The sequence below is a fragment of the Accipiter gentilis genome, chromosome 25 (assembly GCF_929443795.1).
Source record: "Accipiter gentilis chromosome 25, bAccGen1.1, whole genome shotgun sequence".
NCBI lineage: Eukaryota > Metazoa > Chordata > Aves > Accipitriformes > Accipitridae > Astur > Astur gentilis.
The window spans coordinates 20698093-20822605 of NC_064904.1; the positions used below are offsets into that span (position 1 = coordinate 20698093).

General features: G+C 43.7%; 6 protein-coding genes across 13 annotated transcripts; 3 read left to right on the top strand and 3 right to left on the bottom strand.

Annotated features, from left to right (window-relative positions):
* Window positions 1-3786: 3786 nt before the first annotated feature.
* Window positions 3787-30699, top strand: NEMF (nuclear export mediator factor). Of its 6 annotated transcripts, none has more exons than XR_007509630.1 (35): window positions 3787-3892; window positions 5285-5353; window positions 6025-6127; window positions 7004-7129; window positions 7215-7363; window positions 7577-7644; window positions 12434-12520; window positions 13455-13531; window positions 14070-14140; window positions 14227-14302; window positions 15368-15430; window positions 15765-15842; window positions 16214-16422; window positions 17876-18061; window positions 18556-18619; window positions 19147-19235; window positions 19902-20005; window positions 20425-20487; window positions 21238-21350; window positions 21997-22054; window positions 22434-22492; window positions 22976-23096; window positions 23238-23511; window positions 24387-24429; window positions 24515-24564; window positions 24941-25088; window positions 25432-25509; window positions 25586-25780; window positions 26389-26421; window positions 27313-27419; window positions 27517-27560; window positions 27657-27736; window positions 28855-28997; window positions 29773-29920; window positions 30612-30699. XR_007509630.1 is itself a non-coding variant. In XM_049829014.1 (33 exons), the coding sequence occupies exons 1-33, from the start codon at window positions 3834-3836 to the stop codon at window positions 28930-28932; spliced, it is 3222 nt and encodes a 1073-aa protein (XP_049684971.1). In that variant the 5' UTR covers window positions 3787-3833; the 3' UTR covers window positions 28933-29183. The 6 variants fall into 6 exon arrangements, 1 of the variants encoding a protein (XP_049684971.1); XR_007509631.1 differs by having other exon boundaries at window positions 29776-29920; XR_007509628.1 differs by lacking the exons at window positions 29773-29920; window positions 30612-30699 and adding an exon at window positions 28218-28666 and having other exon boundaries at window positions 28855-28940.
* Window positions 30442-44811, bottom strand: KLHDC2 (kelch domain containing 2). Of its 2 annotated transcripts, none has more exons than XM_049829024.1 (14): window positions 44703-44811; window positions 42951-43118; window positions 42031-42110; window positions 40880-40997; window positions 39382-39497; window positions 36849-36930; window positions 36677-36760; window positions 34636-34716; window positions 34499-34557; window positions 34051-34160; window positions 33508-33580; window positions 32299-32386; window positions 31073-31125; window positions 30442-30781 (listed from the first exon to the last, which is right to left on the bottom strand). In XM_049829024.1, the coding sequence occupies exons 2-14, from the start codon at window positions 43104-43106 to the stop codon at window positions 30658-30660; spliced, it is 1224 nt and encodes a 407-aa protein (XP_049684981.1). In that variant the 5' UTR covers window positions 43107-43118; window positions 44703-44811; the 3' UTR covers window positions 30442-30657. The 2 variants fall into 2 exon arrangements, with proteins under 2 accessions (XP_049684981.1, XP_049684982.1); XM_049829025.1 differs by lacking the exon at window positions 44703-44811 and adding an exon at window positions 43884-44556.
* A 144-nt stretch (window positions 44812-44955) lies between these two features.
* KLHDC1 (kelch domain containing 1) lies at window positions 44956-75866 on the bottom strand. Its single transcript, XM_049829026.1, has 13 exons — window positions 75555-75866; window positions 71599-71669; window positions 68878-68995; window positions 67798-67916; window positions 65943-66021; window positions 64930-65013; window positions 62878-62961; window positions 56715-56773; window positions 52006-52118; window positions 51211-51283; window positions 46908-46992; window positions 46515-46567; window positions 44956-46172 (listed from the first exon to the last, which is right to left on the bottom strand). Exons 1-13 carry the CDS (start codon window positions 75654-75656, stop codon window positions 45998-46000), a joined length of 1215 nt encoding a protein of 404 aa, XP_049684983.1. The 5' UTR covers window positions 75657-75866; the 3' UTR covers window positions 44956-45997.
* A 3464-nt stretch (window positions 75867-79330) lies between these two features.
* POLE2 (DNA polymerase epsilon 2, accessory subunit) lies at window positions 79331-101321 on the top strand. 2 transcript variants are annotated; one of them, XM_049829039.1, is made up of 19 exons: window positions 79331-79456; window positions 82097-82197; window positions 84537-84612; window positions 86050-86127; window positions 87351-87444; window positions 89482-89556; window positions 90756-90839; window positions 91412-91468; window positions 91877-91925; window positions 92917-92989; window positions 93576-93748; window positions 95814-95903; window positions 96107-96161; window positions 97367-97426; window positions 97524-97601; window positions 98015-98123; window positions 99910-100086; window positions 100207-100274; window positions 101093-101321. In XM_049829039.1, the coding sequence occupies exons 1-19, from the start codon at window positions 79389-79391 to the stop codon at window positions 101109-101111; spliced, it is 1584 nt and encodes a 527-aa protein (XP_049684996.1). In that variant the 5' UTR covers window positions 79331-79388; the 3' UTR covers window positions 101112-101321. The 2 variants fall into 2 exon arrangements, with proteins under 2 accessions (XP_049684996.1, XP_049684995.1); XM_049829038.1 differs by lacking the exon at window positions 101093-101321 and having other exon boundaries at window positions 99910-100112; window positions 100153-100603.
* Window positions 101322-101365: 44 nt separating this feature from the next.
* On the top strand, window positions 101366-117424 carry DNAAF2 (dynein axonemal assembly factor 2). The gene is made up of 3 exons (XM_049829018.1): window positions 101366-104105; window positions 113988-114134; window positions 116099-117424. Exons 1-3 carry the CDS (start codon window positions 102423-102425, stop codon window positions 116669-116671), a joined length of 2403 nt encoding a protein of 800 aa, XP_049684975.1. The 5' UTR covers window positions 101366-102422; the 3' UTR covers window positions 116672-117424.
* A 1686-nt stretch (window positions 117425-119110) lies between these two features.
* On the bottom strand, window positions 119111-120649 carry MGAT2 (alpha-1,6-mannosyl-glycoprotein 2-beta-N-acetylglucosaminyltransferase). Its single transcript, XM_049828690.1, has one exon. The coding sequence runs from the start codon at window positions 120576-120578 to the stop codon at window positions 119238-119240; it is 1341 nt and encodes a 446-aa protein (XP_049684647.1). The 5' UTR covers window positions 120579-120649; the 3' UTR covers window positions 119111-119237.
* Between the last annotated feature and the right edge of the window lie 3864 nt (window positions 120650-124513).

The window sequence follows — 124513 nt, forward strand, 5'->3', positions numbered from 1 at the left end:
CAATTGCATTGTGCATCATTTGTTTTGTATATTCCAATCCTTTTATTAATATTATTGTAATTTTACTGTTGTTATTATTATCATTATTGGTTTCTTCCTTTCTGTTCTACTAAACTGTTTTTATCTCAACCCATGAGTTTTACCTTTTTTTTCCCCCTGATTCTCTCCCCCATCCCACTGGGCGCAGGAAGCAGTGAGTGAGCAGCTGCGTGGTGCTTAGTTACCGGCTGGGGTTAAACCACGACAATCACGAACTTAAATTTTTTGGCTTACACCAGCTTAACTTGGCCTTTCTAAAGCAAGATGTCGTGTTGAATCTTCACTTGAAGAGCTAAATTTTGCTTCCTGTATTCGCTGCTCCTTCTCCCCTGTGTTCCCACAGTGTTGCTGAAGCATTAATGCATCCAACTGCCTGAGTTTCTGCCTGCCACGGCGAGCCTGGAGGAGCTGGTCCCGGAGCACTGGAGAGCAGAGGCAGCAGGAGCTGCGGCCAGCCGGGCACGGTGGCTTGTGCCTGTAATCCAAGCGCCGGGGAGGCTGAGGCTGGTGGACGGCTTGAGCCTGGGGGTTCTGGGCTGCAGCGAGCTGTGCCGAGCGGGCGTCCGCGCTAAGGCCGGCATCGATATGGTGGTCCTGGGGGAGCTGGGGGTCACCAGGTCGCCTAAGGAGGGGTGAACCGGCCCAGGTCGGAGACGGAGCAGGTCAAAGCTCCCGTGCCGGTCAGTAGCGGGATGGCGCCTGTGAACAGTCCCTGTAGCACAGCCCGGGCGAGAGAGCGGGACCCAGTCTCTTTTGGCATCTTTCTGTGGCACGACCCCGCGCTTGTCAGCTGTCTGTGCTGGGAAGCCATCACAAAAGGGTCGAGTAACACTGGGGAAAGGCAAAAGCATCTCCCACAGATGTTCGACCTGAAGATGCTGCCCCAGCCTTGCTCACTCAGGTGAGCTCATGCTTTGGATGCGTGCGTTGTAATTTCTTGCAGTTGTGAAAGGCCATAGTGCAGGACCCAGCCAGACCTTTGGGATCCCGATAGCTGTAACTACTAAAATGGGAAATGACGGGCAGCAGAATTTCCCATCGTGTTTCTGGCTCAGAGACCCTGCACACCTGTGAGTCCGTAAGCATTCCTCAAACACTGCCGGCTTAGGTGGCCCGCTCCAGACCGAGACAGGGCTCCAGCTCCCAGGAGCGTCTCATTAGTCTGCTCCATTGCGTATTTACTGTCACAGCTCATTTGTGTCCTCGGCTCTGAGCTTTACACTCTTAGGAAAACACTGGCGAATCAAGAAGCCTTTCTCTACGGAGGAGTATTTCAAAGCAGGGAGTGGGACATCTCTTACCTGCTCTTCAGTAAATGACGTGTACTGAGCTGTTCTGGAGATGGAGCTCCCTGATGCACCTCACTTGGCTTGAAATGAAAATAGAGCATCATGTTGTGCCTCTTCTGGCTCAAAATGAGAAGTCTGGGCTTTCTCAGCTGCTTAAACCTGCTTGTGCTCAGAAATCTTTCCTGTCTATCCATCCACCCATTTTTAACCATAAAATACAAGCAGCCCAGGGACATTCTCTCAGTTCCCCACTGCCACTGTGTGGCCAGGCAGAACCCACACAAGATGGATGTCGAGGAATCTGCAAAAGCCCGAAAACCAGCTGGGCACGGTGGCTTGTGCCTGTAATCCAAGCGCCGGGGAGGCTGAAACTGGTGGACGGCTTGAGCCTGGGGGTTCTGGGCTGCAGCGAGCTGTGCCGAGCAGGCGTCCGCGCTAAGTTCAGCATCGATATGGTGGTCCTGGGGGAGCCGGGGGTCACCAGGTCGCCTAAGGAGGGGTGAACCGGCCCAGGTCGGAGACGGAGCAGGTCAAAACTCCTGTGCTGATCAGTAGTGGGATCGCGCCTGTGAACAGTCCCTGTAGCACAGCCCGGGCGAGAGAGCGGGACCCAGTTTCCTTTTGCATGGGGAAAGGGGCAGCGAGGTTTTGGGATCTGTTAACGCTGACGCGTGAGCTGCACTGACACACTGGGGAATCCCAGCTGGGACAGAGGAGCAGGGACCATACCTCACAGAGGGTTTCTCCCGGCGAAGAGAGAGGAACAGGGGAAGGAGGGGGCCCAGAAACACTCTTTTAAAGAAATTCCTTCATCAAAGAGATGCCCCCAATCCTCCGCTGGCCCCCAGCTAGATCCCACCGTGAGGGACTGGTAACAAACCCCAAATCACCATCAGGGTTTGCAGTGAGCCGGTGCCAGCTGCCCCGGCAGGGGCTGCCCTTCCTCGACCCACTCAGAGCCTGGCTGCCTCCTCGGTGGGTACAACCTGAGTATGTGCTGGGGGGGCTAGAAGGGGACCGAGGGGGGGAGATGGGGGGGACAAGGGGACCGAGGGGGGTGAGTAGGGGATGGAGGAGGGCGAGAAGGGGACTGAGAAGGTGAAGAAGGGGACTGAGGGGGGCTAGAAGGGGGGGACAAGGGGACCAAGAAGGTGAAGAAGGGGACTGAGGAGGGTGAGAAGGTCACTGAGGGGGGTGAGAAAGGGACCGAGAAGGGCGAGAAGTGGGGACAAGGTGACTGAGGGGGGCAAGAAGGGCACTGAGGGGAGGACAAGGGGGGGACAAGGGGACCAAGTGGGGCGAGAAGGGGACCGAGAAGGTGAAGGGGACTGAGGAGGGCAAGAAGGGCATTGAGGGGGGCGAGAAGGGGGGGACAAAGGGACCGAGGGGGGCAAGAAGGGGACTGAGGGGGGGAGAAGGGGACCGAGGAGGGCAAGAAGGGCACTGAGGGGGGCGAGAAGGGGACTAAAAAGGGCGAGAAGGGGGGGACAAGGGGACCAAGGGGGGCAAGAAGGGGACCGAGGGGGGGAGAAGGGGACTGAGGAGGGCGAGTAGGGGGTCGAGGAGGGCAAGAAGGGGACTGAGAGGGTGAAGAAGGGGACCGAAGAGGGTGAGAAGAGGGCTGAAGAGGGGAGAAGGGGCCCGAGGGCGGCAAGAATGGGCCCGAGGGGGGCGAGAAGGGGCCCGGGGGGGGCGAGAAGGGGGCTGAAGAGGGGAGAAGGGGTCCGAGGCGGGGGCAAAGGGGGCCGAGGAGGGCAAGAAGGGGACTGAGAAGGTGAAGAAGGGGCCCGAGGAGGTGAAGAAGGGGCCCGAGGCGGGGCCCGAGCCGTCCTCGCCGGGCGCCGCGGCAGCAGTAGAGGCGGCATCGCGGGGCGGTGAGCGCCGGGCGCGGTGGCGCGTGCCTGTAGTCCCAGCTACTCGGGAGGCTGAGCCCGCCGGATCGCTTGAGCCCAGGAGTTCTGGGCTGCAGTGCGCTATGCCGAGCGGGCGTCCGCGCTAAGGCCGGCATCAATATGGTGAGTCCCGGGGAGCCGGGGGACACCAGGTTGACTAAGGAGGGGTGAACCGGCCCAGGTCGGAGACGGAGCAGGTCAAAGCTCCCGTGCCGGTCAGTAGCGGGATCGCGCCTGTGAATAGCCACTGCAGCGTAGCCTGGGCAACACAGAGAGACGCGGGTTCCTTTTGCCGACGCCCGCTTTTGCTCGCCTCGCCACACCCGCTGCAACACGCAGAGGCGCCGGCTCCTTTCCACCGCCCCGCCACCGCCATTTTGCTCGCCACGACCCCCCGCCGCTATACCGCCCCCTGCCGGACGGGCGCCGGCACCGCCGCCCTCCTTTCTTCTCCTCCCGCCCAGCCCCGCGGCTGGCTGGGCGCATGCGCAGGATCGCGGAGCGGAGCGAATTGGCGCGCGGCGCGACCCGTAGCGGGCGGTGGCGCAGGCGCGTGGCGGCGGGAGTCCTGTCAGTCGCCGCGGCCGCCGCGGCCGTCGCCGCCGCAGCCGCCATGAAGTCTCGCTTCAGCACAGTCGATATCCGCGCGGTGCTCGCTGAGCTCCGGCAGAGGTACCGCTTTCCCCCCCACCCCCCCCTCACACACACAGCCCACCGCCACCCCCTCGGGCTGCCTCCTGGCGCGGGGTCCGCTCCCACGCGGTGCCACCCCGAGGAGGCGCGGCCCGGCCCGGCCCGATCGGTAGCGTCGTTCTCCCCTCAGCGGGGCCCGGCCCGCCGTGGCACCGGGGCTGTGTGGGACGGCTCTGCCTCCCTCACCTCCCCGGCAGCCCGGCTCCGCGCACACCCCCCTCTGCTCCTTCGCATAAGCCCCCCTCATCTGCTTTGCCCGCCTCTGCTCGGCCCTGCAGGACATAGTCCTGCCTAGCCCCCCCTCCCAGCTTTGCCCCGCTCTCAGCACTGTTACAGCCGCTGCCCCCCGTGCTGTGGGTGCTGAACTGCCGGTTTGTGCATCTCCGCACTGCGCCGTTCGGTATTGCCATCGTAGGGAGCGCGGTCCTGCACTGTCCTGTTCTGAGGTGATTCTGCCACCGCTATGCGTAGACTCCTCTGGGGAGTCCAGCCCCACGCTTTGCTGGATGGTGGGCTGCCCCTCTTTGTCATGTGCTGTGGCACCATGGGGCAACGCAGGGCCTGTCTGATGCTGCCTGCGTGGCCCCCAGCACATCTTCTTGCTGTAGAGCACAGAGTCCTCTCTGCCTCCCCTGTCACACCATCAGGGAAGGCCTGGTGCTCTTGCTCCCCCCTTCCTTGTCCTGCTCCTGTCCCCCAGGCTCTCCCTGGGGAGCAATTGAGTGTTCTCCCTTTCCTGTTTGCACAAGGAAGGGACTATGGTCTGTCGTCTACTCTCCCACCCAGGAGAGAAGCTCTAATTCTCCTCGCATCCATGCACCATGGAGTCCTCATACCCTTCTGGTGTCCAGGGCAATCTGCATATTCAGCCCCATGCTGAACAAAATGGTGATGAGACTGACCCCCCAGGCCGTTTCTTTGCTTCTGCTGGGAATACTAGTGCCCCGTGCTGGCAATGGGCTCCCCAAGTGATGCAGAAGTTAGCCCGGAGGAGCGAAGTGCTCCAGTATAACCAGTAAATTTTGCATCCCTGCCACAAAGAGGAGTGCTCGCAGGACCTGGCAGCCTGGCCCCCATCCTGTGCTGGAGATCCAGAAGCTGTCTGGTTGCAGTTGGGATGTCTGCAGTGGCTGTTTTTGCTTTGACTTGTTTAGCTTTTTGCACTTTATCCGTAAATAGCAATTTCTCCATCTTTTGGTGGTTCAGCTTCCAACTCATTCCATTAATCTTCCTTTGCTGCCTCTTCAGTTACTGCTTGGTAATTTATCAAAACTTGCACTTCTGTATATTTTAATTATCACTGGGATTTTTTTATCCACTTGTGTCGTTTGTGTATCGTATTCTCCAAAGCATGTCTTTTCTTTTTGACAGTTTATTGGGAATGAGAGTAAACAATGTTTATGATGTGGATAATAAGACGTATCTTATTCGCCTTCAAAAGTAAGAATGTCTTTAAATTTCTTTATGCTGTTACTGTACATATGCGAACTTGATTTTTTGGTATCTGTAGTTTCTATTGACAGGTGTGTGGCTTTTCTGACTAGTTTTCAGTGAAATTCTATCGTTCTTTGATAGCATGAAGTAATTTTTACTGAGGAAGCTCTTGGGAGATAGCATATGAAGTGTGAAATACTGCAGAAAATATACAAAAGGCCAAAGATGGTAGTGTAAAAACACACAAATGTCATAGTTTCTTTTTGTGGGGAGGGAAGAGAGGAGTTGGAGGAGCGAAGAGCTACACTTAGTAAGTGATACTGGTGCCCAGGCCAAATGGGAGGTAGGGCTCATGTCATGTCACTAACCTGTCCACTCCAGTGGTGTCTGAGATGGACTCTTGCTCATCTGCTTGCCTCCAGTTGTGTCGGAGAATTTTTAACTCCATTGCATGCCAAGCATTTTGCTTGGCCGAATTATCTGTAAACTTTAAAAAGTAGATGTCCTTTCACTGTCAGTGGAGCTATTTGATGGGCTTTACCAGTTTTGGCAACAGTGTTTTCTGTAGATAGTGTGCCACTGGTTTGCAGTGCTTTGGTCTCATTCCAGTGCAAACTGGTGTGTGGTAAGGGGTGGCTGACCATGTGCCAAGTAGTGAGTGTTTGTTTTGTTAACAGACCAGACTGCAAGGCCACGCTGCTGCTTGAATCTGGTATACGCATTCACACGACAGAGTTCGAGTGGCCAAAAAACATGATGCCATCTGGCTTTGCAATGAAGGTAAACTAACCTACAATTTCTTTTTGATAAGGTGTCTGGATATCAGAAAGCAACATTCATGTTCTGTCCTTGGAGACAGAAGAAAATAGTGGAAGGATTTGCCTGGTGGATGCTGATCAAGTGTGTGACTGAAGACAAAGGCAGAGCCAATGTGGGCCTGGGGTCACATCATTGATGTTTAGTCCCTGAAACAATGAAAATGTAGATTTATGAAGACTAATATTGATCTGCTGGACATTTTCTGGGTCACCCAGATCTTCTGGAATTTTACTCCAGCAAAGTCCTTGTGATTTCAGTTGGATTGTCCAAATTTTAGGCCCTGGATGCAGCACCCTATCTTAATACAGTCTGCTGGACTTCGAGGGTTCAGATCTTGCTGGAAGCTGTTAGGCTGTGTTCCTGCAGGTAGATATACAGGGGTGGAGCCTGAGTGCCAATTCACACAGGTCTGCTTAGCCCAGCACCTCTGGACATGGCCTCATTGAAATGACTCAGCAAAGGTTCTTCAGGGTGGCTTTCCACGTCATATATGGATGCAGGGATAATCCCGGTTCTCTTTGTAAAATAAACCTTTTGAATTTTAACTAGCTGCTCACTTGTTGAACTAAACAAATAGCAGTTTTTAATGGCAAAAATGGCTCAACTTTAAGAATCTGGAACAATTATATTACCTATAAATGTCAAGGTATTATTTTGCTAAGAGCTGTCTTGTCTCTCTATTACCAAGATTGGCATTTTTACGTTTATGGTATCTGTATGAAGTAAGAAGTAGTCAATGTCACAGAAGGGATCTATAGCTAAGAATGTATTTCAGTATAAAATGTCACAAGCAGGTTTATTTGCATCATCTCACAGACATTTTCTCGTTATTGACAGTGCCGTAAGCATTTAAAGACCAGAAGACTTGTCAGTGTAAAACAGCTGGGTATAGACAGAATTGTGGACTTCCAGTTTGGAAGCGATGAAGCTGCTTATCACCTGATTATTGAGCTGTATGACAGGGTGAGTGCAAAGCTCCAAGCGTGTCCTCGGTAAGCAAGCGCGTGCTTATGGCCTTTGTTGATGGTCCCCTATGGTGTGCTGGCAGGGTAACATTGTCCTGACAGACCATGAATACGTCATTTTAAACATTCTGAGGTTTCGCACAAATGAAGTGGATGATGTCAGATTTGCAGTTCGGGAACGATACCCAGTCGACAGTGCAAAAGCGGCTGCACCTCTGCCAACCTTGGAAAGGTAATTGCTTTTAAACGGTGTATATATTGGAATGAACCCAAATTATTTGGGACTGTCAAAGGCAGCATGTCTTTAGGTAGTCTTTTTGCATATTACAGGGCATTTTGCATTTCTTTTTTTAAAACTGAAAATGTTTTGTAGCTTCTAAGCAATACAATGTAGTCTTAAAACCCATTGTTCTTTGGCATTGAAACTCTCCATTATCTTCCTCAGGTTAACTGAAATGATATCAAATGCACCCAAAGGGGAACAACTGAAGAGGGCTCTTAACCCGCATCTTCGTAAGTAATTACGTTTTATTAGAAAATGAAATGGGGTCAATATGCATTATGTTTAGATGATGCTGAGAATTTGAACAACTTCACGCAGTCTTTTTTTTTTCTTGATGTTGTTCATGACAGTCTGCTTTCATGTGTGTTGAAAAACAACAAAAAACCTAAGCCTTTGAAAACAGAGTAGATTTTTTTCATTCCAAGCCAACTGCACAAAGAGATGAGCCTTGCCATGATCCTGCAGTGATGAGGACCTGAGAGTAGCTCTGTTAGAGCTCTGACTTGGTGCATTTTGCACAGCGTCTTGTCTTCAGTGGTACCGAATAGGAGATATAAGTGTGAAGTCAGGGCAAGGATGTTGTTAGGAAGTGGTTGGAGGATGCCAGTACTGCCAGTCCCTGGAATGATGACCTATGTGGTAAATCCAGGATGCTTGGTATGTCCACTGGGTGTTCCCTGGTAGCTGGGCAAAGCACCCTGTGCCCTGGTTTTCCTGACCATAGAAGCAAATTTGACTTGTGTGACATAGTCAAAACAAGTTTTGTTTATCCTCCTGATTTGGCAGTGTTGATCAAGCATGGGATTGCCTGGCAGGTACCTCTGAACAGCTCAAATCACATGATTTGTGGAACTAAGTATTACTTTCCCCATTTCTTGTTTCTCTTTTTCACCACCCTTGTCCCTCTCCTTCTCCGTGCTGGTCTCCTCCTAAATAAACAACCCGCTGCTCATTACTTTCTCCCATTGTTCCCAGTTTTGCTATATCCAGAGCTGAATTTGGTATTTCTGATACTGTTATCTAGGTAACCTTGGCCTTATATGGTGTTACTGATCTGATTACCCAGGCACAGCTGGCCTGGCAAGGCTCTGCTCTGAAAAGTCCACAATTCTTCCCTTCAGTTACTGTGTGAGTTTGGCTGTTTCTCACCCCATTCCTCCTTAACTACCTGTGAAACTGGGCTATCCCTTCTGCTGCTTCTCTAATTTTTGCCAGTTCTCACGCTGATAACTGTTGTGTCCAGCAGTTTCTCATGTTGCGTCCTGTAGTTCCTCATGTCCTATGCAGTTAGCTTAACCTTGGGCCAGTGCCTGGTCACCAGCCCTAACAGGCACACTGCTACTTTGTTGGAAGAGTCTCAGTCACAGCAGTTTTATGTTTTAGAGACTTCCCATGACTGATCAGCAGGCATCTTTGTATTTAATAGCTTGGGTTGGATTTTCCTTCCATGTATTTACCAGAGCTCTTTTTGAACCTGTATGAACTTCGGGCATCTACAGTGTTTGTGGTGAAGAGGTCCACTTGCTTGCATGTCCCATGAAAAGTCACATCCTTTTTTTTGTTCTGAAACTAATCTCGCCAGTTCTACTTGGTGCCCTAGTATTGAAGAGAAGGTGAGCAGTTGCTGCCTATTTGCCAACTCTGCACCACTCATTTTACAAGTCTTAGTAATTAGTAATTTCTAGGCTGATCAGCCTACTGCGTAGCCTACGTAGTCTTTCCTTGTACAGAATCTGTTCCAAGCCTGTGATGATCCTTCTTGCCCTTCTCTGTGCCTTTTTCTAGCTCTACCTGTTTTGAAACGGGGTAAGTAAAAGTGTACCTAACATTCACAGTGGAAGTGCACCATGGATTTATACTGTGGCATGATTTCCCATGTTCTGTTCACTATCCCTTTCCTAATAATTCCCAACACATGGCTTGACTCTTTTGTGTTCACTGACAATTGAGCTTATGTTTCCACAGAACCATCTGTTGTCAGGTCTTGCTCCCAAAAGAGATGATGGGTTGGGTATATGCATAAGTAGGATAGTTTTTCCTCATTGTCCTGGTTTCAGCTGGGATAGAGTTAATTCTCTTCCTAGTAGCTGATACAGTGTTATGTTTTGGGTTCAGTATGAGAAGAATGTTGATAACACACTGATGTTTTCAGTTGTTGCTAAGTAATGTTTATACCAAGTCAAGGATTTTTCAGCTTCTCCTGCCCAACCAGCAAGAAGGCTGGAGGGAAAAAAGAGGTTGGGAGGGGACACAGCCAGGGCAGCTGATCCAAACTGGCCAAAGGGGTATTCCATACTGTGTGATGTCATGTCCAGTATATAAACTGGGGGGAGTTGGCTGAGGGGGGTGCTGCTCGGGAACTGACTAGGCATTGGTCAGCGAGTGGTGAGCAATTGCATTGTGCATCACTTGTTTTGTATATTCCAATCCTTTAATTGTAATTTTATTACTGTTATTATTATTTTCTTTCTGTTCTATTAACCCACAAGGTCTACCTTTTTTTTTTCCTGATTCTCTCCCCCATCCCACTGGGTATGGGGGGAGTGAGTGAGCAGCTGCGGGGTGCTTAGTTGCTGGCTGGGGTTAAACTACAATACTCATGTACATAATTTTATATTGTTTTACAGTGAGTTTATGTGTCAGTTCTTTAGTAGCTCACTATTGCTCGGTCCTCTCCAGTTCTTCACAGCTGGCTGTTGTCTTTGTTGCTTAGATGAGTTGTGTTTCGTTAGTAGGCTTTGCCGCCTGCCCTTTGTTCCCCCTTCCTGGATCACTTAGGTGCATGTTGATCAGTGCAGGCCCTAGAGCAGGTCCCTGCAGAGCTCACCTTTCCTCCTCTCCCTCCAAGAGTGCAAGCTGACAGTTTATACTTCTTCCCCGTTTCCTGTCTTTCAGCCAGGTTCTAATCCAGGCAGGGACTATCCTGCTATCCAGTGGCAGCTTGTTTTCTCTGAGAGCTTTGGGGTGGGCTTTGCTAAATGCTTTCTGGAAATCCAAGCAGACGTTATCTATTTGACCTCCCTTGTCTTTGTGCTTTTTAACTGTCTTGTAGCGTTATGATGCAAAATACAAAACTCTGCTGGCTCTTCTGTATCTAGTGCAAAGCTCTCTGCTACTTTTAGTCTCTAGGCTAAAAAGAGTTGATAGTTCTCTAGTCCCTTTTTAAAATTGCCAGTGCATTAACCTCCTTGTGCCTCTGCTACTAAGGCAAGAGAGACGTTGCAAGCTGCTGTTAAGAGTTTGGCATCTCTATCCTTGAGTTCTTTTAAACTCCTGGCTGAGTACCACATGATCCTGCGGATTTGCTGCTGCTTGTTTTGCCTCTTGGATCCATCAGCTCTTCTGACAACTAGATTTGAGGCAGCTTTTCTGACATACTGCCTGCAGAGAAACATTCCAGCCCGAGCTTCCCTGTGCCCCTACACTATGAATGAAACTCAAGACGTTAATTTAATCTTCCTGCTCTTGTCATATCCAAGTGTTCCTTTTGCATGTTGATCACTTCTTGAACCTACTGATTCTAGCAGGCTTCCTGCTTATGATATATCTGGAAAAGACTTTAATTTTAATCTTGATGGTTTTTTTTCAGATTTGCTTAAGATTAATTTTGGCCAGTGTTGCTGTGTTTTACATTCACCTGCCAGAGTGTGGTCTCCCATTTTCCACAAGGGACACAACTTCAGATAACTTTTTGCTTTTAACAGTATCTCTTAAGCTGCCATTTAGTCCTGCCAGCCACCCTTGGATTTTTCTGAAACACTGTTTAATAAGTGGTATGCATTTGTTCTGAAGCTCCAAAATAGCATCTCTAAATAGTCTGTGGGTTATTTGCAGACATTGCCTTTTATTGATTGTCTTAATTTCTTTCCTTCTAAGAAGCTCTCTTTCTTTATGTAATCTTCCCTTTTGAGCTGAGAGCAAGAGATTTCTTGGGCTTTTGTTGTGCTACCACGGATCCAGGTAAAGTTTAGTGTCAGCCTTGTACCATGACAGGACATCTGTCCAGCCAGGCTGGGATGATTGAAACCTGATTTAGCTGTTCTGTGTCTGGCTTTCACAATCTCTTGGCTGTCCCTCTGCCCATTAGGGTGACCAGCAGCCCTGCTCAGGCAGTTAATACTGTAGCCCTAATACTGCATGTCCCAGATGTAGGCCTGGGTTTTCATTCCCATGGGATTGGGCTGGGTTTTTTCAAGTGGTTATCTTGTTAATTTGTTTGGACTCTTGAGGTCCTGTTTGCCTACTCTAAGGTCATCTGCGTCATTCTAAGCTTGATGCGGCACTGTATCAGTGGTTGTCTTCCTTTCTTCATGTTTCTGCTTTGTTTGTTCTCAGTCTTCTTAGTTAAACTTGGTTTTCCATGGCCCCATCTTCTTTCTTAGTCTTTAAGGATCTTTGTAGGAGCTTGTATCTGGTTTCATTTGCTGCTTCTCCGCACCCTGTTCAAATGGGGCTGTATCTGTTTTGGTTGTCACTCATTTCACATTTGGCTTTGCCAGCTTTTTCCTAGTTCCTTAATGAAACTACAGAGTTAGTATGACTGCACGTACTGTAATACCTTATCTCAAGCCAGGCGGTTTGCCACCCTTGTTGGGTTTCCTGCACTCTTCAGTTCAGAATCTTTCCTACCCCCTTTTAAATGTAAGGGTTTAATTCCATTTGGCCAACAGAAGCCCATCCTTCCTGTATATCCTTATTCTATTTTAGACCTTTCCCAGTTCCAGATGAGTGTAAGCATCCTTAAGTTTGTAAGAACTTGTCAGCCATGAGCTGAGACCCAGCTGCTCTGCCCAGCCAGTGAGCATTTCTGAGAGGGCCACTGTGGGAAACCTGATCATCTGCTCTCTCTGGGGTCTGCCTCCTGAATTTAGGACCACAGCTCCCTCGGTCTCCCCAGCCTCTCTAAGGATTGGCTGTAGTTTCACAGCCCTAGCTTGTTGAAACACATCTCTTAACATCAGTGTAAATACAAATTTCATTGTGAATGTTTTCTACAGATGATGTTTGTTTTTTTAACAGCTTATGGAGCCACTCTCATCGAGCATTGCCTTATAGAAGCTGGATTTTCAGGGTATGTCAAAATAGATCAGCATATGGAAAGTAAAGGTATGTAGGAAATAATATTTTAAAGGCTGTACTACATACATGATAATTTTTATGTCTATGTAGTATTTTTTTCCAAAGAGATGAGTAATCCTTAAACCTGTAGTTCTGACCAAATGGTTATATACTGTAATGTTTATAGGTTGGGGACCAACCTAGTTCGCATTAAAACTCTTGAATTGTGCATATATCAGAATTAAAACATCAGACTCCTCCTATAGTCTAAATGATTTTGTAATGAGATGCTACCTTAAACGTCAGGTGAACTCTGGCGATGTAAAGGGATATTTTACAAGAATTCTGTATAGAAGAGTCAGCATCAAAGACTTCCTTTATCTATAGCAAACATGGGGATTTGATAAAGTAGCAGCTTTACATTTATTGGGAAATTATGGATTTGGTTAGTAAAATCAGAGTAGATTTTTCTGTTGTCTTATTGTTCTTGTGCAGTTTATATTTGCCATAAATCAAAAGGATTTTTTTACTTCCTGCTGCATTATGGTGCTTAATAAGTCAACATTGTAACAAACAACTTCTCACAGCTACGGATTTGTACTTTGCCTCTGCAGTTTTATTTTTATGAAGTGTTAGCATTTGTGTGGTCTTTTTTTTTCATGGAACTTGAAAATTATGTCTTAGAAGTACCTATATAGATTTTTTTTAATAAAAAATTCCCCAAACGTAAAATACGTACTGATGCTCCTGTTTAAAACAGTAATTGCTGTAGTGAAGCACTGGGGGTAAAGGATATCTGTGATTTTATTTTTGAGACATGCTAGAATCCTACTTAACATGGTTAAGTTGGACAGGTTGCTTCAGGCACTTAATTGGAAGAGCAGTTGCCTGGGTCTTTTGTTGATTTGCTGCTGTGCCATGTTTATGTAAAAATACCTTTGTTCTAGGTGTTTTAAAATATTCCTCTCCCCTCTCTGTTTAGAAAATATTGAAAAAGTGCTTGCTGCTTTAGAGAAAGCAGAAGAATATATGACGCTAACTGACAACTTCAGTGGAAAGGTGGGTCTCCGTTGTGCAACTTGATTATCACTTATGCAGGAATTGCAGAATTAAACTGGTAGGTGGGTATTGCTCAGCACATGCTTGTTCCTGGTGTTACTGGCTTCAGATTTTATTCTGTGAGCTTGGGCTCCAGGTAGTGGTGGGGAATAAAAATTTCTTCCTTGCACTAGATGTGCAGCAATTAAATAATTTACAAGCAGATTATGTAGGTTCTGTGAGAATTGCGTTTGTGCTTTAGTAGCATCTAACACCGTTCTGCAGATAAACTGCATTTGTGTGATAAGCTGTAGGGAAGTCCTGAGGTTTGTAAGAGAGGTTCACCTTTTTTTTCTGGAAGAATTTGGAGTCAAGACAAGCAAGTGGCCAGGGCTTTACTCAGTCAATCACATTGCTCCTGCCACAAGGTCTCCCTGCTAGAATGATTTACTGTCTCACGCTGATCAGGGGGTTAGCACCTAAAACTTGCTGCCTTGCCGAGATAAGGGGAATCCTTTTCAAAAAGAAACGCTGATGACATATTTATGTATTCTTTTAGGGTTATATTATCCAGAAAAAGGAGAAAAAGCCAAGTCTGGAACCAGATAAACCAGCAGAAGATATCTACACGTAAATATTTGAAGTATTTATTTTTCTACTAGTCTGCATAACATAAATTAGTTTTCAGGTGATAATATGAAATGTGTATTTTACAGATATGAGGAATTTCATCCTTTCTTGTTTTCTCAACATTCAAAATGTCCGTACTTGGAATTTGACTCATTCAATAAGGTACAGTGGTTTTGCTGATACTGTACTTAAGTGCTTTAATTGACTGATGCTAAAAAGAGTATTTAAAATGTAGTGCAGGAATTGTTAATGGAAACATAGACCTTGGAAGAGATGATTAATTTTATGGATAAATGTTTTATGCAGAAAAGGCCAACTAAAACAGGGCCTTTAGGCTACTGCTGAGAAATGTTGTCTCTATTAACTCAGATTCTGAGGCTGAAGTATGGCCTGTGCAACTGAGTGGAGGTGTGTATTGAACCTGTAAGGAGCGTGGCTGTTATCAGTCCCGGTCAAACATTTTGTTAGTGGAGAGTTCAGATGCTGAGTTATCACTGGAGGCAAACAGTTGTCACAGTCATCACATTTATACTTTTCCAGTTACTGCTTTGAAAACTTCAGGCACCTGATTTAGTATTTCCTTGAGTGTTGTCCTTCCTGGTCCTTGACTCATTAACATCTGAAATCATTAACTGCGTGTTGTTCTTGACCTTGATCTCCAGAATTACAATTTTGCTTTCCTGCATTGCTTCTTGGCTGAATTTCTGTCATCTCCTTCACAGCACTGATGATTTAAGCAGCCTAAAACCTTCCTCTTCTTCTGTTTTAAGCACAGTGTCTGGCAACGGGAACACCAGGAGCAGTTCTTAGGCGTACTTTCTAGGTTTTTTTGTGGATTTTTTTTTTTTTTTTAACTGACCTATTGGAGCAGCAGGAATTCAGGACAGACAGGTCTGTCATTGCAAGCATTTAATCTGAAGAGCAGGCTGTGTCAAACAGCAGCTTTCTTTTCATCATTTCTTAGCAAAAAATGCAGGCTGTAGTTTGGCTACTTACTTACTTCTGCATAACCCCTGGTTTGCAGTGAGACATATGCTTGAATGTCTTGCTGAACTTGTCTCAAGCAAAGGTAAAATGGGGAAAGTTACTGAACCCTGTTTTAGCATCTGTTTCCTCTTCTGGTGCTTTGCAGCCACCTCTCTTGAGCAGAACCTCCTCTGCCTGCTTGTTGCTGGTATAAGTTAGTGCAACTTAGAGATTCTTAAAACTAATTTTTTTCTCTTGCAGGCAGCAGATGAGTTCTATTCCAAGCTAGAGGGACAGAAAATTGATCTGAAAGCATTGCAGCAGGTATGCTGTCATCCAAGAGTGGGGCAGCTGAGGTGGCTCTCTGAGGTTCAAATGTTTCATTTAGTAGCTGGGGCGAGGGAGGTGTCATTCCTTATTTTTGTTGTGGAAATGCCAGGTCAGTGGTGGTCAGGGAGTGGATTTCAATATTTATAATGTAGCATTTGGTTTTGCTTGGAATACAAGTAATAGCATTAACAACGGTATTTTGGAGACTCTGCATCTCTTACGCTGCTGTATTTTTCTGTGCTGGAACGCTCTATTGAGTGTCTTGCAGTGATTAGGTAAGAAGATGCCATTTGTATTTATATTTTTCTATCTCACTTATTTTTGAAAGGAAAAACAAGCATTGAAGAAACTTGAAAATGTCCGTAGGGATCATGAGCACAGACTAGAAGCTCTTCAGCAAGCTCAGGTAAGACTGAGATTTTTTTTTTTTAACTTAGAAGATAAGTAATTTTTCTTGAAGTGTTGTACCTGCTGGTCTGCATTGCTACTGTCAGCATTAGACCCCAACGTGAAGCCTTCTGCTGTCAGCGAGTACCCTGTAGCTCCTCAGGGAGCCTAGGCCTGCCCAGCAGGCCTTATGAGTGCTTTGTACCTCTCTTGCCAAAATTTGCTTGTGCTGCTCTGCTTGCAGGAGTAAAGTTGGCCATTGTCCTATGTGATCACTTCAATGCCATTCTTGGATTTCATCTCAATGTTAATTACTGCTTTTATTTTTTTTAAACTATGGCTGAGTGTGTGTTTAGCTTCAATGGGTATAAACTTTTTTCTTTCCTTAAGGAAGCTGATAAGATGAAAGGAGAACTTATAGAAATGAACTTGGAGATTGTTGACCGAGCTATCCAGGTGGTCCGTAGCGCATTAGCCAACCAGATAGACTGGACAGAGATTGGAGCGATTGTTAAAGAAGCTCAAGCCCAGGGAGACCCCGTTGCAAGTGCAATCAAAGAATTAAAGCTTCAGACAAATCATATCACAATGCTGCTGAGGTAAGTACATTGCAGATCACCTGTACCAAATGCAAGTAGGACTGACTGTGTGAGCTGCGTAGGAGGTATCTTTTTCACTTGTGCATTGGTATTTAAATCATTCAGTTTTTCTTACAGCAGCATGAAGAGAGCATAGTTCTGTGAGCAGAGAGCCTTCTTTTTTGCTTTCAAAAATAATAGTAATTTTTGCTGTAATAGCTTTTGGTTTAGTACTTTTAGAGTGTGTCTGACTATATTATAAAACATTGGAAGGTGTCCTAAAGCAGGATAGGTCCAAAGCTCCAGTCTATCAGTCAGCAGACAGATTTACCTCTCTGATTTACTCTTCTTTGATCTAAAATTCCCATAAGATCCTGCCACTTTCAATGCTGCTGACTGCTAACGGCAGTGCAGTGAAAGGCTGATCATTCAAGATTGCAGCTGGTGTGAGCTGCAAGTTTTGATGGTGGTTCTTGTAGAAGTCCTGATGAGAGAGCTGGCAGTGAGGCAATATTTGGAGTGTCTTTAAAAACCTGATCTGACACTATATCAGGATGTTAGAGATAAAAAAGGCAAGGATTTCTTTTTTTATAGCTAGAACTTTTGGTATGACAGCTGTAACTGAATTTTTAGTGACCTCACTTTAGAAACGTTAGTGTATAGAATAAGCTTGCTTTCAGGAGAGAGTTCTGTGTTGGTAACTGTGTTATCAGTCTCTCTTCTCTGTCTGTTGTAGTAGCGAGTAATGATCACTTCACTGATCAAACCGTTCAGTCCATCCACCAAGTGCTGAATCATGCATCCTTAGTACAGAGGACTACGGACATCTCTTTCCCTTTATGAGAACATTATTTTATGCTACTCCTTCACCTTTTGCTACACAGACTTAGTACAGCTGTATGGAGCAGGATTTAATGTCCTGGTGAGAAGCAAATACAAATCCAGCTAGTGTGTGCTCAGCATACCTCTTTGAAAACAGTGGAGCAGATATTTTTTGAGGTTTTAAACCAGCACATTGCTGTCCTGTTCAATGCATCAGTATAATGATGTAGCTGTTCTCTTTTCATGCGGCAATTACAGACAGATTGTCTTCTCTTTTACTTTATGGAAGCAGATCTTTGGAACTGTTCTTTAAGTCTAGATTTTTCTCTAGGTTGATAACATGGCTGTGTGCCTTTTGATAGAAAAAATTGCCTTGGAAAACATCACTTCCTTGGACTGGAAAATTTGGACTCTTTCACTTCGGCTTTTTTTTTCTCCCCCCCTGCCCCCAACTTTGGCTGACTTGAAGACATAAACAGGGTTGCATGTAAGGCATCCTGGGGTCTTCCTGTGGCCACACAGTGAAAATGGTTTAAGAGTTCCTTAGGCCATTTCCAGTCTTCATGAGAGAATAGAAGTAAGAGTGCATTGCACTAAGGGTGAAAAGTAACTAGTTCTCTTACCTTAATCCTATGATGTCATGTGTTTTTAGAAACCCATATGTGTTATCTGAAGAGGAGGAGGAGGAGGATGCTGCTAATTTAGAGAAAGAAGAAACAGAAGAACCAAAGGGAAAAAAGAAAAAGAATAAAAACAAACAGTTGAAGAAACCTCAGAAAAACAAACCGTCATTAGTTGATGTTGATCTCAGTCTGTCTGCATATGCCAATGCCAAAAAGTAAGGTTTACACTGAATGCGTGCTTTGGTAGTAGAAGTTTCTGTGTGCTTGCAGTTGTTAGTGATAATATCATAGGAAGGGCTCTGTGTATATCTTTTTAAAAATAAAAGTTAGAAATTGAAATGGGTAGCGTGCCCTGAGCTCTAGGACGTGCATTTTCTTGGTCCAAACCCAATATCTCACTGTTGCATAGCAGCTATTCTCTAGCTACCACATTGATTTAATTTTGAGTACAATTCTGCACAGTGACACATGGAACAGAATGGCTACTTGTGCTGCACAGTAACCCAAACACAGTGCTCCGTCTGTCTGAGGAGGGGAGGGGACTTACTTCGTCAGGCTGCTTTTCTCAGGTGAAGACTAAGCTGAAGATCTGGGCTAAAAAAAAAATATTCTTCTTAAAACTGAATGCTAATGGCAAATGTGATAAGTACATTCTGAAAATGAGTGAATCTGCTGGGATTTCAGATACAAACCAACTTGTGTTTCACAGGTACTATGATCACAAAAGACATGCAGCTAAGAAAACTCAGAAGACAGTAGAAGCTGCAGAAAAGGTATTTTTTCTTTGTTTTTAGAAGATATTTAAAAGCAAAGTCCTTGTCCCTGATCAGTGGAAAATCCTAACTTGGCCTGGGTAGTCCTAATGAGACGTGAAAGGTAAAAACAATTAAGCAGGGTTGTTTCATTCTTGAGCTTTTAAGCTGACTGAACAGAGGATTGCAGGTCCCTGCCATGTCATCTGGTTTCCACCAGTAGCATTTTGAACATCTAAGACAGGTGCTAGGTGGAGGTACTGACAGACTAGTGCTTACGGAGGCAGGAGGGGAAAATCAGTGGAAATCCTTAGGATCAACGAGCTGATAACCTCATAGGGCAGCTATCCAGGGCAAAGATTTATGAAGATTTTAGGACAGCTATCTTAACCCGCGCATGAGGGGAATGTGGGTCTGTGAGTAGCAGTATGTGGAGCCTGCACTGTGAAAAAGTTCAGAGACATTTCCTACCAGCTTTCCTACTGTTCAGTTATCAGTTTTGTGATTCCTGTGCTGACAGATTGTGATCATGCTTTCTGTCTAAATAGGCATTCAAATCAGCCGAGAAGAAGACGAAGCAGACACTGAGGGAAGTTCAGACAGTTACCACCATTCAGAAAGCGAGAAAGGTCTATTGGCAAGTACAGTTTCATTGTCATTATCTAATGTACTGTGAACGTGTGCAAACTTAGAACGACTGTGTCGGGCTGAGTTTTCACTAGCTTAGAAGTGGAGTTAATTATGATTTCTAAGCACTACACTTTGTACTGAGTCTTCTTACAGCTGCTTCTTGAAGGTGCTGGCTTGATCCTGTTAGTGCCTTTGCCTGGGAAAGTTCCTTTCAGTGGACATGGACTTGTACTTGAGCTGACTTTTTTGTTTTTAACACGGCTACGAATATGGGCTTAGTGAACATAGGGAACTTCACTGTTACTTTCTGGCAGCTCAATATCTGAAATAGTAGCAGTAGATTTAAAAAACAAAAAAGTGAAAAAAATCAAAACAAGAACTCAAAGCTTTTTTATAGTCTAATAATTAAATTATTAAAATAAAAATAAATAGGAGAACTTTGTGGTGATGGTACTTGTTTCATCTCAAAATATTGTTGGCAGTGACGTTGTATTTGTACTGTGCCTTGTTTTTATGCCCCAGGCATATGGATGGATATGAAACTATTTGCAGTGTCTTTTGTAAGTTGTAGCTGCTAAGATGGATATTCTCAGAGTTTGGTATAAAAAATACCTCTGAAATGTTCTGATAGTTCCAGGTGTTTTTCACACAATGGATTGATGTAATTTGGCAGGTTTGAGAAGTTCCTGTGGTTCATTAGTTCTGAGAATTACCTTATTATTGCTGGAAGAGATCAACAGCAGAATGAGCTGATTGTAAAGCGGTATCTTAAACCAGGTGAGTCTGATTAAGTGGAGTATATCAGTTTTTCTCTTACTTTCCAGTTTTGTAAATGTACAGGAATGACACGGGAAGGTCTGTCTGCTTTGTTCTTAAGTTGGGTCTTAGGTAAGAGGGGACTTTGGTGATGGTGAGTCCTAGAGACTGTGTGTGTTGTCCATGGGGTTCTGGGGGGTCTGCTGGGAGGCTGGACCCTCCAGCACTGTAGGATAAGAGTAGGTTGGACAGACAGCACCAAAGGAGCTGATTCTCCCTGGGGCAACTGGGTTGGACTAAAAGGCTTCTGTATCCTCTTCCCATCCTGCTCCTTGCAGCCAAAATAGCTGTTTCCAATAAACATTAGAAACCTTGACCTTAACTCGAGCGATCTGTGTAGTTCCCATGTATATGACTGATTCGAGTTGCTTCTTTTCCAGGGGACATATACGTGCATGCCGATCTCCACGGAGCCACAAGCTGTGTGATCAAGAACCCATCAGGTACTTTGTGTGGGGCTGATGCAGGGACTCGTAGAAGCCTGGGAACACTGTGAACTGGCAGTCTCTGTATTGCATGTCTGAGCCCAGCCCAGTGAGCTGCCTTCCCCCCTTGCAGTTGTACTCAGCTCCAGCACACATTTCTTTTAGGATGAGAGGCATCAGACCTTCCAAGAGCAGGTTGTCACTGAGTGCTGCTTTCCAGCCATGACTGGCTGCTTGCAATTACTCAGTTGAGCTCCTGGTAGGAAGGAGCAATGGAGGTGAGCTCACAGAGACAAGTGTTAGTCACTGGCAGAGGCAGTGGTGCAAGTGCTTGCTGCTGGCTGCAGGGACTGGAGTCCTGCTGAGACTTTCATTGGTGGCATAAGCAGTTTGGGTGCTGATGGAGGGTGCTGATCTCGGCCAGGAAGTCTTAATGTGGTGAGATGGATCTCATGGGAGATCAGATGTGCAAACCCTGCCTGTGCCCTGTTCCTGGGAGGTGGTGGAAGCTGGCCTTGTGTCGTGAGGAGCACAGTTACTGCTTGCTCATGGAGCTGAGCTGAAGAAGGAGCAGTAGCACAGCTGGCTTCAGCCTCTGCTGGGGAGCTGTGAAGAGCAGCTGCTGAAACTGCTTCTGCTCTGTCTGTACTTCCTTCAAGCTTAGCCATGCCATGTTGTCTCTGCCCAGGGCCCCTGGAAAGCTCACACACTGGATTAGGGCATGGAAGTTGGAGAATTTAATCTAAGGTGTTGGGCCTTACTTTGTAGGTGAACCAATCCCTCCACGAACTCTGACAGAGGCAGGCACGATGGCCTTGTGTTACAGCGCTGCCTGGGAAGCTCGTGTTGTCACCAGTGCTTGGTGGGTCTCCCACAACCAGGTGAGGACACTCCTGCATGAGCTTTGCAGACAGAACATCTGAAAGAACTGGCGTGTGACTGCAGACAAAGTTTCTCTGTGTGGGATGGAGGCGGGTGAAACTTTTGACTGATACAGTTCCTTGTGGGTTCCCCTGGCTCTGCTGCACTTAAGGCTGGGGTGGAGGGGTGACTTCTGATACGACCTGCACATGATAGAGGAAATGCTGCAGGTTTGGCTTCTTATTAACAGAGGGGAAGGGCTTTTATTGAAAATGGAGTTCTTTTTTTTTTTTTTTTTTAGTTGGGCTTCTAGCTTGTATATTAACTGCAGTCTTCCAGTCAACTCAAGTGTAAGGGTGTAGAGATTATATCAAACTGAAAGTTGCAGTGTCTTTAGTGTTCTTGTTTCATGAATAATCCAGTTGCTCTCCCAGGACTTCTAAAACATAATTCCAGTAATGTGTGATTGAATTGAAACATCTCTTAGGAAAATAGTCTACAAAGGACAGAAAGAACCCCTTGGAAATGGAGTCCTTCTGTGGACTGTTCCCATAAGTTAAAATGCAGCTTGCTTGAATGTTGCTTTTGTTAGCACTGTTAGTACACTGTGCTGGCCTTCTATGTATGACAGATACTCTTTAGAGTTTATCATGATTTTTTTTTTAGGTTTCTAAAACTGCACCTACAGGAGAATACCTCACTACTGGAAGCTTCATGATCCGAGGTGAGACACAAACGAATGATGTGAATTAGATGTTAGGCATTTTGACTGAAGATGCTGGACTGTCCTGCAGTGGCAGTCACCTGAGCTGCCCCCCTCACTGTGGCTGCCAACAGATTCTGCTCTTCTGCTGAAAATCTGTTCTGAGTGGTTTAGACTGAATATCAGGCAGCTGCAGCAGCATTTCTAGCTGAGGCCCTGTACAGAAGACCAGGGCTAAACTGCTTTTGAGTTTCTCCCATTCCGTTGTCATCCCAGAGACAGAACAAGCTCCAGTGTAATTTTTTGGTAGCCTAAAGCCACTAATAAAAATGAATTCTGAAAATACATCATGTAGCATAGCTGTTAAACCTCCTCATGAGAATCTGCCTTTGTTTTTCAGGGAAGAAGAATTTTCTTCCACCTTCCTATCTGATGATGGGCTTTAGCTTCTTGTTTAAGGTACTGCTTTCTCTGTGCAGCTCCTGCTGGCTTTTGTAATTGGATTCGAACTATAGGAGGCTTATTTTATCAGTATATTCCCATTTACTTCTTTTCCCACTGGGACAAATCCCATAAAATGATACTTGCTGAAAATTACTCTGCTTTCATTTCCATTTTTCCCCAGTTTGCACTGTCTTTATTTAAAACCAACAGCCACTGGTGAACACTACTACCTCTGCTAGGTTTTTATACCAGCTCTATCTGAAGCATATGCATGTTTAGGGAGTCTGCTAGTTGTGCAGCTATGTGAGTCTCCTCACTAGCTGTACGTTCTAGGTTGTCAGACTTGGGTTTAAATGTGCTGGCTTAGTTTTCTAGCCTTTTGAATGGCAAAAAGTCTTCAAAGGGAAGGAATAAAGCTGAGTCAGGTGTTCTCTGAATGGGCTAGTGAACATCACTGGAGCTGGTACTGGCCTAACATAAAGATGCCTCTGTTGTTAGGTGGATGAAAGTTGTGTTTGGAGACACCGAGAAGAAAGGAAGATCAAAGTACAGGATGAGGATCTAGAAATGGTTTCCAGCAGTGCCTGCGAACTGGTGTCTGAAGAAGTGGAGCTATTAGGTACAGTGGATGTGACTGGGGTGCTGTGTGCACTGGTGACAGACGGGACCGTTTGGGGTTTAGCATTTAGTTCCCTGCACTGTGTTATGGGTCAGTTTGGGGTTTCTAATGTAGACTGTTTTTCTCACCTGTGTACCCCAGAAGGAGGAGATAGCAGCAACGAAGAGGAAAAAGCAGAGTGTCAGGAAGCACCAGAGGATGTGGAAGCCATGTCTGAGAGCAATCGTGATGAAGGCGTTGCTGACCTTGACCAGGGAAGAGTAAACACACCTCCTGCACCAGAGGGTGACTCCGAAGAGGATGATGGAGAATCTGAAGATGAAGTGGAGCATCTGGAGTCAAAGACTGAAGTGAAGGAGGAAGAGGTAAATTACCCAGATACAACAATTGACCTGTCACATCTTCAGTCTCAAAGGTAAGTGAAGAAGCAGCTGTGCTTATCAGCCATGTGGGCACTTCTGAGGATCTCCATACTGTTAAAATGCTGCCAAGACAAAGGGCTGTGAGGAGTTGCCATCACTTCTTTCGATGCTCAGCTCTGCCGAGTGCAGGGCAGTAAGCCTGTACTGCAGGAATACCGCCATGCGGTGTACCGTTCCCTGCCATTTCCCTGCATGACGCTTCCTTGTGGGCTGCTTGCTTTGGAACCCCCTCCTGAAGTACACACACACACATGCATACAGGGGTATCTGGCTCTTTCGTCACTGCTATTCCCTATTTTGGCCTAAGTGTCCCTTGACCACCACGCACTGATTTTGCTCCTGAGGAGATGGCTGCCCCCATTTTCTTTTCAGAGCTATTCAGACCCGAGAAACTGAGTCATGAGTTGTTTCTGCTCTGCCAAGCTGATGCTGAGTTACTGCTCTGCGTGTGGCTGCGAGATGAGCTCATCTCACCGTGTGCTGGAAGTGGTGCTCCTCAGAGAGTGTGAGGAGATGGGATTGAGTGGGTGGAAACAGACAGCTCTGCAGGGAATACCACAGCTGAGCGGGGCTGTGTGCATGGGAAGCTGAACATCAGGGGTTCCTTTAGCGCATACTGTATCCAGGCTGTCTTTGTTGCTTGTTTGTGTGTGTGTGTGTGAGACAAGCTGGCAGAGATCTGAAGACTTGTTTTGTAAACTGAATCCTGGTATTGCTGCCCTTTTCCATTCACCAAAGCTGGGATTTTCAAGGACTAGAAAGCCGAAAGCGATGCAACCAAGTTAGCCAATGTCTGGGCTGTGGTTGATGAGTCCGTGGTTGAGCTGCTCTACATCTGTTGATGAGCTCCATTTTGATCTCCCCACAGATCCCTGCAGAAAATCATCGCCAAAGAGGAAGAACCCAACTTGGTAAGGTCCCAGCTCAGATGTTTGGCAAAGAGCAGTGTGAACTGCTGCTGGACATGGTGTGGTCTAACTGCATTTCACTTCCTAGAGTGACAGCAAGCCCCAGGGGCGAAGGCATCTGTCTGCCAAGGAGAGGAGGTGAGAGCCTCTTTGTGTTTGCAGTGAGATGAATGCCTCCTCCCCATTCCGTCTCCAGGACCTGGGCTCAGGGCATGTCTTGCATCTCCCAGTCTGGGCTGGTCCATGTCGATTGTTTGTCCTGCATTTCCAGTGTGGGTCCTGCCTGTGGGATGGCGGCTGCTCCTGTCCTTTGGGAGTGCTGGTTATGAACAAACAGTTTCTTGTGTACTTGTGGGCTCGAGGTGTTTTACTGAGGAGGGGTTGTTTCCAGCGTACATGCCTCAGGTTTCCCTGTAGCCCTGTGGCAGGGAAGCAGGGTGGTAAAGCTGGCAGGAGAGCAGCAGCCTCTCCTGTCACAACAAGAGGTAGTGTGTCAAGTGATTGTTTTCCTTAGAGAAATGAAGAAAAAGAAGCAGCAAAACGACTCTGAGAACTTGGAGCCGCCTGAAGAGAAGCAGAAAGAGACGGAAACACAGCCTCCCCCTGCTCCTAACACCAATAAGGGTGTTCCGGCCCCTCAGCCCATCAAGCGGGGCCAGAAGGTAGGCAGGGACCAGGTTTACCCATGGGTTGAGCTGTTGGCATGTGAAGTGTGGACAGAAGTTCCAGATTCCTGTCAGACATCTGTGGCTGCCTGATAGTTTTAGACTCTTGGTGGTGCTCTTAGTGGTTTCAGGATGATGGTGCTGGTCTGTTAGCATCGAGGACCCTGTGCTTTCCTCGCTGAAACCACAGTCTCTTGGTTACTGGTGAACTGCTCTGAAAGAGGTTCAGGAGACCTGGAAGGAAAGTGCATTTGGGGTTAGCATCTAGGTGTTTGTCTGTGGGTGTGAAACTCTGCAAAAGTCATTGTTTCTAAAGTTGTTGGTGTGTTTTCTTCTGCAGAGTAAAATGAAGAAGATGAAGGAGAAGTACAAGGACCAGGATGAGGAGGACCGGGAGCTCATCATGAAGCTGCTGGGGGTGAGTGAGAGGAGTTTTGCCTTCCCCTATGGTCGCTTGGCTCACTGGCTCTGACCACCTCTGTGTGTAACCACAGTCTGCAGGGTCAAACAAGGAGGAGAAAGGGAAAAAAGGGAAAAAGGGGAAGACAAAAGAAGAGCCAGCAAAGAAGCAACAGCAGAAACCCAAGGCTGCTCATTGTGGTACTGGAAGGGGCAAGGAGACGCTCCCAGCGGGAGTCCTGCTGCACGAGTTGCAGGACCCAGCCCTGGAGGAGCAGCAGGATGAGAAGGTGAGCAACACACTTACCTCTCCTCTCCTGTCCATGCGTCTGTCCCTTCTCACTCTCTACTGGCACTGGGTAGCAATGTTGTGTCAGGAAGGCTGGGCAGCTCTTGCTGGTTTTGGGGCACTGCGCCTAATGCCATGGCCCTGGGAGCCCATTGGTTTCCAGAAGCAGTGGAAAACCCTGCAGCAATCTGTGTGCACACTGCATTCCCAGCACAGCCAGAATGAGGGCTCAGAGGAGTACCGAGCCTCGCCAGGCTGCCGAGGATCCAGTTAAGTCAACACCTCCCACTCGGTGCAGCTGAAATGTAACCGAGCACTCTCCAGATCTGTTGTTGTGAGTCAGTATCTCTGAATCACAGCCCATCTCTCTCCTCCCAGCTTGGTGTGTGCCAAGCAAATTAGAGTTTTGAAAGAAATATTCCTCCCCTCACCCACATAAAAGTGCTCTTCTTACCTTTGCTTTAAAATAAGTTAAATTCTCTTTGCCGTGAGAATGTGGCTTTCTGTGTACTGGTGATAAAAGAATTTATTTTCTCCAGGGGCTGGGGGAGAAAAAAAGCAGTTGTGTGCTCATTTCGGCTCTGATGTCTCCTTTGTTTGTGTGTACAGGAGGAGCAAGACCAGGATCAGCCGGGGGTTGAGGTAAACGCTTGTCTGTCTTTGAAGCTCAGATAAGTGCTGAGGAGAAGGCTTTATTCCTGCTCAAAGCTGGCAGGCCCTGCTGCAGCATGCAGCTCCCTATGAGCAGGACCAGAGGCCCAGGGCTTCAGCGGGCTGGGGCTGGTTGGTGTCTGAGCCCTCCAGAATGTCACAGCCCTGCTGTTAGAAGTCCCCTTCTTGCCCCTGACTGTTTGAACTCAGCTTTCTCGTATTTTTTTTTAAAAAAGTAACCTCTTTTTTTTCTTCCTACCCTGCTTATCACATACATTCCCTATAGAAAGTAGGGGCTGGCTAAACTGAAGTTTGTCCCTTGCCTTTGCCTCTGGAGGTGTTTGCACCCCACCGGTGATAGTGGCTCTAGGCTGGAGGATGGCACAATACGATGCAGTGCAAGTTGCTCTTTAGTTTAGAAGTTTGTTTACATAAAAATTGCTTCAAAGTTTTCTGTAATTACAGGCTGTGTGGGTGTTGCCCAAGGCTTGAAATAAGTAGGTTTCATTAAGTTCTTAAAATGAAGGAGGATAACGGTTGTCTGGAGGGGGAAACTTTTGGTGACCCTGTGAAGATGTAACTACACTTGGGGGTCTTGTTTGGGTCGTTTAAAACTAAGATCCATCCTGTTTCAAATGATGTGATTTGAGTAATCAAAGATCGTCAGTAACGAGTCATGGCTTGGTAATTCAGTGCCAGTGTGTGGTACGTTTCGGTAACCCCATCACGAGATCTGACACAGGGTACCTGTGGGATTGCAGCTGTTGTGTTGTAGTTTAGCCGGAAGGGGAGACCCTTCGGCCTCTGCCCCCAGTGAAACCAGTAGTCAGGCGCTGGAGATATGCCGTCTGGTTTCACAGTGAAGCTCCTTTGCTCGTTCAGGAAGGCGAGGCGTTGCTGGACTCCCTGACAGGCCAGCCACACCCTGAGGATATTCTGCTCTTTGCTGTTCCCATCTGTGCTCCCTACACAGCTATGATGAACTATAAGTAAGTCGCAGCACTTTCTGTGGGAAGGGTTTGGCAGCAGCCTGCACTGGTCGAGGGGAGCCTGCATACTACTCACAGAAACCTTTTCTTTTGAAAGGTATAAAGTCAAGCTCACTCCAGGCACCCAAAAGAAGGGAAAAGGTACTGTATTAAAGCACTTCAATCCTTTCCAGTGCTCTACCTATTGAAGCTTGCACTTTTTTACATACTGTTTAAATCTTTCCTGTGTTTTTACAGCTGCAAAGATTGCCTTGCATAATTTTATGCAATCCAAAGAAGCTAGTGCAAGAGAAAAAGACCTGTTCCGCAGTGTAAAGGTGACCAGTTTTTTCTATGTAATTTCTCTTGCACAAACGTAACAGCAGTAGCAAAATGTCCATTAGTGCCATTTTGGGGGTAAATACTTCCAAAACCAAGTCTGCTATTGCTTTTTTTTTTCAGCAGTGTTGTGTTTCTCTACTGCTGGGGAAGATGAACTGCTTAGGCTGGAAAGAGTCATTAGGAATGGAGCCTCACCAGTGTCATTGGGCCTTAGGTTTCTGTATTGTGTCGCTCTTGATCTAAAATAACGTATCTGATACAAGCATCACCTTCCAAGAAGTCCTCTGGTTTTGGGAGGGGAAATTCTCGCTCCCGCTGGCAGTGTGTGGAAGGGGCAGGCACTTGCACTGGGGGTTCAGCTGGGCTCAGGTTGGAGGCAGTGTCCTGCTGCGCCACTCATGGCAGGCTTTCGCCTGCCCCTCTTCCCCTGCAAGGCGTTTACCACAGGCCAGGGAAATCTGCGGTCTCTCTTCTCAGGCAGGTCTTAGCTCACCTGATGCAGTTTTCTTTGCCATTTCCTCCTCAAATTGGCCCCCCTTCAGTCAGCAGCACTCCCGTACCTGTCACCAGGGAGAGGGCAGGTTCCTTGCCATGGTCGCCTCCTGTGGCTCGGTCAGCCGTTCGCACCACAGTCCCCTCGCTCCGCCTGCACTGCCTGTTGTGACTTATGGTCCTGATTTCATGTCGGTGATCCCCGTTCATCAGGCAGCCCAGACTGCCCTGTGACAGCTGCTTGCTGGCCTGTAATAGTTCACAGATCAGAAACGTTGAATAGCAGCAGACAATGTTGGCTTTTTGTGGCACTCTGCTAGAAAAACACAATTAATGGTTAATGACCTTGAAGTGAACAGGCAGCGTCTAGGGACCTGTGGACCCAACCAGCCCATCCCAATGGAGCTGATGTGTGGAAGCTGCACAGAAAACCAGTAAGTCTTTCATTAATAAAACATGGTGCCAGAGCAGAAGCCTGACGTCAGCCTTACTTTGGGGGAAAGCCGGCAGAAACAGGGGCATCAGCTCCTGCCAGCAGACTCGGAGGTAGTAGCAGGGGTGAGGAGGATGTTTGTAAATGCTTTTCTGTTGTGTTCAATTTTGTGTCTTTAATGTTTTGTAGGATACTGATTTGTCAAGAAATATTCCTGGTAAAGTGAAAGTGTCTGCACCTCATCTCCTGAACAAGAAAAAGAAGTGATTCCGTACTTGGGTTTCTCACCACCAGACTGCCACAGCTGCACGGTCAGAATCCAGCACCTGCAGGTGGGACAGCCAGACAGCCAGACCTACCCCGACTGCCGTTCGTTTGACTGAATTTAGCTTCCGTGGTAGCAGGCAGACGAGGGCCAGTTCCTGCATCGCGGTTTAGATGGACTCTTAACAACTCGCTACAAATAGCATAGAAACATGCAAGTAAATTGCTGGCATTTGGTCAGTGATGTGATCTCACGCTGTTCGTTCTCTGATGCTTTCAATGCTGGAGCCGAGCACCCGTTCTCCATGCTGCTGGGCAAAGGCGGGCTGTATTTGCTGCCACAAAACTGGTGTTTCTTCCTAAAACCTGCCGCTTTCCTCTGAAGGGAACTGGATTTTCTAGTACGAGTAGGACAGTTTCAGTGCAAACTGCTTCATTTGAGAAAAGGTAGAATTTTATTTTTTCCCAAAACATGCCATTGGCTACCAAGGGATGGAAGGTGCAGTCCCAGCTCCAGCCCTCCAGAGCTCCTGAGCCCACCAGCACAGCCAAACACATAATTACTACGCCTGTGGAGGTGAGGAACAGGCAGGGAAGAAGAGCTGGGGCTGGAGGGTCAGACTAAACCCCACGTGCAGTATCAGCGCACCCCAGAGATGCACAACCACAGCTCAGCTCAGAGGTCTGCACCACCCCAAGCACTTATTTAAGCCACAGCTAAAGCTTACACAAGAAACCAGTGCAGGAATTACAATACAGGAATTATTTTGTTCTAGAAGTCAAACTTTTTAATTATTTTTTTTTTGAGGACAGCTTAAACATGATTTCACCCCTTCCCCACAGCAGCAGAGCCTGTTCCTTGTCCCCGATGTCACCTGCTGGGGCTGCTGACAATGGAGCCGAGTCAGCGAAGGCAGGCGCTGACCCATTCCGCAGCCACCTCCAGTGTACCTCCATCGAGCTGAAGTCCTTCAGGCTGTTCCAGCTGTAGGTGAGCTCCACAGGTTACTGACACAGCCTGTAATAGGCTCAAGCACTTTCAGTTACACTTCCCAGGGCAGAATATCTGCTACCTAAGGTTCACAACTGAAGTTCCACAACATAAAGAGTTCCAAAAAAACAAACTACAAACAAGCAGAGAGTAGTGGTGCTTTAACAGCTGAAGGTTTATGACAGTTTATCAACTCTGACACTGTACAATTTCCAAATCCCTTAAGCATTTGTGGCAAAAGGTTAAGCAGACAGTTTCCTAACGCTGTAGACTAAAACAGGACTGCTCAGCCCTCACAGCAATCTTCAGCCTAGACTAAAGCAACACTCCTCTTCAATAGTCATGGCATGCCTCAGTATTTCCTGCACAACCACGAAAGTCCTCAGGTCCTTGACTAGGGACTCTGTAACATCTACTTCCACACATGCGCATCCCGTCTTCTCGCTTGGGGCTGGCCCTCACATGTACTTCAAGGTGGACAAACCCAGAACTAGTTTTAGCTCAAGCACAGGATACATCTCCACTTGCATTAAATACATTTATTGCAAACATCTTTACACAAAAATAGGTTCTCTCTAGGCCATTCACATGCAACTTAAAGGCAAGAAGCAACTACCTACAACGATACAGCTATTTAACCTATACAAGCTTAATGTTTGCCACACTTGGTAAAATTATTACATCTTCTTAGAGCTGCTCATCCATGCACAGCTCGTTCAGCGATCTCTGCGGAGGGCTCAGGAGCCTGAGGTGTTGTTGCTTCCAAACCGCTGATTGACGCTGTGCAGCAAGTGCTTGGGGAGGCAATTCCAGGAACTGGCCAGCATCTCCTTAAAGCAAATAACTGCTTCGAGGCACAGCCTTGGGGAGAGGGAAGACATGGCCGTTGTTAGCATGAACAAGGGCTGCAAGGTAAGCTCATTCTTTACAGCTATTTAGTGAGGGCTTGTTTTCATCACTGGTGACAAATGCGTGCTTCTGAAAGGAATCTTGCTCTATCCTCTCATAGTTGGCTGCTGTTCTTTCAGCATTCTTTAGAGGAAGAATGTTTTCAGGCATTTTAGGAACATAAGAAAGGGCTCTGGTGGTAACCCTCACTACTTGTCTTAGATGGAAACATGACAGTTTAACATTGAAATCTTGCTTTCTTACCTTACGAGAGATCGTGGTTGTAGAGAAAACACAAGTATTTCATTACTGTGAGCCTGGAGGTGGGGAGGGAAAGAGAGAGAGAGAGGGAGAGAGAGAGAAGCAGTGCGGTTATGTGGATTCACATCGTTGCAGCAGGAGCCAAACCAGCCAAGGCTCACACAAACGGCCTCTGGAAAGGAAGGCAAATGGCACGGCTCTGGGGTCTGGCAAGGAGAGCTGACGGTGGGCAGTAGACTGGACTTCCCATAAATCACAAATGCAGCAGACAAGCTGAATGCAAGATTGCTCACCAAATCCTACAATACGGGAAGCTGTGGGCACTACAGATGAATCAAAAAAACAGATCTAGTGCCACTTGCTACGAACACCTGGAGGGGAACAGGTACACAGAGGGGCCAGGCTCACAGGCTCTCCCTGTGCAGCATCTCCTGTTGCTGTCAGACAGGGGACCAGGCTGAAAGCTACAGTCAGTACAAGTGCACAAGATGGGGGCCCCGTGAGCCCCGCATCGCACCTCTGACCCTGGCCAACACCCGTGCTTGGAGAGAGAGAACAGGAACACCACCTGCGCGCAGTTTCCAAGTCTTCACGGCTCTGTGGTGAGGGGCTTTGGACACGGGGACTGTATCAGGGTCAGCACTCAATGGTGTGTTGTTGGTTTTGGGTTTTTTTTGTTTGTTTGTTTTTGTTTTGTTTGTTTTTTAAATGGTTATGCTTGCTCCTTGAATGGACATAAACCTCTGCCAGAGCTGAGCTGCCAGTGCATAAAGAAATGTTGCACCACTCTTGTTTGCCACTTGCCCGTGCCAGCTGACGCCCACTAGTTCTTACACTAGAAGGTGCTGGGACGCTTGTTGCCAGTCTCCTTTCCAGCGAACGGGTGTTCTTAGAGACCCTGGGACACCCCCGTCCCGGCTGAAGAGCCCCTCTCTGTAGGCATCGCAGTGCCCCATGAGAATCACAGGGAAAAGCTGAAGTAGTTGGGAGCTAAGAACAGGCTCCAAGTGAAACACACGTGAGGAAAGCAAGTCATAGTTTGTTTAAATAATGAATAATGACCTGCTTTCTAGAAAAGCAGCAAAACATTTCCCCTTCAAGCTTTGTTTATGCACCTTTGTCAGTCCTCATGAGATCACGCATTTCACACTCATTGGAGTGATAAGACACCACGGCTCCTGCAGGAAGGGCCGGGCTGCACAGGAAAGGAAAGCTTGAAATAAACTTACGGCTTTAGAATGGGCAAGTAAGTTGTTGGCACAGCCCCCAAAGACAATCACCTCTCCCTCTTCGCTTGCACAAGCGGTATGCCACAACCTAGAAACAGAAATCAGCACTGCATTAAACCAAAGAAACACCCCACCCAATAAGGCATGTTTAGGATTTGTATCTGAAGTTAACACATGCAAGTTTGCCCTTCCACCACTACGCCGTAGACCTGACTAATTCAACAGGAGTTTTTCTTCAGAGAAAGAAAACTGGTCAGCAAACCGTGGGCTGCGTAAGGTGTCCTGGTTAGAGCAGGGCTGTGGGGCTCAGCAGCACGCTGCCTGCGAGTGCAGGCGTGTGTGAAACCCACAGCCATGTTGCTGCCGGAGGCTGGCTGTAACGGTCTGCTCACACAAACTGTATGTCTCACTTGACTCAAAAGGCTGAATGAACAGAGTCAGATTTTGTACTGCTCTCCTAAGACTTGGGGAAACAACTACTCTTAGACACGCGTTCAGCACAACATGGCCCTGTCCTGCTGCTCCAAAGCAGGGAAGGGCAGGTGGGAGGCAGCAGCTCAGCCTTGTTACTGCCCCAGGAAAACAGACCCCTCCTCATCCCCACCAGCAGCAAGAGTAAGGCCAAAGGGGGCAGATGAGGAAGCATCACTGCTTTAACTCGTTTAACCTTGGTCAGAACACTTCCCCAAACAAGATGTATCACAGTAACTCACGTGACATGAGTGTTTTCAATGCCATACACATGCATCACAGTAGTTTTGATGCATTTAAATTGCAGGTCATCATCTCTAATTTACTCAGCAGGAAGACAAAAATATCCTGGGTGTGCACAGGATTAGCCACCAGCGGGGATGCTCAAAACAGTGGCACCTGCCTCTGTCCAGTTTGCTGGCAGAGCAAGAACACACAGGTTCCAGTTAGCTCTTGCACTGGCAGTCCCAGCTGAGAGGCCTCTGCAGCCAGGAGATCAAACCCTAAATCCCCGTGTTCTACGCTCTACGCTACCTCCTGCACCAGTCCTCCGGTGGCATTCATCTTGCATTTTGTGCGCACGTTCAGTACAGCTGCACTTCTGGGGTAGAAGCTAGCATTAGTATTGTTAAGAAACATGAGTGCTGTAAAAAGGAATGCATGTCCTGTCTTTGGCAGCCAACATTACATTTTTCCTCACTCTTTTTTAATAAGTTTCCAGGCAAGTGTCTACTATACCTTGGTTTTTCAGAATAGTTATGCTCAAACTGTATCCACTCATTCTTGCTGATACAATAAATCCAAGCATCACCTGAAAACAAGCAAAATCCCAAACATAAACAGTATTCTGTTAGTTCTTTCATATTTGCTGCACTAAACATGTACTCCGGTGTAACACAGTCCATTTTTGTTCTTAAATAAATCAAGTATTTTAGGAACAAACTTATGAAACATAGGGCTACCTGTTTGAAAACAGGTATTTAATAGTGGTTTATGGGAGCAAAGTCAGAAGGGTAAGATGGAGAACTGTAAAGCTCTTAGTAATTGTAATTTGCATTAGATGCATTTTTAGAGCAGTTTAATTTCTATAAATTATAGTGTCTCAACACACTCAGTGACTCCTGCTCTGTGAAATTAGCTGTCGACCATAAAGAGTTGGATCACAATGGCATGGAAGGAATTTAGCAAGCATTTAAGGTGACGAGGCAATAATTCAAGCTTCTGTGCACAACTGTTAAAAAGAACACAAAGACAACACAAAACTCTTTTGGAATGACTTACTTAATGGCTGTTTGTCAGTGGTGAATCCTCCAAAGAGAAAGAGGTGATCTGAGGAAATTGGTGTTAAAGAATGCCACGATCGGCCAACTGGGCAAATGCCTTGCGCGATTCTGTGTTTCAAAAAAAGCACCATACATCACACATGTGCTACAATAAAATACTGCTGCTCTTTTTCTGCTCTGATTATTTTTCAGATATTTGAAGGATGCAGCTTCATACTGTGCACAGCTCACGACCCAACAGCAAGTTTAATTTCTTTAGACAGAGTAAAAGAATTTTACTCGTATCAATGCTTAAAAAAGCCTGACAGCAGATCAGGAGGATCAGTTCTACTTGAGTTTACTTACTTGCTGGAGTTTACCAAGTTTCACTAGAATGATTATAAGTGAATAAAAATGATATCTTCATATTGCTTTAGAAACAAAAGAACTCAAGTTTTAGTACCTACATTTCATTCCACTCCCATGTATCCAGATTCAGATAGTAAAGATCGTTCATTCTGGACTCCTACAATAAAGCAGACCATGGTTGAAATAGTCCGTTTAGGTTTCAGTAACACATCGTTAAAACTGGGCTGGGGCTTACTCTGTATCTGCCACCAAACACGTAGCCTCTGTTCCCAACAGTAGCACAGGCATGAGCTGCTCGTGGTGACGGAGTTTTACCCTGGGAAAAGACAATGTCAAGTAAGAAGGTGAGTTTATTTCATACATTAACAAAAGAGAGAAAATGCCATTTTACCAAAACCCCACAGCAGATCGAGCGAAGAGGAGCTGGGCTGACGATGCCCACCAAACACGCGAAGCAGCACAGCTACGGCCACACCAGGCACCGCGGGAGGTGTGGGGTGGCAGCTCCTCTCGGGCCTCCCAGGAGAGCTCACCTGGACATTGCACTCGGGGCAAAGCAAGGTCTCACAGTTCCACAAATCAAGTCACCCGAGGAGATGAAAGGCTGAACTAAAGTCAGATTTAAGGCCAACAAGGGACAGAGAGCGAAAAAACATCCAGTAAGTCATTCTGTGTGCAGAAACTTGCTTTTTTTGGTGGATGGAAGATCAGAAAACTCATTTTAAATGTTTGGGGTTTTTTTTCCCCTCTAAGTGTCAAGGTATAAATTTTGCTTTTAGAAGAGGGTTCAGTCAGACACAGAAGACCTCAGACTAAATGAGACAAGGACATAGTGAATCATTAAACACTATTTTTCTTGAGTTACTTCTGAAATATTTGAGATCTGTATGTAGTAAGACGAAGCAATTCTTTGGTAATCTGAATAAGGAGTTACTTATCTCAAATTTCATTTCCTCCAATTCTGTGGCAATATCACTCTATTTGCCTGTTCCCGAATACTTCTGGGACACTTCAAATGGTGTACATTTGCAATTACCGAGTGTTTTGTTTTGACCACAATTCAGCATCCAAGTGAAATGTACCAAACCATCACATTACAGTGAGCATGACAGGAAACCATACATTTTGTTTTCCTGAGCTCCCCAAATGCCACTGAAGCATGAAAGCAAGTCAACAGGAAAAAAGATTAAGAGAGAAAGACAGATTAAAATAAAAGGCACGTTTCCAGTTTTTGGAGAGGAGAGAGGACCTAAGTAAGTGAACGGTTTAAATTCAGTTTAAATGGCCTCAAGAATGCTACTGAATAGGCAGCAGGTAATTTTTATTTCGAGGGGATGTTTCCAAAGCTAGTTCTACCAACAGTGTTTCAAACCCCCCTCTTAACAGTCCTTCCTCTACAAGCATGTTGCTGGTAAGAATGCAAACACAAGCTAATGACACCTCATGGAGTCCATATATAGGAGAGAAATTAACAGTCCCACTTTGCTGGCAAGAGAGCAAGGTACAGAGGATTAAGACAGCTCGCTCAGGAAGCACAAGAAGGGAAGAGAGCCCTGGTCACAGTCCTAAGCTTTAGCTCCTGGCCAGGTTTCCTCCCCTGGCTGGATCAGACAGACTGCATGTCCCAGGAGGGAAGCCAGAACAGCAGAAACCAGCAGTGCTGCAGATGCAGTGCTTCCCGCCAGCCACAGAAATGCCCTGCAAGGCATTTCTCACGTCCTCCTGCTAGCTAGCACTAGGTATTTCAGAGAGCTCTTCCATTTTTTCTAACTCCTGGCTTTTAGGGACTGGTTTATATCCCTAAGGTGGCAGGATCACAGAGCACCTGACAACTAACACTTGGCAGTTAAAGACTGGTGACATGTAAACAAGGCTGCAGGGTGAGCAGGAAAGTAGAAGAATGTATTTTGGCTGAATTTCCATGCTGCTTGCTCGCAAACAGTTAACCACATTTTCTAAAATAATGCCAGGGAGATACGGACTAGAGATAGGACCCCCTAAGAGATACAACAGGTTAAGACAGCTTCACGCTGCAAGGTAACTGAGCACACTGCCAGGTGCTCAGTGTATCTGCAGCCCAAAGCCACTAATAACCCTGCACAGCTACGCAAGGAGGCTGTTTTATCAGCACCCTCTTTAAGTCAACACAAAGCAGCGAACCCAGGCCTAGCAGAGTCATGCTTATCCTCACAGGATGCTACAAGAGATAGGGCACAGAGTGCACATATTTCTTAAGAGCTGTAACTTAATTACAAAACCAAAAGATTAATAATTACCGTAGTTATAGGCTGGCTCCAAGTAAAAGTTTCAGTGTCCAGAACATGCACGTGGTCGTTCCACCCTCTAGGAAGACCTGAATTCTTTAAAAATATTAAATAAGCAACAAGTTTTAATAAGCACTAATCAAATATTAAAGTTTAAATAGAAATTACTTCAAGGTTGACTTACCCAAAAAGAAGTTTCATCAAATTCAAAAGTTCCCCGTTGTTTCCCTTCAGGAAAATAACCATAGCCTCCAAAAAATATTAGCCTGAAACAAAACATGCATCAAGATCTATTAGAAATGCTACCACATCTGTTGCTACAAATTAAAGTTCTGTAAAGGCTGTGCTCAAACAGAAGATGGGAAAACCGTCTTTGGCTTCATTACTTCCCGTATGTCTACAATGCAAGTTGCCCAGGTGTGGGGCCCTGTTTCTTGCCTAATCGACCCTACCACCCACATTAAATCCCTCTGTAGCTCTTTCCCAGGCCTCAGGCTTCCAAGCTTTGCTCCAGTTCCAAACGTGTGAAGCTACCAGGCCTGCTGCCTGGTCACTGCACTTCAGCCTTTGCTACCGTGGCTCCCACACAGCAGCTACAGGGGTTTATTCCTGCAGTTTCCTGACTCCACCCTTTCCAAGCCCTCTGCCTGTTTTCCCAGAGCCCAAAATGTTCACAGACACTCCGGTGAGAAACAAAGGGAAAGCATTACAACTTGGGCACGGTCACTGTGGAGATGTGTGCTAGGCAGGGCAGGGCAGGAGGAGACCAAGGGACACTACATGCAGCAGACCCTCCACCAGTGAAGCTGCCTGGGAAGTTTTTAGTTTTGGGGGAAGACGACACTTTCTTTGTACTTGTTGCATTTTGCTTCAAAGCCTGAAGAACAGTTACTCTGAGCAGTCACTCATCTGTTTTTACTGTTCTTTTTGTTTTTTAAAATGTAATTTACCTTTAAGTTTTATGTTTGGGTTTTTGCACATATTAGAAACTAATGGCATGGTTCTGCCAGAAATTCTTACTGAATTATGAAGTAACAGAAAACAATCTACACCAGCTAACTAAACACCCACAACTCCAGTCTGGCACAGATTTACATCTAAACTGAACACAACAAGTATCGTAACAGTATCCTTTCTCTCCACATGGAGAATCTGAAAACTAGGACCACGGGCCTCTTCCTATCTTTCATGAGTCTCTGCAGCAAATACCGTAACAGTGAGCTTTCTCTCTACGTAATGGACAAAGCAGCACAAGCATCTGTAGTGTTACACACTAAAATCACCATACATGGCTCAAACACAAGGACATACAGCATCCCACATTTCCTCTGCCTCAGTAGAGCCAGAGACGATACAGTCAAGACCAGTTGTGCTAACAGGCAGAAGATGCCTTTGCTGTCCAGGTAAGGTTTTGTAGGTAACAGCTTAAACCCCTACCTGATGTGACAAGACAGTAAGAACCCGTAACCCTTGCCAGTTGTGACCAAAGAAGAACTACAGGCCCCTGACCGTCACCTCATATTCACATCAGGCCTCCTCAGCCCCCGGCATCAAGTACCCCAGCAGCACTGCCCACGCCGAGCGCCTGTGGAGAGACCCCTGCTCTGTGGGGGATCAGCCTTTCCAGGTTCTCCTGCCAGGGGACAATTCTGGCCATGCGAACTGTCACCTGTGCCAGAGCATTTTGGAGTTCTGTACTCTGGAAGCCAGGAACCTTCTGAGAAACCAGCCCTGGGTAGATGCTCCAAGAAGAGCGCCCAAAGCCCCTGCCCTCCCTGAGATAATTCGCTTCCATCCCCAACCTCCTGAGCAGCTGGGATACAGCAAGCCTGGGGAAGCAGGAAACTACCGACCCACAACTTAGGTCTTTCCTCAGTCTATACTCCAGTGCCAGAAGGCTGGAATGATCTCATCACATGGCTCCCTGCTTCGGGGACTAGCACTGCCCTAATGAAATGGGGGAGGAGGGTGCAAGGCAACGTTTTTCACGTCAGCTCATCCAGCTTCACCACCACCTTGTCTTCCTCATCTTTTCCACGGTTTGCAATGCCAAAAGGCCTTCTGGCATCTCTGGGACACTATCCCAACACATTAAATCAGATAACATCAACAGCTGTTCATCTAACGCGTTCCTTGTTTTGTGCAACCAGCACAGAACACACCGAATTAAGCATGTGCGCTGCTGAAAAAGCCACACGCAATTTTAAGATTAAAATGGCTTCCTGCTCTTCAACCATCAAAGAAATGCAAACTGTCCCACAAGACGTGACCAAAAGACTACATTTTGCATGATATGGGGAATCCTAGAACAGGCTTCAGTGAAGAATAATTCCAGATGCAATTGCCAAGAGGAATGACGCTGATACAAGTGACTACGATGCAGTATCTTTAAAGCAATGTACTGAGAATGCACCGTGGAAGATTTGCCTGTAATGAGCGTACATTTTGGATTGTGACTCACAGATACTTTGCAGCTTACATATACCCAAATTGGGAGTGAGGTTTTTCCCTATCAACCGTCAAAGGATGGAACAGTTTTAAAAGGCTGGCTGGGGAAGAAATTCAGCATCTTCCTGAAGCATATATGTGCTGCAGACAAGAAGCTCTTCTGCAGCTCTTGTTCAAACAAAAAGACACAACAATGACAAAACTAAGAGTGATTAAAAGCAAACACACGCGCAAGGATAGCTGTGCTGACTTTGTTGCTGGAGCCTTACTTGTTTTTGTAAACCCAAACGCCAAGTTTGTCCTTTGATGAAGGGGGTACCCCCTGACACTCTACTCTGACCCACTGCAGCACTTTGTCCGTGGATCTGGAATTTAACATGTAGAACTGTAGAAAATAAAAAGATTTTTTTTACCCACACAGTTAGCTTAAAGCTTAAGTCTGACTGATGTTAAAATATTAACTTTTAATTAGCATGTATTGGTATAGAAATAAATTAAAAGTCCTCTTCCTAGCTGCACAGAGCACTGACAACATTTGGAACAACACATGGATCAAAGGTCCTTATCTTTTTGCAGACTCAAGCCCCAAACACTTTTTACAAAAGTAATAGGACTGTGGACATTGAGTTTTACCATCCAAAAGCTGACATGGGATACAATGAAGGTATGTACAAAGTAGCAATTGTCTTACAATAAAAAAAATCTGGTAAAAGAAAAAAAAAAAAAAAAGTGTTTTTTTACAGTATCATCACTTCTCTGTGTGTTACACCATTTTAAATGGAGAGAAATAGCTGATACACATGTATAAACTAACTTAAATGTAAGAATACCACAGCAGGAAGGAATCAACTCACACTTTATAAATGTAGTTTGTTTCAGACTGTTTGCAAGCATTGCATCAAGCTACTTTCAGTTTATATTTAAGAGCGAGGCCAAAACTATTTAATTTAAACCACACTTCCAGAACATCAGAAAATATTATCAGAGACTCCAGAGAAGAATAACATTTCAAACAACCACAGAGCAGTTACAAATCATCTCCTGATATAATTTCAGTGAACTCTGGAAATTCCCATCCTTCAAAAGAAGCAAACTCAAAAGCACCAACGCAATACAATTTATAGGGTGAATTGCACAAGAACACCTGCAACCAATCCAAATAGCAGGTCACGGTGTTTCTTCAGTGGCGTAAAGCTACCAGAGTACAATCATCATGTGAAATGATGCAGAGCTGAAGGCTGACCTGTTTTACAAATGCCATGTTATCTGACCTGTTGCAGACAAATTAATACAGTGAACTGGTAAAAGTCAGCCAGCTAATCACCTGCATGGAAAAAAAAAATATCCAAGCAGTAAGCACCATATTTTGTTAGTCAAAACCTCTTAGGCAAGCACAAAAAGAACACGGCTTCAATTAGTTCACATCTGGGGAAGCCACGGACAGGATGAGAAAGCTGGTTATCTGCTTCCCAGAACCAGAGATGCAGCCAGTAGATGACAATGTTATGCTGCAGAAGCCATGGAGGACACAATGACTGGATACTTGTTCAGCATCCCCTGTTATTAACATTTAAGCTCTGAAACAAGATCCAACCTGTCCAGTTGTTCTGAAGAAAATGTTTCTGGGATTTGTTAAGATTACACATTTCTTGCTTTGCATGGATTTTAATTCACTGAAAAGGCCACGTCTAGTTTATAAAAAATGGGAACAAAAGCTAATAAGGAGAAACTTATTTGTGAGGAGGGGTTTATCTTTAAATTACTAACCTTGTTTGTATTGCCACGGGCATGATGTCCTCCAAAGAGGTACACCACTCTGTCTACACACACGGCACAACTTCCAGACATGGAAGGTGGAACATCTCCCTCTGTTTTACTCTTCTTCCTAGAAGCACAGTTTAAAACATTTTACCTGATAGAAATGAACAATAATGATTTTATCTGGAGTGGAATTTTATAACCCTACCAATATGTTTTTAATTACTATAGGTCACTGTGGACCATTCAGTTATGAGTTCTTCACACCCTTGCAGGTTTAACAATTTACAACACTAACCTGGGTATGACAGAGAGGGGTGGGGAAAAGGCAATTTAATTAATACATGTTTTGTGGGGGAGGAATCCCGTCTGCCCAGTTCAGGAGTTTGGTATGCCTTTCACGTTCAAAATCCCCAGAAAGATCCTCAGGCAAAGAGGATGCACCTGTCTAAACTGAAGGTTTCTATTTTGCTACTGGATTTTTAATGTTTGTAAACATTACAACCACAAAGATGAGCTTCCAGCCCATGTCCAAGGCTCTCCCTAACCACCACGAGGACTGGAAAGCACTGCTGAAATTGCACTTTCTGCAAAGCGCTGAGGGGACTTGGCTTCTCAGCGCAAGGCCCCAGCTAGCTACAGAACTGGAGCACCGGATTCCCTTTTCTCACACTATCAGGCACGCAGGTTTCGCACAACATCCAGGCTCCCAGCAACCTGAGATGATGCAGTAGATTCTTTGGCTGCATTTAAACATTTAAAAAGGACTCCTTAAAAAGACAACAAATAAAAAACTCAATATGGGTTCCCTTAGTAATGTACCACTGTAATCAAAAGTGGTACAAATACAATTTTCAGGTGCTATATCCTACACCAGGCATCCCAAAACACTTCACACTGTTGATCGCATATTTCTGTATGGGCTGCCTGTTCGAGCTGCCTCTCCTACCTCACCCTGTGAAAATGTATTTGTTGTTTTCACAGGGGGGAAAAAAAAAAAAAAAAGGAACTATTTTACACATTGATGCAACAGTTCGGGAGGTGGGAACGAAGAGATCAGGGAATTCTCTCTCTGTTCACAGACCCTCAGCATGCTTTCCACACCAATTTAAGAATTTACCTCCACCCCAAACAACAATTAAGTTAATTATTTACTGTACCATCTTCCAGTTTCCATGTTGTAGATCCATATTTCATCCCTAGGCAGATAGAAGTCATAAAATCCCCTAACTTGCGCATTCTGCAGAACAGGTCAGAAAAGAAAAAAGCAACATTAAAAGGATGCTTGACATACTGAATTACAGAGTCCTGTGAATGTTTACAACCCCTCAGAGATCTAATCACAGAACAGAAAACAGCAGGAGCAGTGCCTGCCGCACTCCAGTACCTCTCAGCTGCACAGCAGCCCTGGCAGAGCAGGTATGAGCCTATGTTAGCTTCTGCTAGGGACCAGCTCCCAGCAGAGCCAGAGACTGGGGTAAAAGGAAGTTAAACCTCATTTTCATAGCCCAAGCAGGATAACTAGGGTGCATAAATGAGCCAAAATTTCACATTTAATTCCCTCACCCCCTGAGTGACACCACCAGAACAATACACCAAAGCTTTGTCTTGAGCTACCAATTTATTTACTGAGTTCATTGACAATTCATTCCTGTCAAAATCATAAAATGACTTGGTTCTGCTTGCAGTACGCACGCAGCCCAGTGTGATAAATAACCAACCTGTGATCATTAACACACAATATATAGTTGTGCTGATAATGCTGTAAATAAAAGCACCATTTTGCACAGTGTGCATTTCATATCACACAGTTATTTCCTTCTTTTCCAACAGACACGTGAGTTGACAAAGGCAAACGACACCCTGCATCCCACAGAAGGTATCTGTCTTCCAAGATCTGCATTTAACACGATTCATTTCAGTATTTCAAAACTCTTGAATGTCATATTCTAATTTGTTAACTGGAGCTTTTCTTTTCCGGGGGGAGGGATAATTTTACAGAGTCACTCCCAAACTAATGGGACATAATTACCAGCACCACGGGTGGCAGAAGGCTTACTTAACAAGGAGAACAGCATACCTTATAGCCTCCCCAGACGTACATGCAGCGTCCATCAGTGACTGCCACGTGCCCGCTGCGCTCAGCGGGGCTATCGTTCTCCAGCTGCTCAAAGCTGTCCTCAGCTGGAGCCGGGAGCTCTTCATCTGCCTGCAGGTCTTCGTTATCATCAGCCATTTCGATACAGTGCTACATGCACAGAATAACACATAGTGTGGAGCTTTGAAAACCATACAGGGGAAACCATCAGAGGAAAAAAAAGAGAAACTACACACTGTTGTTTCTTTCACAACAATGTTTCAGTGGAAGAAGTTATCCCATCAGTCAAGAAAGTTTCAGATGGGGATTCCTCAGCTGTGTGTAATTTATAATGGTTTCAGTTGCCAATTTGAGCCAAGGTCTCTATCTGTTTTTTAAAAACGCACTTATCTATAAATACATTAATTGACGACAAAAAAACCCAACCCACAGCGGAACAAAATTGAAAGTTTTGATTACAACATGGTTTTCACAAAAATGAAAACTCCTGCAGCTTTTCAGCCATAGTCCCTTTGGGCTGCCTAAGCCCCACACAAAACCTCCCATAGCTGTTAAACGCAGGACATGTTACCTATGCCAAAAAACACCCACAAAACAAAGCCCCCTGCTCCAAATCACGCTAGCATGCAGAAAGCCAAAACCCAGAGCGTCTCAGAAAGACAACAGCTATGCACACCGAGCACCTACGGCTCCTGAGCACTGTGCAGCTTAGGGGTAAGAGCAGCCTCCACGCCAGGGCTTTGGCACGCGAGGAGCCGCAGGGCCATGCTGTCACTGGGGTCACTGGTAATTCAAAGCCCCAACTGTGGGAGGAATCAAGCCAGGAGGAGATGATGAAGTCCGCCCTGGAAGCTGTCTGCACGCTTTGCCTCAGCCTGTAATGGAGCAGGGGGACCCAGGAAAAGCTAAAGTCACCTTCCACTTAGGAGCCACTCCCAAGTCCCCGTCTGCTTTAGCTTTCCTACAGCTATGAGTTGAATCCGTCACCACACAGAGATTTGCAGACACGGATCAAAAGGTCAGGGAAGTTGGACGGTCCAAGCGATGGTTTTGTGCAACCAGGCAAAGCGAGAGAAGCAAAAAGGACCTTAATGAGACTATCAAACCCTGCACTCCCACAGAATCCTCGACACCTACACCGCTCCTGACAGATTTTCGTTTCACTTGAATTGCTCCAATGATGGAGACACTACACCACCCTCGGTAGTTTATTTTTGAGCTTTAATTATGCTTTAAATTAGAAAGCCTTACTCACATCTCAATGAAATCTGTCTGCTTCAAGCTAACCAGATTTTTACCGACCTCTCCCCGGTGGTAAGCATTTTTCTTTTCATTTTTTAACAACCTAAGACACACTGGACAACGGTCCCCCCTCAGTCATTTTTCAGTGCCGTACTGAAACGCCTCTCGCAGCTCACTGCAGTTCCCAAGCCCTCTGTGGCTCTGCCCTGGCTGTCCACACCCCTCACGACACCCCGACTGGCCAGCCGCGGTTTCCTGTCGGGACACAGCCGTCCCACAGGACCCCACCCGAGCATTCAGCCGCACCGTGCTGAGCAATGCGCCATCACCGCACTTACCAGACCCGTTAACAACCCCACGGCCCTTCCCGCTTTCTGTCAAGGTTTGACACCCCCCCTCCCCCCTTCCCCTCCCTCCGTCCCCCACAGCGCGCAGCCCCCTCCCGGCCCCCTGCCCCGCCGAGCCGCCTCCCCTCCGATCCCCGGGGCCTACCGCGGCGGCTGGGGTCGGTCGGTGGTTGCTGCGGGCCGCACGGCGCAGCCGCCCCCTCTCCGTCCCTCCTTCCCTCCCTCCTTCACCTCAGCGGGACGCGCAGCGTCAACATCCGCCGCGGGCGGACGCTTCCGGCAGCGCCGCGCAGGCGCCGTCCCGTCCCGCCGTTGCCCGGGAACGGGGCCGGAGCGCGGGTCGCTGACGGGGAGCTGAGGCGGGGGACAGCGAGGAGGCCGTGAGGCGACCGGCACCCGGCCCTCCAAGGGATTTGGGTTTTTTTTCTTCATCAAGAGGAAACCGTGTGTTAAACGTTGTCGGTTAAAAAAAAAAAAAGCCACCCAACTAATAGTAAATGCTTAAGTTTAGCACGTAGAAAACGACGGCTCTGCTACACTACCCAGTCACAAAACTTCCCTTTACGATATAGCTTCGCTCCCAAAACTCCTTTCCCCAAGGAGAACTTTTACAGTTCGCAGACTGTAAAACGGTCAAAAAAATAGGCAAAATCGGTCTCGAGTCAACCCTCTATAAAATTTTAATGACTGTGCTCCTGTTAACTAAATAGTTGAAACAGAAAAATAGCAAGTACTACATATGCTCTTTTTAAACAATAAATAAGCATATTTTTTTAACCAAGAATTAAATATAAACTTTACACATCCAAAATACAATATACAACCTATTTCAAAAAGGACTCATTGATTACAGAAACATAGTATGAACTGCACATAAGCTTTCCTATACAAACGGTAACGCTGCTCGTAGGAGCTGCTTCTTCAAGTTCCACGGTTAGCCAGTTGACTTTCCTGCTCTGGGTACGACGTCCAGCTCCGTCACTCGACAGAGTCTGGTGGAATCGAATAGTAAGATTCAGTGGTGTTAGCAAATTAGTTACCTTTTTCAAGACTGACAAGTGTGAATCTTCCAAAGATACCGTGTTGAACTGATTTTACCTTTTCAGAAAGGCTGATGTGATAAGGCTGTAGTAAGATTTTAGACTTAAGCCATATTTTATCCAACTGAAAACACTTTGTATCATCTGTCACCTCCAAAAAGAACAAGTTGTATGGACTGTCTCATTAAGACCACAACAGCAGAAGTTAACAATATATACAAATGAAGTTTTATCAGTTTTCTATAATGCAGAAAACAAGAGACTTCCATAAAAAGGATTTGTTCTCAAACTTCACTTAGAAACTCAGCTTAATTCTGTAGCATTAGTAAAGTTCACTAACAAAAGACTTTGCCGTATGCTGTAAATAAACCAAAGTGTTCAACAGTTTTGCTGCCATTGTTCATGTGGTATTTAGTTGGCTTTGTCTTTCAGTTTCAGCTTTTTTCTCTTGCCGGTGGTTAACTGCAGCCCAGAAGGTTATTTTTTTCAGCACTTGCTGCAAAAGTTTCGATGGCAAGCATGGTATTTGATTCTTTAAGAGAGTTGCGTTTTTACCAATGCAGTCAAGACACAACCTGAAGAAGGAAAAAAGGGGGGGGTGGGGAAGAGAGAGAGAAAAAGAAGAAAAGGAAGATTGAGGTAAATGGTCTAATAACCTAAAGACAAAAAAGTGACATCTAATAAAAGCTTGTGATGTTCATGACATGTTGTGCTTGGATGTGCAGGAGAGAGTATTATGCAACACCAGTCTTCAAACTGCTATGGATTGCCATACGTGGCATGTTTCAAATACTTACTGCGGAGGTGATTTTGTATTTTACCTGCCTACATAGGAGTACATGGTTAAAACCTGCGTGTAAAAGCACAGTGCCATAAGGATTTACACTAGACTCTTTGTGCCAACAGCCTCAACTCACCTGAGGAGTGAATAAGGTTGAGTCTGAAATATCAACAAGTCGCTGCAGTGACCCTGATCAACAGAAAAAACACACCATTAAAATGACAAACAGCTTATCTCAGAAATATTGCTAATTTCTAGATTAGTGTAACATTTATTACCACATGCATGATTTAAAACTGATAATACCTAAATAATTATTTATAAAGAATCTGAGTAACAAACTCCTTTTTATGAGTCTAACAAGGGCAGGAAAAAACCCTCCTAAATTACTTTCCAAGAACACCTAAGGTCACATCTCATACCACCATACGGTATGAATGAACCCAATATCATCACCAATTGTATTAAGTTTATTTTATATCAATTTCAATTATCATAGTGGTAGGATTTCATTATTCAGTTTACTGACTGTGTCCATGAAATGCAAGTCATCTTTGCTTCCACCAAACACCATCACTTCTCCTTCTTTTCCAAGGCAGGCTGTATGCCACAATCTAGAAATAAAATTATAAATAGAATTAGTGACCAAGTAACAACAAGCAGTTGTGTTATCAGCAAAACAAATCTAAAAACTAAATGAGGGTTTCAGAAAAGCAGTAAGTTTACTTGCATATTAACATCTTCACCTCACATAGACTCTCCTCCATTCTTCATATTCAAATTTCTTTTCAAAATACTCTTTTGCTATACAGGTATAAGTCCCTTTTAAATAAAACAGAAAGGTCACTTTTCTAATCCTCTGATTCCTTATTTATGCACAGAGCCTTGAAGTCTTACTGGCCTCACTACTTACCCAGAAAAATTTGCAATTTTAAGTAATGTATTTTACAAGTTGCTCTGTGAGCTGCAGAAAACAATAAAGCCTGTTCTTTACCAAGCTGTGTCTCAAGGCAGACCATCCGTTCTTACGGAAGAATGGAGAATAAGCACTGAGCGCTCACTGGAGCGAAGCGATTACGAGAGTCTCTCTTTTCTGTTTGGCCATTTATTTGCACAGAGTACGTTAGGACTTAGTATCTCTGAGCCTCCTACTTCTTCATCAAATATTACTGAAATGGGTCAATTGATTCAAAACATACATGGGCAGAAGGGGCAGCCGTACATGCAGAGAGCACTGTAATGTAACCCTTGTTAGGAAACCAAGACAAAGACATTATTTCAAAAGTCTTCCCAGGTAAAAAATAACATCTTAACATACGATATTACTCATTTCTTTAACAATATAAAAGGAGAGAGCAATGTGACTATCCATCTCATGAGAATTTTGCTGAATGACATTTCATACAGACCAATATATTTTTGCCATTATTTGACTCTTCCGTACTCTAGTTACATACACTTTGTCTTATTTATCCCTACTTCAACAAAACATTACAGTGGAAAATTTTCAGAAAACAAAGTAACAGTACAAAACAAGCTTTTGCCAAGAACAGCTTTTCTTTTCCTTTTTTTTTCTTTTTAAATTTTCCACTACTACTTTAATTCATAACTACAATTCTAATGGCTTTTAAGATTGTGGCGTTTTCGATACCAACTCTTATCCCTGAACACTAGGATGAGAACTTCAGAACACAAGTTATCCTGTTTCAGTTTTACGCTTCCCCCAAAGATTCCTGGGGAACATTTTGTGTGTTGATTACTTATATCACGCCCACAAGCAAGTTTTGTGTTGTGCATATAACAGCACATGGTATTAAAAAAAAACAAAACAAAAAACCTGACTTGTATAATCTTGCTTTAACAAAGATTCTGCTACTTCAGCAGCTACACCTTGCTAGATTTACTTTTTATTATTAGAAGATCAAAATCTGTAATTTTTCTGCTGCTGTATCACCACTGAAGTAAATATCACAAGATGATTATCACCACAGAGCTCTGGCCCTTAACCAAAATAATATGCACCACTAGAACTTTCACACAAAGTAAACGCTCTCACTTTCTTACTCCATTCATATCAGTAATTCTTCACCATTCTCCTTAGGCTAAACTGTATCCCACCTTGTCTCTTCCTCATACCTGTAGATAGATCTGTCTCTGCCTTATCTGCATTAGGAAAACTCTGGCCTGGACTTCGTCACCGAAGAACACTGGGAAGCCTTTCCTGCCTTGACTTTGTTGACATCCTAGCTCGCAACCTGATGCTTTTTCTACAGACTGACAGAGTTTATGTCCTCTCACAGCTGCTCTAACTTATCACCTAAACATTCTAATAAAGCATGTTATTTTAATTATACAGATGCTGAATAGAGGTAACCTTTTACACAGCTCTTCTAACTAGAATAACAGAATTACATTGTAAGGAAAACACTGGGAATCTATAAGTTAAATATACAATTTGTTCTGTATTTTAACCTGGCATGCACAATGTTAGCTGAAGTACAACTGATGGACAGAAAGAAGAAAAATATTTTCTACCAGTACAGAATCACAGATCTATAACCTGGAAGACAATTTTTTAGAAATTACTAAAAATGAAGGTTGAAGGAAATGATTTTTCACAGAATTTAAGGAGGGAATCAATTCTGCAGAAGCATCAGGAAAATACACTAATGCATGTATGATATACCATGTATTATTATAAAATAATAGAAATAAATGGAAGTACACATACAGGTATTATGGCCAGTGCATTTCAAGTCCTGCTGTAAAGTCACATGAGCGATAGAACTGACTTAAACCTTTTTCAGCTGCAGAGACCCTGCAGTAATCCTCTGTAAGCATAGGGATACAACTATGGTACAAGTAAGTACTTCACACTCAAACTAGTTCAATATATAAAGAGGCTTTTGGTATGGCTCCTTTAATCCATGTTTCCAGGATTACCTGAAAAAGGTTTCTGAAGTACCTTTTTCTTTTTTTCTTTTTTTTTTTTTTTTTTTTAAAAGCCAGGGGGAGGTTATTTACTTCAATAAAGAATTAGGTCAAAGAAAGGCAATTGCCCTCAGCCTACAAACTGCATACCAAAATCTTCAGATGGTGGAGAACCATAGGACATGTCTGGACTTGAGGGAGCTCTGAGACTCTTGTCAGCACATGACCCTTTAAAAGCTCTGTTCTCTCAGGAGGGTCTGGCCTGCCTGTGCAGTACAGTCCCCAGCAAATTTAGCAGTGTCAACCTCAGGAACCCTCTTTGGCGCTTCTGCTGCAGCAAGGGAGGTGGCTTACTCAACAGCCTTTCTGCCAGCACAGTCAAGTGACAGTTTCACTTTGTAGCCCAGTATGGGATCTGCCCTTGAACTGCCTGAAAGCCACTTGGGGCTCAAGAGTCAGAGGTTCCTAACATCCAGCCCTACCACCACTGGAGGCACGAATGTTATTCCAGCTGCTTAATTGTGGAGTAAAGGCTGAGCTGCAGCTCCCTAGGCTGCTGCCTGTAGAAAAAGCATATTGTATCCCTTCCTGATCTTTTTTCATGACGCATCAGTAAAAATAATTACACAAGGTGAGGCAGTCCACTTCAGTGGTTAACTTTTATGAGACCATCCATGTAAAAAAATGAACAAAGACAGACATGATCCTCGACTGCTAATGATGTGCATTGTTATTTAAGGCAGTCATCAGTCCCTTCATGTATCAGTTCACTAATCGTAAAAAGACAGGAAATATTCTATGAAGCTAAGGTGTAAGTTTATTTGGGCTTGAAAGGGGCTGAAATATAAGAAAGCAGAAAACTTGGTCTAACAGCGCTGTTATATTTAAAAGACACCCTAGAATAGGATAAAACAGGAAGAAAATTAATTGAGGCAAAGCTATTTCAGTAACAGAAAACAGAACATAAAGCAGGAAGCATGCAAATGCCACACCAGAATTGTACACTACGCTAAAAGAATGATATAAAATTGTGCTGAGAGTACCTGGGTGAACGTATAGAATGAATTCCATGAAAACGTGAATATTTACTATCCACAGCAGATCAATTCAATAGTATTTACATTACAAATACAGAGAATTTTACTGTGTTAAAAAAAAAAGTCTGTACTCTGATACAGCAGGCACCTGTTTTCAATGGCAGCTTCTGGTTCAGAACATGAAACTTGCTTTCTTTAGTTAGAAAGAATCTTATCTCTTTCTGTAATCTTAAACTAGAGAGGGAAGGGGAACAGAGTCTGTAAGAGACATTCTAGAACTAGGTCCTTTTCAGTTGGCAGTTAAGTCCTCAAAATAACAAAATTCCACAGTCATTTGCTGTGCTGTTTAGTACTAAAGTCCGTTTTGCAAAACTGTAATTATAGTAAGCTGCTTCTGCTCAAGGAAAAATATTTTATAATACTTCTGAGCCCTGAAAGGAGCATCAACATTTTCATGGTTGCCTCCGCCATGTTTCTAATAATGTATCAACATTGATCAACTTTTATTATTCTCATAGGATATTAATTCCTCAAAAGTTATGTGATATACTTTTTCTTACGTAAAAATAATTTGGCTATAGAACACCAGGTTAGTTGGACACCCAGATCCTTCATCACAAAAAAAATCTTTTAATGCAAGTAAGCATCATCATGCAAGTAAGCATCAACTATAACAAACACAAAGTAATAATGCTGTATCAGGTATGAAGGAACATAAGTTAGTAAAGCAAACTACTCAATCATACTGCATTAATTTTCTAAAATATTCTTATAATGTAGTTTAAAAATACTGTTCAATAATTTAAAATTACTTAGTTTTTTAAAATGCCTAAGTTTCAGCAAACATTATCTATTTTTGTATACCTAGGCCTACTCTTAGGCAAATGGGTAAGTTGTTTCCATCCATTTGTTGTAATGCTGTGAATCCAGCCATCACCTACAATGTAAGAACATACATTAGGACTTTTTCTTGTGACAAAGTATTACCTTTTTTGTCTACACAAAAGGCTCTGTGTTCTAAGAGCACATTATATTAAGAGAACAGTAACATCATCACTACAGTAACTTGCATCTTTCCAGTCTTTGTATTTAACTTAACCATTCAGACACAGAAAGCTCACTTCACTGAAATCTGGAATTAAAATACACTTACTTTTTTTGGATATACTGAGAAAATTTCCCCCTCCCAGTGGAATATATAAAAACTATTTTCACTAATTTCACATTTTTTCATTAAAAGAAGTTGCTTTTTCTAGAAAAGGAACTCAGTATAAGACTATCCTACTTCCTATTTGACATTTTGTAGTTGTGACTTGTTATTCATCCAAAAACCCACATTATGTTGACATTATTATTTGTATCTTCTTCCTGCAGTTGATATCAAAAGTTACCCATTGTTCATAACAAAATGTGCAAGACTCTTCCCTTTATTCTTTTAGATGACAGTTTGGTGAAAGATTTATTATACATTCTCGTTGTACTACACAATGTGCTCCTCTATTTCTATAAAAATAATAAGATAGCTAGAGAGATACTCAAGTACCACGAAAGTTCTGTAATGAGTTAGGTCTAAGTAGTTTGAGAAAGACCACAAATACGCACACTACACAAGGTTAGTACTAAAATGTACAGTAGAATTATAACCTCTAAATTACTTACTTAAAGGAACATTATCAGAACTTAGTCCACCAAAAAGAAAAAGTCTGTCATCTCCTATTGGAGTCAACGTGTGCCAGGATCGATCTTTTGGTTTCTCTCCACTGATATTAATTCTTGGTAAAACAGAAAGAAATAAATAAACAAAAACAAATTTTCAAAGAATGCTGAAAATTAATCTGCCAGAAAATGTAATAGTTAATTCAGTTTGTCCTAGACCAAGCTTGGATATATTCCCACTGAAAAACTTGCACTTATGCAATCTGAATTTACTCTTGAGAAAAGCAGTGTTCAAATCTAAATGAAGTAATTTCTTGTAGTAACTGTTCTCTGAACAATCAGTTCTATAAATATCAAATGTAAGGACAAAAGCATTGATTGTTATTTTGCCTGTTTGTTTTCTTAAGATCGCTAAAGCCACTACTTAACATACAATTGAAGGCACTTAGGACAGCAAAGAAAGGACTATACATTCAAATAAACTGCACAGTACATGTAGGTAAACAGGCTCAGTTATTTGAGATAAGGTTTAATGAATCCTGACGGGCTACAGTCCCTCTGCTCCTAGGAAAATTATCTTAAATGATACAAGGATTGTGGCTTTACCTTTTATCCAAAAGCTACTACCTCTTCAAACATTGTGTCTTTTAGCACAATGGTGGGTCACCCAAACTTTGAGATAAATTTTAGTAAAAAGTGGAATTCCCAAGTACAAAACAGATGTAGGTTTATTATTCCAAAAATCTGCTCATGTTACAAAAACATAGATTTGATATTGATTGCATTTTAGCTGCACAGTTAAGTATGCTTGAGATGAGAATCTGAACAGTAAAGAACCAGAACATAAGGGGTTACCTGTAGTGGTAACCCCTTATCTTAGCTTAGGCACTTGGGTGTACAGTTGTCTCAGGAGGATCCAGCAGACAAGACTTAAGGACCTCCAGAGGGCATCAGCCCACCTAGTATCTTGATACTAAGCAAAGTGGCAATCTGTTGTAAAGTACCTAAAGTTAGACACAATGAATCTAGGCCACCGCATACTCAGTATGCCCTCATTTTGGAAAGATGATGGAAAAAGCAGGTGCAAACACCTGTAAGCTCTCTTGCAGGGTCAGAATCTTAGCTGGAGACTGCCCAGAGCACATAAGAAAGGAATGTTCAATCCAGGCAGACTATATCTCGAAGAACCAGTTACTTTTTTTTTTCACCCTCCACTTTGCTAAAGTGAGGTAAATGCAACATACACAGATGAGAACTCAATCTACATTAGACAGTCATCTGTATTTCCTTTATAATCAATGAAGGGAAGCAGGTCCTTGAAAAGCACAACTCGTGATTAATTTTAGATGTCTACCTTAGCACCAGTTGTCTCATGCCCAAAAAGTGCCCATTTCTCTTAACCAAGCACAGAGGAAGCCTAGGGTGAGTAATACAGGCATCTGTGCAGCTCAGTTTAAGGAATTTCACTACTGGTGACTGCTAAGCACTTTTCCATCTGGAAGCAAAGACTGAAGAATCATAGCTAATTAAACAGTGATTGCAAAACTGTCCTACTAAATTTGGCACTGAAGCTGAAGCCAAGTCACAATGTTTAAGTGCCTGCTTTGCACAACTCTTGTATAAGATGCTTCTAAACTTGGCAAAGGGGCAGACTGTGCTGAGATCCAACACGCCCTGATGTTTAGAGTATCTGATACTGATGGGTGATAACATTTCAGTCTTTCATGCTACTGATACAAAAAATTATCACAGTAACAGAAGTAACATTAAAATTGAACGTTCTGAATAACAGGTCAGTGGAGCTCAGGGAAGGCAAGGTAACTTCTGGATAGTGGCAACTAAAATAAATATTGCAATCTCATGCTGGAAGATATTTCTGGATTAGTAGGTTAATACACAGTTCCTTAAGAAACCTGCATAGAGCTGCATAAGAAAAAACTCCTTGCTGAGAGATCTGTACTTTTACAGAACTTCAAACACCTGCAGTCAACTTGTCTTGGTCAGCGGCATTCAGACAGCCACACTCTTTAATTTTTATTAAATCCTTGAATCTCAATTGGTGATAATTCACATGGCAATCAAAGACAATCTCTCTGCAGCTGCAGAATGGCTGAGATAATTCTGTCATCAAGATCAGAAAGGTTGTATCCTGCCCAATTTTTAATTCATCATTGGATCAGAAATTTCAGTAGAAAGGCATTTGAAGCTATAGCATAAGAAAGGTTCCTTGCAAGAAACACCTAGAGGAGAAAATACACTTACAGCAAACCAGTCTGAAGGAATTTCCCCACCTGTAAAATACTGGAATGACACTAGGGCTTTTTAGAGTCAGTTTTCAGCTGCAAATGGATTGTCTCATTAGAACTATTCAAAACTATTGCTGGTACTTGAAGGATATAGAGTAATTTTCTTTACTTCACACTCTTGATATGTACCTTTATTGGTCTCAGCAAGCATTTTGTTACTATATAAATTTCAGACCAAAAAAAAAAAAAGAGGAGAGAAAAAAACCCAAACGGCCTGTTTATCAACTCTGTCTTATTTTACAATGTTTATGTGTGGAATCATGGGACTTTTAGGACCAAGTTCATTATATTGGAGATGATTCCTACAAATGCCCAATTTCTAATACAGCCACCACTACTGATTTTATGAAAGGAATCGTGTAGCCAGAAATAATTTTCCAAACAATTTGTGCAAAGACAGACTATAAACTGGAGTCAAAATGTAAATACTGATTTGATAGTCCTGAAAGATACACTGATTTTTGCTCCTTTTGTAATTAGGAGACGAAATCACGCTGAGAGGTATTGTATGTTTGTGCATGCTGACAGGTGGCCTGGTAGTATGAGATGATTTTACCATAGTAGCTAATTAATAGCCACAAATAAATTATTTGGAGAAAACATCATCTAGCCCTAGGAAAGTACCCCCCCATCACCACCACAGTGTGCAGCTGACAATGGCTAATCTAAATTCTGCCATCTGTGATAATCTGAATTATATTTCTCAGGTTTCCCTAAAATCAGTCACTTTAGTAAGGAAAGAACAGTACTCAGGCCTGTGACGCTTCCTGTAAGACCAGGCTTTGATCAGTTACCCCTCTAACTCTGAATAAATATGAATGCTTTACCTCCTGTGAGGTGCCACCACAGCAGCAGACACTCTGCACAGACTTTTTTTTTCCCTATTCTCTTAAATCTCTCTTTTTAGTCTCTCAAAGACTCCTTGCAGACGTACTATAGAATGGCTGCATAGTAGGCACCTAAATTTATAATGACCAGAGTCTATATTAAATCATGGGTAAGTCTTGTAAGCTATTCTTGGATCACAATATAGAAATAATCGAGTATTGGAACAATCTTCAGGTTTTAGGAATGGCTGCATTTCATATTACCATCCTTAGTCTAGGGATATGTGTGTGTATGTATGTAAAATCAGTCTGTTGTATTCAGGTCAAAACCAGAAAACTTTTAAAAAACTTCGATATTAGCTTTCAAATGCCAAACAAAGGGAACACTGGCTGATGAGGACTTAGAACTCTGACACTGACATCCCTCCTTCAGGGCTTGAAATTCCTCTCATTAACTTGTCACTCAACTGTCACAGGTTTCCTTTTTTAAAGCAATAAAAAGCAAGCCAAACAGCAACTGCTCATCCAACAACAACAATAATCTGAATAATCAGTCCACTCAGAGGTAAAGTTCACAGTAAAGTCTAAGAGGGTCAAGGCTATCATTTAGGTAGAACATTGTTAATTTTAAAAGAACTAGCAAAGAAAAAGGGCAATTAAACTGATTAGTTAATAGCAAGTGCTAATTAAAGAAGTCTTCAAATAAAAGTTTGGAAAGAACACTGTGGGACTTTTTTGTCCTGCTGCCATCAGCAGCAAGAAGGAATGGATGGAGGATTGTGTCTACTCCCTTGCTTTGCTCTCAGCTCAGAGGGCAGAGGAACACACTTGGTGCAGGATCAGATCAGCTGTCACAGGTGATTAAAGGTGCCCATCATAGGTGCATGAAGCACATAAAGCCCTGGAGCAGGATCAGTACTGACACATATTCAGGAAAGGTGTATTTCATGGTCTTTTATGAAATTACTATTAGGTTACCTTGAGAATAGGAACAGAACAGTGATTATCACTCATCAGTTACTGTTTATCTCCTGGTTTGTCTATCAGCTAACAGTATATCCACAGATTCTACCCATGTAGTAGGCACTATCACAAATGCTATATGCAAGCAAACAAATCTTAGGAAGCACACTAATACCTCATTTAGTTTAAAATTGAAATATTTAAGTCATGCTTTTACTTGAATTTTTAAAAAATGGTTAAGATGCTTATCTTGGAGAGGGGAAGATCTTTCCCCAATCTGTACCATAATGAGCCAAATATAGAGAGTAAAAACAGTATTCAAAAAGACATCAAAACTAAAATTCCATACGGATAAATGTACCCGTCTTGAAAATTAGGATGTTAAATCATTACATGCTGTGCTTAAAATAGCATCATCAATGCTTCGGTGCAGAAAAGAAAAAGCTTAGTAACCACTATCAAATTAAATTAAATTGAAATCACAATATAACAGCTGTTAAAATAGTCCCCAAACTCCCATTCTCCTCTTGGAAAAGCCACAAAATTAGCACTAGAACTACTTAACAATATGTTTCAATCTGCTACATTCAACTTGGTGTTACAGAGAGAAACCTACCTTCCAGACCAAGTCCAAGTGTCTAAATTCAGGCAGTGCAAATCGTTCATTCTAGTTTGCTAAAACAAATAAATAAAATCCCAGTTGTGTTATATTAAGCAATCAATGAGCAAAATATTTCAGTGAGGCCTTCCCAGGACAGAATATTCCAAGTAACAATATTTTGAAGAAAACCATACCCATGTGTCTTAAAACAACTCTATGTTATGTGGCAGATGAAAAGTATTTATCCTCAAAAAAACCCATGCAACTCTCAGAAAACTACCTGCAGGCATATTTACAGTAATGCAACGGCAGTATGGGGCCAATTTTAGCTTTTAACAGTGGTTTAATAGTGAAGAACTACGTGATATTCAGTTCCTGCAAATGTATTCCATTTTCATCCAGAGAATTCATGGTAGGTAATTGCAGAAGGTATAATATTCTACATATAGCTTCCTCTCATCATTTTTCTTTGCATTCTGATCAGAACTATGCATCTTCCTGCCTGGTCACTTATTCCCTGAAATATTCTAGTAGCTACTGTACTCAGTAGATGACATCCCACAAAAAGTTGATCACATCTGTGTTTTTCTCTTTTCTGGAAGGCAAGCCCTTTCACAAAGTTACTACTAGCAACAACAAGGTTTTATGACCCTTTAGCATTTGCCATAAAAATAATAAAATGTATCTATAAGAACATTGGGAAATCAATATACTTGCATATCTGCCTGTGTTTTGAGATGAAGACAGTAATTGCCTTAGAAGCATAAGGGCGGGAGGGGGAATATAAGAAAGAATTTCTTTGCTTTGGATTGTAGCAATAATCTCAATGGCTCGCAATACACTTGACTGATTCCCCTAGGTACTACTACTACAAAAAAGAATCTGAGAAGTAGGGAAATATATCTTGCCTTACCTTACAATTTCTTTTCTCCTAGGGTAGTCCATAGATCTATTAGAATAAGCCTTTCTCCAGCTTGCAGATCCTCTGAGGCAGAAACTAGACTTGTCATTTAAGTCAGAATAGGAGTAGTTTTACCCCTGAGAACTCAGCCAGTGAGTGAGTTTGAGAGACTTCCAAAGCTGTCCATCAGAGCTACGGAAAGTCTCTCAGGGTATTTCAGGAAACAGCAAGGTTTTCAGGAGAGCTATGGCCTCCTCTGATCAAGTATGTGCTAGCCCTTTTCTGTCCTAGGGAAGAGAATGTTAAGTAGCATTTTGGAACGCCTTCAGAGAGGCCAACAGGCTAAAGAAAAGCAGAATGTGAGGTCTTTTGGTGCATTGCCTGAGAAACTTTATCCCCGCTAGAGGGTGAATATAATAATAAAGTGTAGTCCAGCTAGTGGAACAGATCTGTCTTCCATGACAAGTCTATTCAGTTTCCTGCTCCTTCAGGTGGCTTTGAAGGAAATGAGGAACAAATTATACAAGCAGAAAGCAAAATGCAATTACTGAGCATCTTCTGCTGTACCTTTACACAGCTAAACACTTGGGGGTAGGGTGGGGAAAAATCAACATCCTGGCCTCTAGAACTAAAAATATTTAATCATCTTGGAATAACACATTTCAATACAGAGGACATCTATGAAAGAAAGGGAAGAAAGAAAGTCGCTGTTATGTTGGAAATTAAGGTTTCAAGAAGATCCTGTCCAAGACCTCCTCGCTGACTTTCCTTTCCTAGGCATTAGGCAGAAGATGGAGTAGTTTTCAGTTTCTTGGTCCCTGGGAAATCAATGTATTATAATCTTTACATTCTCATGATTCAACAGATTGACAGATGCATAATTACATCAACCTCATTTTGAATTCACAACACAGCATCAATTGGACATTTATGTCTAAGATTCAGTCCTTTAACATAGCTTTAACAAATGAAAATGCCTTTCTACCCCACCCTTATTTCGGAAACTGTAAAGCACACAGTCAGGTTACAGTATCATCACTTGCTACATGCAGTTTTCTTGCAGTTTCTCAGGTATTTCTACATGCTACCTACTATATTTAATCATTTAGCTGATAATCCTAAAATGATTCTTAATTGGCTTAAAAGCATCAAGCCTTGTAAGAGGGTTTGCATTTCCCTTCGAGCTACAAGGACTCCTTAGACATCCCACTTTCTCTACGGCATGTTCATTTATTTGCAGCCCAGTAAACATTAACCAGGATCTGCTTTGTCTCAGGAGTAGCTTTCTAGCATGATGAAAAGCATTAAGGGTTGACATATTTACAGCTCACTGCTCTTACAGTAAACTTTGTGCAGCTCTCCATTGTGAGATTTACAATCAAACAGCTATTACAGCTCAAATCTTTGTAAGAGAAGGACTGCAGGTCAACGTATCTTCTGATCTTCAGTGACAGAAAGGATAATAGGAAATATAAACATGCATACATTAAGGCGTCAGATGTGTGAAGAGCTGCTAGAAAGACTTTGTTTTATTACTTCATCATTCTTTACATGAAAATCTTCCACTTAAACATGAGACTGGCATCAACTTTTGGACTAACTCTCTTTCCTTCCCACTTTCTCCCATTTCTGTTTTTTCAGGGGCTTACCTGGAGGAACAGAGTCCACATAATACTTCTGAGCCTGTTTTCAAATGATTCCTGGTACAATTGATTTTGACCATCATCATCATCTTCTTTTACCAGTTCTAGCTCCAAGTTTGGAAAAAGGTGCCCTTTCCTCCCAGAAAGATGAATAGGAGAAGCCTCATGACACTTCCTGTCCCTTTCTGGTTCCTTGTAGAGCCTTTTCCCTGGGAAGATTTGTATTATGGTGAACTAGAAGGAGAAGGAGGAGCAGAGCAACCCCATATTTGCTCCTTAATTTATGGAGAAAAGCAAGACTTCATCCTTTGGGGAGGAGTTACTCCTGTTGTCAGGAAATGTAGTGTTTTTCCTGATGTCTTTAGCTTTCCTTTCCTGTTTCATGACTTACATTAATTCCTCAAGCCCCACTGAATGTTCCCTAACCTTTGTAAGCTTCCTTCCATTTATTTCTAGGATAGAAAGTGAATCAATAATAATCACCAAGGTGAAGATTACACTTACTGCTCTCCTACAAAATTAAATATAGCTTTCCAACATTTCACTCTTCTCTGACATTGTTCCCAAGCGGTTTCACTGAAATTTAGCAAATGGTTATTAAGGAAGCTGATGCTACCTGAGGAAGAGAAAAACCTTTTCAGATCAGAGCCTTCTTGTTTTTCTGAATCCTGCAGTCAAACAGTCAAAGAGTTAAATGGAAGCCAGAGGGCATGTCTAATCACGCAACAGCACAATGGAGAAATGACAGGCAAGCTCCAGTTTACTAATAATTTCACTTGCAGAGGCTGCATGGGAATCCTAGCTTGAGTTAAAGCAGTTCAGTTGCAAAAGGCACAGTGCAGCAACCCTAACTAGCTTGGACACAACCCTCAATGCCATTCTGTTTCTGGGGTGAAGACCTCTGCACTTGCTAACAAAAAGCCAGAGGGAGCAAGGCTTTGAAGGCTGAGGAAGTGTTCAGAAATAAATGGTAGGCCAGAAGGTCCCAAGCTGCATGTTTACTTCTTCACATCTAGGTTTCTTTCTCTCTCACTTCTGCAGGCTTGCTAAATGAGGAGCAGCACTCAGTTCAACTACAGTTAGCATGAGTTCCATTTATACAGCAGACATGAAAGAGCAAGTCCATAGCAGAGGCACATTAGCCTGGCATGGTTAACCCTGACAAACAAGATTCAAGTAAGACTAGATACTTTTTCAATCTCTTCTAATATCCCTTTATTTCCTTAGTTATTTGCAAATCAAGTTTGTCCAAACCTACAGCTCTGGAAGCTACTGCATGCAGTTCTCTCTCAGTCAGAGGTGGGGCTTTAGCAACAATTCCAGAGATTGTGAGCCTGTATGAAAGGCCACGTAATGGAGAATGATAAGAATAAACAGGATCAATTTTGGTTACTTTCTTTTCTGATTGCTCTGAAAAGGTACTTAGGTAAAAACTTTTCCTGCAGCTGTGGGAGGCAATTCAAACTGAAAAACTGGCTGGACATTGTATGGCCATTCTGAACCTGCCTTGATCTGTTTGCCTCGTTTCTGTCTGAGCAAGCAGGAGTAAGCCATTTTGTAACAGAACTGTAGACTTTCCCCAAGAAGAACACTGCATTAGAGTACAGCTTTTACAGCATGGAAAACAGGGGATAGGGAACAAAGTGCAATTTTACACTGTTTTATTTGCAAGTACTTGAGAACACAGGGTTTAGGTTATGGCAGCTTTCCAAGACGAAGTTGGCATAGGTTCACTGTAGGGCATTTCCAACCAACAGTTAATTCCTTCTCTTTCATGTAACAAAACTATAGAAACACAGCACTGCGGGCTTTCAAAAGCTTCTTACTGTTACTTTTCATAGTAGTAGAGATAGAAAGCATCGTCTCATACTCAAGCTGAATAAGATTAAAGGTTCTAAATCGGCTGTAGGTAAAAAGAGCTAAAAACTTAAATTTAAAAAAATATATGGAAGAGTACACAGTAACTTAAATTAGTTTTTTTTACTTGCCTTACAGGATCTGCTTCGCACATTCCTGATAAACTCCCGCTCATACAGAGACCTTTAAAAATATCATCTTCCCTATGCTTTTGCAACAGCTCTAAAAAGAGCTGGTACACTTTCCAGCCCATAAGGAAACTATCATTGCAAAAAATTTACAAACGATAGGGGAACCTGCATTAGTTTAGACTACCTTCTACCATCCTTACTTTCAGACATAAGACAGGAATATGTTTTTTATTGGATTGCTGCCTATATTAGTGCTTTAGCAGAGAAGAACTGAAGAGAAAAATTTCCTCTGACTAGTACTAGAAAAATTGTGTTGCTGAGAAGTTTTAGTATCTCCTTGCTAACCAGTGGCAGCTTCAATTTTGTTAGGTACAGATAACTAGAGGGATGATGCCTATGACTTTTTTTTTTTTAAGTTAAAAAGAGCTAGGAAGACTTAAGATTATATAGCAAGAATCTAGCCTTGATTTAAATATGGACTGATTGCATCCTATACAGACAGCTCTTACACCGTCTTTGACTATTACCTAAGGGACAACAGATTTAAGATCCTCCCAATGTATTACATAGTACAGTGTTGGATCAACTATCAAGAAAGCAAATACAAGCCTGACTCTTGTGGTAAAGAGCTTATGTTGGGTCCACAGAATAAAGCTGTTAACAGCAATCTTCATGGTATGCTGCACATACTCTGTATCAAAGGCACAGAGCATGCTAAAGGTAAAGACTGAGTCTGCAAAATTGACATTCAGAGAGCAGAGGAGAGGCTTAACAGGACTGGAATGACCTGTGCTTGCAATAGCCTGTGCTATCAGATAACATGCTGCAGCATCCTGTACCAGCTTGAATGTACAGAGACTAATAGCTTTGTATCCAGACATTATAATCACATGCTGCTCTTCCAGACATCTGTATTTCAGTCACTTATGTGCAAAAAAATGACAAAAGTTTAAATTATAAAGCCAACTGAAATTTGTTATTTCCTACCTTTCAGAACCACATATTGCAATTGTAACTTTAAAATACTGTATCCCAACAGCTATTCTGAACTTCACTTTCCCCAAAAGTAAACATCAGGGTATGAGAGATGCGTATGTGAGTAATTGACTGTTCTTACACATTTCCTCTCTCTTTAGTGGGGGGGAGCACAAGCTAAATTCACCATTATATTTACTAATTGCTATAATTTCATTACGTGAAATGGGGAAGAAAAAAAAAAGCCAGCAGGTTTGATGTATAAATCTGCTAAGCTGTAGCAAGCACACAATGCTAGCATCTCATCATTTATTTAAACCTGGTCTATCAGCAGGCTTGCTTTTGCTCCATTCCCAAAGAACCATCTCCTGCAGAGGTTACACCCACGTCAACCATTTTTGTTGATTTACAAACATTTGCATTTACCATAGTCATCTGTTTTTTCCCTTTCTGGGACAATTTATGCTTCATCTTTAATACTACAGACAGAAAGACAGACTCTTCTTTTTTGTAAGGTAGAGGGGGATGAAAAGAAGCATCCTGGATTCAACACCCCTAACATACAGGTTAGGCCAAAGACGTTTTGGATTTTTTTCTACTACAAAGTAGCTTGCTATGAAAAAAAAATGTCAACAAAATAATATTACTACATGTTTTAATTAAACACTAACCAGCACTCGTCCTCCGAAGATGTAACCTTTATTTCCCAGCACAGCACATGTATGAGCTGCTCGAGGCTGAGGTGGATCTCCACCCTGAAAGAATCAAAATAAGATCCTTCAGAACATCGTCAAAGCGCCAGCCAAGGACAGTGGCAAGTCAGTAACACAGAGACTGCAAAGATAAGGCCAATATGCATCAATATGCTGACAGAACTGCAACTTTAAAAGGAAATAACTTGTAGTCACATCCAAGACTCCACAGACGTTAGAAGATACACGTAATTGCCAAGGACAGCTTTAACCAAGTTCCATCAGTTGCTAATGTTTAATAAATGCCCTCTTGATCTGATTTAGCATTGCTTTACTTAAGTGACATTCCATTGATTTATCTTTAATTCCTAAGCTCAAAATTACACTAACACATCAGTTATTGTTGATATCTCCTGTGTAGCTTTATTTTTCTGAAGTGCAAACCATCAGGAACTGGTACTAAAATGTCAGGAAATTAGATCTTAAAATTTAATGTTACATCCAATAGCCACACGCCAAAAAGTCTTCCCTGTGTAAATCAGAAATAAAGATAGCAAAATTGGCTTGTACTTTTCAATGGTAATTTCATGTTTTGCATTTAGTTTTATAGGAATTTCCGAACATCCTATAAAGAGCATAAAATAGCATCAGACACTCATGATAATATACTACTTCTACTGAGTTCTTATGTAAACTCACCAGGATTTATGAACCTTTACAGTATACTACCATATCAATATCAATAAATAGAAATGTGTGCATTACTGTTTTACTGGGTAAGCGAGTATACATGCTCCTTTGGGAGACTATTAAAATAATGTATTTGCTGAAGAATATCCGATCTGTTCATTCTAATGATATAGTATGACTGGGAGATTTGTTCAAAAGATTTTTCAACACTAACTCTAAAAGGGAATACAGCAACTCCATATACACAACTCTCAAAATAACGAGTGTATAACCCTCACATACTAAACATGTATCTTTACTCCACAAAGGAAAACTGAAGGCCTAAACTAGCAATACAGCGAGTTTACTTTCTCTCCCCTTGCCTCCTTTAAGTCTGTGAAAGCCGAACAGGGAATCAAGAGAGACTGGATTGTTCTTTCAGTCCGATGAAAAGGGGCAGGGGTGGAAGGAAGAAATCTGTAGGCAGACCTTAATCTCTCATACGGTCAACTCTGAGTTATCTGTGATAGTTTATCCATGTTGCAGATTAATTATACACAGATATAGTCAACCAAATGGCTTGATATCAAAACAGTTCAGATAAATGGGGTTTGCTAACCTCAGTTTGGCAACATTAAAACCATGCATATGTTTCTACCACCCACTCCCCAAAGACCTTCACTTTGTTCCAGAAAGCCTTCACTAGGTGTGAGACAGGATAAATACAGAGCTGCCCTGGGTTAATGGCTCTGCTCCAGCCATGAAACTCTTCCAGACCCAAAGCCCTGCCAGGGCCTACTAGGATACCCAAAGTTAGAATAATGACCATAATCCATTTCTGCAGGACCTTAGCTTGCTTTATGAGGACCCATGGAAACACCTCCACACCCCATTCCTCAGCCCTACTCTGGTATTCCTACCAAATAGTTTTCTGGAGTATTCCAGTGACTTGTCTTTCCAGTAACAGAGTGCTGACAGTAATTTCATATTCCCAACAGTTGTCTTAAAGCTTGAATATAAAGCTTTATCTCAAAACTATCCCTAGATAGAGAATATCTGTATCATCTTCTAATGTATCCAGATTACTAATACCTCTCTGAAGCTTACGATATTTTTTGCATCAGAACCACATTATAGAAAAAACACCAGCCTAATAACATCCTGTGGGAAAAAAACTAATATCAATTCTGAATTATCCACACTTCAGAGGCATTGAGTGTCCTCCTGTTCAATGTTATAAGTCCAAGCAATACTAAGCATATTCAAATTACTTATCCCAACATCAATTTCAAGAGCACAATAACTATTCAAAATGCAGTAAAATCACACTTGTGACAAAAGACAAGACTAAAAAACACTTACTCTAATTGCTGGTTGAGACCAAGTTTGTGTGGTTGTATCAAAAACATGAACATCATTGTGCCATCCCCAGAATATCTGTCCTTCCTTAAAAAAAGAGGTTAAAAAATTAAAAATAAGTTTATACTATTCTAAAATCGTTGTGCTTATTAAAGGATACACAAAGCTAGAAATGATCTACAAAAACAGAAGATAAACTAAAATACAGAATTTTATTAAAATAAACATACACTACTATTTTTAATAACGATGCAGCAGCTCAGATCTAGCTGAAGGTCAACAGCATTCAGGAATGTTAAGGCCGATGACACTTTTGAAAACAGGCTTTGGGCTTCAACATCAGTCACTGCAGTAGACAAATTCTACCTTCTAATTTTTAGGGTAACATACCAAGAAATGAATAGAATGTACAAAGGAATGCTTTTCTGTAAGTCAATGTTTGACATTTGATGTAAGGATCTATATTTCCTTGAATGCATACCTATTTCTTAAATTAATTCCTGTCACTAAATGCTTTAATCAGTCTCCTTCTTTCTATTAACTGTAAGAAATCATTATAGGAAACAAGCTAATCTAGGCATCTTAAAGTAATGGCATTTACTCTGGATAACAAATTAAAGAAATTAACTGAAAGCACTTGTCAGGTAAACTTGTGAAGCTATAAATTCCCTACTGTTACTTCAAGGAAATAAATTCTAAAATTTTCTGGAAGTTTCATATTTAAAATATGTCTTCAGATTTAAAGTACTGCCTTTGTTCCTGCTTTGACAGCATTTTGTTCCATTGCACTCAAAGCCTAGCACTGGGTACTTGGAATATGCTGAACACCCACTGCTCCCAACATGCAGTATCTTCAATTTCAAATCTAAGCAGAAGATTCTGATTTGCATTTCTGCTGATGCCACAAATAAAAGAAAAATCTGACAGATTTTCAAACTTACTGAGTATAGTATAAAAGATCACGTTTTGACAATCAGAAAGGACAAATCACTCTGAATTTGTGACAAATCTCTTACCCAAAATGCATCATGGACATCAAAACAATCACTCAGTTCATTATGCTTCCTACAGCCATAGCCACCAAAATATATTAGCCTAAAAGAACAACAACAAAAAATAAGTTGTTAGCTGTTTTGTAAATAACATTAAAACGCATAAGCTGTAACAATTAATTTCAAATTTTGGTTTACCTACCATACTATTAATAATATAAACAACTTAAAATATTTCATATTGCACCTAATTACACAGCAAACCTTACCGAGATGAAGGTAACAGTTACACTCCTCAACAAGCCTGACAGAAATCCACATAAGCAAGGAAGGAAGTTCAAGATACCTCAAAGTCCCATTGTCTATTCCTCCATCCACAAGCTTATTTATCAGTCACATTTTCAGACATGAGTCTTTAAATGACACAGAACACACAAGACAGTGAAATGCCTATGCTTCTGCTAGAATTCCTACCCTTTTCTATAGAAATTCCTATGCTGATGATGCTATATTTGTTAGCCTTCTGCATACATCTTTTCACAACAAACGCTCCCAAGGTTCAGCCCACAGACTGCCTGTGACCCACAAAATCTTCTCTAGCTTATAAAGAATTTTTTTCAACTAAGCACTACTGAACATATTGCATTGCAAGTATTGTTACACACCTCCCAGCCTAATATTCCACCCATGAAATGGCCATCCATAAGAATTGGTTCCTAAAGTTTTGTTTAACTTCAACATTTGAGGATATTTGGTATAGTTGTTAGTGATCTTGGGAGAAGGCAATTTAGGAAATGATGGGATGGTGAAGGTCATTCCAGACTGACATTCCTAGGGAAACAGAGTTACTGAAAGCATTGTGCAATACACCAAGACATCCTGATCTGCAAATTCACATCTTGTGAAATTTTAATGTATACTTCTGAAAAAGGTGCATAGCTTGTCCCCAAATACTTCTGTTAAATGAAAAGGTTACACTCTGCCACCTAAAATGAGTAATTTTCTTAGTATGCAGATTACATGATACTCTGAATAGATTAATTTAGTTTTGAATAATCTTGTTTTAACAGCTAAGGAGAAGTTGTTCAAATATATGTAATTGCATATATCTTGCAGTTAAATTAGATTTACAAAACCAAGATATAGTACTGAGAGCCATTATACAGTTTATGCAAAACCTCTTTAGAGTCCAGAAACAGATAAATCATTTACTTTTCATACTGTTCACTGTATATCATATCCTTACTTGTTTATAATAACTTTTATAACAAATCACTGACATGTCACTTTCTTGTGACCACATATGCCACACTGTCCAGACACTTCCCATAATAAACACAAAATCTGAAGTATTTATTTTTAGCTAAGTATTTTTTCTAAATACACTCAGTAACTTTTACAACAAAAATATCTAGACTGACTTGTTTCTTATAAAATAATCACTGCAATGACTTTGCAATTGTCAGCATTTGTATGCTGTTAAAATGCTTGAAAATATACTACATATATTTTATTGCAGGTAATAATTTAATGCTTACATAATGTAAAAAAAAAAAGATGTAATTTTTATACTGATTTTTTCAAAGTGTTAAAAATAAAACATAAGTAATAGATGCATAATGATTTTTATCTAAAGTCTCAAAGCATTCCATGAACTTTCACTAAATTTCCCAACCCTCTCCTAAAGTGGGTTTATACTTACCATTAATTCAGCTCACATGTCAGAAAACTCTGGTAGAAAGTTGTTAGGAGAGTTACACAAAATCCCATAGCAAGTCAAGCTAAGAATTAGTTTCATGAATCCCAAACCTTTGTGCTCTTCACTTTATAGTACTTCCTCTCTGCAATTAACACATATTAAATATTCTTAATGTGTTACCTGTCCTTATACACCCAGCAGGAAAGCTTGTCACGTGGTGTAGGAGGTTGACCTTTAAAATTTGTAATTTTTTTCCACCTATAGGTTCCATTTTTTGTTCGCAAATTAACATAATACAGCTTAAAAGAAAAAAATTACAATATTTTCAGTATAAATGATGTCAAAGAATCCAGCACAAATCACCAACAAAAAGAACCACCCACCACCCCCAGAATACACAACTTCCTCTGAAAAAAAAAGAGGAACTGACAGTGAAGATTACAATATGTAGAAATATATAGGAAGAGTCCAATACACCACAAGAACACAGTTATTAGCAGCAAGTTTCCTTGCCATCAGTCAGCCAGACCGGAACAGTAATATCCTGCTCCTTCCAGAGTCAACTGAAGCCTTGCAAAAAAAACTTCTGCAAGACAAACAGCTCTCAGTTCAATTCTACTGGGAGAACTGTCAGCAGTTCTGCCTAACCTGACTAGGTAACTGCACAAAAACAACAATGCCTGTGAACCAAGTACTACACTGAGATCTGATTACAGGCTCCATTTCGGTTATTTTTCTAGTCAGGACTGAACTCTGACTTCATTTACACTAAATGATAAAGCAGCTTATTTCATCTACTTTGCCACTCCAGTCTTCCATTACAAGGAAAACTGGTAGCTCTATTTTAACTTTAATTATTACCGGATTATATAAGAAAGGTAATCACTATCCAATAGCAAAAAGTGATATTCTGAGATCAATTTCAATTATGACTCCCAACATATTTAAAAAAAAAAAAAAAAAAAAAGGCAATTGGGAAAGCACTAGTAGTTTTCAGAAAGAAATACAGAAAGTTTCACGTAATGGGTATTATTCTGAAGCTGTGATTCAGTGAAAAATCCCAGAAAAATATGTGGAGTTGAACGTTAAAACAAAAAACTAAAGTTTTTTGCTAGTTTAAAAGTATACTTTTTCTACAAGAATAAAGCTTTTCCTTAAATTTCTCCTTAATTCAAATGCAAAGTACACCAGACAAAACAGTAAGGTCAGCATTATTATTCATTCAAACACAGTATGTTATGAAAGAAAAGAATACAATACCCGATTACTGTATCCTTTATCATCAAATCCACCAAAAATGTACAGCTTCCCATTAATGCTTGCCCCACAGCTTCCTGACATGGAGGTAGGTAACTCTCCTTCCATTAGGTGCATTGTCCTGCAATTTAGCACATACATTAAGTCTTACAATGCTGCTTACAAATCTGCTAAAATTAACAAACCCAAACCAGATGTATTAATAATTTTAGACTTAAAGCTAAAATACAGTTTTGGCCATAACTAGCACTAGAAACTGTAGCTGACACATGAAGTCAGGCTCCCATGGTGTAAGAAGACTTTCATGTGAATATTATGTGTACATTTATGAAGCATCCCAATTTTTCTGAAGGTGAAGCCCATATTAAAAGAGCATTAGTAGAGCTGAAACATTAATTATTCAAAACCTGGAAATACTATTAACATTAACTCCAAAAACTCCTGAAATGCGAACACGGTGTTGCTGTTATTTTACAAATGGAAAACTGAGGCAGAGGTAGAAATAAAGCTCGGAAGTACTCACTAATTTTGGTACCCAATATGCCATTCCTAAAACTGCATTTTGCCCTGCATTTAGCACAATAAAAAAAAAAATCTTCAACAATGCCAATTTTAGCAATGAGTTCTCTGCTCTTCAGCAGCAGCAGCAGTTTCTAGCCTTTTCCTTGCTAGTCTCACTTACAAACCAGTAACTTCCTGTGATGTAAATTGTAACATCACCCAATCTCAATCACTATGCAACTATCTGACAAAACTCAATTTCTGCTGAATTGACGAGGCTGAGCATTAGGCCAAGACTGCACTTAGAATCATTATTCCACATTGAAAACAGCTTTCCTAGGATCTCAAATTTCTACAGAAGACAGGGACCTGCGTTGCCCTCTCACATCTACATGCATAGAGGACATGGGATTTATTTAGCATTTCTACCTTGTTGCCACACCTTCAGTCTGTAGATTTAGCAGCCAAATCCCAGTCCTTCTGTGCTGGCACTCAACTCCCTGCCCTGGCTTTGCTGCCGACATCTCAGTTGCTTTCACCCCACAGTTTCTGATTGAAGCTTCCTTCCCCTGCCATTCCCATTCATTTTTCTCAGCGATCCACCTGATCTGACTCTGTGCCTTCCAACTGCATCCTTAGCTCAGTCTCCCTCCTCAGTCATGGCCTCCCACCTTCAAAGCCTGATTCCACTTTTTCTTCTCTCTGCTAGGTCTAATATCACCACACTTGTTGGCCCAGTCAATTCCATTCATCCCCTTCTTCGATGCATCCCCATCTAGACAAGTTGCCTTCATTTTCTATCACTGGCAGCTCTACAGAAGAAAAGGATTCCTACAGTTTTGAGTTCTGATGCTTGACCTTACCCCAGCCTAAAAGAACTGGAAGCAGCCATTAGAAGGAAAAGCTTTTTATGCACTAAATCACCAGATGTGAATGATGTATACGTAGCCCTACTGAAAATGGCACTCACTAACAGCTGCTCAGGGCACTGCTTCCAAATACCTTTGTTCTGGCACCAGCACTGCCACAGGCCAGACCTCCTTCCCCTTCTCTGCTCTTGCTCTCTCATTCCTGCTTGTTCCTGCGTCATGCTGTGCACTTAGCTGTATGTGTACAACTGTTTCTGCTGTAAACTGAACGAGATCAAAAACGGATCCAGGTTAAAAATAACCCTGAAAAAAGGGAAGTTATATTTAACCCAGATCACTTTCCTGATCCAATTTCCTGAGTGATCATATAAACAGATGTACCAGTACAACCCATACAGGGACATCTGGGGTGAAAAATAAAGAGAGCATATGAGGTTGCTTTAGCCAACCCTTTCACCAAAAGGAACAGACAGCAAACCACAGTCTCAGTGAGGGTACAATCTTGGAGAAGGAAAAAAAAAAAAAAAAAAGAAAAAACACTTGCTAGAACTTCACAGCTAACCATATGCACACTGCTGTTTTCAAAGTCAGTGAGTTGACCCCACAGATGTGGAATTTCATACATACTGTAAGACACCTTCCTGATCTAGCCCTCCTCCCCTTTTCCCTCCAAATTGTTGCTTTGACTATGGGTATGCAAGAAATATATAAACAGGTGGGAGACTAGAAAGACAGCTGGCAGAGAACACATATAAGCCCAAATGGATACTACTTTACCAGACAGAATGCAATTATTGTAATAGAAACCACTGGAAAACTTTAAAAAGGGGTATTGTTATTTCTCCCCACATAAAATATGTAAACACAATGAATATAAAATGTAAAGATTAAATTGCTAGTGACGTGCAAGATCTGGTTACTTATATGTTATTTACAAATACACTCAGAACACAATTAAGTAATAACAAAAAAATATATATAATCGTAAATAGATCAAGAACCCAAATATCCAGTGTTTAAATATTCATTTTAACAAAGAAGTTAATGAATGGAGAACTAGGCCAAAATAAATGCCCAAATAAAATGCCCCTGTTTTGACAACAGAGCCTTAAGCTGATCATTTTAAACACTCTTTCAAAAAAAACCAATCATACTTAAGGAATTAATGTGTTTACTAGAGTTGATTTGGAAGTGCATATGTCTGTTCTTCAGTCTTTACATTAAACATCTGCTATTTAAACTCCAGGGAACATGACCAGGAATTCATGTAACTGAAGTCTTTTCACCACAGCTAACTGCAATCTATGCAAAGATCAACTTTATATATTAATTAAATATAAATTATGCAACTTACCATAACCCACTATCCATTTCATAGATCCAGAGCTCATCATTAGGCAGATAAACTTCATTTTCTTCAATTGACTAAAACCGAAGAAAATTTGCAAATGTTAACTCAATTATGCATTATACACCATACGTTTTAAAATGAAATACCAAATTGTGTTACTTAGCAACACGGAATAATCTTAAAGAGATAATCTACCAGAGCATAAGTCATACCCCAACATTATTGCTCTGATCATTACAGTTTTAAACAGGCAGCTCAATAATGCTAATATTTTACATTTTATACTAGGAGTTCAAAGAAGATATTTTTCATTTTTTGAAGCTATTAAAAATACTGTGCTAGGCATTTCCTGATGTCATTGAGCTGTGTTGATTGCTAATAGCATCTTTAATCACTCATTTTAAGGTGTGGTGATAATAAAAAAGTACGTTTGGTGTATCAGAGGTAGAGAGAGAAGTGTTTCAATATTCAAAAAGCAATATGAATATAATACAATAGCCAATTTGTAAAAATAAGAAAATACCACAGGCAAACAATTAATTCATTAGGAAACATACACAACTGCTACTAACAAGTAGCTCAAAAGTACCATAACATGACCATGGATTTTAAAAAACCCAAAATCTTAAGACAGACTGTCAAAGATGCTTCCCTCCTCTATTAAAATGCTGTTACTAAAGCAAGTATTTTTTCAGTCACTGATGTGATCACTCTGAGCAAATTTGCTGTACCATTAGCCTTCATACTGCTAAATACAAAACATCAAATATGAGCTTCAAATTATTAATGCTGTTCTTTGGGGCTTTTTGCATCTTTAAGGAAAAAAGATTTCTCCTTCACCTGAAGGATTTTTTTTCCTCATTCCACAACCCCTTTTTAGGTTTTCAAGAAACGGAGACTTTGCCACACTGGGTAGATGGGTAAAGAACCCAACAACTAAACAGAAAGTTAGAAAAAAGTACTGATTTTAAAAATAAGGAACTTAATTCCTCAGGCCCACTCATTAAAGGCACAGATTACCAACTTAATGTTTTGCCAAGAAAGATGTGTAACAACATAAACCAGAATTTGAAGCTCCTGAATTAAAACTCTTTATCTTTTGTTTTGGGAGATACTTTTAATTAGGAGGCAATTCTTGGCATAATGGAAAAATATAGAGGAAAGTGTAACTGAAAAGCACCAAAAGAACAGTTACTTGGAGCAACTCAGGGAAGGAACCTGAAAGAACAAAATGCCAAATATAAAAGAGCTTAACCTATGTCATAACATGAAGAGGAAAAATTAATTCCTCTGTGGAAAACAGATCTATGAAGACTCCCAAACAGAGGCCATGTAAGGAAAAAAAAAAAAATCTGGGAAATAATGATGAGGAAGAATAACAACCAGGAGAAGGAAGCCCAGAAGAATGCAACTGCAGCACTCAGGCTGAGTAGCAATTACACCATTAATTATTATCTTAGCATTAGAAAGAAATGAAAGACTGTGAGGGAATAAGCAACCAGGGTCAGTAAAATAAAAAAATAGCTCAAAATTGAAACAATATGAGGAAAAAAGTTAAATACAAAACTGAAATTTAATTATTAACGATTTAGTTACTGATATTGATTACTTGCCTTTAAATGATACTTTATTATTAACTTCTCAATTTTAAAGGTGCCAGCCAGGCAGGTACGCACTATGTTTGGTAAAGTTTATCCTGCCAGGTACCTTTCATAAGGTAGGTTCTGCTGTTACAAGCAGCTTGCAGTTTTCATAAAGTGCAGAAGTCTACCCAATTTAATCTAGATACGTCAGTGGTCAGAGGCCGAGCATTTGCTACAGAACCAGCTCTGAGCAAACACACTGATGCCAAAAATAAGTTAGCTGGGCAATAGTCCACCATCAACATGTAAAATGTAAAATGATTTTACCTGTGTAAACTGCTGCTTAAAGAGTAAAAATGATTTTCATAATACTCTCCACAAATAAATATGTAAAACTACTAAAAGTTTTTGCAACGTTTATCTGCTAAACTTAACACACATTGGCGGTTTTGACTGTGCCATGAACCCAGGATCCTTTATTAGAAAACCTTTGAAAACACCGTGCTAGCCAGTCCAACCTTAGTTTCTAAAGACCAAAGCATAGGGAACTACTGAGTATTTCCAGTGATTTAGGTGTTGCATAGTTATATAGACTATTATGGAGTTTAAGGCCAGAAAAGGAGACTAAGTCTTCCTGTACATCACAGATGACTCACATTATTTAAATACATGCTTATTCTAAAGGTGGCTAACTCCTTGACACTACAAAATATGTATTCAAATCCTCATGTGACTTACAGTCACAAGAAACACTGCTTACCAAAGACCCCTAAAGGGAAGAAAAGCTGTGGGGACAGCTTACAGGCTCCTGAGAGTTCCTCCATTTCATTACAGCTTGGTATTGGGCAAGCCTGGCCATGGTACAGGCTACAGAAGGCATGCCAGGGTAACCCAGACAGCGGAACCCTGCTACCTTGTTTCCTACCACAGCTGAGGGTTTGTATTTCAGTACACAGTATCTGTTTGTATTTTCAGTACTTCAGTAGTCACCAGCAGTACTACCCTTTCCAGGTCAAAGTAATTGAGCTCAGGAGCAGAGCAACTCTTCGAATTCCACAAGCTGCGCAGCTTTATCCTATCTTTAAGTCCAATGGTTTTAGTAAAAAAAAAACCAACACCAAAACAACACCAAAAAACCAAACAAACCCAAACCAACATTCTGATTTCCAGAAACTAAAGTGTACCATGCTTCAGGAAGAGACAAAAGACAACTAGCTCCTAGTACCTGAGAGCCCTAGAATTGTCCTTCCCTCTCATAACTTACAATCTATTTTAAAATTTAAATCCAAGAGTCCCCGACTAGAATTCTTTGCTTGAGTACAGAAGGACAAGCTTTGCACATTTGAAAGTTTAGCTTAGTCTGGGGAAAATACAGATAGAATACTGAAAACGTTAACAGAAACATGTTTTTGACCTGAGCAAAACCAGGAATAACACCAAGCACAGCTACTTTCACATGTTAGGGCCAATGTGCACAGACACTGTGGATAAAATGAACTGTCTGTATTTAACGTGGTATCATTCATCACTCTTTTTCGGACTGAATTCATCCAGAGCCAAGAGTCACAAGGATTTGCTTATGCCAGAACCAGTACTGATCTTCTGATGAAAAAAAGTACACGTGCTTTTTGTCTGCCACCGGCTTGTTTTTGAAGTGACAGAACTGCCTTCTGAGGGAGGAAAATGCACGGTACGTAACATACAACTACTAAGAAGTAAAAAATGCAGAGACTCGGGAACAAGAACACCAATTACACACAGGAAAAACACAGCTACAAATTATAGCCGTCACCCCACTGAGGGAAGGGAGAGACGAGAGAAGCGCTCCCAGAGCAACCACAAGTTTGCAGGACAGTGGAAACAAACCGGCTCCACCAGCCCTTCCCCAACCCGTGCTCCGTGATGGAGGCACCTGAAAACAGAGCAGCAGGCGGCCACGGGCGCCGGTCAGGGGCACCTATGCTTAGAGAAGGGGACAAACAAACGAGTGCAGAAGCACACGAAGGAAACCCCTTCCCGCCCACACCCTTCTCCTCAGAGCAACCGCCGCCGCCATTTAAAACGCCCGCCCCTGTGGGGCGCGCTGCCCCGACAGCCAATCAGCGTCCGCGCTGAGGTAAACAGCGCTCCGCTCCCGGCCCGCCGAGGGGCTGCACTGGCTGAGGGGGCGGTTGGGGCGACGCTGGGGCAAGGCAGGGCGGCGGGGCAGTCCCCTCCGCTCCGCTTACCCCCCTTCCTCCTCCCGCCACCGGGGCTCCTCAGCCCGGCTCCCCCACCGTGCGGCGGCGCGCCCCCCCTCGGCTTCCCTCCCTCCCTCTCTCCTTCCCTCTCTCGTCCTCTCCCCCAGCGCCCTCCGGCCGCCTCCTCCCGCCTTACCACGTATCCCCCCCACACATAGAGAAAGTTCCCGTCCACCACGGCGCAGTGGCCGCTCCGCTCCTCGGCCACGCAGAACTGCTCCGCGGGGTCTGCCGCCATCTTAGGAGGAGGAGGAGAAGGAGGAAGCAGCTCGCCTGCCTCAGTGTTCGCGTCCCGCCACCGCCTCCTCCGGGAGAGGCTGCGGCTCTCCGCCGGTCGCTCCCCTCAGGCGGACGGGAAGCGAGGAGGGTCCAAAGTGTGGGGCGTCACCCTCCCCTCAGCGCAGGGACCATGGCGGGCTCCGCTGCAGCGGCCTCCCTCCAGCCCCGCCGCCACCTACTCCGCGGCCAGAGCCGCCGGGCCGGGGGTTAAGAGGCGGGCGCGGTGCCGTCCGGCGGTGCCCACTGCCCACGGCTGCCCCGCTGCCCACGACTCCTTCGCTCTGCAGCCGGCGAAAGCCACGGGCTGCCGAGTGCAGTCAGTGAGGGTGTCACGGAGGAGGCCGGTTGGATGCACTCGGCTAGATTTGTCCTTGCACAGCTGCTGGAAGGAGCCCTGCCAGTGTGGGTGCGGACTCCTGCCGTGCCCCAGAACACACTGTGTCTGCCCGTTGAGGCATGCTGAACGATACGGTGTGAGATCTAAGGGCTAATAAACCACGCAGAAGCCTGTGGATAAAGAGCATGTGAGGAGGGAAAAAAAGCACTGAGAACAGGATACCTAAACACAAACCCAGTGTGAGAGTGGAAGAAAGAGCTGAGTCTGTAGGCAGAGCTCAACATGGGAGGTGGTTTGATAGAACCGCAGCAGAACTTTCTGTCTCTCCGAAGGTGAGGAGTCATGCTCCAGCCAGAAATAGCAGCTATGAAATAGTAGCTGATATTAATTAAAACAATTGTATAGGAGTTCAAACTGTTGACCCCAGAGAGAAATCCTGTGAATGCTGTCCTCTAACCTGCAGCCTGGAAGAAAATGAAGCAAGAAGCTACCTACTGCGGTGTGGTGGAGTACCTGAGGAGAATACCCGAGGTGCTGTGCAGGACCTGTGTATTGGGGCCAGTGCTGAGCTAGAGGTAACTAATAGAATAAAACTGCTGTTAGGATCTCAATGGGTCACTTCCCATCATGTCCCAAGCTATGCATTTTTCATTATTTGAGGGATCTCTGCTCCCTGTTATCCCCACCGCTATATAGTCTTTCCTATATGTTGGCCTGCCCTTAAACAGCAGGCTGGGAAAAGCAATAGTCTCTTACACTGCCCTTCCAGCTCTTACACTGTTAGATCAACAACCCAGTGAGTTCCAGCTGAACTGTGGATCCAGCTGGAGTGAATGGAGTTCAAAATAAAACAGGACAGCTCTTCAGAAAGAGTAGTAGAGTAGAGCTTGTGAGAAACGAGCACTTTAGCAAAGGACACCGAAAAGTAATGGTGAAGATTTCCTTGTGAAAGTGGGACATACACTTCCTCTGTTGGATCTAGGAGGGAAGACGTTAACTATTCCTGTCAATAAGTGCTGATATTAAAATGAAGAAAAGTAATGGTGATGCATTGCGATGATGGTTAAAATGCAGGAATAAGCATTTGGAAGAGTTAAGAAAAACATGGGTAACAGGCAGACTTGATTTATAGATCTATAGGTCAGGTAGAGCTACAATGTGATGCCTCAGAAAGCGTCTTAGGAACAGTGTAAAGTCAGCAGCCCATGGTTTTGCCAGTGGAGCAGTGACAGACATGAGAATGAGATATTTGTTGTGCTCGGTGTGACAAAACAATTCCATCGATTCACCTTTGGCATGAGGTAGATGTGCTATCTGATTATAAACCATTAGGCTGTCTCAGCTGGCGCTCTGCTCTCAAGCTGAATGTGCTGAGACTGTAGTGCTGCGATGTCCAACAAAAAAAGCCATGGCAGGCAGCAGAGATGAAGAGCTGGGCATGGCTTCCAGAGCTCAAGACAGATGGCTCAGTGGAGCAGAAGTCTACAGCTCATGGTGGAATACTTTTATATCTCTGGTGGGAGGCTCCAGGCAACTTAACAGAACCCCAAATACAGCAGGATGCTGTAGGAGTATGCTTTATATTCCTGGTTTGGTCATATCTTAAAATTAGTTTCTTTTTTAGATGAGGGGGTACATTCCTTTTCCAGGTGCACCTTCCTTCTTGGGGTGAGACATGAGCTGAATGTCAAAACCAGATTTTCTTGAAAGGAGAATAAGCAGTAATCTTAGCAAACAGAAGAACTTACATAAGGACTGGGTTCATAATTTGCACCTAGCTGCATGCCTGAGACAAAAAATGGATCATATTTTTTGCCAAAATAGCTGAGACCTGTCAGATGGTAGCTTTTCGTCTAAAGAGAGTAGATGCAGCTTGCACCCATGAGCTTACTCCCAGATGAGGAGGAGTGATTATAAATTATGCAGCTGAGAATGGACTATAGAAAATAGGCTGACATTTTTTTATCCATCTTTAAATCCCTGCAGTCTTTTGATCAAGGAATTTTCTTTCAGAGTTGCTTTGTGAGCCCTCTGTGGAATAAAGCTGCACTTTGAGAGACGGAGCTCAGAGTGTTTGACTGAAATAGCATGCATTTTTCATCTGGAGAGAAGGCAGCTGCCCCACAAAACTGGAACTGTATGAGACACAATGTATTCATTTATCCTGCTCTATACCAGGACTCGGTATAGTGCAACAGACTTCAACTGCTCAGGGCCAAAGGAAAAATTGTGTACAACAGTGGTTTCCTGGTTATGTGTAAAAAGAGCCATGGAGGCCATCATGTGCTCGTTGGCCAAGATGGAACCAGCTGGAAGGGGTCTCTGTCTGACAGTGCTGCCACATAAGTAGCGATGAACTGAAGAACTAAGAGTTTACCATATACTAAACTCTCAGGTAACTGAGAGCTGTCCTTGGAAACTTGGCACCCAGGTAGGACAGTTACTGTCAGCGTGTAAGAGCATGAGGGGAAGGGCCAGGGTCCCAGTGCACCCTTCCAGCTGGGAAAGAGTCCTACAAAACGGTAGTTAGAGGCAAGGCAGAGTTATGAAAGATATTGCAACCAACTGCAGAACTACAGCAGGCTGCTAACAGCCCTGACCCAGGGCTGGTGAACCTTTGGAGAGATTGATCAATGAATGAGAAGATAATAAGAATGGGTTAGAAAGGTCCCATGCCATCTAACAGACTGAAGGCCTCAACGGGTGAAAAGGAAGGCGGAGTCACAGGAGGACAAGCAAGACCGATTCACTGCTGGCCATATTTGATGGACATTTTATGGCAGGTAAAACTGAAGCTGGAGAGACTCCCGACTACTGGAGATGCAGTGCAACCTGCGCCAGAGCCTAAAAGGAAAGACGGGGGGCAGAAGTATTGTGAGCTACATCACCTGTAAGGCAACAAAATAATACCGTGGGTAAAATTGCCCACGGGTAACTTGTGTCACCTGCAGCAAGCGTGTTTGGTGTCCTTAGTGTCACCTTGATTTTTGGTTGTGAAATTCGCTAAAGAACAACTGTGCCTTCACTCTGGTGGGCAGCACGGCACAAAAGGGTGCCGTTCCCGGGGTGGCCGAGGCGGCAGCCATCCCTTCTCCCAGAACGTCGGAAAACGGGAGGCACCGACACCGCCCGGGGATGCCTCCCGCGGGCACACAGCAAGGCCACCGGGGGGATCGGCAGCCGGCCCGCCCTCCCGCGGGGGGGTCACTCAGCCCCACGGTTCTGCAAGCGGAGCCCGGAGGGGCGCGGGGTGTGGGAGAAGGGGGGGGGGCCGTCCCGGAGCCTCCGCCCGCCCCGGGGCCGGACCTGGGCGGTGGGGGGCGGCGCGGCGCCGTTTGGCGCCAACAGCCCGTCATGGAGCCGGAGCGGCTCCGGCGCCGTTTGGGCTCGGCGTTCCGGCTTCGCGGGCTCCTGCTGCGGGCGTGAGTAGTGGCGGGGGGGGCACGGCCGATCAGACCGACCCGGGGCAGGCTCGCCCGGGTCAGGCTGGTCGGCCCGGGGACCCGGCTGGGCCCGGCAGCGGCCCCCGGTCCGGACACGCTCCGCCCGTGGGGGGGCCTCATACCTCCCTCACGGCCAGCTCCCGCTTTCGGGGCTCGCCCTAGGGTCTCGCGTTGTGGGGATTTGGTCAGGGACAGGTCCGCGCCCCGCCATTGCCTCCTCGGGGATGCGGTGATGCCTTTCCCTCCTCTTCCTCGCCCCGGCACCGAGGCCTTCAGAGTCTCTCCTCCAAAGCCCTGTTGTTTTGCTTGTCCTGCTGCTGTGGGCCTCTTCCATCCCTCTCCACCTGTGACCCGACCCACTGCAGTGCCCACTGTGGGTTTAGGTAGCACCAAAAGCTGCCCTTGGCCTCCCCTTGGTACCCTCCCTGATGCTGGATGCTAGTGCTGGATGTTTTGTTGGGTTTTTTTTTTTGTCTGCTGCTGTCCCTGACGACTCTGGGATCTCTTTCCCGAGTTGCACTTGCCAGTTCTGTGTTCAGCATCTCTTACTAGAGGAAGAAACGGTATTTTGAAAGGTACCTAATAAGGTGTATTAGTTAGAGATTGCAAGGTCAAGGAAAAGTGATTTCTGCTTGCAGCGCAAGGTGTCATGATTTAGAACAGTGCCTGGGGCTCCGTTGCTCGTATTTTTCCCTTCAAGATCGTGCATTAATATTAGTTCCATTTTGTTTCTGGCGTGGATGGGATGTGATTATTTTGGACAGTGTCCTGGCAATTTCTTTAGTGAGGAGTCCAAGTTCAGAGCTCCCGACTCTCACAGTTAAATGAACTGAGACATTTTGAAGGTCAGGCAGTTAACCAAAATGCCAGTTTTGATTGGCTGACAGATGACATTAATAAGAAAATTGTTATCTTTAACTGTGAGACTGTAGTCTAAGGATGAGGGAAGAAGTGTATTTCTAATTCTCATGTTATTTAGAATTAAAATAATTCCAGTCTCAGAGATACTGATAAACTGGAGCAGGTCCTGCAGGGGGCTGTTAGGGTGGTCCTGGGCTGGAGCTCATGGGATGTAAGGGAAGCAGGAAGGGCTGGGTTTGCTCAGCCTGCAGAAAAGAGGGTAAAGATGGTCCAGCTGCCTAATGGGGACTTAGCGAGAAGGAGCCAGTGCACAGAGAAGGGGTGAGAGGTAGCAAGCACAGATTGCAACAGAAGAAACCCTGCTTGTCCAGTTTTAGTCCCTTCGGTTCAAGAGAGACATTGAAAAAATGGAGAGACTGTATTGGAGGACCACCAAGACGATCCAGCTCTGAGGTCCTGAGTACAGGAAAGACATGGACCTGTTGGAGCAGGTCCAGAGGAGGGCCAGAAAAATGGTCATAGGGATGGAACACTTCTCCTGTGAGGACAGGCTGAGAGAGTTGGGGTTGTTCGGCCTGGAGAAGAGAAGGCTCTGGGGAGATCTTATTGCAGCATTTCAGTACTTAAAGGGGGCTTGTGAGAAAGATTGGGACAGACTTTTTAGTAGGGCCTGTAGCGATAGAACAAGAGGTAATGGTTTTAAACTAAAAGAGGGTAGACTCAGACTAGCTATAAGGAAGAAATTTTTTACGTTGAGAGTGATGAAACACTGGCACAGGTTGCCCAGAGAGGTGGTCGATGCTCCATCCCTGGAAATATTCAAGGTCAGGTTGGACGGGGCTCTGAGCAACCTGGTCTAGTTGAAGATGTCCCTGCTTATGGCAGGGGGGTTGGACGAGATGACCTTTAAAGGTCCCTTCCAACCCAAACTATTGTATGATTCTATGATTGGAGGCTTGGAGAACTTGATGTGGAAAAAATGTGAAGGAGTCGGTTTTATTGAGCCTCAAGAAGGGAAGACTCAAGAGGATCTAATCCCAGTCTTCCTAAAAGGTGGTTATAGAGAAGACAGAGGTACTTTCTTCTCAAGGATGTACAGTGACAGGGCAAGAGGCAACGGGCACAAACTTAAAATAAAATCTTCACTGTAAGAACAATTTAACTTTGGAGTAGGTTGACTAGAGAAGCGGTGGAATCTCCCTCGCTGGAAATACTCAAGACTTGGCTCAATGGGGCCCTTGATGGCATCATCTAAGTCCCTGCTTTCAGTAGACACTTGGACCAGATGGTCTCCAGAGGTCTCTTCTAATGTGGACTTTTCTATATTCCTATGAAAAAGTTGTTCACAAGGAGAGTAGGTAAGCACCAGGACAGGGCTGAGAGAGGTTATGAGATCTCCATTCTTGGAGATGTTCAGAATTTGACTGAACAGCCCTGTGAGCCATGTGACTGGCCTGTGCTATTAGAGCAGAAAGCTGGACCAGGAGACCTTAGAGGTCCCTTCTGACATAAGTCTTTCTATGATTGTATGAAGATGAGGTTCTCTGTACCTCCTTCTTATCCTCAATGTTTTCAATCCTGATGATTTTTTTTACTTTGACTTAAACTAGCGAAGTATTATGCAGTACTAATTATTTCTACTTTTTTAATCACAAGCCGTTTAGTGATTATGTTCACATCTGCCAAAATTGGCATAGTTTGTGTAAACTGTATTCAATATTAATTGCTTTTTGAGTTGACTTTCTTCATTGGTATTAGGGATGCTCTAAAGTATCTTACTGAAGCTCTTCAGTCCATCAATGAAGTAGAACTTGACGATGTAATTGAAAATGTCATTGATGCCGTCGAAAAACAGCCTTGTAAGTAAACAATTTATTTTCTCAAGCTTGCTAAGTTTATTTTGTGCTTATAATGTTATTTTGACAAAGAATTACTGGCAGCGTATACACTAAGGTGTCATTCTAGTCTACTGCGTTGTTCAAGATAAATGTATTTGTTGACATTTTGGTTTTTTAAATACTGAAGTTTGTAATGTCAGCAAAAGATAGTATAATTTTGCCATTTAAAAAGTTGGCAGCCTGGTACCTCCTGACTTTTCCAAGAGTAGTGAAATTTTTCAATGCCAGTTACTAAAAGCACCTAGCAGAGTTTGTATGGACATCTTTGCATCTGAAACTGTAATTTTAAATATTGAAATAAACCAAAGAAATAATGAGAAATTAATTCATTTGTTATTCAGTAGACCAGGTCCAGAAAAGGGTTAGGGTTGTTGACAGCTATAATCTGAGGAGCCTAGTGGTGAGTGCAAGAAGGAAACAGTTGCATTCCTTCGTTCAGAGATCACTGCCCTCGCATCCAAGTGGAATGGGAGATGCCAGTGCACCAGTATAATGGTCCAGCATATTAACTTAAACCAACTGTGGATGGAGTTAACCGTCACCTGGATGTTCTTTGAAGCAGCAAGGCAGATGGTGATGTTCTGTTATGCCAACCTGATCTCATGATAGTAACGCTGGGCAGAAGGTGCTGATAACAGCTGGGGCACTGTAGCACTGGAGAAGCTCTACCAGCTTGGCACGTGAAAGTATGTCAAATTCTATAAATGACTAAGTCCAAAAGTGCAATCCAGAAAACTCCTGGAAAATCCCATAAAAACATGAGACACTCAAAGAGCTGAGCTTTTGCCGGTAAAGTTCTCATGACCCATTTGGTTCTGAGCATGCCTAAAAATGCATCATCTTGGCAGGAGTATTTTGTCTGGGGACTGCTTCCTGCTTAATTGGGACAGTATGTCCTGAGGTACACAGATCCAGTATCTCTGCTCCTGAGTGCCAAGAAAAGCATGGGGTAGTAGCTCAAAATATACCTCACACAGTCTGACAGCACGAAACATAGGAGTTGTAGCACCTTTAGTTAAAGAACGTGACTGACAGAGGTGGCACTGATGCCTGACATATATGTGTGTTTACTGATCAGAGCTCATGAGAACTAGGAAACTTGGGCTCACTTCCACTTTTTGGCTGAGGAGATTCAAATCCATATAAATGTAATCTAAAATAAATACTAGGCCTTAGGTGAGTTCAGGAAACCTTCCCAGCCTATCCTATTTAATCATAATTAAATGAAGAGTGGGCACCTGCTTGTTCTATAGTTTTGCTAGAGCACAGACTACAGAAGTTACGACTATATTCTTACACTAGTCATGGAATAACATATCATAGCTGATCAAACAGGGAGTAAAAGCAGTTTGAAGAACAGGCCCTGATCTAGCATAAAGCCTGCTGATAGAAATTAATGCATCCACATTTTTGAACAAATTTGAGTCTGTACAGGAAGCTCTAGGGCCAGTGTAGTCAGTACCCTCACCAACACTGGTCTTTGTCCAGGGCGTGATCTTGTGCTATGAATTCCCATATTGTCCAGCTAATGCCTGTGAGTTGTTTGAGGTTAGGGGTAGAGATGCAATAGACATGCTGGTCTCTCTTGTGATTTCTGCTAGCTCCCTTAGTGCCCCTTTTGCTCTGCTATTCATCACTGTCTTACAGGAATTGTGATTTTAAGTCCCATTTCCTGATTAGGGAACTCAAGGGCAGGTTTTCATGTACTGGTTTCTGTTCCAGGAGCCCAGCAGTTAGGCTTGGCAATGCTGACCAAGGCCTTTTGTGAATCTACATTGATTGGTCTTCCCTTCAAATTCAGCAAAACATTAGCGTTTAGAAATATTTTTAAATTTCAGTTATCAGTTTAAATCCATGAAGACAACAATGTGCCTATCTCCAAAATTGTGTTAAACTGTTTGAATACTTATTTATGACAGCAATCTGTGTGATAATGTTCTGGAACAAAATTAACCTCCAGAATGTGAAAGCTCAGATCTAGCGCATTTGTAGTATATTTGGCAGCTTTGCATAAACTATAATTGTCTTGTTCTCCATGTTTAGTGAATTAATGGTGGGCAAAGTATGTGTGTGGGTTATTTTTTCGCTAGAGATGTATCCTTCTGGTAAGAATATTAAGTGATCCATTTGTAAAAAGAAAACAGTGTGTGTCATTAGCTTACTGAAAATATGCTTATTTGCGTGATATATTCCTCTGAGAAGACTGAACCATTTTTTGTAAAATATTTGAGACCTACTTACTTACTTTCTTACTACTTTCCATAGGCTGCAGTTTTAATCCTTTGAAATTTTCTTTTCAGTGTCATCTAATATGATCGAACAATCCACAGTGGAAGCAGCTGTCCAAGAATGTAGCCAGGCATCAGATGAAACTATGTACGGTAACATTATTATTTTATTTGAGGTTTATGGGAGTTTGTATGCATTCCCTTATTTCTTCTTGGGAAAGTAAATGTCAGGCATTTTCTGCAGTGCTACACATGGAGTAATTGCTTTGTGTGTTTGTCTTTCTGGTACTGTCTTTGAAGGTTAGTAATGTTCCTTCTTAGAAAATTTGTTCTCATGGATAGGCCTCCAGGGGATTCTAAATATAATGCTGACATTCTGGAATTAAAATGCTATGGTTATGTGTTACATGTGATGCAGGTTGAATATTAACCAATAAAATAAACCAACAGTTACAATGCAGACAGAACTTGTTATTTCTGTTCGTGTCTTTATTTCCTTTTCTCTAGATCAAAATTATCTAAGGTTATTTTTGTGCCTTTCATAAGATACTTCTTTTCTGAAAGCACTTAGAAAAGTTTTCCTCCATGGTGCTTGTTTCTGCTGTTTTTGTATAGCAGGGCTGCTTTTTGGAAACCGTGATTGATTTTCACTCTTTGATAACAAAGTGGAGTGCAATTACTTGAGTTTCTGAGAACTTTTATTTGTGATTGTGATGAATGTGTTTCCTTTAGTGTTTCTGTTGTGTATTGACATTGTAATGCAAAGCATGAAAAGAAATGGTTTGCTAGGCATGTCAATTAGATACTGTGATCCCACAGTTTCTCAATATGAAGCAAATTTATTTTTTACTTTTCTCCTTGTTGTTGGAACCTTTATGATGCAGATGGTTTGAGTGTGACTTTTCTTTGTGTCACTTTATATACTTGTTGTCTTCACTCCAGAAGTGAAGAGAAATCTGTATGCACAGATTCTCAGTGCAGAGTGTGAAGGGAAAAGCTCTACAGATCACAGGGCCAGCCAGTACAACTCTCTTGAATTATGGTGCAGAAAGCTTGAAGGCAAAGTTTTGTAATAAATGCACTCTGGAGCCTAAGACATCAGTGTCTGATAGGCAATGATGGTTGTCCTGTGCTTGTAAGCCTTATTGAAGGTTCATGGGATAATTTTATCCACTCTGATGAATTTGATCCACTTACAGTACGAGGGAAATGAGAGGTATCAGAGAAGAGAGCCGAACCAGTGAATATAATGGGATCAACTCGATTAATGGTCTAAAGAGTTGTGCATGTCCATTGTTTAAACCTATTCACATTAACCAGGCCAAGGCTGTTCTGTTGTCAAAAAAGATAGCAAAGGATGGTAAGGGAAGGCGATGTATCCCTCTCTCATTTCTAAATGCACTTCTGAAGAGTTTCCTTTTTTGAATTAGAAGATGTAGTACTATCCAATAAGTAGAGTGATGCGGGAGAAATGGTGATAACACAGGGTGACAGTGAACAAAACAAATGTAATTTTATTCAACATGTTTTGTTACTGTTTGCTTCATCCACTTCAGATAATGTTGTAAATGTATTCTTATTTCAGAGAAAATGTTTTTAACATTATTGGAGCCTTTGATATTCCACGTTATATTTATAATTCAGAAAGGAAGAAGTTTCTACCGTAAGTCTTGCATATTTTAAGTTTCAACTATTTCTTGTTTTAGGAAAAAAGCCTCTATTTCTTTATGGTTAAAAGTCTGTTTTCTAATCTTTCCCTCTTGAGTCTGCTCATCTCAAGCCTGAGTGAGAAAGTGAGACAATTTGGTTTCTTAGTCTCTAAAGAGCTAGTCAGACTGTGATAAATGCTGGCTCGTAAATAAATGTGCCATTGGGTTTTTCCTAGTCCAGCAGGATGAAGCTGAAATGGCGACCTGTATCTCCTGCGGCAGTGTACTCTGTGCTGCCTATCATGGTACTGGCTCTGAAACTTCGTTGTTTATCAGATAGTAAAATGTCCAAACACGTTTATGCCATCTAATGAATAAAAGAGACAGTAAGGCTAAGGGCATACATCACTAAATGTAGTTTGGTTTTTTTCTTTCCACATTTGGCTGTTTAATGTTTTTAAAATAAATGTGGTCTGTCACCTGTATTTATTTCTTAGACTGTAGCTTGCAACTCCCTGAAGACCTGGGGGATTTCTAAGGAGAGCTAGGAAAGCTAAGAAAGAAAAATTAGGAGCAACTGGTGATTCTGGAGGTTGGAGAAAGGAATTGGAAGAATTGGTTGTAAATATTTTGCTAGCTAAAGAATTTACCTTTAATAGCAAGCAGCTCAGACTGATGAGCCAAAAAGAAGCTGTGTTTTTAAAAAGCTTGAAGTGATGTTAGCTGAGGAATGGGTAGTGGTGTTCATTGTGAGGGGTTGCAGCGCCCTTCATGCAATTTGCAATTCACATTCTAGCCGTGGTCCATGATTCAGCCAGTCCAGCAAAAGCAATCTGTGTGTTTGCAGTAATAGTTTTATTCCAGTGCCACTTTCTAGCTTTCCAGGCTATGGGAAGCAGAGAACTCCATGAAGACAATCTGCTAACCAAGAGGAAGAAAATAGTTTTGTTTGTGGCCACTTAAAAGACATAACTGCTTTTTTAAAATCTGATTTCTGCAGAGTCCTGTTCAGGTGGAAAGATAAATCTCAAGGCCTGTGAGTTAGAGGGAAGTTAAATTGATGTAGCCTTCAAAATACAGAAACACAGGATCCCTAGCAGAAATCTTCCTCATTGAGTAAATAAATTAGGGAGTAGTGTTATAGCTTTTGCAACACCCTACAACTTTTAGATCAATAAGTCATTTTTGTGTGTGGAGTGTACCTTTTTTAATCTTGGTTGTGTTAAACTTCTTGCAGACTATCAATGACCAACTTTCCTGTACCAAATTTATTTGGAACGGCCAGAGATAAAGCAGAGTTGTTTCGTGAACGCTACTCCATCTTACAACAGGTCAGAAAAAGTATTGCTTTGTTTAACAAAATACACAAACAAAATGCTGTTTTTTATATTTTTACATGTACAACAGTGCTTTGTGTTGAGGTGCTTTTGTGAGCCACAGTTTAAATCTGAGTAAGAACAGGGTCTGTACTAAGGTTTATGAGTCTTCTAACTGTCACCATACAGCATGATGGATTCATGTTTTTTTGCATTTTAGCATCATGTCATAAGAGGGGATTGTGTATTTTTACATGTGTCGTGCTCTTCTCCCTCCTGTAGTCTGGCTCTGTGCTACGTTTGATTAGCACGTCATCGTATGTAGTGCTTGTTGAGATAGTGCAAACCTGAAGCCCTGGGAAGCTCTCATTCAGGGTCCCCTTGAAGCATAGAAGTTCGCTTCTGGTTTAGTTCATTTTTTCATCGTCCAGTTTAAAAAATGTCCAGTGAGAGTCAGCCAACCTTTGTCATCTCTTGGTGGCACATGCATCTTGTCTTGTGTTGTGAGCAACTTCAGAACAGGATTCCCCAACATGACTTGCTCTGCACCACTGTGACAGTAACTGCAGGTACTGACAGCAGCTGTAGGTAGTGGCTCTGGACCAGGCTGTGCACACAGCCAGAAAGAGTCAGCCCCTCAGCACTTGCTGTCTGATTATCCCTCAGAACAGGGTCACAACCCTGTTCTCTCTTTTCTTCCACTCACCCCACAAGCTGGGATCCAACCCCATGTCACCTGCCTGCTTACTCACTGCTGCACTCTGCCCTGCCTCTGTTGTGCAGCCCAGTGGGAGCAGTGATGGGATGGGGAGTGAGGTGCTGATCAGATGACTTGGCAGTTGTTTTTCAGGTGTCTGCACTAACTGCAGTGGGCTGATCCGCAGCACAGATCCTGCTCAGAGCTGGCAAGTACTGCGCAGACCTAACTGCCTGTGCGCAGCCCTGCCTCGAAGTGTGAGCAAAGTGCCTGGACACAGGCAGACAGTGAGCACAGCTTTTTGTTCGTGCTGCCCTGTAGGCAGCAGGGAGGCACACGTCTGAACTGCGTGAACTGCTCGTAATTTGGATTGTGTGGTAGTTGCATGCACAGGGTCAGACACCCCAGAGCAGCAACAACTCTGTCTACCAGGCAATTTGCTGCCACTTAAGAGTATGTGTGCTGCAATTTCAGAATCTCTGGCCTGGAAGACCAGTTAACCGTTAACTGAAGAAGCTTTAGTTCATACAAACAGTGATCAGGATCAGTGAAACCTGCTGGAATTGGCACACTCACACAAAACAGTTGGTTTCTGCAAACAGCAGCTGGAGGTTTCCATAGGGTATATATCCTGAAGCCTCTTTTCTCTAGAATGTATTGTGCTATTGCACCTCTTTGCCTGATGGTTTCACATAGACTCTCTGTTGTACAGGTTTTGCGTTTGGTTGTTGTATGTATTCCTTTCTGACCTCCAGAAAAGTGAAGGTTCAGGTCACTAAGTGGGTGAGGGCTGCTGATAGGAATTACTGTGTGTGTTACATGGGCTTGTAGCAATGGGTTTGTTCTAAGGGGAGGCTTTCAGACTTCATGAAAAACAGTGAAAGAAGTGAAAATTTCTAAAATGCATTCTTGTCATGCTCTCTGCATTTTATGTGTTATTGTAGCTTGCTCCTGTTATTAAAAAAAAAAAAAAAAGCAAGCTTACTTTTAAGAGGCCCTGCTTTGAAGAGAAACCTGCTCTTTTTCCACATAGTAGCATTTAATACAGTTTACTTTCCCTTGCTCTCTCACCCCTTCCTTCCAGCTAGTCAGCAATAACTTCTTTTAGAAGCATTACAGATGCTTTGATGTTACTTTTTTGGACTTAGTTTTATTGTCCAGTATTATTGATCATCTGTTTCTTAGAATCAAATTCTTGTCAAAAGAACTGATTATGCTCAACAAATTAAATGTTGCTAAATAAAATAGAATAAGAGAACTTTAAAAAGTATTTTGTACAGTGGTTGTAATGAAGTGGCTTTTTGACAGTGCTCATTTATTTTTAAACTGGATTACTTCAATTTTGGTTTCTGCAGAGGACTCATAGACATGAGTTGTTTACTCCTTCAGCAGTTGTTGCTCATCCTGATGACGGTAGGAGCAAATTCCAGGTAAAAAAATCTTTTTTTTTTCTTCCAAAGGGAACTGCGCTTGTGTTACACTTTAATGCGGTAGTAGTTCTCCAGTGACATCTTAGTTTTACGTCCAATATGGGTAATCAATGGAAATGAGTTATTTTTGATCATTTTTAGCCTCTGTGTCAGAAATGCAGTTATTTGGCTTAGATCAGCATGATGACCAAACCACTGAAAAGCAGCTATGAAGTGCAAGAGAAACGTGGCTTCCTGAGGTGGAAGGGCATTAGCTGTTCAGCTTATTACACTTTGCTTCCCTCTGCTTGGGGACATCTTCCCTGCTTCTTTCTTTCATAAGCACTAAATTCGCAAACATGCAATTGAGTAAGGTCATAACTTTAGTCTGTTCTGTTCCTGTCTCAGCTTTCTCATATTAAGTGCTCTCGCTATATTATATAGTTTTTAAAAAAGATGACCGTGTATGTGGGTGTCACTGGGTACCAAATAACAGCTTTTGCTTTGCTCAACTTCCCTGCTTCTCTCTGTTCAGAGCATGCCATCATGTAGAAAAAAGCAACTGACCGTAGCTGAGTCGAGCCTGCATCTCCATCCAGGCTTTATAGGCATCTTTCTCCCTTGACTGCTTCCTATCCTCCCTGTCAGCAGTGGCAAATGCATTGCTTATGCTGGTGTCGTAGGAGGATTGTCTCTCTTAACTGCAGCTTGACAGACCAAAAAAAGTTTGTCCAGAAATCGCAGACAGCATGGTACACAATGTCACCTGTATTACTCTGGAGCGTTCTCTGTCATCCATTTAAGGTTCTTCCATAAAAGTAATTAGTGTTACTGTATGGGTGCAGGCTGGCCCTGTGGTTCAGATTGGATCCTGCTGAGGATCTAATTACTACAATTTACATTCTTGGGCAAGAGCAGAAATTGTCACTTGCTCTTTTCAGTTGTAATCCAGTTGTAAGCAAAATAATTACAATAAATGTTTACTTGCTAAGCAGTTCTTTATGCTAGCAGCCATTATTGGAAATCTTTTCCTAAACTGTGCTACATTTGACATTCAGAAATGTGTCCCTGTTTTTTCTAATGAGCCTGTATTCTCTCATATCTCATTTGGGTATTTATGTAAAAAATTGTGCCATGTGGTGCTTTGTCTTGCTTGCTTAAGAATAGGTGCATGGAGAGTTTGATTTAATTCTTATTTGATTCTTTGCCTTTGCTTCCAGCTTAGAACAATAGAAACTCTGTTGGGCAATACAGCTAAAGTGGGAGAAGTGATTGTGCTTGGGATGATAACTCAGCTTAAGGAGGTAGGTTGCTTTTTATTGTGTAGCATCTAGGTCAACATTCATTCAGTGTTATAATATATTAGAAAATGAGAAAACTTAAATATCTCACCACTTTATCTTGTCATATAAATCAGTGGCAGAACTCCCATCAATGTCAGTGGTGCAAGATCCATTCCCTACAAAGAGACTTTTCCACAAGCAGTCAGTGCTAGTGTGTGAGGGAAAATGTCTTTGTCTTCTTGCTGCAGAATTTTGTAATGCTTTATGTCAGCAACCAGAACCAGTTCCATTTTGTAGGCATGCCCCTTCTTGAAATGCTGGAGCTTCCAATGACTGTGTTTGGACTTGCCATTGCATTGGACTGTGATTGTAGGGGAGGGGTGCGCCAGCAATCTAAACTGAAGCAGCTCAAAGGGAAGATGCTAAGATACACTTAATATAAACTACATTGTTTTCCATTCTGCCAGTGTGTTCTAAGTTTACAATATTAAAACTTGCTAAATTATTTCTAAATGCTGACTAATAGATGCTTCTGATTGAAGTGTTTGTGTGTTTGGGTATATTTTGCTTTATTAATTAATCCTATTTTTTAGGGGAAGTTTTTCCTAGAAGACCCTACAGGAGTCATCCAGCTAGACCTTAGTAAAGCTATATCCTTTTTCTGTGATGTAAGAGTTAAGGAAATTTCCTATAGAACTGGAGGATTTTAAATTGAATAATATAGCAATGCTGGCCATTAAAAATTACGTATTGAGAATTGCAGCTTTGTCTTTTTCCTTCTTTTCAAATTACTTGGTTGCTGCAGCTCAGTGCCCTTTCACAGAGACTGTTAGGACAAGGTTAGTATTCATCCTGGTGGAAGCAGAGCGTATTCCTGTTTGCGGGCTGTTTATGAACTTACCTGCTCACACTGCCAGGTGATTGCCTGGCTCTGAAGGCAGCCTATGAACTTTCAGTAGTGTCCAAATGTATTACACCAGTTAGAAAGCAAACTTTGGCTAAAGAACTAGTTTAAAAGTCCTGATCTAAGAAAAATATATTTCTTAACCTTTTTGCACCAGTTCCACAGTGGTTTATATACTGAATCATGCTTTGTTTTGGCAGAAGGTAAAGCAAACTCTTTTTCTTAGCTTGTAATAAGTTATTCTGTTAATGGCTGTTGCTGCAGTTACATGTCTGCCAGATGTGGCTGAACAGGCAAGTCTCATGTTGATGAGGCTTGGCCACATGATGAGTTTGTGACTGAGATTTTTTGCCATAAGCCTTTCCTGTTACCTCATGGGCTCTAGAGGCAGAGAACAGAGCTCTGCGAAATTTGTGGTTTTAAGTGAAGTTGGTGGCATGTGAGCATCTGTAGCAGCTTTGAGGATTGGCCTTAGTTAGCCTGGCTCCAACATGCTTGAAGGAGATATGACTAGACTAGGAAGACAGACTAGAATAACCAAACAGTATGATTTAACAATCTGAAAATGTGGCTTTCTGTTGGCAAAGCTTTGGTCCTTCAGAGGCTTTAATGAGTGTTCTTATTAAGATGATGTAAGGGCTTGCAGTTTTGGAGCCTTGTTTTAGCAAAATAATGGACATTGCTGTTTGTAGAGTATTAGTCTGCAATACATAATCCCAGTCTCTTTTCTAATAATGTGTTTTATGTTTAAAATTTATGAAATAAACAGAAGTTAGGAGCACAAATGATAGGCTAAGACCCTAATACTTCCTCTAACAGGTGGGACAGTTCTCGAGAACAGGTGCAATTTGATGGAGACTTTTCTGAGGCAGGGCCAGCAAAAATGATTCCTGTTCCCCTACATTCTTACTTGGTTGGGTTGAGAAAGTTTTTATGTGGCTGTGCAGCAAATCCATTCAAAGAAGTGTCTGGGGTAAAAAAAGAGTTGGTTTCTTGCTCAGCCTGTTTTTCAGCCAGATAGTTCCCTGGTCTGGTTCACCACTAAACAGCACAGGGACTGGTGCTATCACAAGAGAGGGATTGATGGAGGCTGGAACTAGCTGTGCAGCACAGCTGCCAACCATCTGACTAATGTCTAGGACGTGATGTTGTTAGAAAAACTAAAGGTTATTTTGTTGTTCAAAAATCTCTTAGGTTGGTATGAAGATGAAATTTTTCATGTGAATGCTTTTGGATTTCCGCCTACTGAGCCTTCTGCTACCACTAGGTATAAAACTGACTTTCGGCAGCCTCACTCCATATTTTGTTAGAGGTTTCTAAGTAAGCGCATTGTTATTTTAGAACTTCTGTGACATTAAAGTATGCTATTTTTCCTCCTCCACAAATGCTTCAAAATAAATACAATTTTAAGGAAGCAATTCTGGGACTTGCTGGTCTACTTGGACCAGTACTAAAGCCTGTAGTGTTAGCAGAAAAACCTTTCCAAAGGCCATTGGGTTCTGCATATTAACAGCAATTGGGATCTAAGCCCTCCTCAATTGCAAAACTAGATTAACTATTACATGGGAGTAAGAAATTCCTTGTTGCTCAAAGAATGGATGTGGGAAAGAACCCAGGATAAATATTACTCTGAGATGATCTGCTAGGTTATGGCAAGGCAGCACCCCTGCTTTATGTCTAGGTGGCTGCCATTTCTCTTCCTTGGTTTCTCCATGAAGTACTAAATTATTATTGATCCCATCTGAGGTACCTATCATAATAATAATAATTAAAATGTTTTAAGTGAGTCATAATCAAAACTACTAATGATTTTGGGAAAAAACAGAACTAACTTGAATATTTTAATGATGTAGAGCCTTCTATGGGAATGTAAACTTCTTTGGAGGGCCTTCTTCAGCTTCAGTAAAGGCTTCTGCAAAACTAAAGGAGCTGGAGGATGAAAATGAAGATGCCATGTTTGTATTCCTTTCTGATGTATGGCTGGACCAAGCGGAAGTTCTGGAAAAGCTTCACACGATGTTTTCGGGTAGGTGAGAACTGCTTTAACTCTGAGCCTTGTTTTAGAGAATTTTTACCATTTTCGTTAGCCCTTAGCAGCCTTGATGGATGGAGCTGACGAGTGCAGCAAGGCAGTCTGATGCCTAGCTGGTCCTTGGTTCCCAGCTGTGGCTGTGTCCCCAGCTTGATATGGGCTGGGAATTCTGACCCCATGGTGAGCTAATTCAGGGAATACCTCAGCAGAAGGCTAATTGCCTTTGTTGGAGAATTAGTTTTATCCTGGTTTAGCTTTGTGAACTCTTCATCATGTGGTTGCTCATGTGAGCATCCCTGACGGTCAGAGGAAGCTAGACAGTGTACAGCTGACAGCAAGACAGTGGGTTGTGTGCCTTTTTTTCAAAAGTATACTTTTAAGTGAAAACGTCAGGTAACAATTTTCAAGAGTTCTGTTATTACTGTATTGTGTGTTTTTGATGAACTTCCATTTTGAGAAAGCTAGAATAAGCCCAACTGTTGCATTTTTTGGTGGGATCTCACTGAAACCCAGACCAAAGCCAGTGAAGTCTCACTCTAATTTTGGTGATAGCCATTTGCATTTCATGGTTGCTATTATATTTATTTTGGATCTTTCTCTAACAGTTTTTAAAATTGGATTGTATTATATTTTTGCAAGCTGACACTTTTCATAAATCACTTAGTACTAACACTGTTTGGACAGTAGCCATTTTATGTGCTGTGACAAGAATGTTTCCCTTGCTTGTGAAAGTTCTTCCTAGGCTTAGTTTAAATAAAACTTCTTACTTCACTGGAGATCAGCAGTCCCTCAAATGCTTTCTGGTTCTACCAATGAAAAAATGTCAGTTACTCTTAAAATATGAACTGTTTCTTCCACGCGTCATTACATTAGTAATGTTGACAACATTTGGATAGCAAGCATCTGCGAGATCTGTGAATTGCTTCTTTGTATTCCAGAGCAGTTTTGGAACAGCTTGTCCTGTCTGTCTTGGGTAGAATGGAAGTGTGAGAAGGTGGCTGCTTTAAAAATAAGCAACATAAAATTAAGGGTGGGAAACTGCTACTCACCTAAAGAAAATTAGACGCAAATTGCCACACTCATCCAGAAGCTACGAAACCAGTTCCCTATCTTGATCAAAGTTGGCAAGATCCTGAAGCAAACTGAACTTGACCTAAGACTGCATATGCTGAAGTAATAAAAGGACTTTGGTCAGTGAGTTTAATATACTGAACTCAACTGGCAAAGATATATACATTGCATTTACTATTTTGAGACTTTTTTTAATAGGCAAGTAATAAGCTTCATAATTATAAACTAAAAATAATAGCTGAGTGGAGTAGGAAGGAAAAAACATCGATGAGCCATTTCTCTGGTATAAACAATTCTGTCCTATTTACCAACTGGATTGAAAAATAGTGGAGTAAATCCAAGTCTGGTACTGCATGTTAGGGAAATAGAGAGTAACCTGGAACGTGAGAGGAATGCCTGAGTAGATGTTTTTATTTTTATTTTAGGGATGGGAATCAGGTTTCTTTTTTCACTCTTTGCTATAAAGCATGTGTTTCTGTGTGATTAGTGATATTGTGAGGATTCATCAGATTCTTAAAATGCTCAGGCAATTCCTGTTACTGTTGCTTTATAATGCCAAAGAGCAAATTAAATGTTGGTAGAGCCCTTGGAATTGGAATAATGCATGAAGGTTTATAGTAATCCATTGGTACCTACTCACTATTTTTCTCTTTAAGGAAAGAGTGCATTTTAAAATTTTATTATTTATTATAATTGTACTTTGTGTAATTATATGACTGGGGCAGTAGTTAGTTGGATACACATGAACAGTGGTGTTGGAACTGGGCCTGTAAATAACAGAGGGCTTCCTTGAAGTGACGTGTGTACATTGCCATCATCCTTTGTAAGTTAACAAAAGCCTGTATCAAGAAAATAGTTCAGGTGTATTAATAGCAGCAGAGCTTGAAGTGCTGTTTTGGTTTCTGACTTTCATGGAATGGAGGGGGGACTGAATGCTGAAAGATACTGAAGTGAATGGATATACTCACAGATAACTCTCTTTTCCCAGGTTATTCCTCTGCACCTCCAACCTGCTTTTTCTTTTGTGGAAACTTTTCATCTGCACCATATGGAAAAAATCAAATTCAGTCACTGAAAGGTAGGGAAGTTTTTGTATACAGTCAGACATGTACATTAAATTAAAATGATGATGGCAAAACAAATTACGAGAGCAGGAAAGAAACCCTTATTTTCTAAGTGACGCATTTTTTTAATGTATTGAACTATAGGGGTGATTCATATAATGTGTGTTTATTGTCTAACCAGGTGTTGTATCATGGATTTTTTTTTTCGTGACTCTAGGTTCTTTGAAGGCTCTTGCAGATATTATATGTGAATATCCCAGCATTCATAAAAGGTACCCAGCAAAGTGCTATGAAAAGGGACATTTGTTTATTTTGTGAAACCTTTGCTTTAATTACTTTAAGAAGCTAACAGATACCATGTTTTCTCATTATTGTGAGCCAGCTGTGATCAGATAGCAAGCTGGTCTTGTAACAGGCCTGTAAGTTTGTTTTGGGAGCAGTGTAAGGTTTTGATTTTATCTAAAATAGCTTGATCGTGGAAGCTGCTATTGAGGGAGCAAAGGTGAAACTGCCTCTCCCTGGAACGTTTTTCACATGGATTAAAGATGGCCTGTGATTCCCCGAAAGTGCTATTTGGGTGAGCCCTTTTCTCCCGCAATTCCCTTGAAATCAGCAGGGTTCTGCCCAAGCAGTGCTGCTTTATAAACTGACGTTGAAGTTTTGATGCTGGTACGAGCACCTACAGGCCTTCTGTACCAGCCCTGGCAAAAGTAATCTGAAACACTGACTGCTGCCTACATGGAGGCATCTCATTTCTATCTTTTCCATTCTTGCATACACAGTTCTCCACGGCCACTAGTTTTGAGAACTAACCAAAGCAATGCAATCCTGCAAAAAAATCTTTTATTTATCCCTTCTGTGTCCCTGCTCTGCAGGAGCCCCATTCCAGGCCTGGAGAACTAAATCTCTTCTACATAGATTTGAATATACAAAGAAAAGTAAAATGGCCAGGCAGCCAGGCTTATTCTTTCTGGCTTCTGATCTTTGAATTTGTAACAGTAGCACCTAAGTAGACCTTGTTTCTAGAATGGGCCCCAAAAGCAGGAATGGCCACAGCCTGCGGCTCTTGAGCTCTGTGGGAGATGTAAGCAAGCGTATCTCCTGTACTGATCCTGTGTCCCAGTGGGGCTTTCTTGGTGTGCTGCTGCTGGATTGTCTGGGGTCCCTTTATTGGATCCTGGAGCCCATTACCACTGGGTCCTGAGCCAGGCTGCACACCTGGTCTGTCTCCCTTCCCACAGTCAGTCCCCCTTGCACGGTGAACAGCTTTTAAGGTTTCCTCCACTTTAGTGAGGAATGAATATGTATCTTACACCTTAGCTGTGATTTATGTGGTTCTTAAGGTCATAAAGAGCTGTCATCTTGGCCCCAGAACAGGTTATTTGCATGCATCTGTGGAGTAATGGCTGTATGTAACCGATGTTTAGAAACTTCAAGGATCATTTTGTTTAAAAGTGATACGTTGAACTTTTTACAGTAGTCGATTTGTGTTTGTTCCTGGCCCTGAAGACCCTGGTCCCGGTTCTATTTTACCGAGGTCAGTTTGCTTTCCTTTCTCAAATTTTGGAATTTTGAATTAAATAGTTAAAGAAGGTAAGAGTCTGGGTTAATACATCTGTTGCTATTTATTTTAGGCCTCCCCTGGCTGAAAATATTACTCAGGAATTCAGACAGCTGGTGCCATTTTCAGTTTTCACCACAAATCCTTGCAGGTAACACTGTAACTTACTGCCATTTTTCATGGGTTTGTTTTTTTTTTTTTCTGAATGACTAATTTATGTGCAGATGTAATTTTCAAAAATTACAAATTTTGAAAAAATTTGTCTTAAATTTTTCAAATTATTAGAATTCCTCACTTGCATTAATTGTAACTAGCTTTAAATACATTAATACATTAATAAATTAGTGATGAAAGGAAGTAGTGCTAAAAGTTTGATAGGGAGTATCAAAAGCATCATGTTTTTTCTGAATCTGGAGAGAATGAAGGGAAGATGGGAAAGTATTATTTTAATTGGAATGTGCTTTTTCATTTTGCTGTATTAGAGGGAGGTCAACTTTATAATGCAACTCCCTACCTTTTAGTTTCATCTCAATTTATTTAATTTTATTAATGTTTTCCATTTAGGATTCAATATTGCACCCAAGAAATAATTATCTTTCGTGAAGATTTGGTAAACAAAATGTGCAGAAACTGTGTCCGCTTCCCTAGCAGCAACATGGACATTCCCAACCATGTGAGTGAGTTGTGTTCAGCACTTCTTGCTAAGATCTCCTTGACTTCTTTTTTAATCAGCAGGTCTGCATTTAGGGCGCTCTGATCCGCATTCTCACAACGTCTTGCAAGAGTAACCAAGAGGGATTGTAAGAAGGATCTACATGTTTAGTATTATTACCTTCATTTCCATCTTGACAGTAAGATAACTGAAACGGTGATACTGATTGATGGCATTGAGTCATCCTGACTGTCCCACTGCAGGTGCCCTTGAACGCAGAACTTCATAGCAGCTGACTCTTGGTGTATGTGCACCAGCAATGAATGTCGTACTAAGAAACATTGATTCCTAAAGGCAAAGTTTAATACAAATTACTTTTTTTTTTAAGATGTGATCAATTAACCAGTGACATTTGCAGTAAAGCAGCATGTCACTTTTCCAAAAGGTCATCTGCTTCTTCTGCCTTCTCACTTTGACGTCTTAATCCTGCTTTTGATACATTGCCACAGCACTCTGAGTTATGATTCTAGTTAATGAATGCACAGCAGGAGTTGATGGGACTTACTGATATAATTGAATGAGAATGATCCAGGCAGTACTGGCTCATTGCAGTGATGGATGGAGACTGTTTCTATTTATTTTATAGGGTTTTGTTTGTTTGTTTGATTCAGAAACTTATTTTAGCTCCTTTTTCCTTTGTTCCATCATGACAGTGCTCAGTTTCTTTGTGAACACAGGGAAGCTATTGCGGACGCTGATGCACCTTGTTTTTGGTGTGCACATTTGCATACATATGTATGTTGCAAGCCATCACTTCCCTGTACTCATACAGGGCTTTCTCATGCTTGGAAAGGAAGGAATCATGAAAGAAATGTAGAATTATGTATTGCAACGCTTTCTGCAGATAAGTGTATTGGGTTGCTTTTGCCTACTTCAGTTTTTCTCTGGCTTTTCTGCCCGAGATTAGTTTTTCAATTCAGCCATCAGTGTAAAAAGATGAATGAGACAGGGAGATTTTGCTACTAACATTAGATTGAATTAATAGTGACTTTAGGCCTTGTACAGTATTAGTGGAATAACTGGGCCTATGCTTGGTACATCATTTTCTTTCAACAACAGACCCTTTCACCAAGCTGCTGTAGTGATTTTGGCCCTTTGGGAAAAATGGAGCCTAATGGCAGCTACATGATTGATTAGAGATAATAAAAGCTTTCAAGGGGCTTGAGGAGAGAGTTTCAGGAACCAAAATATCCTGGCTGGAATTTGCCAGATGAAAAAGGGAATTTCAGGGGGCAGCTGGTGTCTGGAGCAGGGCAACTCCCAGAACAGCCAAAGGAATTGAAATCATTTGAGAATCAAATTATTTTCTCAGTTCAGGGAAGAGACTGTGTTTAAGTGTGGGTCTTGTCGTTAACCGGTACTGTGAGGGAAGCCATGAGGAAAAAACCCAAAAACCCACAAAATGAAAGTTATGGTAGCGTTTATACTTCCTGGGTTGGAGGAACGGGTAAGCAGATTCTCTCTATTGGAGAGTCTGATGGATGAAATAGTTTTGACATCTTCAAATATTGGCTGATATGCTTTAGAAAGGACTTTGTGTATTAAAAAGAAAACACAACAAACAGAACAGCAGCTGACTTGTAGGGGAGTTGCTGCTTTATTCTAGACATCGTTAGTAATCAGAGGGAGTGAGATACACAAAAAACATGTCCATATTCAAAGCTTCTTTATTAACAGGGCGATAGCATTGGTAGGAATGAATTTGACTTGTAGACAATGGTTCAAACTATTTATGTTTATCTTGCAGTTTGTAAAGACTATATTATCACAAGGACATCTGACGCCACTTCCGCTGTATGTTAGCCCAGTGTACTGGGCCTATGACTACTCCCTGAGGGTATATCCTCTGCCAGATATGCTCATCATTGCAGATAAATACGACCCATTCACCGTCACCAACACTGACTGTCTTTGCATAAATCCTGTAAGATTTCCTTATGCTTTACCAAAATAAGAAGGGGGTGCAGTCACATTCAAGTGTGTCTCTTACTATTAGTACGGTATTTTGCTTACACAAGTGTGGTGTATACATTTTTCTTTACAGGGTTCATTTCCTAGAAGTGGATTTTCGTTCAAGGTATTCTACCCCTCCAACAAGACAGTTGAAGACAGGTAAATATATTCACTTTCTCATTTAAAAGAAACTATCTTTTTATTTGCTGACTTTCTGATTATCAGGAGGAACACAGATCAATTATATAAACAGAGTGAATGTTCTAGCAGTTTAACGTAGACTTACGCTTCATACTTGGGCAGTGTAAGAAATGCCTAGAACTAAAATAATAAATTTAGAAATTACAGTGAAAATAACAATGATGAGAAGCATGATCCAAAAGTTACAGGACAGATATGATCCTCAGTAACTGAGACCCAGTTGGGAAACAGATTCATTCATGCTTGTTACATAGGTTAATTACACTTAGGAACAATTCTTTGTTCATTTTGTGATCATCATCAAGCCCAGAAGCCACTTTCATACTTTGATTTCATGTATTTAAAATCTGTACTTATTCATTCCAACTGTGGTCTTCCAATGACTGGAAAAAAGGCCAGCTGCAACACCAAAAAGTATTAAAAAGTATCAAAGGTCTTACAACTGAGATGAAAATTCGCCTGTTTGAAATAATGATGGGGTAGCCCAATGGCAAAAGTGGATACTTACCTTGTCTGATTCAGTTTCATGCCTTGTTGCAGAAGCTGTGTTTTTCTCAAATGGGAGTGTATAACAGCCCCCACCCTCCCAAGGGAATTGATAATAGATCAACCCATGTAATCTTTACTTGAATATAGAAAATATCATACCATGAGATGCTTTCGGTCTTCAAATAGTTTAAAACATTATCAGATCTTTCGTAGATCAAGAAATATAATAGTATTGTGAACTATCTTTTTAAAAAAAACTAAATACTGTTTTTGTTTGGTATTTTCAGCAAGCTTCAGGGTCTCTGAATTTCTGCGAGACTGCAAAAAGGGAGCGAGCCTCTGTAAAGCGAACTGTAGCGCTCATTTGAGATGGAGTGATTTTTATGATGTATTACAGACTGTTTATAATAAATGTCAAAGACAAACATAGTGTGTTTTGTACACAAACTCTTACAGGAAGATACTGGTGTTAGTTTAGATAAAATTTATAGTCACAGTGAAGATAAATGGCAAAGCATAATAAAGGAAGGCAACTGGAGAAACCAAATGCATGTATATCAAACAGGAAATACCTATCTTTTAAAAAAAGAAGTTAAAGATAGGGAGAACTTCGTCTTTCACCATGCTGAGCTGAAGTGATAGCTAGTTATCTACAGGAGATACTGGAAATGTGGGCTATGGTTTTTCTTTGGACAGGAAAGGTCTAGAGAAGATTATGAGCTGTTCTTTACTGATGGCAGGATATAATCTGTTTGCAGATACTGTTACGCAGGCAGGGTGAGGAGAGGTAAAAGGAACAAGGACATGGTCCTTCGAAGTTTCAGGAGGCCAGGGGGAGGAAATCTTGCTGAAGGAGCAATCGGCAAGGTGGGAAAGAGTCAGGTCCTGGCAGCGCTGACTTCTGCATCAGCAGTTGGTTTGGCTTACAGCGAAGAGCAGTCTGTCGGCACGTGAACACGGTCCCTTTTCGATGAAACTAAGCAAAAACCCGCTCCGGCCGCTCACGGGCATCGAGACCAGGGTAGCAGACTGGTGCCACCCCAAAGTGCCCAAATCAGGTGTAGAGCAGACAGGGGACCCCCAACACCAGCTGTTTTGTTTCACAGACCTCTTCCTGCCGCACTGGCATCGACACGAGCGTGTCGATGCTCAGGGGGCAGGAGCAGGGGGAAGACAGCGGTGGGGTGTGGATGGAAGCCGGGTACAAGAGGTGAGAGCTGAACTGCTGAGGATCTAAACCCAAACCGCAGGAGAGACTGCGCCAGCACTGCTGACCCTGGGCCTGGAGGGGGTGGCACTGCTAGCTCAGAGCTGCGGGAGAGGAGGGGGAGCATGAGCCACCCCTGTGGCAGACAGGGGCGAGGGCTGAGAGCCGCCGCTGAGGGGAAAGGCTGAGCGAGGATGGAGGGCTCTGAAGTGGAGAGGACTCGACTCTGAGGAAAACCACTAGGGAAAGAGCCCGCCATGTTGTTTGGCGTATCCATAGCAACTGGCCGGAAGGGTCAGGCGGCGCCATCTTGTTTACTGCCACCATAGCAACGGGCCCGGCCGGGCCGCAGCCGCCATCTTGTTTGGCGTTTCCACAGCAACGAGAAGCGGCCGGGCCGGGCCGGAGCCATGGCGGGCGCGGGGCGGCTGGAAGAGCTGGAGCTCAGCGCCGAGGAGGCGGAGCGGCTTCACCGGGCCTTCCGCGACAAGCAGTTCCAGGAGCTCTTCGCCGACTACGCGGCAGAGCTGGCCGACCCGGAACAACGTCGGTTGTACGAGGAAGAGGTGGCGGCCCTGGAGAGGGAACGCGGCGTGGAGGTGCGCTTCGTCCACCCCGCGGCGGGCTACGTGCTGCGCACCAGCCAGGCCGGCTCCCGCCGCTGCTACCTCAACGTCTGCAGCAACCCGCAGGTCGGCCCGCCTCAGGCCCGCGCCGAGCCCGGCGGCCACCGCTGGGCCCTACCCTACAGCCTGGCGCCGGGCCGCGAAGAGTTGGGCCGCGGCGGCCGCCGCCGCCTGGTCTACGACGTGGTTTTCCACCCGGCGGCCCTCCGCCTGGCCGCCCGCAATGCCCGCTTCCGCCGCCTGCTCAGCGACACGGCGCTGGAGGCCGTGGAGCGCCATTGCGCCGTGCAGCTCGACCGCGCCAACGCCGCCGTCCTCCGCGGCACCAAGTACAAGGGCGTCCCGCAGGCGCCCGTCATTCGCACCCCGCTGCCCGGCGCCGCTCCGCCGCCCGCCGACGACGACTCGCCGCTGCCGCCCTTCCCCTTCCCGCCCGCCGCCGCTGCCTCCCCGCCGTCCGCCGCTCCCCCCGCCTCGTCGGCCCGACCCCCCGGCCCCACCACGCCGCGCTGGAGCATCCGCCACCGCTCCTACGTGGACCTGCAAGACTACCGGTGCTGCCGCGATTCGGCGCCTAGCCCGGTGCCGCGGGAGCTGGTGGTGACGGTGGAGCTGCCGCTGCTGAGCTCCGCCGCCCAAGCCGCCCTGGAGATCCGCGGCCGGGAGCTGCGCCTCGATTCGCAGCGTCCCGCCTACCGCCTGCGCCTCCGCCTCCCCTACGACGTGGACGAGAACCGCGGGCGGGCCGCCTTCAACAAGGCCCAGCGGCAGCTCTTGGTCACGCTGCCCGTGGTGCCGCGGCCCGGCCCGCAGGAACCGCTAGGCCCGGGCGGGGAGCGGCTGGAGGAGACCGAACCCGCTGCGGAGGGGCTCGGCGAGGCGCCGGAGGCTGAGGCGGGCGGCGGGGCCGCTCCTCCCCCGGGTCCCCAGGGCGGCGGCTGCGACGGCGGGGAGCCTGCCGAGCTACCCGCGGGCAGCGACCCGCCACCGCCCCGCTCCGGCGCCGCTTCCCCCGTTTCGAGCGCCAGCCCCGAGCCGGCCGCGCTCTGCGGCCTCGGCGAGGGTCTCCCTCCGTCCCCTCTCGAGAGCCCGGTCCCGCCGGCGGCAGAGGGCAGCCCCGGTGAGATGGCTCTTCCCCAGGGCTCTGGCAGCCCCGAGGCCGCTGTGTGCCCTCCCTTCCAGTGCCGGCAGGATGAGGCCTCCCTCACCGTGCTCCTGCATGTGCCCGGCATCCAGCCCCAGAGCCTCAGTGGGGATGTGGGCATGAACCATTACAGCCTCCGCTTCTCCAGTGACACTGGCGCCTATGCCCTCTTCTTACAGTTTCCTCCCGCAAACAGGCTGGCGTCCCCCGAGACCAGCATTAGCGTGTCTGCCCACAACGCTGCTGTCGGGCTTGCCAAGGCCCCCGACAGCACCGGGCCCTGGGAGAAGTTCTGCTTCGGCCTTGACGCCTCAGCTCTGCAGGTAATGGCTTCAAAATGGCAGGGTTGGTGCATCACACTTCCCAGAATGCCACTGCTTCGCTGCAGTGTGTGACTTCTGTTGTTTGGATTTGTTCATGAATGATGTCTTGGGGAGCTGTTAGGTTATCGGTCTGAGTTCAGAAGATGTTGGTAGTGACGGAAGCTGCTTTCCTAGGAGAGCTGTTACCGGATGTAAGTGGAATGACCTAATGAGTGCTAGTCTTGTACGAGCAGTACAAAGGTCACGTCATGGAGCTGACATCTTCATTCTTGGAATTGAAATGACTTTTGCCTCCTGTGCTGATTTTTTTTTAAAGGAAATTCTGATGATGAGTGAAAACAGAGCCTGCCCTATGTCCTTAACATTAGCCTTTATGGCTGTGTAAATTGCTTATGCAGCCTATTGACGTGAAAGAAGGAGACGTTTATAATACACCAGATGTACACACACATGCATACAGCGTCATGAAATGCAGGCGTGTGAGTGGCGTGTACCTGTTTCTGTATTTCAGGACAGAACTCCCATTTATAGCTGCAGGAACACCCATTAGTTCAACCACAGCAGTACAGCAAACAGCAGCTGTGAACTGCTGCAATGTTGATTGCCATTTTGCTGGGCTAGTTCTTCATCTTCTCTTCTTACTGGTTAGTTGAGATGTTTTATTATTTTATGGGTCTTTAGGCAGTGATGCTCCCTGTGGCGGGAGGAGGTTGGCATGCGTGCTGCATCAGGCTGACAGTGCCTGCTGAGAACTGGCGTTGTCCCCGCAAAGGGATGCTCACTTTGAGGCACTCTTGATCTCAAGAAGCACTCGCACAAGTTTTGTGGAGAACTACGTTATTCTGTGAGCTCAGAGTTTCAAACAAGTTGTCATGAGCAGGGATTAAGACTGCACAATTCTTGTGTAACCTTTCAGTGACGTGATTTGGAGTTCATCTTTATTTTAGAACAATAAAATCCTTTAGTTTGGATCATGTGCCATGGGAGTGCAAGTCCAGAAAGCTGGCAGGCTTAAAGTATACCCACTGGGATGGTGGCTTGGAGTATCTTAATTGCTCCATCCCTACAATTAGAAAATACTGCATGATTCTGAAAGATATTTATCCAATTAGTATATGTGCAGCTGAATCTTCAAGTTTTATTTCCCATTTAGCAGGCTGCATACCTTTTCTGTAATAGCAACTCATTTGAAGGAGGGGCTGATCATTTTGGGTAAGTATCAAAGATGATGAATTTATTGAGAACCACCTATGCTGAACTGTTTGCAGTGCATTTCCTTCGCTTTTGCCGGAGCAGGAGCCTGCAAGTCTGTGCGAGTGGGGCCACGGCACATTTGGCACTACTGTTAATCGGTGCCGACGTGATATCAAATAAGCCATCGTGCAAACTACTGCCCGTTTTCTGTATAGGTACAGAAGGCATGGGGTAGGAACTACTGGCATTTTATCCGCTTTTCCAGATAGTCTGAATATCTTCCATCATGTGCCATGGTGTGTGTGCGTGCACTTCCTTGTTTTATGGCATGCAGGCCTAAATGCAGCTTTTAAGGGATAACAACAGCTTTCTGTGACTCTGTGTGGGGATATAGCTGAAAATTCACTTTGGGATCAGGAAATTCTGCTGCAGTATCTCTTTAGTGCTGTGATTGATGGACATTTCTGCACGCTTTGATCTCAGTCTCATGATTGAAAGTGTTTGGTGTGTGCATTAGTTATTATGATTGGGGGAACACCTTTTAATTTGAAGTTGTTAAAAGGGTAATAGGGTAATAGGGTTTTTGTCAATATTACCGTTTTGTGAGTTAAAAAAATCTTTGAATGTGCTGAATTTATTATAAATTGCAAAATGTTTTGGGTGGAGTAGGAGGAGGAGGTGATTGGTCATTAGTCATACATAGGCCTCCCAGCCATTCATTTATGTAGCCGGCTAAAAAAGATTTATTTCTTCTGGGGTGCAGTCCTTTTGGATACCGGGCCTGCAAATTGAAGTGGCTGAAATAATCTGAAGTCATTTGTTCTGTTTGCTTTTTTTTTAACTGTGCTATTTCCCAAAAGTGCCTGTGCCAGCGCTGATAGCGGCATTCAGCCAGAGTGAAGTGAGAAAAATTAATATTTAATTAGAGCTACTATTATATGCTGTTGTCTGTCCATTAACTATTTGCTCATGGTAGCTTCTCTTCTATATATGTTGATTTCTTCAATTTGTCTGCTGTCATCTCTGGTGTTTTTCTGCTTTGTATCTCTTTCTATAAATCAGAACTATGGTTCTTGCATTGAGATCTTCTAGGAGTTGCATCCATCATAGTAGAGTGTTTTAGGAATGTGCACAGTAGCAGCGCCCTGTTTAATCACTTCAGGGAGCTTTCGGTGGCCTAGGCAAGCAGGAGTTTTATCCTGCACTTCCCAGTCACACTGCTGTTGTCTTCTTCCACAGTAGCATTGCCAGAGGATAGTGTGTGGTGAAAGAAGAGGCCAGTGTTTTTTACAGATGGGGAAATTCCTACTCTGCTGTCTTCTGGGAAGCTGTTTCTTACTGGAGACCACAGTTTTCTGTGATGTTTCAGGGAACAGATTCCTCACTGGGTTAGTTACTTCAGAAATCTGCCCAACTCGCTGATAGCCCGCGCCACGGTGGCTGTTATGGTACCCTGTTAGGCTGCCTGCGTAATTATCTCCCATTAATTTGCCAAACAGCCAGGAAAACGTGTTACAGTAATTGTTCACCGCATGAGCAGAATGCATGTCGTTGGCAGCCTCGTCCCTGGACTATGATGTAGTGCAGTGCCTATCGCTTGATTTTGATTGCCTGTGCGCCTCTGCCCAGATCAACATGTACGATAACGGTGTGCCAGTAATTGCACAGCCCTGCCTTGTGTGCTTGTGATGTTCCTGTTATCGCATTGGCCTCTTTTCTTGTTGGAAATTGGTCTGATACAGATATTGGTAGAAGAATGAGTTGAGCTCATCCTTAGGATACCATTCTTGAAACAGAATTTCAAGGACTGGTTTTCCTTTTGTAGTCAGATGTGTTTGAATCCCTGTGCTGAAAGATGATATATTTAGAGCTCAGTTTCCATAGATGCTGAGCAGTCTGAATTCCCACCCCAGCAAGTGCTTATTTTCAGCAAGTCTTTACAGTGCAGTAGTCCTCCCTGGACTTTAACTGTGTCATTGCAAGTATTCCTTCATTTGATAGCTCTTGATGTTGCTTCGGTTTCACTGCTTTCCCATACAATAGATGGTCAGCTCTCTGCTGACTCTGAGCCCTAACTTATCAGCAGTTGCAGTCATTGCTTCTCTTTGTCTCCGAGTAGTTTCGCTCCTTGGCTAAACCATAATGTCCACACACTTGTCACAGTGAGCAGAAATCCTATAAAAATAAAGATTCTGTAACTTTGGGCTTCATGGACCAGGGTCACGTATTCCAGGGGTTTAAAAACTTATCTTTTGTCACTGGCCTTGTGCTCGATCACTGTAGCAGAGACCACACGGTGTTGATCTTTCTGCAGGGCTCGCTCCAGGCCCTGTTTGTCCAGGGCAATAGAGACTCATGATGTGAGGAAGTTGCCTGGCTTCCCCGCTGCCAGAGTCACCGTCTGCTCTTTGCCTGGAAGGACCAGCTGTGGGCTGTGCTCCCTCCATTACTCTTTGTTGCAGTTCATCCGCTAATACCTTCTACATCTCTTGCTTCCATTTGTTTAAATCCTGGGAGCTCAGGCCTAGGAAACTCCAGCACCAGAGAGTTCCCCTTCATTTTAAGACAACAGAACCTGGGGAGTAAATGATGAAAAAAGAATGGTTGAGAGTTAAATATCCATTAATAAAATTTGTAAGCTTGCCAGGCAAGGTTTCTGAGAACAACATGTCCCAGAATGTCCTGGTTTACGGCAGAGCTGGACTTGGGCAATTATGGAAATCATGCCTTTGTAAAGCATGTCTTTTTAATGTTTGGTCTCCTGGGGTTAAATGCTCAGTTCTTAACAGAAATAAAAAACCAGTTTTCTGGTAGGTATATCTGAACTACTGAGACTTGGAGGCTCAGTTATACTAGCATGTGAAACATGTTTTGTAGATAATTAATTCTGCCTGCAGTTTTTGGGTCATGTGTGCTCATTTTCATGTGATTAGAAAAAGATTGGTTAAAGTAGTAATTCCCTTTCATGCTGATCCACACCCTTCCTGCCCTTCTTGGTGGACTGAAATGAGTTTGTTCAGCGGATGTGTGCTCACTTTACTGGTCAGTGCTTCTCTCCTGCGGTCCCCCTCGCTGGGGAGGGAATCGCTGCAGTTAGCCCATCCCTTTTGAAATAAAAGCCCCTGTTCTGTCATGGAGAATATTAAGATTTAACTCACGTAAACCCCCATGGGGTTCCAGGGAACAGCAGGGAGCAGTTTCCTGTGCTTTACTATGCACTGAGATTATGTTTTTTTTAACTTTTACAGTATGAAAAATATTACACTGAACATTCCTGATTAGTTCATGGTTGGAACTAAGCATGAGTTATGCTGTTTGTGAGGATTACTTCACATGGCTATCTAAAAGGGAATTGCATAGCGATACAAAAACTCGAACTTATGTGTGAATGTTGATGCCTTCACGGAGAATGTTTTAGATGGGTGTGTTACTGAGCATAAAAAAAGAGGTGTGATTTTTCTGCTTGGCACAGCCACCAGCGCCTTGTGAAGAGGATCCTTTTGAAGCCTTTGTTGCTTTTTCCTTCAGAAAGCAGCTGGTAAATAACGCTGAAGCCCTGTGACCTCTGCTCACTGCACGCACCGACCGTCACGTGTTGTTTTCTAACCCCTGGACTTGGGTCTTCTGCTTTGGCAACAGGTATGCTGTGGGGCAGCTCCTCCAAGACAAACACACGCTATGACCTGTTTACACAAAAACCCCCATGGGAACAATATTATTTTTACTTGCCTTTACAACAGAGGGACTGTCAGTCTTTGTAATTAATCTCCTCGCTATCTCATTGAACACAGTACTTGTCTTGTATGTGCTGTTAGGTCTATTGTGCCCAGGCACATCCTGTGCTCTCCAGCCATGTATTTCCTGGAAAAGAAGTAATTTGTGGGTGGCAGAGGTATGATGCTCCCGGCACTGAGGGTGTGTGGAAAAGGCTGTGGGCTAGATGTGTTCCCGTGGGCATGCTGCCTGGGGCTGTGCTGGGGCTGTCCTCGTGCTCGGTGATCTCAGAATTAGGGCTCTTGTGGATAAATGTATTTCTTGGTTTGAGAGTCAACCAAGCACGAAACCTAAAGACCTGTATTGGGAAGTATAAGATGCATTGTTGTTTTAAGCCTATGTCACCTTTCAGGGAGAAATCTGTACCAGAGAGCTGAATGGGTGCTGCGGTATGCTCCCATGTCCAAACAGAGGTGCTGGGTCTCAGCTGGCTCGGGCAGTCTGACTAGCCGTACTGCTGCATCTAGGTTTTACCCTTATTTCCAAACTATTTTGAGTTGTGTTACATGCTTTCTTTGAAAGTCAGGGTTATAATTTTCAACTTCCAATCTACTATAAAGAGTTAATATAATAGTTAGGGGTCACTTCTTAGAAGATGATGCTAGAAACTAGGACTGTTGTGCTTAATCCTACAACAGTTTATTTTTGGTTCAGTTAATTCTGTGCTCAGCATTTCAGGACTCTTGGCAAGTTTTTTGGGAGGTCAGAGGAGGACAGAAAAGGAGAACAGAGGGAACTTACTGTTTGATTTTTTTTCAAAGTAATCTCTTACCCAAACTACATTAAGAAACATAATTGGTTTGCTTCTGCTATAAAACCAACTAATTTCTGAATAGCCTTTAGTTGGTAGATGCATTATGGGAATAATGTACTTACACAAAACAGTTATGTCATGAAATGTTATTTACCTACTGATTAAGCTCATGAAAGCTTCTTTTGAGCTGTTTAATCTTTGCAGTCATGAATACCTCATAATAAAGTTTTCACCCCCAGTACAGGTACTTTCATTCACCAGAACTTTGAGATTCAAATTCTCATGTCGAGCTGGTTTGCAGTGGGACCCTACAAACCGAGAGGCCAGGCGATGCCTAGATCCAAGTCCCTTTTTGTATTTGCATCAGCTTCTCATTACAGAAGACATGCAAATCATTTAAGCCTGAAATCTGTCCCACTTTTAAAACTATTGCAGCCTGCATGGGAGGTAACTCTGGATGGTAATTGGCTACGAATTTGGATAAAGCAATGCAGAACAAACTGTTTGAGTGCTAAGGGCAGCCGGGGGAGGACCGGCTTTGTGCTGTGTCTGCTGGTGTTGCAGCCACTGCCGCTATGCGCTGTCAGTGCTGTGTGATACAAGGACGGTTTTGAATGATAAAGTGTTCTAGAAACCAAAGTCATTCCTGCTAACGTTTATGTTAATTTGGTCTCAGTTTAGTCATAGGAAAAACAAATGTGTACCAAACAGCAGATGACAGTATGTGCAGGGAAAAACAAATTTAATTCTAAGTTGCTAAGAGAATATCATAAATATCAGAAAATAAACTGTTTAAACTGAAGAATTATTTTACAGGGTCATTGAAGTGATCTGCAGATGGTTGTCCTTTGCTGTTCTTCCAAGGCAGAGCAAATAGGCTTTAAAATAAATTCCTGAATCATTTTTTGCCAAGGTCTGTGCTTTGATAACATCTGCAGTAATATAAATGCCTCAGCGTATACTCACCATGAATGCAAAGTCTGAATTACAGTCGCTGTCTGTCTGAACAGGCTAATGATAATCATTATATTGATAACAAACAGCATTGCTTGTGTGTACAGCACAAGGTACTATGATTTATGGGAGGCTGCTGGGTAGTGCTGTGTTAAAATTTTAAATACTTACTTGAAATGTAAGTGTAGTGTTCTGGGAGTACGGTGTCGAGCTGGTATGAAATCTGGTCAAATTGGTTTATAGTAATTAGTGAAAATTATAGGAACGTTGTCACAAGCAGTTACTTTTTATCCTCCTGTAAAGTACCAGCCAATAGACCTTTCATTCAATTTTTCTTTTTTAGCAGTATTTTTTGTGAAGAAAACAAATTATTTTGCTTTTAATGAGGAAGGACATCTTCAGAAAGATTTATTGGGTTTGTTGCCAAAGTGTAAAGTCATGTTTGCGTTGGGGATGAACAGCTGTCGCTCCCTTCTCATAGCCATGGTTCACGGGCAGCACTGGCACTTGCACCCCTGACCTGGGAAGGCAGTTTCTATACGGAGCTCTCTCAACCTCACATTCTCTCCTAAGGGTCCTCCTGGTTTTCTTCGTTGTACCTTTGCTTTGGTGTGTGCAAACTGTCTGCTGCGATTTCAGAAATGCTTCTGTGAAATGGTTCCTGCGTTTCCTGGGTCGGTGGGTGCTGAGCCCCGTGGCAGAACGCTGCCTTTGCCGCTGCTGCTGTTTCTCCACGGTGCTGACTTCGGAGGTAATGGCTCTGCAGCGTCTGCAAGTGACCCTGTGGTTAAAGTCGCTTCAGACAAAGTGATCTAAGGATGCGATTTGCTGTATTTTGACATAACAGAAAACTTTTAATTACCTGTTGGCTTTTCAGGCATCTCCTCTCCCGATTCCTGCACCTGTGGTTTCTTTTTGTTGTTACGCTGCTTATGGACACACAAGCAAGGTCAGGCACCAACTTTCAGAGCACAAATGCACAGTAAGGGAGTCCTTTCACAAAATGCTTGTGCTCTTACTAGACAAAACAAATGCAGGTTCAGAGGGGAAAAAAGATTGTTTTCCCCATTTTATATAGGAAAAATGGAGGCAGAAACTTGCTCATAGTCATAGCAGTCCAGGAGAAAGCAGAGAATTGAAGCAAGAGTGCTGACACCCAAAACCCACGGTGGTTCTTTTCCCAAAAGGGTGTTGAGATGTGGAGATCTTGTAGCAGTTATTTTGGAGGAAAAACAGCAACAACCACTAGTCTCTTTTTTTATCCTCGCTCAAATTGTGAGTCTCCAGCTTTTAGGAAAGTGATCATGCTCTTAAAATGAAAATGTGGGGTGCAAAGGAGTGGGGGTGTCAGCTCAAGGTGAATTACTGGCAGGTGAGTTAAGTTTCTCAGCTGGGTGAGGAGAGTTGTCGTGCTGGAGCAGAGGGTGCTTTGCTGCACTCTCCTTCGAAGCAAAGGCAGGATACCAGGACAGGCTGAACCGCCATCGTGCTCGGCAGCATGCCGAAAACCCTGCAGAAGGGAAGTTGAGCCGTTCCGTCTGTGATGCGTGGGCAAAGCGATGCTTGGCGGAGGTGGGAATGTATCTCCTGTGCTGCCCAAGGCCTCGCCAGTGACCTAGTTCATGAGCTTGTGGGAGTTTTGGCGCTTCACAGATTTTTGTGTCTGTACTCCCTGCCTTGTTTCTTTACTCTTGACACCTTCTCTTGAACTCTGCAGGCTATTTCTCCAAGCCTGAAGCACTGGCAGGGTCCCTCTCTGGCAGGCAAGAAAGGAAGCAACATGAGGGAATAAGTACTTTAGGCTTTGTATACAAAAATGCAAAAGTAGGTATGTTACTAGAGGGTTTTCTGTCAGGGCAACCCTGCTGTAGTTTAATTTTTTCACAAACTGTCTCAGCAGCCGATGTTGGATGTTTGCCTGGACTGTAGTCTTTCTGGATAGAAAATGAATGCAACCCTCTGGTTTTGAAAACCAGCAATAGGTATGTTACGACTTTCCATATTGCGATTTCTAATTTTAAAAGTGAAAAAATAGGATGATTTTTATTTTTCTCATACAGAATTATTTTTTTAGGATGACAGTTAAATTTTGTATGTTAGACACAGTGTGGCATATGGCTGTGCATAAGGCTACATCCACAGGGGGCCAAAAATGTGCAGAATTGCCTTTTTGCTTCTCAGTCCACAAGATGTCAGTGATAATTGAGTTTAACTTTCATTGGGTTGACAAGAGGATAGAACTGGATCAAGAAATTTAGAAGTATGACTTAAAGTAGAAGGTTTGTGACTTTTCCATGTGATTTCCAATTAAGCAGTTTGTTGTTAAACAGGAAAGGTAATTCACAGAACACAAGAATAGTCCTCTAGGGTAGACCATTTTTATCATGCCAACATCTGTCCCTACCCACAGCCTACAGCAGATGATTTAGGAAGAACATGAGGACAGGGAAAGCTCTGCAGTTCTTATGAAACAGCCCCTCTAGGACATATTTTAGGACCTTTAATTACCTGTAACTGATTTAAATCTTTAAACCTGTAGCAACGTGTTTCACATTGTTTATGACCTGCATATTAATAGCCTCAAAACATGTCCCAGACTTCTGCCTTTAACTGTGGGTACCTCTCCGTTTCTTCCAACTGGTATTTACGCTTGCCTAAATGGAGATCTGAGAAGCCTCTGTGGTTGGATGTGAAACGGATATAGCCATGCATGTTTCCTAGCCTTTGCTTTAGAAGGTCTGATCTCGAAGCCTGAGGGTTCAAAGATCCTGCAGTGACAGTCTAAGGAGGCATTTGCATTTTCCTAAAGTAAGACACTGAAACAAATCCATAAAAGCGTAATGCCGTGCTGATGTTAAGACGGCTGAGGACGGTAGAATGATGTTGGTGGAAATCGTTCCTCAGAAGGAGTCTAAATCTATATATTAGTGATGTATCGAAAGAGAGAAAACGTATGTTTCTTCTACCTTGGTGTATGCTGCAGATCTGTACTTTAAATCGAAATGAGCTAAGCGCTGGTCTTCCGTTCATTTCATCTTGTTACTTCTGAATGTCTGACTTCTCAGAATTTCTTCATCGAGATGTGAGTGTGCTGTGAAACTTGTGTTGTGAATCAGTGTCCTGGCTTTGTTTGGAGTGAGTTTTGTGCTCCAGTACCACTGAAGTATAGTATGAAAAGAACATAACCTGCTCTTTCTTTTCTTTAGGAAAGATTGTTTGTCAGCGAAGAAAACGTCGTTGGATTTCTAGGCACTGTTTTACGCCCTCCCTTTTGCTCCCAATCAGCACTGGAAAGTCAGTCATTAATTGAAGTGCTTGATGTTACTGAGGACAGAATTCAAATCAGGTTGAAGGTAAGGATCTCTCTGGCAGTAGTACATATTGCTGACTGATTTATGTGCTTCCCCAAGATTGTATCAAATCTGAGCGAAACAGCTTTGTTCCTGTTTTGTCTTGATATAGCCGGGAAGACCATGGCGTAGGGTGTATTTGCAAGTATACACATCAGTTTTTAGAAGCATAGGTTCACGTTTGTGCCGTTTAATGTGACCAAGGAATTGAAACCTCCTATATTTCATTTGGGAGATGGAGAATTGCAATACAATCATTAAAGACAGTACTTTCTCCTTGCAGGAATACAGCATGGCATGCAAACGCTAAATCTCTCACTGGTATTAAAAGAAAAAAATGACTTGGTAACTACTTGGTATCCCTCATTCAGGGGGACCCGAAGTGCTTCCAGGTCAGAGCTGATGACGATGTGCTGCAAACAAATCTTGGCAGATGTCATCAGACTAAAACCCAGAATGTTCTAAAAATGGAAATAAAGAAGTGAATAATCCACGTCCTTCAAATACTCAAGAGTTTGGGCTCGTGTACTGGAGCCCACAGTTATAGCATGCAGTCTTTTGCATGGACACCTTTGTGGATGTCTGGTAACCAGAAGTGAACTTACCCGGAGGGACTTGGGGTCAGGAGGGACTGGAGAGGCAAAGAACCTGGCTGCTGGGACCAGGAAGCAGAAAGGGCTCCTTAAGATGGACAGAGGGTGCTCAGTCACGACCACTGCTTCACTCTGCCTTCTCGCACAGGTAGAGAAAACCTAGAGGATTTTGTCTGTGAAGAATCGGGTCTCGTTATCTTTATTCGGTCCAAGTGTTTGAATACTTGGTGGTTTCCTGTTGTGTAGGTAATTAAATATGGGACTATTCATCTTAAACACTGGTCTCAAATTCACTACTTGTAATGTTTAAGGCCTCATTCAGGCTACCCTTCTTCCTCAGTCACCCTGTCTATACAAAGGATGCAAGGTAGCCTGTTTCTGAAGTCTGCCACAGGATTCAAACGACCTCCCATTGCAAAATAGGAGATGGACAGATGAAGCAAACAATATGTTAGTTTTGTAAAGAGGAAAGTGTGAGGTAAGACCCCCAAATCGACTGGGATTTCTTGGTAGACACTGTATCAGAAATTAATTTAATACTTGTCTTAAATGAAAGATAATATGCAGGGACAATCAGGCTACTTCTGTGGCCATAAACTGGAGACTGCAGATACAGTTAAAGTGTAGATGGCTTCTTGGGAAAGCAAGCTCAGACGAAGCATGCGACCTCTGGAACTAAGCTGGAGGACTGAGGAGTGTACCCTGAAGATAGTGGCTTCAGCATTACTTGACAGGCTTAACTCTTGTAGCTAGTGTGAATTGTACATAAAAATTTAAAATTCAAATTGTTGGGAGAGCAGATGTGTATGTTCTGGTACCCAAGAAAGGAAAGCAATGGTGAAATTGGGTAACTGCTATTTAGACAACACTGGGTCTCACAGTTCGTACTCTCCTGAGGCAAACCGCAGCAGTTCCTGGATTAACTTGCTTAGGCTGATTGAGAAAGATAGCTCACTTACCAGTTACACCTTCCACATACGACAGGATGGTAATTTCCCTAATTGCAAGGTTAAAACACACTTCTCTCAATGAGAGTTTAGATCCTTTGGCCAATTTTTGTGGCCCCCGAGTTCTAGAAAACAGCCTGGGTGTGGTGACTTGCTGGTCTTCCCTGCTGTTAATTGCGATGGAGGCTGTGGCCGCTTGGCAGCTGCCCAGCGCGTTTCCTATTGCAGAGGAAGCCTTCGGGAGGCAAACGACCTCCCTGCCACTCATTCCCACGTGCGGTACAAGATCAGGAAAACCTCAGCACGGTACTGACTTGGCTTTCTGGAAGTTGATGTTGGAGAAACAAGTGTCTTGGCCTGTCTTTACAGCAGTTTTGTGTGCCTGGTCTGTTTCAACTATAAACCAATTCATTTATTTTCTTGACAGCCGCAGGAAGCAGTCCATTCTGAACATGATGGAAAAGAAGAAACGCTTAGCAGCTCAGGAGGAGATCTCACTGAAAAGACAAATGGCAACTACCCCCAAACAAATGCAGAAACAAACTGTACTGCAGCTGACACAGCCGAAGGAGAACATGCTGCAGAAACCAACAAAACTTCCACATCTTTTGCAACAGCTGAAACAATAGGAAAAGTAGGTTGTAGTTCACACCATTGTTCGCAGCATGAACCTTCTGACACCAGTTCAGCGGTTCCTGGTGTATCTAGGAGCAAAGAACCAGATTTAGAAAGTGCCGTCACAGTAAGTGAAACGGCTGTGGCCACAGACTCTGGAAAACAAGCAGGCCTTCTGTTGGAGGGGCAGGCGAAAGCGGAAGGGGATGAAGCTGCTGCGCCCACAGGGTCAGCACAAGGGAACCAGCGCAGCCCGGACAGCAGGCCAGCCTCCCCGCTCCTGCAAGAAGTGAACACGCAGGATGGGAGTGTGCAGATCATTAGGGATCACGTAACGCACTGCCCGGTTGTCTTTCAGAATTCTTTGCTGTATGAATTGGACTAGTTTAATTATTTTAGGATTTCCTTCTGTTGTTTGATGCTTACCACGACTTCCACATGCTGGTTTATGACTTCAGGGCTAAGAGTAGAACACAGGTTCCTACTGAAACTGTTTTGTTTACATGTCAAGACAGAATACTTACATTGTTGTTAATTTTTTTTTAAGTTAATAGGTCTGAGTTTTCTAATCATATGTATGGGCTGAAATAATTTTACGTACAAGAAAGATGCAGTTGAAAGTAAATCTGAGCTCCTGGAGGAAAATGCATCTTTATCGTTTACATAACTTACTCCCTCTAATGTAGCAAGAGACTATTTGTATATATCCTTCTTCTAATGGCTCCTTCAGGAATTGCTGTGTTTAGTCCACCTAGAAATGAGTAGTATTCATCATTTTCCAAACCTTTCATTTTGTGACAACTGCAGGATTAGACTTAGAGTGATTTTCAGCAATCAAATGAAATTTCTAATTACATGGAGAAGTTCTAATTAGTCTCCTAGAAATAATCAACACTTATACCGTGTATTCCATCCTAGTACATTACTTCGGATCTGCAGCATCCAGACATACCCCAGTCTGTCAACCGAACAAATTCAATTGCACAATAAAAACATCCTCTCTTGTTGGATGTCTGCTACTAAGTGTTTACAATTTGTAAAATGGATTCACTTTATCCAGATTACATCTGCTTTTCAAAAACAGTTCCCCGTGAGCTTCAGCAGGCTCTTTGCTGGTTCATCTCTCTAAAGTGCGATAACCCAAAGAACAGATCTAATAATAAACTTTCAGTTCCCTTTCTTGCTGCTTCTGAAATAATTTCTGAGTTGTACAAGACACAAAGGTGCTGTAGAAGAAAGTTAAATGTGACTTCTTGCACAGCTGCTCTGGAATTACTCTTACATTTCTCTGTTAAATGCAAGTGCTTGCAGTGGGGGTACGTGGTGTAAACTTTACTTTTTGTAAGTTCAGCGGAAGCCACAGCTGCCAGAAGCATCTGCCCTACCCTCTGCGCCAGTGCCAGCGCAGCACCGACCCAGCCAAAGGCGGGCAAGTGGTTTGCTGGGTTCAGTTTCACCCCGGTCAGCTCTGTCACACAGCTGCTCTGTTCCTTCTGGAGGGTATGGAAGGGCTGAGGTGCAGGCACAGCTTTTTCAGTGCCAGCCCTGACTTTGTGAAACTATGATAATGGAGCAAGTACCAAACCCGGTACAAAATCGTGGCAGTTAAATTACCCCTGGAAAAAAAGAGCATCTTGTCACAGTCAAAATAAACATCTGCATGCTACTTTGAGTACTTCACAAAACTTGGCGCTCTCACAAATGAGCATTTAACTGATGTATTCTCAACCCTTTCCATTCCATGTAACTGTTGCAGCCAGCATCCTAAGAGCACCGACCCCATTTTCTCTAATTAAAAAACCAAATTTGTTTTTTTCTCCAAATCTGGTAGAAAATCTACCTCTAAATATTCCATGTCTGTCACCTTAGCGTAGCATTTTCTTTCTCTAATGTACTTCTACGAAAACTTCTTATGAGCTACTGCTACCAGGTTTGCTTCAAAGTCAAGTGCCATTAAAGCAGTCGTACCGTTCGACTTAAACCAGGCGAGGAACTGTTCGATGTTGACGAACAGCTCTGCTCTCTCCTGTTCATGGCTTTCAGCTCCAATTCAGCGTGTTTCCATTACACAGCAGTATTTTTTACTGGTTGCTTTACGCAGATGACTAATTTGAAAGCGAACTTTTTTTTGAGCCAAACAAAAGAGGTGTCGTGCCATGCATTTGTTACTCTATTCTGCCTCAATTAATGAGTACCATTACAAATTTAATGAAGTTAAATGCACACTACTAGAATGGGTGATGGCATGTGTTCAGCCCTCTGGATTAAAGAAGAGACAGGCCCCCCCCCGCCCTGGTCCCGACTTTCTTTCTAGCAACATGAGAGGATACCATCTTGTTGTGAGAATCAAGAACTTCTCTGATATTACAAAACAACTGAATTTTATTTTGGCAGAACTAAAAAAATCGTATATTTATCTACATTGCAGTAAAAACAATGAATTTTTTTTTTCCTTCATATATTCATCAACACATCGCAACCAAACCGGGACGTGGGTATCGGGCATGAGGTGACCCCGGGCAGGGCGGCCGGTGGGACGGCAGGAGGTGCCGGTACCGCCGGCGGAGGCGGCGTGCGAAGCCTGGCTCACCACCCCCGGCACCACCGCTCTCACCCTGATGGGGGAAAACCCCCACACCAGAGCACCATAAGCACCAGAGAAGACGCACTTAAACACAAGTTTTCTCCTCCTCCTCCTCCCAGTTAACACAGCAGCGGTCACTTTTTGCATAGGGGCTGCGACGCTGCTCCGAGCGGCCCGGCAGCAGCAAGTAACCCGTTTCCAAAACGTGGTTGCCGAACATGAAAGATTACTATTTTGGGACACCTTTTACAAGAATGTTTATTCATATTAAAGCAGAAACCAACTCATAAATGCTTTTTATACACGTGTGTGCCTGTAAAAGACAGTATGGAACAACTCAAAGAGAAAAAGGCTGCGAGAACGATCCTCACTGAAGTCTGCGGTAACTTTTACAGAGTTCGTGGTCCCTAATATCTCCCCACCCTCCGTTTTTCACATGAGGGGAAAGGGGTGCCATGGAGTACCTTTTACTGACACTCATCGTTTCGGGAAACAGGTACTGTTGGTTGCTGTTCAAGAGAGAGTCGATTTTGGCACTCTGGGTGGACGGTCTGCAGGATTTCTTGTGGTGCATGCCGCAGTCCCCCGTGTGAAAAATCCTGGGGATTTCGGGAACCAGCACTTTCCAGAACTTTGGAAGACAAGAGACAGTCAAGTGCTGCAGAGTCCAGTCCCAGTTGTAGTCATCGTAGGTGCAGAAGGCGTCCGTGCACTCGATGAGCTTCTGGTAGGTGTCTCTGCCGAAGGCCATGCCCATGTTGTGCTCGGTGGACTTCCACGTCTTCATCTCCACCTTGTCGGCGCGGCCGGCGAAGCCGCCGCGCACGGGGCTGTAGGTGCCCAGGGAAACGATCTGGCACTCGGGGCACTCCCGCTCGCGCAGGGCCCAGAGCTTTTTGAGGACGTGGTAGAAGTCGGGCGCCAGGTAGTGGTCCTCCTCGAGGAAGAGGACGGGCCCGGCGTGCTCCCGCAGCGCCCGGACCCGCTCCCAGACGAAATGCAGCTTCCACCACCAGTGGTGCTTGGTTTGGGAGAAGCGAGCTTCGCGGTAGTGCCCGAAGGAGTCGGGGTACTCGGCGTTGATGCAGCCCAGGCGCAGGGCGGCCGCCTTGCCCACGTCGCGGGGGCAGTCGCGGGGGTCGTGGCCGGGGAATTCGCGGGGGTAGAGCTGGATGCTGAAGGGGAAGAAGACCTGCAGGACGGGGCAGAAGTCCACGCGTGCCGCCAGCCGGTTGAGCTCCTCGGCCCACAGGTCGTGGCTCAGCACCAGCAGCACGTTCTCCACTCCCGCCGCCCGCCGCAGCGACTCCAGCAGCAACCGCAGGTGCTCGGCTCGATCGTGCACCTGCACCACCAGCACCACGTCGGCGGCGGCGGACCGCGCCGGGAAGCGCCCGGCGTTCCGCACCGGTTGGTCGAAGTTCAATCGGTAAACGAGCGAGCGGTAACTCAGCGTCCCGTTCTCGGTCAGCACCGGCGACTCTAAAGATGCAGCCGAAGCGTTAATAACGGCGGGGCGGCGCGGCGGCGGTTCGCTGACCCGCGGCGGCTCCCCGGTGCTACCGGTACCGCCCCGTTGCTGCTGTTGCTGCTGTTGCTGCTGCCGCCTCCGCCCGCCGCCGCCGCCGCTTCCCCACAGCGCCAGCGCGCAGACCGCCAGCGCCAGCGCCAGCAGCAACACCTTCCGCTTGTAGATCCGTAGCCGCATCCTTCCCCGGCGGCGGCGGCCGCCGTTCACCGCCGACCTCCCGCCGCCGCCGCCGCCGCCGCTCCCGCAGGCAGCGCGCGCGCGCCGCCGCCGCCCCACCGCGCACACGTCGCCGCACGCCATAGGGCGCCGCCGGCACCGCCGCCGCTTTTTCATTGGTCGGCGCCGCCGTCACTCTTCCCCGTTTCCGCCGGTGGGGAACAGCGCAGCCGCCGCCCGCCTCCCGTCCGTGCCCCCCCCCCCCCCCCCCCCCCCCCGGAGGGATGCTTGGCAAAGCTGTGCTGTGATTGGGCAGCGGTAATTGGGGGGGGTGGGGTGGGGGTGGTCGTAATTAGGCAAAGAGTGCTGGAGAAGTGGAGGTGAGACGCTGCGGATCTGCAAGGAAAAATCAGCAGAAGAAAAGCCTTTGGGAGAGGAAGGTGAAATCATTCCAGAATTGCAAGGATGAGAGGAGATGAAGAGTCCTGGATTTGCGAGAATCAAAGAAAAGAAAGGCTTAAGTCTAGATTTGCAAGAATAATACAAAAGAAAGTCATTCTAGAACTGCAAGAATGAAATAAAGTCGTGCTAGGATTGGGAGAGAATCGTTAGGATTCGAACGGGATAAAGTCGTTCTAGAACGGCAAAATTAAGAAAGTCAGCCTAGGATTGCACGAATAAGAGAAAATCGTTCTAGAACAAATTTATCCTAGATTTGCAAGAATAATACATAAGGAGAAACGAACTCCGGAATGGCAAGAATAACGCATTTTAAAATCACTCCAGAATTGCAAGAATAAGGTGAGAACGTAATTCTAGAATTGCAGGAATACCACATAATCGAATCATCCCACAACCACAGGAATAACACGTAATATTTCTAGAATTACAAGAATATAAGATGACAATCACCCTAGGAGAACTATAAGACGACAATCATTCTAAAATTACAAGAATAATCTACGATAACTCTACAATTACAAATAATTGCAAGAATTACTCTTGTAGTTCCGTACTTTGTGTCCCAGCCCCTCTCCTCGGTGGGCACGGGCCAGTTGTGAAATTTGGTGACGGTTTTGTGCAATGTGCTCCCGAGGGTCAAATACCGTCACCCACGCAGGTCCGTGGGACCCGCGGGAGGAGAAGAGCTCTGCCCCATGCCGCTCCACTTTCTTGCGGAAATTGCCCCCGTTTTCCTTCGAAAAGCTTTACGCACCTGACGGCCATCCCCGAGCCCAGTTTGGGGCTGGCGGCCGCTGGCAGCCCTGGCGCGTCCCGGCCGTACCCAGCAGGGATTTCTGACCGTCTCCGTCTGCCTGCAGCGGCGGCCCCGTGTTTCACGAGCTCCCTGCCCCGTTTACGAGGGTCTCTGCTGCACCTCGTCCCCTACAGCGGTATTTTCGGGAGGCTGCTACCACCTCCTTCTCCTGCGCAGGGTGGTACTGATACACACGGGTTTGGGGGCGGTTTATTTTTTAGTCTGGGTTCACATCGATACTCATTTCTGTAATTTTAAGTATTTTTTGCCCCAAGAAGGCAGCCTCCACACAGCCAGATTTAACATCTTGCACAGCCGTGGATAAAACTCCAGCAACTGAAAAGCCATCCAGCTGGGATAACGGCGCTTCCCTATCACACAGGCAGCATACGGATAAATACATTAAAGATGGCAAAGCACTGGGATAATGGGAAGCGGCATCGGCATGGCAAAATCAGGCCAATGAAAGAATGATCCAATCTGCCGCTAGCCTGGCTTGCAGCAGCATTCAGGAGTATCAAATTGAGATCTGCCGTCAAGGCTTTTTCCTCCCCAGATGAGACAGCTAAGTACAGGTTTCAATTGCATTTAAAAGCATCTGACATTAGACAGCATCCTCAAATTCCGGGCGAGAGCCATCGGTTGCTTTAATCGGATTGAGGCTAAGCCCCGCAGTACTGGACTCTGCACCGTCCGAGGCAAACACTGAACTTCTTGGGCACAACAGCAACAGAAGGGACCGGAGCGATGCTTCTGTGTTTAAGACTCATTTTTAATGACAGTTTCACAGCTCGACCTTTGCTGACCACAGCTGAGCTATGTGTAACTCAGCAAGTTTCTCCTCATCACCTGGGCACAACTGGTGGTTTTCAAGCAAGGCAGTAAAAAAAAGAGCCCTCCTTAAAAGAGAGGGGCTGGGCTCTGCGACAAAGTTGGTTTGATTCAATCGCATCACGTTGCTACAAATGGGAAACACCACATAAATGGCCCTACAGAGTTCCCCACAAGTACAATAAATGAGGTAGAATAGTTTCTCACGAGAACAATTTTCGCCCGGTCCCATTTTCTCTACAAAAAGCCCTAGAAACAGCAGCTGGGTCACACACCATCCCACGTTTGCAGTATCGGACAAGAGAACTGTGCCCATCTTTTGCCGTCTATAAGGGCGTCCACACCTGCTAACTGGCCTTTTCCCCAAACGAGCCCAGCGCACCGATGAGAAGCGAGCTGAAGGAGATCTAAGAGACACCACGGTTGTCTTGCTGGTGGGTAAATCAAACGGCTGGAGAAGACAAGATGCTCCCGAAAGGAGCGATTTCTGCTGTAGCTTTACCTAATTCTGAAGAACGGCTTTGGCTCTCGGCTCCTTCGCCACCTCCTGGCTGGCTGACAGCAGGCAGTGCCGGCTGGGCAGAGCGCAGGCACGGAGCGCTGCAGCAGCCGCCCCGGCTGCTCATCCTGCTGCAGCCAGCAAGACTCAAACCCCAACTCGCTCACTCGCTCATCAAGCATCTTGCTGCCTCTGGGATGAAGCTGCAATCGGAGAACTTCACCCTGCTGAGAAAAAAAGCTTTGCAGCACAGAGAGAGAAATTCTCATTTGCAGGGATTGCAAGACACCAAGAAAATGATGTCGGCTGGAACGGATTCCCAAGGGAACTTGGGGATATTGTACGCCCCACTGACCCCTCTGCTTGGCTGCACAAGACTTCCCTTTTCTTCACTTTTTGGTGGAACGTGGGAAAGCAGGGAGTTTAGAAAGCTCCTCCACACGTTTGACCTCCGTGGAGACAGCAAGATCACAGCATGCTGGGGACGTCGCTGCATTGCTAGAAGGTGCTCCGGCACTAACGCAGTGACGGCTGGGGAAAAACCTCTGCGGAACAGGGCTCCAGCACCCTACTGCCCTCCTCCACGCTGTGTCAGCTGCTGTAATTTCAGAGGGTTAAGGGAAGCCAGGTCAGTTTTGGGGATGACATCTGCTTCGGAGATAATGGCAGCCCAGTGTATGCAGATGGGATTTAAAAAAAAACCCCGGCAGTACACGCAGGGCTGACAGCAAAGCATTCCCATACACAAAACCCTTTCCCACAGTTCACGGCCTCCTTTCATGCCAAGAGAAGCCGCACTCCTCTTCACGTTGGCCTTTAACCCCCCAGCTGATCCCTTCTCCCAGCACAGCAGGGCTTGGACAGGACTTCACAGCCTACCCACTAGCAGGCTGCTCGTGTCCTGGTCCAGGTCCACGCAGGTGCGGTTTCCTCCTCCGCCCAGCACAGCTGGCTACCCTGGAAGGCTCTCAGCCACTGCACAGACACCCACACATCTGCATCTAAAATTCCTGAGGAGTCCCACAGGAGGCCAAATTTCTGTGTGTACTCCACTTCCCTCCTCTTAATCATGCACTCCACCTAAAAGGTATTTTTCAAAATGAGTAATCTTCAGGCTGCTGCAATCAGGACGAGATCTCTCTCCCTTTACAACAGCATTAGCATATGACTATTTAAAACCTCTCGGGGTTAGCTCTGCAGTGCTTCCCGAAGATCGGTGTTGAGGTAAACAGGCACACTCGGCTTCCTCCTTCACAAGTTCTCTGCAGTTGAAGAGCAACATCTAAGGAATGATTCATCCAAATCTTCCCATAGTTGCTTAAAAGTTACTGTTTTACAAACACTGTATGAAGAGAACACACTCAAGTT

Bases quoted from the DNA above. Each gene is read 5' to 3' on its own strand.
- KLHDC1 (XM_049829026.1), bottom strand. From the start codon at position 75,656: ATGGCGGCAGACCCCGCGGAGCAGTTCTGCGTGGCCGAGGAGCGGAGC. The intron at 71,670-75,554 runs GTAAGGCGGGAG...CTTCGGTTTTAG, and splicing joins ATGTGTGGGGGGGATACGTG to TCAATTGAAGAAAATGAAGT. The intron at 68,996-71,598 runs GTAAGTTGCATA...GCTAAATTGCAG, and splicing joins GAAATGGATAGTGGGTTATG to GACAATGCACCTAATGGAAG.
- POLE2 (XM_049829038.1), top strand. From the start codon at position 79,389: ATGGAGCCGGAGCGGCTCCGGCGCCGTTTGGGCTCGGCGTTCCGGCTT. The intron at 90,840-91,411 runs GTAGGTTGCTTT...CCTATTTTTTAG, and splicing joins TGATAACTCAGCTTAAGGAG to GGGAAGTTTTTCCTAGAAGA. The intron at 92,990-93,575 runs GTATAAAACTGA...TTAATGATGTAG, and splicing joins GAGCCTTCTGCTACCACTAG to AGCCTTCTATGGGAATGTAA.
- NEMF (XM_049829014.1), top strand. From the start codon at position 3,834: ATGAAGTCTCGCTTCAGCACAGTCGATATCCGCGCGGTGCTCGCTGAG. The intron at 19,236-19,901 runs GCAAGTACAGTT...GTAATTTGGCAG, and splicing joins AAAGCGAGAAAGGTCTATTG to GTTTGAGAAGTTCCTGTGGT. The intron at 27,561-27,656 runs GTACTGTATTAA...GTGTTTTTACAG, and splicing joins CACCCAAAAGAAGGGAAAAG to CTGCAAAGATTGCCTTGCAT.
- MGAT2 (XM_049828690.1), bottom strand. From the start codon at position 120,578: ATGCGGCTACGGATCTACAAGCGGAAGGTGTTGCTGCTGGCGCTGGCG.
- DNAAF2 (XM_049829018.1), top strand. From the start codon at position 102,423: ATGGCGGGCGCGGGGCGGCTGGAAGAGCTGGAGCTCAGCGCCGAGGAG. The intron at 104,106-113,987 runs GTAATGGCTTCA...TCTTTTCTTTAG, and splicing joins TTGACGCCTCAGCTCTGCAG to GAAAGATTGTTTGTCAGCGA. The intron at 114,135-116,098 runs GTAAGGATCTCT...TTTTCTTGACAG, and splicing joins GAATTCAAATCAGGTTGAAG to CCGCAGGAAGCAGTCCATTC.
- KLHDC2 (XM_049829024.1), bottom strand. From the start codon at position 43,106: ATGGCTGATGATAACGAAGACCTGCAGGCAGATGAAGAGCTCCCGGCT. The intron at 36,761-36,848 runs GTAAGTCAACCT...ATATTTTTAAAG, and splicing joins TTGATGAAACTTCTTTTTGG to AATTCAGGTCTTCCTAGAGG. The intron at 32,387-33,507 runs GTATAGTAGACA...TTCTGTTTCTAG, and splicing joins AACTATTCTGAAAAACCAAG to GTTGTGGCATACCGCTTGTG.